Source organism: Akebia trifoliata, chromosome 5 (assembly GCF_017979445.1).
Source record: "Akebia trifoliata isolate Shusen 1 chromosome 5, ASM1797944v1, whole genome shotgun sequence".
Taxonomy (NCBI): domain Eukaryota; kingdom Viridiplantae; phylum Streptophyta; class Magnoliopsida; order Ranunculales; family Lardizabalaceae; genus Akebia; species Akebia trifoliata.
This window is the reverse complement of record NC_141379.1, coordinates 8,334,351-8,478,529: the sequence shown is the minus strand read 5'-3', so window position 1 is coordinate 8,478,529 and position 144,179 is coordinate 8,334,351. Positions and strand designations below refer to the sequence as shown.

Genomic DNA, 144,179 nt, shown 5'->3' with positions numbered 1-144,179 from the left:
CCTTTAATCGAGAAAGGAAAGGTCTTTGACCTCGAAACAAAAAATAATTCCTAAAGAGATTCAAATAGAAACCATCTTATCCTTAAAGGAACACGAGGGGATAATGAATTGACTCAGAAATTTCAAAAGACTTGTTCATGTGATCATATGAGGGTATGCTAGGTACAAGCTTGGGTGTTGTTCAACATGGAATGGATACTCGTCTATATCAATGGAATCAAAGAAGATGTTATAAAAATGTATCAGTGCTATCCTCACTACATCTTAAGTTTCAAATCATATATTATCAGTCGATATGGGGGTATCTTTTGAACTAATCTCTGATAATGGGTCGTACTTCAAAGCATAGATCATTACTCTATGTTTAAAGTTGAAGATCCGGAAGCACAAATCATCCTCCTACCGTTCTTAGATCAATGGAACGGTTGAAGTAGTCAATAAGAGTCTCAAGACTATCATCAGGAAACTGTGACAATCACATCGAGATTGGTCAGAAAAATTATCATTCACGCTATGGACATATCAAACTTCAATTCGATCCTCTAGTGGAGCTATTCCCTACTCCTTAGAGTATGATATGGAAACAATCTTACCAGTTGAAATGTGAATTTCGTCTCTCAGGGTCTTGTTGGAAAATCATTTGTTAGAAACAGATTGGGTTCGTCAGCAGTATGAAGAATTAAACTTGATCGAAGAAAACGAATTAAAGCCCTGTATCACGTGCAAGTTTATCTAAGAAGAGTCACCCGTCCATTTGACAAAAAGTTCAAAGCTCATCATTTACAAGTCAAGGATTTAACTATCAGACTTCAAAGAAAATTGAACACTCCTCCTCGATTATAAGAGAAAGTCTGAACCCAATTGGAGAAATTCATTCATTAAGGAAATACTGTCTGGAAAAGTCGTCAGACTTCAAGATCATGATGGAAGTGAACTACCAGAGTCAACCAACCTTGACCAGATCAAGCGGTACTACATTTAAGGAGGCCATCTTTGGCCGAATCAATCATTATATTACCCAGTTACCCAGTTCAACATATCCTTTCTCAACCCCTTTGCAGCCATTTCAAAAATAAAAATTATGCCTTTTTCTTTCTCAGCCCGATCACCTAACTTAGGGGAGGGAAAAATCTGAACTACGTTTTGGTCTGATCCCAAAAATTTGGGGTACGTAGGCAACCTGAGAAGTTACTTCAGGCCCAACCACATCAAAATAAAAAATAGATTCCCTGATGAAGAAAAAATATAAAAAAAAATGCAAAAAAATATCATCCAAAATGGGGAAGAAAATTCAAGAAAAAGTTTAAGTGAAATGCCACACAAGGGGCATTTGGGTTTTTGAGCCTCAAAATCCCTTTCATTTTATGCCTAGTCCCAAGCCTACCTATAAAAGTCCTCCTAAGTACCGTGTGAAAAAGTCAAGGAGGGTAGTAGAACATGATCATACAGTGATTCTAGAAAGTCAGAGGAAAAGAAAAAAATATAAAAAAAATGATGAAGCCTGCTAAGTTGAAAACCAGAAAAGGGCGACTTAGGCAAAAATTAAGGCAAGCTCGCAAAGTTAAAAATCTGAAAGGACAACTTTGGCAACAATCAGAGCCAAGAAAAAAAAGAAATAGCTCGCTAGATTGAAAATCTGAAAAGGCGATCTAGGCAAAAGTTAGAGCAAGCTCGATAGATTGAAAACCTGGAAAGGCGATCTAGGCAAAAATTAGAGCAATAAAAAAAAACAGAAGAAAATCCCAAGCTGAGAGTAGTTCGAGCCGAAACGTCAGAAATTCGAATAATCAAGTTTAATACTCAGCTTAAACCAGGCATAGATTCAGAAGCCACAAGTATCTTGTCTACGATCGATCTGAAAATTCTTACTTCCCCAAGTAAACCAATGGAGAGAATGGTGAATTCTATGATGAGTCTCAAAAGGAAATATTTTGTTCTCTTGAGCCTGACTCAAAATCTTTAATAAAATTAATTAAAATTAAAATTTGAATCTTTATTGCGTTTGTGGTAATCAAATATTTCAAATCTTCATACCAAGGGCATTTTTCTTTTTCATCTAGATATGTAATTTCCTCCTTATACCAGGGGCATCTTCTTTATGATGTGTTCAATTATTTTCAATGCCATGTTTATTGTCAAACTAGAAACATTTTGTATTTGAGCAATGTTAATCCTAAAATGAGAATTCCAAACTTAAGGTTACCCTCTTGATAGCAGTTTTTCAAAAAACTCTTGAGGTTCAAACTCAGATTTTAAATTTACAAAACTTTTTTAAAACCTTGAGGTTCAAACAAATGCATTCTGAATCTCACATAGGAGATAGGACATCCATTCTGTCCCAAATTTATTCATTCCCAGATTCAACCACTCTTCTCCAGACTCATTTTCAATCGTTTCTCTCCCAGATTTATTTCTTTGTTCTCAGTTTTACTCAGTCACTTTCCGCCAAGGGTTATCTTGGATTTTGCTCAGTTGCCGCCAAGGGTTATCTTGGATTTTGCTCAGATGCCGCCAAGGGTTATCTTGGATTTTGCTCAGATGCCGCCAAGGGTTATCTTGGACTTTGCTCAGTTTCCGCCAAGGGTTATCTTGGATTTTGCTCAGTTGCCGCCAAGGGTTATCTTGGATTTTGCTCAGATGCCGCCAAGGGTTATCTTGGATTTTGCTCAGTTTCCGCCAAGGGTTATCTTGGATTTTGCGCAGATGTCGCCAAGGGTTATCTTGGATTTTTCTCAGTTTTCGCCAAGGGTTATCTTGGATTTTGCTCAGCCAGTTGCCGCCGAGGGTTTGCTCGGATTATGGTCAGCCAGTTACCGCCAAGGGTTATCTTGGATTTTGCTCAGCCAGTTGCCGCCGAGGGTTTGCTCGGATTATGCTCAGTCAGTTGCCGTCGAGGGTTATCTCGGATTTTGCTCAGTTGCCGTCAAGGGTTATCTTGGATTTTGCTCAGCCAGTTGCCGCCGAGGGTTTGCTCGGATTTTGCTCAGCCAGATGCCACCGAGGGTTTGCTCAGATTATGCTCCGCCAGTTGCCGCCGAGGGTTATCTCGGATTTTGCTCAGTTGCCGCCAAGGGTTATCTTGGATTTTGCTCAGCCAGTTGCCGCCGAGGGTTTGCTTGGATTATGCTCAGCCAGAAGCCACCGAGGGTTTGCTCGGATTATGCTCAGGCAGTTGCCGCCGAGGGTTATCTCGGATTTTGCTCAGCCAGATGCCACCGAGGGTTTGCTCGGATTATGCTCCGCCAGTTGCCGCCAAGGGTTAACTTGGATTTTGCTCAATTTCCGCCAAGGGTTATCTTGGATTTTGCTCAACCAGTTGCCGCCGAGGGTTTGCTCGGATTATGCTCAGCCAATTGCCGCCGAGGGTTATCTCAGATTTTGCTCAGTTGCCGCCAAGGGTTATCTTGGATTTTGCTCAGCCAGTTGCCGCCGAGGGTTTGCTCGGATTTTGCTCAGCCAGATGCCACCGAGGGTTTGCTCGGATTATGCTCCGCCAGTTGTCGCCGAGGGTTATCTCGGATTTTGCTCAGTTGCCGCCAATGGTTATCTTGGATTTTGCTCAGCCAGTTGTCGCCGAGGGTTTGCTCGGATTATGCTCAGCCAGATGCCACCGAGGGTTTGCTCGGATTATGCTCAGCCAGTTGCCGCCGAGGGTTATCTCGGATTTTGCTTAGCCAGATGCCACCGAGGGTTTGCTCGGATTATGCTCCGCCAGTTGCCGCCAAGGGTTAACTCGGATTTTGCTCAGTTTCCGCCAAGGGTTATCTTGGATTTTGCTCAACCAGTTGCCGCCGAGGGTTTGCTCGGATTATGCTCAGCCAGTTGCCGCCGAGGGTTATCTCGGATTTTGCTCAGTTGCCGCCAAGGGTTATCTTGGATTTTGCTCAGCCAGTTGCCGCCGAGGGTTTGCTCGGATTTTGCTCAGCCAGATGCCACCGAGGGTTTGCTCGGATTATGCTCCGCCAGTTGCCGCCGAGGGTTATCTCGGATTTTGCTCAGTTGCCGCCAAGGGTTATCTTGGATTTTGCTCAGCCAGTTGCCGCCGAGGGTTTGCTCGGATTATGCTCAGCCAGATGCCACCGAGGGTTTGCTCGGATTATGCTCAGCCAGTTGCCGCCGAGGGTTATCTCGGATTTTGCTCAGCCAGATGCCACCGAGGGTTTGCTCGGATTATGCTCCGCTAGTTGCCGCCAAGGGTTAACTTGGATTTTGCTCAGTTTCCGCCAAGGGTTATGTTAGATTTTGCTCAGTTACCGCCAAGGGTTATCTTGGATTTTGCTCAGTTGCCGCCAAGGGTTACCTTGGATTTTGCTCAGTTTCCGCCAAGGGTTATCTTGGATTTTGCTCAGTTGCCGCCAAGGGTTATCTTGAATTTTGCTCAGTTTCTGCCAAGGGTTATCTTGGATTTTGCTCAGTTGCCGCCAAGGGTTATCTTGGATTTTACTCAGTTTCTGTCAAGGGTTATCTTGGATTTTGCTCAGATGCCGCCAAGGGTTATCTTGGATTTTGCTCAGTTTTCGTCGACAGTTTTCTCGGAATTATGCTCAGTTTATGCTCAGATTATGCTCAAATTATACTCATATTTTACTCAAATTTATCTCAGATTTTAAATCACACACTTGCACAGTTGTTATATCAGTCAATGAGAATTTTTTAAATTCAAGGATTTGACACTGCCAGTGAAAGCTTGCGCTCAAGGACCTGACATTTTCTTTTAGTTCGGGGAGAGTTTACCTTCAAAGATCCGAACACCCCGACGAATTGCTAAATCAGGCTGCAAAATGAACTGTCACTAGCTTTGGCATTCAGATATCGCACTATCTACCAAAATAGATTTGCTATCTAGTTTGCTTCAACCCTCTGCCAAAGAGGGGCATCTGTAGACACCCCATTTTTACATTCGTCTGATTAATCAACTCGTCGACCCGATCGCAAAGGTTCCCAATGATGGATGTCTATTCCAATGCTTTATTTTGTTACCAGATATGTTTCAGAAATCCAGATGAGGTATCTCGAACTGACAAAACTTAGAAACCACGCTACGCTAGGAAAATACGACCCCAGAAACATAGAAATCATCATCTTGCAAACCAAAAAGAAGCTTCACGATAAAAATTACTAAAATTACCAAATTACCCAACATCAAAACAACCCTAGAGCCTGCATTACGCTTAGGAAAACCCACTCAAACACATTAAACAACCAATCGAAACCAAGTAAACCACTTCGCCAATTTTCACAAAATTTGACAAAATTACGAAAATACCCCTCATAAAGTTCACAATCATTTCATAAAAAAACTTCATAAATGACAAAAACCAACATTCCCATTAAATTCCTTACGAAAAATTGATTCCAAAACATCCTGAAACATTGAAAAATGACTTAAAACGTAAAAAATCCTCTCCGAGGGCAAAATGGTAATTTCACAATTTTCATAATTAAAAAATTTGAAATTAATAAATAAAATATTAAATAATTAAAGTAAAACATTAATGAAATTAATTTAAAATTTTGAACCTAAAAAATTGATCAATCGGACTTTCGGGTAAAATTGTTGAGGGTTCGTGTGATATTTCTTTAAGGACCTCTCCATTTGGGGGTCCAAAGAATTAAAGATATAATAGAAGGGGGTTCTCCAAAAATTAAAAGTAAATCAAGCAAGACTGAAGTCAAGGTATTAAAGTCAATCAAGTGAAACTGAAGTCAAAATTAAAGTCAATCAAGCAAGACTGAAGTCAAGGTACTAATCGAGTCAATCTCATAAGACTAAGGTCAAAACCCTAAATCAAAACCCTAATCTAAACTAATCAAGTCAATCTCATAAGACTAAGGTCAAAAACTCTAAATCCAAACCCTAATCTAAAACTAATCAAGTCAATCTCATAAGACTAAAGTCAAAACCCTAATTGAAACCCTAAAAGAAACCCTAATCAAACCCTAAATGCTTCTAAAAACTTTATAAATAGGAGCCTCTACACCCTACTTTCGTATCAAAGAAGAAACCCTAGAAAAAGTAGGTGAAGAAGCCTCCACAACCTCCCCAAAACCCTAATTTTGGAGTCCCAACTCCTTCCCTAACACCCCTACTCCGATTTTAGCCTAAAAAACACCCAAAAACCTTTCAAAAACACCCCAAAAATCCACCACAAATTCAAAGCATCCAGATCCAAGAAAGAGACACCTTACCTCGGAGATCAGAAATCAGATCCGGAGACAAAGCGAAGCAAGGAGTACGGTACAAGGAACTGCTTTTCAGATCTGAGGGAATAGTACTTTTGCAGATCGAAGGTAAGGTTTTTTATTATTTTTTAAATCTAGGTTTTATCATTAGCGATGTAGTTATATTTGGTATAAGTAGAGACCGGCATTGGCCGGGCGGGGTTGGTGCCTAACACCTTCCAACCCCGTAACATGATCTCCGGATTCAGATTTCCATAGTAGATTAGTTCTTGTTTATCCATTGTAGGGTCAGTTTGGTTCCTAGACCATAATAACTAGGTGGCGACTCCCAAACCTCAAGGGTCAAAAGAGGATCCGTACATCCCGCATATCGAGGGCGCTTTCACAAACCAATATTGCTTGGGCATAGATGCTAGAAATCGAAGAGTATTTTTCATTTCAGTAATGTGGCGGTATTTGCGTTCTGCAACACCATTTTGTTCTGGTATGTAAGGGCCCGAGATATGATAAGGAATTCCACAACTATCTAAAAAACTTTTGAAGGCATCACGAGTGAGTTCTAAAGTACTATCACATGAAAAAACTTCACAATTGTAGAAAACATATTCTCTACAAGTCGTTTAAAATGTTGTAAACATGCAATACTAGCAAATTTAACATAAATCGGGTAAAATCAAGTATATCTACTAAAGTCATCAACAAAGATAATATAGTAGGTGTACCCACTAACTGAATTGACGGGGCTGGTTCCCAAACATCATAGTAAACAAGTTGAAGAGGAGGAGGAGTCTATCTAGAAGAAGCTTGAAATGGAAGTTTGGTGCTCTTCCCAACTTTACAAGATTCACAAATATTATTGACTAATGACAAATTTGAAAAATCTAAAAGTACCTGAAGTCTTTATTGCAGACATTATTCGTTGAGAGGGATGTCCTAATCTCCTATGTTAGATGCTCGTAAGTGTTTTAGTTCCATAAGCAACGAGGTGATACTTCACATTGTCGAAGTGTCATCGTAATGGAACCGTGTACATATTTCCATTAATTTTCTCGATCCAAAGTGTTGCTCCAGTTCATAGGTTTTTAATTAGATATCCCCATAAGAAAAATTCAACAAATACATCATTATCCCGAGTAAGTTGAGCAATAAATAATAAATTTTGAGTAATTCCAAAGACCAATAAGATGTTATTGAAAGTTAAGGAAGACTTTTGAGTATAAAAAGTAGATTGATTGATTTTAAATATAGGTAAGCCCTTACCATCACCTATTATGACTTGATTAAAACCATTGCAGGTCTGAGATTGATGAAGAAGAGAAGGATCAGATGACATATGACTGGTGGTGCTTGAATCTGGTATCTATTGCGTGTCATAGGAGTTTTGATATATACCACTGTGATGATGTTGAGTTCCAATATGAAGTCTAGCCAAAACATGTTGGTTGTTGCTCTTTTGTGAAACAAAATAACAAGGAAAAAAAAACATTTATTAGTTGTGTGACTAGATTTGCAACAGATTTGACACGACACTTGTAGAGCACCTCTATTTCCACTCTTAAAATTATTGGTTGAGTTGTTTTGATGTGTGGAATTAGATCTGACTTGAATAGTTTTTTGATGACCTGAATTGGGAAATGTATTTATAGCACCATTAGCATTGTTGTTATTGAATCTACGATTACTAGATCGTTGAGTTTGGTGTTGAGTATGATTTGAATATAGAGCAGTGGGACTGCAAAGATCAATAGAAGGTTGAACTTGTTGAGAGGTAATATGATTGAGTCATTGTTCATGGCTCAAAAGACGAGCACGAAATTCATTGAAGGTAGGTGTTTCAACACGATTTTCGATCATAATCAGGCCCTAGTCCATTGAAAGTGTAAGTAACAAGATCAGAGTCAGAACCTTCTGTGCAACTATGACAAGAGATTAACAATGTTCTTAATTTTATGAGGATATTAAATGATAGTTGAGGATCGTTTTTGCAATGTTTAGAATTGGGACTCCTCATGTAAGGAGTCCCATACTTGTTTTGATGTTGACAACTCAAAGATTTGTGCAGTGTTGTATTGATGCAACTTTTAACAAAGTAGTCATATTTTCGTTAGGTGATAAATTTTGGATTAAGAAAAAAAAGGTCTGACTGATTAATTGACTTTTCAAGTGTTTTTGGTGGTGCTTCAATAGATCTGTCGACATACTCGATTAGATTTGTATTAATCAGAATCGATTCCATTTGATCCTTCCACAAGAGGTAGTTTGATCCATCCAATTTAAGTGAGACAAATTTTGTGATATTAGTAATTGGAAGGAAGGTAAAAGATGAAGCCATGGGTATAAAAAAAAAGAGTAGATGATTCTATTTATTCGCTCTGATACCATGAATGAGCATAATATTTGTAAACATGTTTGCTTAACCTTGATTGGGTTAGTAAGATAGATTATACAACAATCAAGATATGTGGTAACCATGTGATAGTAATTACCAAAAGATACAGTTGTTACAACTTATCAAAGAGAAAATCTTGCGAGATACTAACAACTATGACTAAAGGGCTATGATCATGTGTGACACACTTTGGGTGCGTTATTAACATGTAAGATAGTACGTTCTAGTCTTTTAGGTTTCCCTTTATATTTGTAGTTGAAAAGTGAATTTTTAAAATTTTATATCATTTAAAAATTTTTAAATATTTTGAATACTAATAATTTGAAAATAAGGTATGTGTTCGGATCAATTTCATAATTCAGATTAAGAATGAAATGAAACGTATGGGATTTGGTTTTCATCATTAATTTAACCAGATCGGAGACATGATTAAAAAATGTTGGAACGATATTGAAGTGGTACTAATCTAGTACCGAACCAATCCGTTGCCAATCCTATTTGTATGATTTTAAGATTAATTTGAGGAGTATGTTAGTTGCACCATGACTAGTGCAACAAATGATTTCTCCGATGACAATTCTTGAACATGACACTTCAAATTAGGGGTGTCAATGGATAGCCAAAATCCGAATTCGAATTCGAATTCGAATTCGAAAAATCGGATATTATCCGAAATTTTCGGATATCGGATTCGGATTCGGATGTCATTGTAAAATTCGAATGCGTTTCGGATACGAATTCGGATATCGCGATATCTGATTCGATAATATCCGCTCCGATATAATATATATATCGTGTATTTGTGTTTTACAACAAAATGTTTATTTATGTATATATATGGTGATGCGTATTCGTGTTATACAACGAAATATTCTCTTTTAAACTTTATCTTCTCTAACAGTCTGAAACGAGACAAACCAGTGACGGAACGTTGGATTTCGATCGAACTCCGTAACAGTGTCTTCTCCGGCCGGCGAGCATCAGGTACCTCTCTCTCTCTCTCTCTCTCTCTCTCTCTCTCTCTCTTCTCTCTCTCGCTCTCTCTCCGATCTGATTACCAGTCGGTCGGAGTGATTTTTTAGGAGGAAATCGGCGGGTTTCGAGTTTAGACTGTGCGAACTCCGACACGTATTTTCCGACCGTCGAGAATACAGGTACATATTCACTCACTCACTCACTCTCTCTCTTTCCGAAGCAGTCGGAGTGATTTTTCATGGTTTTCGACTGTGCGAACTCCGACAGAGTGAGGACGATGGTATTTTTCAGGGTTTTTTTTCGAATCGGATATTATCGAATATCCGATTTATTTTTCGGATTCGAATTCGAATGTTTGTTAGGAATATCCGATCGGATTCGAATTCGAATTCGGATAGTATTGTTTTTTTTTCGGATTCGAATTCGGATATAGTAGTATCCGATCGGATACATATCCGTTGACAGGCCTACTTCAAATATCCCTTTTTAGATAACCATGCCTTGCTCGATGGGGGGAAGGAGTGTAATCCCATGCATTGTGGAGCTAATTATGGGAATAAAATGAGTCTTTAGTTTCAAGGTCATCAGAAGGAGATCCCTTTTTAGTAGTCCCTGCTCAAGAGTCAAGACTACACCCCAATAATAGATATTTGGACTATGTCTCGTGAGAACAAACTAGGTCAAATCGACTACCATGATAAACACTTTAACTGACCCACAAAACTTGGTAGACCTTAGTTAATGTCTTGACAAGTCCACATAAATGCAACCATACGACGAAGCGTATATGACAACTACCTTACTCCACCGATAGGGAAGCCAATTGGAAATCTTTCCACTAATGGCATATTGCCTCTGTGCAGAGTATTGTCACGTCAAGAGTCGATTGAGCATGCCACGTGGGGGGAGATATTATCATCACTCCCTGATGTGGGGTTGTATTGGAATCATAAAATATAATCTCGGGATACGCAATCATACATCCTCATAAATCTGTACAATTGTGTATATGAGGATATTTGGTGTGTATCCCGAGACATAAAGTCTATGATTCTGGCACGACCTCACACATGAGAGTCGATTGAATCATATAATCTTGACTCTTTATCAAACCACGATTATACATTCGGGGACTTAAAGCATGATTTTGTTGCTTTGCTTTTACGTTTTATTTTATTGTGCCTATGATCTCATCCTGCAACAACGATTGACTTAAGTTAGGATTTAAGTCCAAGCTCGATCCACCTCTAACTTGGTTCATCTACATTTTGAGTCATTTTCATGCCCGGGCAATCCAAACCCATTTATTTTTTAGAGTTAGACTTCTTAAAAATGGAGTCGAGACTTTGAAATGGGCAGGCCCTTCAAAATTTTGAAGAAACCCACCTTGTTACAAGACACATGATGTTTTGAATTTATTTCACACGACTACATTTCGGTCACAATTTGGAAAAACTCCTTGAAATGCCACGTGTTATCCAATGGAGAGGATTCCTTCAATATTTTAAAGCAGTCAGCCCACTTCATAGTTTTTTCCTTAAAAATGCCTAAACCCGTGTTTTTTAATTGTGTGCATTTGTCCATTTTTAACCTTGCACCCAATGGATTGTACCAAAAATATATTAATGACAATAAACCAATCAAAAATAATATTTGGTTAATAGATTTTTCAGACATATGTCCACCATTCATTACAAGTTTACAATTCTTAATTCCCAAAGAAGCTACTTAGTAAAAAGATGATAGATTCATAAAAGAAAACTTATATCCAAGCATTATGAAATAGAGTCGTGCTGGAGTAACATTGAAATTGACATCGTTTGGGGCATTGGTGTGCACAGAACCATAGATACTTCTCACTCATATCTCGATGAAAAGCATCTATGGTTTTATAGACACATCCACGTGAGCAATGTCTGAAGCGATGTCAATTTCAATGTTACTTCAGCATTTTCCTATTAAATATGAACAACACAATCATCAACTCCATTAAAGTTTGTAATGTCTTGATCAAAAAGCAACTGCCTAGTAAGAAGATGAAGGATTCATCAAAAACTCATCCAAACAATGAGAACAACAATAAACAACTCCATTAGAAGAAACCCTTTAAACTCCATTCTTCACATGACCTCCCCATCTAAATCCATCTTGTGATGAATCCATACTAACCCTTTATAGATTAAAAAAATGGAGAGAGAGAGATATATGATGGTTCAATCAACGGTGACAAACGAAATCAGCAATGGCCAATGATGTGCGGTTGGCATGGTCGATGATGTCATGGTGGATTTCATATTGATATATTAGGGATTATTCTCAGGTGTATTTATTGGTAATTAGGATTTTAGGAATCTGATTTGACAAATTTACACTTTATAATGACTTAAGCAAATATGCAACAGCAATAATTTAAGGGTATCATTAGTAATTTATAAGAAATTATTACATATATTTTTAATGTGGTGTAGCAGGCCGTATCAGGCTAATCCAAACCCAACCACTCGATGGAACGGGCTTAGACCAGCGGCCCAATTATTAAACGGGATAAATAAGAAAACCCATATATGGTCCATGCTGGGCCGGGCTGGACAAACAACATTGGTTTAGATAGGATCCTACGCCACTTATCTCATTTACCGGATGGCCCGGAATGCGGGCTTAGTGACCATTAATCTTGGTATGGTTGGATAATAATCTATATAATAAAATTGTTAACTTGTAGGATAAATTAGGTTCAACATATTTTTACTTTATTGACATCCTCGTTGACCTCAATCTTATCAACTAAATAAAAAAAAAAATACTTTGAAGCCATTGATTTGTCTTCCAAAACTTGTCATCTTTAACCTTTTGGATGTAAATAATGATGAAGGTGGTGATGATAGCAATGATGAAAGTGATGAAATGATGATGATGACAATGAAGGTGGTGTTGATGGTTGTGATAGTGATGAGTGATGATGATAATGATGATGGTGATAAGGGCATTTGGGTCATTTTCAATTAGTCTATAGGAAAAAGCCAGAGTCAAGAGGTGTGTCATCAAATGAAGAGAAATAAGGAGGTATCTTAAATATGGGAGCGAATACTTGCGGATCACATACAACATGTAGCTCTCCATCATGTGAAAAATACACATTGCATCCCCCCTGTAGTGATTGAATTCTCAAGATGGAATCTATTGTTCACATTATTTGGAATCGCCACCATTCATTGAGTTAATTGGGTATGAATGGCCACCTGATTAGATTTTTGAATTTAAAATATTTTTTCTAACGAGTTGACTCCGTGAGAATAATCTACGAATTAGAGATTCGAGTTTTGGACTCATTTGTAACTCACCCACTAAACAGATACATACTTAACGTCACTCAATTTTTAGACTCGCATGATTTTATTTATTTATTTCAATATTTATAAATTATTTGGATTGAATTTTATCAAATTCAAAAGAATCATAGGTACACAATTGCAAATTTAGGGCTCATGCTTTGGCGCTGCCTTATTTTCTCGTCCACTAAAATGAATTGAAGACCCATGATTTAAATGAATTTGACTTGATTGAATGTATGCAAGTGTTATATAAAGGCTTAGGTGTAGAATCAACCAAACAAAAGAAGAACAAAACGTACTATAATTTGATGGCTAAGGTTAAAATTAACATAATTTGACTAAAGTCCAAGGTCCTAATACCATGACTAAACTCGGTTTGACGTCTCATCTAGTTCATGGAAGAGACTGAGTTATCTTGGATGAGTCAACTCATCTTAAGTGAGATAAATCATGTAACTCATGTGAGACCCAATATCGCAAATAAGATATAGAAAGACATCAAAACAAAAGTGAGCCAAAAATTTCGAGTGCTTAGAACTAAGGTTCTTCTCTTTTTGGATTTCTAATACACTCCACATTAAAATTAAAATTAACAAGTGGCTTAAAGATCCATTACTAGTTTGTTTGAATGATGAAATCAAAGGATTAAAGGTCCTACACCTTCTTTGGAAGGGTTATGAAAAGAGCCCGTAGACTGGAGGCCCAACCTAGTCCCTTTTTTTTCGGGTCAAGTTCAACTGGACCCAACCGAGGTAGAGTTGGAAGCCCAGCCTAATTTGAACCGGTTAAGCCTAGGCTGAACCATGCCCAATCTCGACCCGAGCCCAACCACCCCCCACCACTGTATCTCTAAGCAAACACAAAGGGAAAGACTATGATAAAATGACGCGTTAAAACGCACACGGTGATGATGTGGTTAGTGTACAGATTGCTAAGAAAAATGATCTATGGTTCAGTGAATTTGCTACGTCAACTGTGCACAGATTGCGTATTTTTTAGCACATTAATTTATCAAGACTCAAGGGAAAATTACTTAATGAACCCAAACATAGGGATTTCTTTCTAAATAACACATAATTTCCAGTGGTAGCTTGATAGTCCATTTAGTAGTAAAAAAAAATCTTTCTTAATGCCCTTTCACCCCCTTTTCAATTGTTGCGATTGATAATTCAAATTATCAAGATGGACACTTCAAATCATCGAGATGAAACCTTTTCCAATCACCGAGATTGAAATTGTATAACCATCGAGATCAACTTTAGCATATCATTGATCTCGACGGTTTGACTTCAGTGGTAGCTTGATAGTTCATTTAGTAAATTTTTTTTTTTTTTCCTTAATGTCTCTCACTCCGTCTTCAATTGATGAGATTGATGATTCAAATTCCAATCGTCAAGATTGAAATTTTATTACTATTAAGATCAACTTTAGTAAATCATTGAGTTTATACCATTTTATCGGTTAGGGGGCATTAAGAAAGAAAGATTTTACTAACTGGGTGATTAAGGTAACGCACCAAAACTCAGGGTGCATTTAGAAAGACGTCTCTACCCCAAGGTCTATAGAAGGATTTTTTTTTTTTTTCCAAAGACAAAATACAAGGAGCAGTACTATATTGTCTGAATGTGCAAAGTTAGCATAGACAATTGGTTTTTTCAGACAATATATTGATTTATAAGCGCAAAAAAATCGTTAAGGGACCAAAAATTCAAATCTTTAATTCTGTAATAAATTAAAGCAACTGTAGAATCAATTTTTGCAAGGCATTTTGTGGAAATTTCAAAGCAAAATAACCATGTACAAGAAGTAGAAATCGAGCGTTAATGGGAAGATTAAGAGGAAACCCAATTCACCTTCAGCACTAAACTTAATCGGGAACAGTAGATTGCAATGAACCCACAAAAAAGAAAAATGAAGCAAATCCCATCATTCAAAAAGCGTTCTTTCTCTTCTCTCACATCAGAAGTCATATTATGACATCAAAATAATCACTCGAGCTAAACTTGAGCCCAACTTGAAACCCACATTATGCCTGGACTTGGGCTCAGGCTTGGGTTTGAGAAATCTGTGTTGGGCCGGCCCAACAGAAGTTCTGCCCAATTTACTCCCCTATTTCTCAGAGTTATCACTTGAAAACTTGATGGGTTCTTTTCCTTTTTAGAAGTCCAATTGAGTCTCTATATATGGCCTTTGGGGAAATAAAGAATTCGAGATGAAAATTGTTAACTCACAAAAGTTGCTACATTGAGTACATCCATCAACTTTAGAAAGTTGTAACTCTCCTAACTCCTCATAACTCACTTTTAAAATGTGAGAGTTATAACTTCTTATGAAGTGAGAGTTGATAATTCATCCTAGAACTCAATATAAGAAAAAAAATGATGATGATCGTCATTTGACTCTATTTGGATATACTGATAGAAATCTAAACCCAACCACAACCAAAAATCTTCTATTCACTAAATAATATATAGAAAAATCATACTAGTGATCAATGAATCTACACTTCGTAGAACATTGAACAGGGGTGGATTTACAATGGGTGACTGTGAAGGCACTTGCCCCAACAAGAATTTTCAAATTCTATGGATTAGTGAGCTATTGTAATAGATTTTAGCAATGGATCAAAAAATCTACCACTATTGCCCCCACAAAAAAATTTCACTTTTAGTTGCCCCAAAACTATTTTTTTCCACTCTTTGTTGTCCCCACAAAAAAATTTCTACTCTTAGTTGCCCCCACATGGGGAAAATCCTGGCTCCGCCCATGCTACTGAAGGATTTACATAATCCAATCCAAGTACAATCTAAATTGACAAGGTAATGAAATTGGAGCTCTTTGCAACTCTAGGATAATTCTCATTAGTAGGGGCTGATTTAGAGTGGGGGCACTTGACCTCACAAAAAACTTCGAAGTCTTAAGGAATATGAGCTATTGCCACATACAACAGCTATAGATTAAAATTCCACCACTATTGTTCCCACAAAAAAAATTTCACTTTTAATTGTCCCACATGGCAAAATCCTAACTCTGTCCCTCTAGTTATAAGCATTTAAAAATTGAAGGTGTAGTTAACTCTCACTGTCAACTTTCAGAAGTCCAACTATCAATATTAATACTCTATGAATCAAATAGGCCTCTCATAAACTGAGTAAATTCAATGTTTTGGAATATATGTATTTTTTTAATTTTTTATAATGTAATTTCTAAAATAATGATGTGGATCAAAAACTCGGGCAAGTCCACATGATGACTCAAGCCAAAAACTTCTTTGAAAAAAAAAATTCAAAACTCAAGCAAGTCAACCCAGAAATGCACCAAATCGGATTAAAAACTCAACTACTATGTTACTCTCCTTTCCTACAAAAAAAAAAAAAAAAAAAAAATTCAGAAACAAAAGATAGGAATTTTTATTATAATTTTAAATATCATTAAATAATTTTGAAATATAAATTATATTTAATCGAGATGACGTGAAGAGCACCAAAAGCGAAAGAGGATGCATCAGCTTATTTCATGTTCCCTCTTTTGCCTTAACGACAACGACTGAGTTGATTAGTGGGTTCGTTTGATGCAATATTGACTTCATTTTGCAACGTACTTAGTACACATGTGGGACCCTTTGATCCCAACTCTTGCAAATGGAATTACACAAACGTTAATCACCTGAGAAACACAAGTGAGACTCCCAGCCTAACTAACGTTTTGGGCGTGACACGTGTAGGAAAAAAGTTTGATGCTTTTGTCTGGTGGAATACTTTTTTTAACCTGAGACTGCTCTTTTTGGTGGACCTATAATAATAACATTCGACTTGATAGTGACTTCTAACCCTTGATTTGACAACATTTTAACCAAAGACTTCGTTAATATTTATTAATCAAAATTAACAAAAAATATTTCAATTAATTTGTTTTTTTTTAATCTTTGTTGTTTTGGTTTATATGTCTAAGGAAGTAATATTGAGTACCAAATTCAATTAAGTGTGCAACCAAGGCATTTTCGCATTTTCACGGGTAACCATCAAAAGCTTGGTATTTATGAAAGAGTCCCCAATGTAGATGATTGAAACCCTCCTTCCACACCTCAATACATGCCATCAAACCATAATCCAAGGAATTAATCCCTAAAAATATCTTCTTTTAAAAAATTTCCTTACATTAGACGGGTATTGGGGTGTGGGAGGAGGGCTTCAATCCTCCACCTTGAGTGCATACGATCCACACTCTTTATAAAAATAATGCCTACCTTGCTACATGTTCCAAACAGTTTTTATTACAATGAAGAGTTAGCATCAAATTCATTTGGATGGTGTTTGAAAATAGGAAGGTAGTCATAAAAATGAGTTGGATAGACTAGGGTAAGATCAACCCCTAAATCACTTTTTAATCGAAGAATTGTTCAATTTTTATTAATCAAATTTAACAAATTTTTTTTTTTAAATTTGTTTCCTTTTATTTATTATTATTTTTCTATCATTTTGGTTTATATGTCTAATGAAGGAATATTAAGTATCTTGAAATTGGTGGGTTCAATTAAGTGCAGCCACAGCATTTTCAAGAGAACCCCAGAGATTTTGTATATAAGAAAATAATAAATTCATGTTTCCATTTACGTGTCCATCTCCACACGCATTTGGATGGTGTTAGAGAGAACAAAGGTTGTAATGGGATAGACATGGGTAGGATAAACCCGAAGACCATCATTTATAACCATGGCTATGGATCTATTTGATGTCTATGCAACTCATCTTTGTGATTACTGTTATGACAAGAAAATAGGATACTTAAATCCTTTGAGTGCAATGGAAAATGAGTTTCGCGTGACCACAAAAAGTGGTTAATCAATTCAAAGAGAACCTCTACGACAAAGACTTGACCAGTCGACCCTCATTAAGTGACAAGGCATGTTGGTTGTAGAGTCACTTGCAGTAGGTTACTAATAAGAACACCAATTATGCAAAACAACCCCTTGTCGTGTGGATGAAATTTTTCAAAATATCCTTGTCAAAGAGAAACTTGCATTACAAATGCATTAGCCACCACACACATTAGCAAAAGGAGGTAGATGTGGTCTCTCATCTTGTGTCAATAGCTATCATGACTAAATTGGGTGTCGTTCTCATAACCCAACTAAAGACTTTTGGATGAGACAAAAGAAATAACCCGTGACTCATTGTGTCTCCTTTCATTTTCTTTATAATTCATCTTCGTGACTACCATTCCGACGTGAAGAACAAGATACTTATCTTTAAAGAGTAAAGAGGATCGTATGTTTCCTGACCCAAAGAGTCATTGATTAGTTAAAATATGGGTGATCTTTGCCACAATGACTTGCCCCTCAATTGAGTGACAATGAATATAGGAGTGATGAGAGACATTTGGAGTCAGTTACAAGGAGGAACATTACTTATATGGAAACAACTCCTCGTCGGGTTAAAGGGGATTCTCAAATATCTTTGTCAAAGAGAAACTTGCAGCATGAATGCGATAGTCACCGCACAATAGCAACATAAAGGGTAAGTGTGGTGTCATGTCATCTCAATAGTGATAACGACTAATATGGGGGTGTGGTTCTTAGAACCCAACTCCTAAATGGAGAGACGTTTTTAGGATATAAAGGAGAGAACCTCCCCACATATATTTGTGTTTCCTTTCTTTCATTCCCATTTATTTATTTATTTAATGAGAATAAAAAAAAATTTATAGATAACAAAATGAGGATAAAGAACACCCCCCTCAAAGGTTCTGAAACTTACCAAGGAGACACAACTACAAACAGACCAAAACAACAACAACAAAAAAACAATAAATCCCACTAACTCACTACTAGAATAAAGACTTTACACATCATTTTTTTATAAATAACCAGCAAATTTTAAATCTAAAGTGCATTTTTTGCAAGTGGAGGAACTTTAGACATCGGTTTATGTTTGATCTTTAAACATCTCTTTTGGAAAAATCAGTGTCTAAAAGCCGTCTTTTACACACACTTTTTCATTTGAAGAATAGACGTCACTTTTTCATATTGACATCATTAGAAAATTGATGTTCAAAATCTGTTTCTAGAAGTGACTATTTCAAATTTACAATTAAATCCTAATTAAAATAAATAAGTAATCAAATCGTAACCACTAAAATTCCTTGAAATACTTTTACCAATGCAACAACAAGGCTTTGATATATATCAAAATTTTATGAGTGTCTTCCTCATATTTCTTTCGTTTTAAATTATATATCTTCAGAAAATAGAAAGAATAAAAAAAAAAAAAACCAATAACCAAAGGGTATGATCCTCCAAAGTAAAAAGTTTAGTAATATTAACTATGACACACATCTATAATAGAATTGGATAACATCCAAGATGTGAATTTCATTCTCTTTTCCTTTGAATTCATTCTTTGTCTTCCTAGTCTTTTATTCTCCTCCCCATAATTCACTTAGAGGAAATCAAGCCATCTATCCTCATATTATAGATGAATCTCGCACGATCTTCCCAAATTGATTCCACATGAAGTACCCATAAGATAGCCTTATTAAGTGGCAAGGCATGTTGGTTGGCGAGCCTCCATGACAAAGACTCGACTGGTCAACCCTCATTAAGTGATAAGGCATATTGGTTGGCGAGTCACTTGCAGTCGATTACTAATAAGAACACCACTTAAACAAAACAACCCCTTGTTGTGTGGATGAAAATTTTCACAATATCTTTGTCAAAGAGAAACTTGCATTACAAATGCATTGGCCACCACACACATTGGTAGCAAAAGGAGGTAGATGTGGTCTCTCGTCTCGTGTCAATAGCTATCGCGACTAAATTGGGTGTCGTTCTCGTAACCCAACTAGAGACTTTTGGATGAGACAAAATATTGATTATAACGGTTTCTTATATATAAAAAAAATTAACAAAATTAAAATAATTAATTTTGATGATCAAATGGTGTAGACTTCATTTTCTTTGTCAAAATTCAGATTTCTCGAGTTTCTTCCTTTGTTGATATGATTAATCTATCAATCTTCTCCATTCTCTTGAAGATTCATCTCATCTGTTAGGAATCTTACGTATTTGGTTATTTTATTAGTCATTGAGTTATTTTAGGAATCTTTTAGATTAATTCTAATTCTAGCTAACTATTATAATTGATAGGTAGATAAGAGTCCTAAGTTATTTAGAAGTCTTTCCCTTTAAATATCAAATTGTAATTCATTAATTTTACAGAAATAAAATACAAAATTTTAGATTAAAATTGGAGGAATGATTTTCCTCAAAGAAAATCGGCAATGTAAGATGCAAAGATCTTATCATCTAGCATTAGAGCAATTGACTTGGTACTAAACATGGTGTCGACAAAAGATGTTAGTGATCAAGTAGATCTCTTGGAGCCCAAACTCAACAAGTTTGTCATTGATGTTGGTAGCTTACAAACGATTGTGCAAGGACTTACTACTCAATTGAAACAACTATTGGAACAATTACATACACTCTTAACCAATCCGAATCAAGGAGAACAAGCCTATCACATGCCTCATCAATGAATAGTGTGGGTGATCAAGATCCAATGGGTGGCCACCAAAATAACTTCATAGAGGATGGCCAACGCAAAATCCATTGTTTCATGGCCGAACGATTTGGATAAATTTTTTGAAATTTGAGAGCATCGATCCTAAAAGATAGTTAAATCATGCGAAACAATATCAAAATCTTCACAACATTCATGACAATCAAATGGTTGCATTGGTTGGTCTTCATTTATCCAGCAATGTTTCATCTTGGTTTTGATGGTTGTGTCGTCTTGTAGTCTTGTAGGTACAATAAGTTAAAATGAATTTTCACGACGTATATATGCTCGTTTTGGTGATCAAAAGCACATCGACCTAGGATGATCTTTTTTCTAAACTCGTACAAACTAACATAGTGTGAGAATTTATTATCAAATTTGAGTTAATTTCTAACCTTTTCAACCCACCCTTACATGAATCCTATCTCATAAGCACTTTCATATCGGGATTATGACCAAATATCAAGCCCAATGTTCAAATGTTGTACCCAAAATTATTGACGGATTCCTCCGAGTTTGTTTTGCTTAAAGAAGAGGATATAACATCCTCTCAGGAGTTTGTTGATCATCATCCTCTCCTTTGCTCAACCACTCTCAAGCCATAGTCATTACAACACTCTACAAATGTGTTGCCCACTTTACAAACTATTGTTTGAATTGTAGATGATGATGATAAAATAATGAAAAAAAAGAAAACCTTGACTAGCAAAGGTAGAACCATAGAGACAACGTTAATCCAAAGTAATTTTTTACTTCAAATCCAATTCAATTTTAACAAGTGATTTAAAAACAGTTTGCAAGAGATGATTTATCTAAAATAAACTACTAAAATAAAAGAAATTTAAGAATATGAGAGAGAAGTGTAGATCAATTGGATCCACCTTCACAAGCTTTATTAGTGAATTCTAATTTTCTACTTATCTCGATCTACTAAACAAAACTAACGTTTGTGGATTGAAAAATCAAGCAGTTATAATATAAATAAAATCAATAGTATGAAATAGTTTAGGCCGAGATTATCAGGTAAACATGAACTATTCTTTGTAGAGTATGGTTTTTCTTGAACTTATCAAAGAAAAAGACCATCAAAACTTTGAAAACAATTAATATTCAACCTAATAATAAATACCTACACTATCATAATAAAACTATTAAATCATTATGAGAATCATAAAATACTAACAAAACTTACTCGGGCTTCCTCAATCGATCTATTAAAGATTTAGCCAATAGTCATCGCAAGAACAATAAATCAAAAATAAAATAAAGAAAACATGAAGAGAAAAGAGAGATAGAAGAAAAAAATTATCTTTATTGCTTGACTTGAAACTGGCAGAGCCACCTTACAACTTTTATAAAACTCAAAAAGAAAGAAAATAAAAAAATCTAAACTAAAATAAGAAAAGAAGTTGACCTTCGGGGGAGATTAGAGATTCCCCAAAAGATGAGATGTTATTTGGTCTGGTCTTCTATTTATAGAGAGACCAAATTAGGATTTCTTGGGTAATTAGGATTTCGGAGACACTTCGTGATTTCAAAAATACCAAAGTCCTACTTAAATATAAATGTCTTTCAGTCGCCTAGTTTCAGTACAAATTTAGAGGTTTGACATTTTTAATTGACCGCGCTGCCGCCATTGACTCTAGCACCTCTATAAAGTTTTGGTCAATTGACTTGACTTTTAGTCCACAATCTTCTTTTGGATCCTAGATCATAGTGGTAACTTCGATTTTTCCTGATTCATCTTGAAACTTTACGAATAATTCCTATTACATGTAAATAATAATAATTAGTTTCAAATTACCTAATTAAATGAAAAACACGAATTATTATGTACTAAAAATGAATTTATATGCAATTAAAGGATTTAGTGTATAATTTATTAATAAAGTCTATGTAATTAGGGCTCTAGAAACGACTTTTTAGACCCTGATCACCTACCATACCTATAGTTAAACTATTAATATGGAACGAGCAACAAAAATGGAGTGTTAATGGATTATGTTTCAATTGTGATGAAAAGTACTCTTCAAATCATTTATACAAACATGGTACATTGTTATCTATTGATGGGAATAAAACTACTGATGACACGATAAAAATTGAAAAGTGTGATGTTCCAGTGTCACGCCCCAAAAATTAAAATGAATCCCAAGGATTCTTTTATTAGATCTCAATGTATGATTAACAATTCCAACCCATTTTAACATATAATAATATATAATAGTTTTTGTTTAATAGTTATATTGCAACGAAAAACTATAATTAGAATTTACGAAAACTAACACCAGTCATAATATTAATCCATTTTCAAACCTCAAAAAACATTATCTCTCTAAATATATATGTCATTTAAAATATAAAATATAATCAACTGCTAAACCCTATGACAATACTCAAGTATACAATAGCTGCAACTCATCATCTGTAGACACCCTATTTTTGCATTTGCCTGATTAATCAACTCGTCAACCCGATCGCAACGATTCTCAATAATGGATGATTATTCCAATACTTTATTTATTACTAGATATGTTTCAGAAATTCAGATGAAACATCTCAAACTAACAAAATTGTAAAAATCATATTACGCTAGGAAAATATAATCCAAAAAACATAGAAATCATCATCTTGCAGATAAAAAAAAGTTTTTTATGATAAAAATCACTAAAAAATGATCAAATGATCAAATTATCAAAATACTCCTAACATCAAAACAATCTTAGAGCCCCACTTATGCTTAGAAAAATCCTTTCAAACACAAAATAGTAAAATGAAATCAAATAAATTATTTCGTCAATTTTCACTAGATTTGACAAAATTATGAAAATACCCCTCATAGCGTTCACGATCATTTCACGTCAAAAAATTTCATAAATAACACAAATCAATAATCCCATTGAATTCCTTATGAAAAATCGATTCCAAAACATCCCGGAATATTGAAAATCGACTTCAAACGCAAAAGTTCTCTTCAGGGACAAAACGATAATTTTTCAATTTTTAAAAATTTTAATTTTGAAATTAATAAATAAAATATTAATTAATGTAAAATAAAATCTTAATAAAATTAATTTAAAAACCTAAACCAAGTCAATCTCATAAGACTTAAGTCAAAACCCTAATTAAGACCCTAATCTAAAGGAACCAAGTCAATCTCATAAGACTTAAGTCAAAACCCAAATTAAAACCCTAATCTAAAAAGATCAAGTCAATCTCATAAGACTAAAGTCGAAATCCTAAATAAAACCATAATCTAAAAAGACCAAGTCAATCTCATAAGACTAATGTCAAAATCCTAAGTAAAATCCTAAAATGAGACTTAGTCAAACCCTAATTCTTTCAAAAAAACTCTATAAGTATAAAGCCTCCACAATCCAATTTTGTAGGTCAAAGAAAACCCTAGAAAAAATAGGTCAAAAAGCCTCCCTAACCTTCCCAAAATCTTGATTTTGAAGCCCTAACCCTTACTTATCATCCAAACCCTAATTTTTGCTCAAAAAACATCCAGAGACCCTTAAAAAATACCCAAAAATCTATCAAAAAATTAGGAAACACTCAAATTTAAGAAGGAGACACTTCATCTTGGAGATTTGTAGCGGATCCATTGACAGAAATAAAGCGAGGAATATCTTACGAAGAACCACTCTATCAGTTCTGAGGGAATGACTTATTGCGATCGTATAGGTATATTTTTCTTTTATCTTTATTTATTTATTTTATTTATTTATTTTAGATTTTTTTAGCAATATAATCTTCTTAGAAAATAATAGAGACCGACTTTTGCCGAACGGGGTTGGTGCCTAACACCTTCCAACCCCGTAACATGATCCCTGGACTTAGTTTCTTTTTATAAATTAGTTATTTTTATCCATTTTGAGTTGATGCTCGGTTCCTAGACCGTAATAAGTAGGTGACGACTCCCAAACCTCGAAAATCAAAAGTAGATCCGCATATCCCACGGATCAAGGATACTTTAAGTGGCGACTCCATTGGGGATTTGGAGGATCAAACTTGAAAAGTCCCAAGTATGGGAACATTGCCAAAACAACCTAGTTTTTTAGTTTATTTTTTATTATTTTTTAATTGTTTGTTTATTGGTTTATTTTTATTTTTATTATTTTTGTTGGTTCGATTATTGATCATTTGTTTGGACTTTGAATATTTGGTTTTGGCTTGTTATTTTCTATGGTTCAATCAAGGGTCATTCAGAATGTCCCTAAATAATGCAAGATTTCAAGAAGTTAGTTAAATATGGAATGATGATCGATGAATCGTGAAGTTTTTTTTATTAGGCATGGTCGATCTGCCCTTTGGCAATATTTTTCTTAGTAGTATGTCCATTGGCAGTAAATAAAAAATAAAAAAAAATGATTTTTGATCTTCTTCTCAAATAAATTATTTGTGAGTGATGTGCTAAGAAAAAAAAAATGTTTTTTAAATGTTGTTCGTGATGAGGAGAGAATTCCAAGAAAAAAAAATCAAAAAAAATATTTTTATATGTGGTGTGCTATTAGCAGAAAATGGATTTTTACATGTTCTATTTTCTTCTCCATACATTCTGAAAATGGCAGCAAATAGATAGAGATGTTTCTCTCTCTTTCTCTCTCTCTCTTTCTCTTCTTTTTTTTCTTGCTTTCAATCCAGGTAATCTCTTAAATCTTTCCATATTTCATTTCTTCTTTTATTGATCCGTATAAATCATACTTTTCTGATCGATATATTTGTCTATCTCCTTAGGAGATCCAATTTTAACAGATTTACTAGAAAAAAAATCAGATTTAAAAAAATAAAAATAAATAATGACTTCTAATTTGGGGAAATCCAGTAATCCACGAGGAGGGTATGCTTTTGTGAACAATTCCTATTGTGATTTCGGTCTTGGCCTTGGTTTTTCCAACAATCGATCTCGACCTTTAAACGACCAACAACAAACGAACTCTCCCTTTTGCATCACTTTCTTCATATTCATCTGCATAATCGAACCTAAGTGCATCGTTGGGCAGCACTCTATCCTCATGGAAGATTCATTAGTGGAGACCCATTTAATTCTTGAAGATGGATCTGTAGTTCCTCCAGGCAAAACAATTCTGACCCGCGAACTATGGGTTGGGAAACCAGCAAGGTTTCTTTGAACTCTCAGTCACGAAGAAACCTTGGAGATCTCCAAAGTTACAATTGCAATTAGATATCTGAGACAAAATTCTCCAGGATTTCTACCTTAATCCACAGTTTATTTGTAGGTTGAGAGGAGAAAAGGGGAGACCGAGTTATTTTGGTCAAGTTGCCTTAGTGTTGAAGTAGTTGTGATAGATTTTGGACTGATTTTTTTTTTTGTTTTTATTTTTGTTTTTTGCCACTCTTTCTTAGATTTTGGCTCCATAACCTATAGGTACAACAATTATAGTTAGGGCTGATACAAAGATTGCTGAGATCGATGATAATTTCATCTGTACTACTATTGATTGGTGGCCTTCGATTAAGTGTAACTAACCAATTAATGGCATTCTTTTCTTGCGAAAGTCATCCATGCTTACAATCATTTGAGAATAAGAGTTGGTGGCTCTTTGTAAGACCAAGTTGTGAACATTTTGAAGTATCCATGCCATCTATTTATAAAGATGGCAGATGAGTTGTTTGGATTTTCTCCAAGGGCTGTTTACAAATGAACAGGTAGGATGAGCTTATTGACTTATTCAGAAATATGGGGGTGACTCTTGGTTTGAATTTACTTTATAAAAAAAAAAATTCAAAAAGGTTGTGTGAGCTGTGTGTGCTGTTAGCAACATCAACAGTGAAATAAATTGGGTTGGAACTCACTTTATGAGTCACGCTATCATGACTCACTTAGTAAGATATTAAATCTGACTAGGTGTCATTGGGTTCACTTGGAACATCAAATTAGAAATTTGACGTTGTAGGCTTTTAGATTTCTTTCGAGAAAAAACTTTGATTTTAAAAATAAAATTGATCTTAATCTTCGATGTTGAAAGTGGATGGCTATGATCTCCCAATTTGAAAATTGAAATCTAATGGTGAAAATTGATCATTTTTCAAAATTCTTAGAATTTTATCCTTTATAATTGAATATTTTATTATAGAATTTTGATTCTAAATTTGGGATTTTATGGAATTTCTTAGCCACCCATTTTTAAAACCTTGGATCTAAGTATTATTTTTAAAAATTGAAATTTATTCTAAGATCCACATTTTTTCCAACTAATCTAAAAAGGCTTTGGTATTAGATTATCGATGGGATAACCACGTTGGCTTAGTGACCCTTAGTAAATTTTGAAATATCTTTGTGTTGGTCAAATTAAATATTAAAAAAAAAGATTTCTCTTGTGGTTAGTTGATGATTGATATTATTTTATGTTATCCTGATTAATTGATCATCTTTGTTTTCTTTTACACTATCTTGATTGATTGCCTGTTTGATATACCATGACCTTAATTGATATATATATATATATATATATTTGATGTGCATGCCTTAATCTTGATCTTGATGCTTTGGATATTTATGTTTTATAATTATGTTTCTCTAATATCCATATTATGATGATTTGATCTGGCCTATGGGCCCATTTATCTGGAAAACACAACGGGCACACCTCACCTTACTTGGCACACACCACTAGCACGTTTATTTTATCGTTTTGTACACTTACATGTCCCTTATAGCCAACGTGCCACTAGTATATGGCCCGATCTCCTCGTGAGATGCGACGTCATGCATGAAAACCATAACTCCAGTCACGTACCTTTATAGTATATAAAACTAGGGCATCAGTACTGTTTGATCAGGTGACACTGAAAGGTATATCGATGCACCAAGGTTGGAGCGACCTAAGCCTTTGTCCAATTGTAAGCCGCAAAGTCACATGTCCCAATCGCCAACCCTAGACTCATACCTATACGGTATATTAAAGTTCACCAATTACATTTCTTGATCAAAATCAATGCCTAAGCGAGATCTTACCCCGCTATACCCTATTGTACGAGGGGGATAGACAACGTCTATTCTAGACGAGAGATATTTAAGTGGGCCTTTGTTAAGCATTGTGCGCCACTTTTCAATTGGGGATTAAACTAGTTGCTTTTTGACTTTAGAGATTTGAGTTGGAGTCTTAGATTATCACCTATATGGTATATTAAACCAAGTCACCACGTATTGAGAGCTATATAAGTGCACTTGGGCAAAGGTCGCCATACGAATTGCATTGCACATAGTAAACTTAAAGTCTAGAAACCTCTCCTAAAGGTCACGACTCGACTTATGATAGCTGTTCCCGGTTTGCTTGTTGGAATGGATCTTACAAATGATGATATTAGGAATGTACGATTTTATCCTTAAGGATCAATTTTTTTAATCTGATTCAAAATTACTGTATTACTAGGTGCACCAACCCAATAAAGAATCCATTTTAAAATTTTGGCAATGGTTCATAATGACCCAGTCCATCTCGATCCAACGATCATGATGGGCAGGACCATTTAAATCAAAATGGTATTCAAATTTTTTGCTAATTAGGGTTTCAACCTACTTTTAAAAAATTATTTTTTGGAAGAAGAATATTTTTCAGAAAAAATATTTTCTAAAAGAAAATAAAATAAAAAAAATTATTTACAAAATATCTATTTTGTAATGGACCCTGAAAAAATTTTAAAATATGTTTTTCTAAAGAAAAAATGATTTTTTACAAAAAATCTATTTTTGCATGGACCTTGAAAAATTATTAATATGTATTTTTCTAGAAAAAAGAAAAAATGATTTGCAAAAAAAATAGTTTAAATCAAATTTCTTGAAAGTTGTTATTAAATGAAAATATTACTTGTCAATGATTTTAAATAATTCAATAAAATCATTTTTCTTTTTAAAATAATCATTGCAATGAGTTATTTAATTGATTGGTGCACAAAATTCAATAAAATCTTAGGGTTCATTTAAAATGTTATCAAGGGGGTAACACTGAAATTGATAATCCATATTTGATGGGGTTACAAGGTTATCATTGTACCTAAGCTCAATCGTCCATCGTCTAACTAAGGTTGTAAGTCCGGTCAGTTAAAATGAATGTCAGCACCAAGTCAATCGTCAGCAATGACCCCAAAATTTCTCAAAATTACACAATTGTTCCCTAAAGATCACAGTGCATCAGTCTTGTCGGTTGTAAGCAATGTCTTAGTCCTCAATCCTAATCAAGCCAGTTGTTAGTTCTTGACTTGAGCTTCCATCAGTCATGTGGGTTAGCCTGAGCCTAATTATTTTTTTTATTAATCCATCAATGTCATCGATTATATTTTTTTCCTGTTGAGTCAAATTAGTTTGTTGAGTTTACAGAGGTGTCTGAAGCCTCATCTGAATTGATCGGATAAAAAAAAAATTTTAATACCTCGAGCGCATTAACGATTTAACAAATAATCTAGCTCCGAGGATAGATTTTTATCCTGAACAAGAAGATAATGGTTAAGCTCAACCTTTAACAAAAAAAACAAAGGTCATTAACCTCGGAATAAAAAATAATTCCCAAAGAGATTCAAATAGAAATCATTACATCTCTAGAGGAACACGAGGGGATAATGAATTTACTCAGAAATTTCAAAAGACTTGTTCACATGGTCTGATGAGGATATGTTATGTGCAAGCTTAGGTGTTGTTCAACACGAAATAGATACTCGTCCGATAAGATGAAAATATCGATAGAGATGTTATAAAATTTATCAGTGCTAACCTCATTGCATCTTGAGTTGCAAATCACATATTATCAACCAATGTGGGGGTATCTTTTAAACTAATTTCTAATAATGGGTCGTACTTCAAAGCTTAAGTCATTACTCTGTGTTCAAAGTTCAGGATCCGACATCACAAATCATCCCCCTACTGTCCTCAGATTAATAGAGCGGTTGAAGCAGTTAATGAGAGTCTCAAGATAATCATTGTGAAAATGCGTCAATCGCACTAAGATTGATTAGAAAAGCTACCATTCACACTATGGGGGTGTTGTACTTCAAATACAATCTTCTACTGGAACTATTCCCTACTTTCTAGTATATGATATGGAAGCAGTCTTACCAGTTGAAATGGAAATCTCGTATCTCAAGGTCTTGATAGAAAGTCAATTGCTTAAAATAGATTAGGCTCGTCATTGGGTACGAAGAGCTAAACCAGATTGAAAAAAAATAACCTAAAAGTTATGTACCACATGTAAACTTATCAAAGAAGAGTCACTTACAAGAAAGTCAAAGTTCACTACTTACAAGTCAAGGAATTTAACCATCAGACTTCAAAGACAATTGAGCACCCATCATTGTCTACAGGAGGAAGTCTGAACCCAATTGGAGGGATTCATTCATTAGGAAATATTCTTGGAAAAATCGTCAGACTTCAAGATCATAATAGAATTGAACTACCAAAATCAACCAACCAACCTTGACCAGATCAAGCGGTACTATATTTAAGTAAGTCATCTTTGGCCGAATCAATTTTCTTGCTACCTAGTTCAATATCTCCTTTTTCAGCCCTTTGCGACATTTTTTAAAAAAAATTATACTTTTTTTTTCTCAACCCTATCACCGAACCTAGGGGAAGAAAAAATTCGAACTACGTTTTGGTTTGATCACAAAATTTTGAGGTACTTAGGCAACCTGAGAAATTACCCCAAACCCGACCACATCAAAATAAAAAAAATAGATTTTCCTACATGAAAAAAAATCCAAAAAAAAAAAGATATTATCAAATGGGGAAAAAATTTAAGGAAAAAGAGAAAATACCACATAAGGGGCATTCGGGTATTTGAGCCTCAAAATTCTTTTCTTTTTATACCTAGTTTTAAACTTACCCATGAAAGTCCTCCTAAGTACCATGTGAAAAAATCAAAGAAGGTAGCAAATCATGATCAAACAATAACTCCAAAAGTTCAAAAATGAAGAAAAAGAAAAATGGGCCCTACTAGATTGAAAATCAGAAAGGACGGTCTTGGCAACAATTAGAGGAAAGGAAAAAAAAGTCTACTAAGTTGAAAATCTAAAATGGTGACTTAGGTAAAAATTAAGGCAAGCTCGCAAGGTTGAAAATCTGAAAGGACGATTTTGACAACAATCAGAGTAAAGAAAAAAGATAAGAAAGCTCGCTAGATCGAAAACCTAAAAAGGCGATATAGGCAAAAGATAGAGCAGGCTCACTAGTTTGAAAACCTGAAAGGAAAATTTAGAAAAAAATTAGAGTAAAAAAGAAAATATAAGAAAATCTCTATAGAGTTGAAAAGTTAAAAGGTGGTTTGAGCCGAAACATCTAAAATCCGAAGGATCAAGTTCAACATTTAGCTTAAACCAGACAATGACTCAGAAGCTACAAATATCTTGTCTACGATTGATCTATAATTTTTTTACTTCCTCAAGTGAACCAAGGGGGGAGAATGGTAAATTCCATGATGAGTCTCAAAAGAAATTGTTTTGCTCTCTTGAGCCTAACTCAGAATCTTCAATCAAAATTAAAAGTTGAATTTTTTATTGCGCTTGTGCTAATCAAATATTTCAAACCTTCATACAATGGGCACTTTCTTTCTTCTTTGATATGTAGTTTCCCCCTTATACTAGGGGCATTTTTTTTACAAGATGTGTTCAATACAATATTTCCTGTCAAACTAGGTGCATTTTGTTATCAAACTTGATCAATGTTAATCCTAAATGATAATGGGAACCTCGTATTTAAGGTTACCCTCTTGATAGTAATTTTTTTTAAAACCCCTGTGGTACAAATAAGTTAAAAAATTAATAAAATTTTTGAAAAATCTTAAGGTTCAAATAGAAGCGTTTTTTTATCTCATTACTCTTTCACCTAGAATATGAGATAAGGTATTTTTTCTTTTCTAGATTCATTAATGTCTTTCCCAAACTTATTCATTCTTCTTAGATTCATTCATTCTTTCCCAGATCTATTAATTCCTAGATTCATTTTCAATCATTCTTTCCTAAATTCATTCATTCCTTCTCAGTTTCACTTAGCCATATGTCGCTGAGGATTTTCTTGGAATTATGCTCAAATGCCGCCGATGGTGTTCTCAAAATTATGCTCAGATGTCGCTGAGGATTTTCTAAGAATTATTCTCAGATCCCGTCAAGGGTTTTCTCGGAGTTATGCTCAGATGCCACCGAGGGTTTTTTCGAAATTATGCTCAGATGCCGCCGAGGATTTTCTCGGAGTTATGCTCAGATACCGCCGATGGTTTTCTCAGAATTATGCTCAGATACTGTCGAGGATTTTCTCAAAATTATGCTCAGATGCCGTCAAAGGTTTTCTCCAAATTATGCTCAGATGCCGTCAAAGGTTTTCTCCAAATTATGCTCAGATACCACCGAGGGTTATGCTCAGTTTATGCCCAGATTATGCTCAATTTTATCCTCAGATTTTACTTATTTATGCTCAGATCTGGCTCAGACCATCTCTAAGATTTCGAGTACACACACGTGCACATTTGTTTGATTAGTTAGGGAGAATTCTCTAAAATTCAAAGATTTGACACCGTTAGTGAGAGCCCGAGCTCGAGGACCTGACAACTTTTAGTTCGATGAGAGTTTTACCCTCAAGGATTCGAACGTCCCGACGAATTACTAAATCAGACTGTAAAATAAACTATCTCTAGTTTTGGCATTCAGATATCGCACTATCTACCAAAATAGATTTTTCATCTAATTTGCTTCAACCTTCTGCCAAAGAGGGGCATCTGTAAACACCCCATTTTTGCATTCGCCTGATTAATCAACTCATCAACTCGATCGTGACGATTTCCAATGATGGATGATTATTCCAATGCTTTATTTGTTACTAGATATATTTTAGAAATTCAGATAAGGTATCTCAAAAAACAAAACTGTAGAAACCATGCTATGCTAGGAAAATATAATCCTAAAAACATAGAAATCATCATCTTGTAGACAAAAAGAAGTTTTACGATAAAAATCTCTAAAAAATGATCAAATTATCAAAATACCCTTAACATCAAAACAACCTTAGAGCCCCCCTTATGTTTAGGAAAATTCTTTCAAACACATAAAATAGCATAGTGAAATCAAATAAACTATTTCGTCAATTTTTACTAGGTTCGACAAAATTATGAAAATACCCCTCATAGGGTTCACTATCATTTCATATCAAAAAATTTCATAAATAACACAAACCAATAATCTCATTGAATTCCTTACGAAAAATCGATTCCAAAACATCCCGAAACATCGAAAATCGACTTGAAACGCAAAAGTTCTCTTCGAGGGTAAAATAATAATTTTTTAATTTTAAAAATTTTTAATTTCGAAATTAATAAATAAAATATTAATTAACATAAAGTAAAATCTTAATAAAATTAATTTAAAAATTTAAACCAAGTCAATCTCATTAGACTTAAGTCAAAATCCTAATATAAAGGAATCAAGTCAATCTCATAAGACTTAAGTCAAAACCCTAATTAAAAACCTAATCTAAAGGAACCAAGTCAATCTCATAAGACTTAAGTCAAAATCCTAATTTAAAGGAATCAAGTCAATCTCATAAGACTTAAGTCAAAACCCTAATTAAAAACCTAATTTAAAGGAACCAAGTCAATCTCATAAGACTTAAGTCAAAATCCTAATCTAAAAGGACCAAGTCAGTCTCATAAGACTAAAGTCAAAATCCTAATTAAAATCCTAATATAAAAAGACCAAGTCAATCTCATAAGACTAAAGTCAAAACACTAATTCAAACCTTAAAATGAGACTTAGTCAAATCCTAATTCTTCCAAAAAAACTTTATAAATATAGAGTCTCCACAACCCGATTTTGTGGGTAAAAAAAAATCCTAGAGAAAACATGTCAAAAAGTCTTATTGTCCTTCTCAAAACCCTGATTTTAAAGTCCTAATCCCTTACTTATCATCTAAACCCTAATTTTTGCTTAAAAAAACACATAGAAACCCTTAAAAAATACTCAGAAATTCATCAAAAAATTATAAAACACTTAAATCTAAGAATGAGGCATTTCATCTTGGAGATTTGAAGCGAGGAATATCTAACGAAGAACCACTCTACCAATTCTAAGAGAACGACTTATTGTGATCATATAGGTATATTTTCCTTTTATCTTTTTTTATTTATTTATTTTATGTTTATTTTAGCAATATAATCTTTTTGGGAAATCAAAAGCAAATCCGCACATCCTACAAATCAAGGACGCTTTCAATAACTCATCATCATAAGTCACATTAGGAATCTCTTCGTATGACTTCTCAAAAATTGATTTCATGATAGTTGTGTAATTTGAAATGATGAATAGTATGGTGAGTAATGGGGAGTTACTTAGTAAGAAATATACCATTCTAACATCTAGTCACAACATACAATGTATAATCATGCTGAACATTTAAATAATATAAGTTTTATTATTACATAGTATTTGAATACTGACTAAATGAAAAATAATAAATAGTTGTAATATTCATCAATTTATCATTTCTATCGTAAAAATAATCTATCATACCTTCAAAATTTTAAAAATATCTATCTATTATCACATAATAAATAAAATACATAATACGAATAAGATAGTGCAATTGATAAGAAAGTTGAGAAACACACCAATATAACCACCTCGACTATAGAAAATCGATATTTCAATACTTAACCTTTAGTGGAAAACTCCACCATTTTCATATGATTTTGTGGTCGGTCGCTGTTATCATACTTGAGTGACCATTTATTGGGCTCAAAATTAACTATTAACCAAGATCCAAATACTTGAATCAATTACATTGTTATTTCATACAACAACTATATACTAATACTGACCACTAACTAGTCTAGGAGAGATTCCTCACATCTAAGTCTATTAAGAGGGAATACATGTGAATCTCAATTATTTTTACACCATACAAAGATCGCCTTTACACAAAAACTTTTATTAGGAAAGAACATAAAAAATTGTTAGATTTCACAAGTCGTATTACGCTTTAAGATATCGCATACTACCAAAGAGTATATAATGTCAAGTATTATCCTAAATTGACCTGTTATTTTTGAAAATATAGCATCGCGTTACTCTTTTTAAACATTCTACAAATAATTTTTTGTAAACAAAATAGTTTTGTTTTGTTACATATATATAATTTTTTTATCGAAAAATACAAGTAATGATAGTGTTCTCTAATCATTTTGTCAATTCATCCATGCATCTATTATATCTCACGTATATGGGGAACGTGAGATATTCATCCATCCAATAATACATTCATTCATCTATTATATATTTTGAGTCATTGTCTTATTCAATTAGGAGAGAACATAAGTTCTCACTATCCATCCATTAATCAATTAATCAATCATTTATTTTCCTAAGTATTTATCAAAATATTGATTTTCAAAAAGATATTTGTGATTCAAAGTTATCAACTAATTTCATATAATGGTTTTAATTGAGTAAAAAAAATTTGAAAAACGTGATAAAATTATAAATAGTTAAACTTGTGAAAAGTTGCGAAAATTTGACCAAGTGTCAAAAATGTGATTTTTCAAAGATCTTTAAACGTTAAATAGATTTTTGAAAATGAAAATCTTAATTATGAGATTTGACATCATATAATTTTTAAAACTTAATTTGAAGGAAAACTAAAAAAATGAGGATTGAAAATCTAACAAAAACGTCGAAATCTACATTTTATTATTTAACCAAAAAAATTAGATTTTGATTTTTAAACTATTTCCATTATTTTCAAATAGGGTTTATGGATATGTGAGCTTCGAAATCTTTGGGGTTTGAACTCATCTACACGGGTTTAGAAGTCTCCAATGATCATGGTCTTGAAAGTCATTTCTAAAGTCCTAACTACATAGACTTTATTAATAAATCATACACTAAACCTTTTAATTGCATATAATTCATAGTTAGTCCATAATAATTCTTGTTTTTAATTTAATTATATATTTTAGAATTAATTACTATTATTTACATGTGCAGGAATTATTTATGAAGTTTTAAGACAAATTACGAAAATTTGAAGTTATCATTATGATTCAGGATCCAGAACAAAATCTTAGACTAAAATTCAAATCAATTGACCAAAACTTTACCACGGTGTGGTCAACGAAAAAAGTCAAGCCTTGAAATTCATACTGAAGTTTAACAGTTGAAAGACATTCGTATTGAAGTAGGACTTTGATTTTTTTTAATCACAAAATATTTTTGAAACCCTAATTACCCAAGAAATCCTAATCTGGTCTATCTATAAATAGGAAACCAGATTAAAGGGCATGAGATTTCTCATCTCCCTGAAAATCAACTTTTTTTTTATTCTTTTAATTTTAGGTTTTTTATTTTATATTTCTTAATTTTACGAAAGTTGTAAGGAGACTCTACCAGTTTCAAGTCAATAAACAATATATATATTTTTCCTCTCTTATCTCTACTTTTTCTTTCCATATTTTATTTACTTTATTGTTCTTGCGATGATTGTTGGTTAAATCTCTATTAAATCGATTGACGAAATCAGAGAAAGATTTATAGTGTTTTATTGTTTTCGTATGACTTAATAATTTTTATTATGATAGTATAGGTATTTATTATTAGGTTGAATATTAAATGTCTCGAAGTTTCGATGGTTTCTTTCTTTGATTAGTTTAAGAAAAATCATACTTATAGAGAACAATTAATGTTTATCTAATAATCTCGGCCTAAGTTATTGCATACTTTTGATTTTATTTTATTTTAACTATTTGATTTTTCAATAAAAAAACATTAGCTTTATTTAGTAGATCGAGATAAAAAGAGAATTAGAATTCACTGATAAAACTTGTGAAAGTGGATCCAATTGATCTACACTTTTCTATCGTATTTCTAAGTTTTTATTTTAGTAGTTTATTTTAGATAAATCTCTTTCAAAAATTATTTTTAATCGGTTATATAAACTTGAATTGGATTATAAATAAAAATACTTTGGATTAACATTATCTCTATGGTTCGATCCTTGATTGTCAAGATTTTTCTTCTTCTTTATTTTATCATTATTTACAGGTCAAACAAATTGGTACCGTTGCTGGGGACAACGATGTAATCCAATATTATTTTATTTGAAAATTCGATTGAATTTTTTGTCAATCAAAATTTTTATTTAAAAAAAAATTGAAAAAAATACCACTGGATTCTTGAAGTCAGCAAGAATAAAATCTTAAAATTTGAGCCCATTTCATCAAAAAAATTTCACAGCGCCTAGGTCAACTGTGGTGTCGCAGTCAAACCTCGAGATTTATACTTCAAATTCTTGTAGAATTTTTCTTCAGACTTTTGGATTTCATGCATACATAATTTTTCTGGAATTCGAACTTTGATTTTTCTTATGTTTTTAACTGAAGGATTCAACAATGAGTAACGTTGTTTGAGAGATTTTATTCCACCAGCCAATCTAATTCTTTGACAAAGAACCAATAATTTTTTTTTCTATTTAGAGTAGAACTACAGTAGGATTTTCTTTTTAGAAAATTTTAATCTATTTTTAAAATTTGATGTTAATTATTTCGAAGAAGGTTCAGACTGTAATAAAATTAAATGAGGACGATAGTGGGATGTAACTATCTCAACTCCTTAAGTTCGTACACCAAATTTGGTGTCGGTGGCTCAAGTTGACTCAACTCGATCATCGTCCATCTAGAACAGTAAGTAAAACTCAAAACCCCCATGTATCCCTTGCAAGTGGATTTATGTATTGAATTTAAGTGATTTAATTACAGGATTGCACAATAGTAAAAAGAGCACCCTTACGAGGATGGTACAAATAAGATAAGAATCAAATTTCATCATCGATCTCTCGTCCTATTAAGAAATTAATTCATACAAGTCCAATTTAATTAAAATTTGATTAGACTTGACCTAAGTCCCATCATGCTCAATAAGCAAAGTTAGCATGAGTTGCACTAATTGTACTTATTGATTGAAGATAGTGCCTAAGGGAAATCTTACCCCATTGCACCTTGTTGTAATCGAGGGATAGACTATGTCTGTTCTAGACAAAGAGGTGATTTAAGAATGCATTTGCTCAGCATTGTGCACTACCTCTCATCTGGGGATTAAACTGACTGATATCGATTTTAGATAACTAGGTTGGAGGCTCAAGTTATACATTTAAAACAGTTAGGAGTTGTCTAGTCTAATAAGAATCCATAAAGCACGTGTGAATTTTTTCTTATTTTCTATGCGAGTCTGTAGTGTATATTAAAGTAAATACAGAACCTCAAGAAAATTTTGCATCGTTATGGAGTTTAGGAGAGAATCGTGGACCCTGTACATTCTATGTAATAATTATGGTCATTCTATCGAGTGTTGTCCGAGTCTGCCTATGGTCCGTAATTCTCAAAATTCTTCTTGGATGCCGACATCCAGTTCATTAGACCAACCATACCACGTAGACAATTGATTTCCCTCAGATTCCATACCTAGTCAAAACGAGTTCACTCAAGGTAATCACTTAGGTAACCATGAGGATTTTTATATATACGACACCTTGATGATGATTCTAACCATAATTCCTTAACAATCCTATGACTCTCAACAATTCTTCGATTATAAAATTATAGAACCTGAGTCAACATCCACTTACTCATATTTGTCATCTCCTCCAACTTCATCATTAGAGTCCATGATGACTGAGTTCATAATTCAATAATAACAGTTTTTATAACAACTGTTCAATCACCAATAATAAAAGCTTAACCAACAACAACAGCTCCAAAATATTAGTCAAACCTTAGTCGAAATTGAAACTCAGTTGAGTCAACCTGAATTACCTTTAGAAGAAGGGCAAATTGATCAATTCGAAACTAAAGATATTTTAATCTTAGAAATCTGTCATTCCTTCAAAATAATCTTAGTGACTAGTTTCAATCTTTTGAGGATGTCGATAATTGCCTATCAATAATTGATAATCCCATCACAATGAAAATTCAAATACAAACCAATGAGGTTACAGTTCCAATAGAAGTAATGATAGTAGTCCAACTAGGTCCTTTCATTATGCCTTTAGAAGAAAGAAATGATGATTAGATTTCAAATGAGATAGTCTCCGAAAGTCAAGTTGTATTTCAAATTCCCAATGAATAAGTTGATTATATAAATTTGGCCAAGAAAATTGATCCACCATCAGAGGAAACTGTTATAATCTAAATTTTTCTTTTTAAGTTCAATGATAACTTAATAAAAAAAACTTATTTTTTATACCAAAGTTTCATGATGATACACCAATTAATAAAATTTTATATAACACACCAAATATGCTATTTTTTAATTTTCTTCTACTAGGATTTTCTTTGAAGAATAAATCTTAAAATAAGACCTTCTTTGTATTCAAGAATCAAAGAATGATAATCATATAAGGGTTGGTGAGATGACCAAGAGCATGTCTCAGGCAATAGTGATTTTGAGTTTGAATCCCCACTTAGAGACCACCCTTAAGGACTTATTCAAGAAATTAATTGGTGCATTTTGGTAGGACTGCAACTTGGGTAAACTGACCCGAACTCAACCCGATTGATAAGAGAGCATGTGTTGAGCTATGTAGAGTATGAGTTGAGCCTGGGCTAGGATATCTCAACCCAACCTCAACTCAGGTTGAACTCGAGTTGAAGGTTCAAGCAACCCAACTCAACCTGAACTCGATGTTATACATTGATATATTAATATATTTAAACTATTTTTCCAATTATCCCTTCCTACATATATTTGTAAAATTAATGAAAAAACATCATTTTATTTGAATACATTGTTATATATGTAGATTAAAATGAATTAGGCTTATTCAATGAGTCCAATCCGTCCAAAATTACTTAACTCCAACTAACTCGAGCTTAACTCGATTTTATGTGTTAAATCTCAGGTTGACCTTGAGTTAATGAGCTCGAGCTCGATGGTTGGGTTGAGAGTTTTACAACTTGGGTTGAACCTGGGTTTACCCTCCAACTTATCCAAGTTGTAGCCTTACTTATTATGGGAGAAGGGGAAGGGACTACATGTTCTTTGTGCAACCCTATTTATTCGTCGTTCTTTCAATGTTTTCTTTACATAATGGAATAAATACAAAGTTTCTTTTTTTTTTTTTGTTGGAAAGTAAGGGGTCGAACCACAGAGAAACATGTGGTACTATAATTTTTGACGAAAATTTAAACTAAAAAGATAAAATCGATTTTGTTTTGTTGTTTTGAACTGAAATATAAAGAGATTAGAAATGGAATAAAAACAAGAGTAATTAAATTAGAGGGATTGATTACACCTCAAGTAAGTAGTCTAAAACCTAATTTCTTGTAAAAAAATTCGGGATCAATGATTGGACCATGCAAAATGGAAATACCTTTTCTTGGGTAAAGGATTCTAAGCAATTAAATTAAATCCTTTATCTTGATCCAATTATCAATCAAATGCAATTAATGCTAATTGGATTGTTAAATAAAAATTTGAAGCATAATTTATCCATCTAGGGTCATGATTTCATCTTTATTAAAAATTGAATATTAATGACTAAGTATATTTTCCAGAACATGATTTATCTTTATCTTTAATATAAGTATAAATCATCTCAATTTAAGCATAACTAGTAAAAATAATCAAATTCTTAAAATGAAATAAATCAATTTAGAAAATAATGATCATAATAGGATCTGACTCAAATATTTCGAGATGTTGACTATCTTACTCTTGACTTTATCAACTTCTCTCTAGAGGGATTAGCCATACATCATTGCAAGATCGAAAGAAATTAAAAGTAAAATAAAGAGATTAAAGAAAATGGAAGAATTGATCTTGATCGTGAATCTGACGTGTATACCAAATCCTTCCTTCGATTACAACAAATAACTCAAGAAAAAAAGATATTAAATAAGAAATTATATTCTCACAATTTATATCATGCCCTATACCTTCTCTACAACCCTAGTTACAATAGGAGAGAGCTAAGAACCTCCTCCCAAAAAATTCAATAATTACAACTTCATTTCAACAATTTCACCTTGCCAAAATCAATAATTCTAACTTCAACAATTATATTTGTTAGCTTCCGTGAGTTACTATGCCAGAATATCTATTTTTACCGTATTGCGATACATTTTTTTTATGTAATTTCTTGTAAAGTTTAAAACATTGATATAAATTTATTTGATGAGAATTTGATCATAGATTGCAACTATCATTGAAATATTAGAGATTGGGATCAACTTCAAAGCTCTTGCTTTCACTGTGCTGCGATTTAAGCTTCACTCATCGCAGTCAACTTGACTTAGTCGACTCTCAGTTGATTTCTAGATCTCTTTGAGATCGGCTTTCCTATAAAAATATAACAAGTATTAAGGATTTTCATTTTATACCTTTTTTCTATATTTAGTATAAAAATGCATATAGAATTTGTATATTTGAAAATACATTTCTATACGTTCACATCCAAGAAACTAGTTTGCAAAGTCTGACAAGTATCCTAATAAATATTATGATTTTACACACTTTTTGGACATTTATCACCCATCAACATGACGTCTCCCACATGCAAAGACTCAAGGTGCAACCCTTCGTACTGATTTATTAACAACATATTGGAATAGTTGTTGACATTTTGTGTAAACACCCAATTTTTTGCATCTGCCTAATTCGACAATTTATTACTCGGTTGTTGTGAATTCATAATTATAAACGCAAAGAACGAGAAATATTTTTTCATTTTCCTAAAAAAAATTTGTTTTTAGTCATTTCATCCATCTCTCACTCGTTATGACTCAACATAGAAAATTAGCATGCTCAGGATCGTTACACCTTATACTCGATTCAGTAAATACGTACACTTAGGTTTGCTACACATTTCGATAACTTAGAGACCTCGCAACGCTAGAAAAATATGACCTCGAGATTTAGAAATAATCACATTATGACAGAAATAAGAGGCATGCCAAAATTTATAAAAATTGAAAGAATGATAAAAATACTCCTCGTAGGTCTCGTACCTCTAAAAAATTTCAAAAGTAATTTTATTACTCTCAGAATATGATTTTGAGTTTAATGAGATTAAAATTGATAAAAGCAGAGATGTTTACGAAGAATTGTAAAAATTATCGAAATACCCCTTGATCCCTAACTTTTATCTAGAAACTTTGATGCTTAGGAAAAATGTGATCGAAAATAAATTTTTGACTAATTTATACATATAAAAAATTTAGAAACCTCCTCTTAGGAAAATTGAAAATTTTAAAATATTAAAATTTAATCAACCAATCAAATTAAAATCTGGAGATTGAACATTAACATGAAAATTCAAATTTAATCATTCAATCAAATTAAAATCTGGAGATTGAACATTAACATGAAAATTCAAATTTAATGAACTAATCAAATTAGAATATGAAGATTGAGCATTAAAATAAAAATAAAAAATTAATCAACCAATCAAACAAAAATCGTGGGATCGAGCATTAAATTAAAAATTAAAATTTACTCAATCAATCGAATTAAAATCTTAAGATTAAACATTAAAATGAAAATGAAAATTTAATAAATCAAATCTTAAATTAAAATCTTGAGGACTTTAAATCAAATATTAAAATTAAAATCTTGAGAACCTTAATCAATCAACCAAATCGAACATTAAAATTAAAAAGTCAAGTAAATCATCCACTCAAAAAAAAATTAAAATTAAACTCGTCATCCAACCAATCAATGAAGGACTATCAAGTGGTGAATAACATAGGATCGCTACCCATATTATCTTATAAGAAATGTGAAATAGAAAAATCTAAAAGAAAAAAAAACTTTCAAAAAATAGAAGTGAATCCAAACGTCCCTGTTTAAATTCGATAGGAGAAACAATAAAAAGGAAAAAAATAGAAACCTTATAAAGAGGGACATTCCACTCTTACAAAAGATAGAAAGTAGAGAAAAACATAAACTAAGGTCTTATAAAGAGGGACGTCTCATTCTTTCTTAGCCTTCACGTTCTTTTGATTCTCTCCTCTCTTACCACATTTTCTAGGCTAATCGTACTTTCTTTGATTATTCTTACATAAGAAAAATAGAAGAACACAAGAAAACGTAAGAAGAAGAAGAAAAAGCAATCAATAGCATCTTTTTGTCTACTACTTCTCTCAGCAATCGTAACCAATAACATCTCTTAATTTTTCTTTTTCTTTAAACACCTCCAATTATCAACGTCTTCTTTTCTTACAGTAGCAACCTTCAATTATCATCCTCAACATTTTCTTCTCTAATAGCAACAACCACTTCCACTCCCTATGTTCTTTTATTATAAGAATTCTCAAGTCATTTCAAGTCACAGCTAAAGGAAGAAAGCTCAGCTACCATCATGATCTTGAGGTAAATTTATTTTTATTTATTTTCTTATTTTCTATTTTGTTTCTCCTTCTCTTCATGTTTTGTTTTTTAATTTTTTTTGTTTTTGTGATTATTTCACCCTCCAGTGACGCTTTACGTTGTTCTTAAATCATCATCATCATCATCATCATCATCATTAAATTTATAATGAAGAAAGTTTATCCTTTATTCTTTTCTTAAATTGATTTTTATATGATGAATTTTTTGTTATTTTGAAATATTTTTCGATGAGTATAATAATTCAAATTGCCCTTTCAGTCATTCATGATGTTCAACTTGATGAATTATAATATACAGTGTATTCTTTGATGATTTGAGAATTATTCAATGCCATAGCATAGTCGTGGTTAAATTAGAATACTTCGTTATTTAAATTTTAAATTAGGAGTTAATTTATGTGTGAAGATTTTATTTTTTATTTAGAAATTTCCAGCATGTCCAATTTCTTTCAACTCAGAAATTCATGGATATTCATATTTTACTGAATTAACAATTTTACGTGATATCCATTTTTTTCCAACTCAGAAATTCATGCATATTCATATTTGACTAATTTGGTAATTTTACGTGATATCGATTTTTTTTAAATTTAGAAATTCATGTGTATTTATACTTTATCAAGTTGGTAATTTTACGTGATATCGATTTTTTTCAATTTAGAAATTCATGTGTATTCGTATTTTACCAATTTGACAATTTTACGTAATATCAATTCTTTCCAATTTAGAAACTCATGTGTATTCATATTTTATCAATTTGGTAATCTTGTATAGTATCAATTTTTTATTTTAATTTAGAAGGTTTATGTGTATTCATATTTTATTAATTTGATAATTTTATATGATATCGATTTTTTTCTTCAATTTAAAAGGTTCATGTCTATTCATATTTTCCTAATTTGAAAATCTTACATGATAGAAATTTTCTTGATTTGGAAGGTTTACATATTTTACCAATTTAGCAATCATGCATGGTATTTTTTTGTATTGATTTAGAAAATTTATATTTATTCATGTTTTATCAATTTGGTAACTGTGAGTGATATGGATTTCATCAACTCAGAAATTTTCACACATATGTAACTATTATTACTTCAAATTTGTTACGCATATGATGAAACTTGTTAATTTGAAAAATTAATTTATACATGTTATGATAATTAACCGATTCAATAATTATTTATATTGAATCGAATTGGTAATTATTTATACATGTTTTGACATTGAATCGAATTGATAATTATTTATGCACGTTATGATAACCTCTTTAGTAGTAATTTACGCATGTATGGTATCACCAATCTGGAAATTATTTATACATGTAGAATATTTCTCAATTTTGAAATTGTTTTTGTACGTGTGAGTTTGGACTGATTTGAAAAGTATTCATGTATGTAGGCTCTTTAATTAAAATTCATTTTGGTAAGAATTGTCATGTGAGTCTTAGGACATGGAACAAGATTTAGGCTTCTTCACATTTTTTCCTTTTATGTACGAAATTCGAGATATTTTATAATATTTGAAGAATTTTAGACATGGGATTGATTTAGCAAATTCAATATAAATTGATGATGATTGGACCCTAGCTTGGTTTTAGTCTTTGCCTGTTGATCATAGGATTTTCTTGGATCGTAGTAGAGATCGATCATCTCGATTAAGCAAGTTTGGTGCCTAACACCTTCTGAAACTCGTAATCTGATCTCTTACCCATTTCTCTTACTCGTGGATCGGTTTAGATCCTCTTTAGAGTTATTTTTGATTCCTGTACCTAAACTAAGTAGTGAGTCCTAATTATTAGAAATTCCTTTAATTTATTAGTCTAATACTTTTTGCCATTTGTAAAAATGATTGAAATGCTTTCAATAGGGTTGTACATGGCATAACAACTATCCAATACTCATAGAATTTATTTATTTAATTTTCCTTTATAGTTTTATTTTAAAGATTATTTTATTCCTTCCCGCTCTTCCAACTTTATCCTAAAGTCTTTTATTAGAAATTTTCTCTCTTTCATTTTTGTAATTTGCCCTTTCTCCTTTCTCTTGTCCTCTTTACCTAGTTGATTTTGTTAGATTATATTTTTTATTTATTTACTTATTTCCTATTATTAGGAATTTCATTATTCAGTTTTTCATTGGAATAAGAAACCTTAGTTTTTTCTTGTTTTTCACATGGTATTTGTAATACCCCGAATTCTAGTCAATATCTCGAGAAAATATAATAATGAAAATTGGCAAAATTTTGGACAAAGGGACTTAACATAAAGTATTCAGATTTTGCTTTGTTCATTTTTGGTGAAATATGACTTCGCCATTGAATTCAAAATGGTTAAAAAACATATTTTAGCTTGTAAACACGCTCAAATTTGAGTTTTGATGGAAAAGTTATAAATTCCTCGAATTTCACGTCAAATGGGACCCAAAATAGTAAATTTCTTTTTAAAGTAAGAATTAGTAAAATCTGAATACACTATTGAGTCCACAATGAAAAATTATAGAGAATAAAATATTCATTCATCGATTTTTGAGTTCGGGAAGTCATGTTATCGTTGAAAATAAAAATAATGTGAAATTACCAACTTTACCTTTCAAATCATTATAAAAGAAATTTAAGGTTTCTTTTATTTCATTTCTCCTCTCTCAACAAACCTAAGCCTAGCTGAGTAAGCCACCAAGGGTTTCAACCCTCTTTGCCTCAAGGTCCTTCACAAATGAGCCGCTGTTGAGCTCGACAAAGAATAAGAAGTTATCGACATGTACAAACTTTTCATTTCCTCAAGATTTAATCATAGTTTTCCATCCTTCTTCTCAACTCTCCATTGAAAATCAGCGAGAGGATTTCAACACACTCCACGTGGGGTTTCATCTACCTCGAAGAAGGTTCGTTTTCCATCATAGAAGGAAAATAAAGTACCATCATCAAGGTGTCCGCAACCATCGATCATTTTACATCAAAGACAACTCAACCCCGATCTTAGTGCCACTCTTTTCTTTCGATCAATCCTCGAAAGTCACACAAGTAAGATGTCTTCCCTTCTACCCTCAAGTTATATGATGTTTCCCATAGAATGTGATTTTAATCATTGATACTATTTTATCTAAATAATTAGCGATGAATCGACAAAGTTCACATGGTTTCGATTTGAGTTAAGCATGATTTTAGGTTTCTATTAATTTGATTTCATGTTAAGAATAGAGATTTTATATGTTTTTATCAAGTTTTAACATTATTTTTATGGGTAGGTCGAAGTATTCGAAGAATGGAAGAGAAATCCAAAAAATGGATCGAAAAATCAAAAATTCGTGAAATGGATCATTGTTGTTGGTGGGAGCTGACGGTACCACTGACACCTTTCGCAAGCGATTCTATAGGTGGAACCGACATAATCATGTTTCTGCCACCGATAGAAAATTCTGATCCAAACTAAGTTCTAGCTCTTGGGTTACTCTCCTTATGGCTCATACCTGTTTTTCATTTACTTTAAGTTCTTTAATGAAATTAAGATTCTACCCCCCATTTCAAAATAATAGAAATGGTTTCGAGATCCAAAACTCAAAGGATCAAAATCCAATTTTTGATTTTAAGAATAAAACATAAATTTCGACGTTTTTGTCTGATTTTCAAATTAAGATATCTTTTGCATTACTTTGAATTAAGTTATGAAAATTACATGGTCTTTTTCATGTTGCCAAGGGCTACCTATTACAAAAATTAATTTTTAATTTCAATGACTTTGAAAAATCACCTTTTCCAACACTTAGCCGAGTTTTGACAGTTCTTCCAACGTTACAACTTATAATTTTATCGCGTTTTCTAAGCCTTTTGACTAAATCAAAATCATCTAATGGAATGGGTTGATGCTTTATGAATTTCGATAAATTTTAAATGAGAGATTATTTTGATAGATATGTAGGAAGTAGTCGATAAATTATTCGATTGATTGATGGATGGATATAGAGAACGTATGTTTTCGACTGATTGTTGGGACAATGCCTCTAGTTCTACGTGATGGACATACCACATAAGACTTGATGAAATAATAGATGGATGAAAATGATAGATGAATATCATTGGAGGACACTACCAAACCTTGTTTGTATTTTTGATAAAAAGAAATGATATATTATATACAAAATAAAATAATTTGTTTATCAAAAAAGAGTCATGGAAAACCTACAAAGAGTGATGAGTTGTTGTATATCCGGAAGCGGCGAGTTAATCTAGGATCAACACTAGATGTCATATGCTCTTCGGTAGTATGGGATACTTTAGAGCATATTGCAACTTATGAGATCCGAAAATTTCTTCTACTTTTTTCATGGGGAACGTTCTGTGTAAAGACGATCTCTGTATAGTGTAGAGGTGGGCGGGATTCATATGTATTGCTTCTTAATAGGTTTCGATGCGAGGGTCTCCTAGGCTAGTTAGTGATCACTATTAGTCTATAGTCATTAAATGGTAGGCCTTACCGTAAAGTAAACTCGTTATTACATTCTTGGCCAATGACCACTTTGAGCCGAATGCCGACCATCCACAAAATCAGATTCTAATGATGGGATTCCACATCGGATTTGAAGTTTGAAATATCGAGTTACCATGCCAAGGTTGTTATATTGACGTGTTCCTCTACTCTCTTATCGACTACACCGTCGTGTTCTTATTTTTCTTTATTTTACGATGTTGATATATATTTTTCATTTGGAAGATGTATATGTTACGTTAAATGATAGAAATGATAAATTGAAAATATTTACAACTGTTAATGGAATATGCTTAGACATTTATCGTATGTTGTATTATGAAAACCTGTATTATTTAAGTATTTAGATGTTTACTCGTGCATGTATGACTCGTTGTTAGAACGACATTCATCCTACTAAGTAACATTCCCCTGTTACTCACTCTATCATTCCCCTTTTAGATGCTATAGCTTTTGAAGAGCCTACTTATGGAGAGTCATTCGAGGAGATTTTTGTAGAGGATATTGTAGTAGATTTGTAGGCTCTGTCAGCTTGAGAATTAGTTTAGTAGTTTGGCGAGTGTATTGTAATCCATATAGTGGGACTTGTGTATTTTTGAGAAGTCATATTTTGGGGAGGGTACTATGGGGTGATTGTTCATGAATTTTGGGGTTGATGTACTTGATTTGTGATTGTTTAGCTTCCGTTGCTCTGATTTTTTTTATTATCCAATATAGATTCCGCTGCTTATATGTTTCACTTCATAATGTTTTCATCTATGATTATTTTATCAGGTTGTGTGTATGTTTACCTCATACCTCGAGATTCGAATTGATAGATCCTTGAGACTCGTATTTGGATTTTAGGGTATGACAATATCAGAGCCGTTTTCTCATGGATTTTATTCATCTTATTGAAGAAAGATTATTCTTTTGGTGCATCTATACAATTGTTTTCACTACTATTCGCTCACTTCTACACATCTTGATTGGATTCTGGTTTGATTTCTCATCTCAATTTGATTTCGTTTATTGTTTGGTGATTATTTGTTTGGTGATCATAGGGTCATTCCATTGATGGAAATGACTTTTATAGACCTTTAGCCTTGGGGTACATTCATCCTAAAAAATAAAATGAAAGGGGGAGGGTGATAGAAGAGGGAGGAGGAGAGGGTGTAGAAGAGAGATGGGGGATTACCTTGAACCCACCTTGTATCTTCTTTCTTCTTTTCTTCTTCTTGAGTCCTTAGTATTTTATGAAAATATAATTCTTGTATGGTTGAAGGAGTAGAGAAGAGATGATGAGAGAGATGAGTGGAGTATAATAATTTTTTTTTTGTATATGAGACTTGAGGAGGATTGGTGATGGTTGTTAGTAGTGAGAGTTGGAGATAATTTTTGTAGTGAAAGTTGGGGGCCATTTTTGGGAAGAGGAGGAGGGTATTTATAGATGTTGAGGAGTTATTTTAAGGATATAATGGGGTGAAGTGAAGAAAAAGGATAGAATGGTTATGAGTTTGAGAGAGAAGTAGGTGTAATTTAGAGGAGATTGGAGGGTATTTAGGGAAGGGGGGTTAAATGGGTGAATTTTGACCCAAATGGTTTGGATCCTACCCAACCCATTTGGGTGGAGTGTTTGGTGAGGTGAGTTTAAGATGGTGGTTGTGATTAAATGGTATTTGATTTAAGAGAATAGATGATTTAAAGAGGTGGTTGATGATATTTTGGGAGGGTGAGGGAGATGATGCCATGTGTTAAAGTGGTTGGAAATGAAGGGTTGAGATAAGTTGATGGGAGAGGTTGAGTGTTTAACTTGAGAGGATGGTGTAGGTTTACGTTGTAGATGTGGATTTTGTAGGGAATGATGAGGGTAGATTAGGGGAGGTATAGGTTATGGTTGTAGGTAGATGTGTTTGATTTGAGAGAAAAGGTGATGGGTTGATGTGTGGGTAGATGAGATTTATATAAAATTAATGGGGTAGGTAGTTGGGTGAGGGAGGTGAGATGGGGTGATGACATGTGTCATCTTTTGATGACAAAAGAGTGATTGGTTGATGTGGGTTGTGATTTATGGGTTTGTGGGTTGGATAATAATTAGATATGGTTAATGATTTGTGGGCTTTGTAGTGTTGGGCTTGGGTTTTAGAAATGGTTTTGGATTTTAGGGATTGGTTGAGGGTTGTTTTGGAATGGATTTTGAGGGTATAGGTTGGTTTTAGATTTTAGGTGATGTGGGATTGATTTTAGGCTAGGGTAAAATGAGAAATCGATTTAGGAAAGTGTTGAGGGCTTGTGGGCCTTAGGTGGGCCTATGGTTTTTTGCAGATTCGGAGGCGGAGTGGTGGTAGTAGAGGAGGGGTAGGCATCTCAAGTCTCACTTTTTTAATTTTTTAATTTTTTAAGATTTTTACAATCATTAGTTTGATCAAAAATGCCACGTGTTGGCGAATCGGACTTTTTAGGCCCGTTGGTGAAATTTATCGAAAATTTGGCATTTTTAATTTTTGGAAGCTGAGTGTAAGGTAGGCCGAGTCCTTTTGGTGGGCCTCCTAAACCATTGAGAGGTCTTAGGGGCCTCGGTTTGGTAAAAATGTCACTTTTCAATGACTTGGGCCCTTAAGGCTCGTTGGCCCATTTATTTGGAAAATCGATATTTTTGGGCCCTTTCGAGAAGTGGCCCATTCAAATTGAGGTGTCTACACAGTCAATAAGTATGTAATTAAATGAGAAAAATTATTCGTATTGGAATTATGTTATAAAGAATTTTTTGCAGGGCAAATCTATATAGGGTAATATTACGGGTACAAGAATTCAACCTACAAACAAGGCTACTAATTATGCAGAATAGTTGGATGTTTGGGAGGCTGATAATTCGAAGATTATTACTTGGATCAATAATTATGTTACGCACTCTATAGGTGCTTAGTTGGCAAAGTATGAGAATGCCAAGGAGGTTTGGGATCATCTGACAAGACTATACATACAGTCTAATTTTGTAAGACAATATCAGTTGGAGACAGATATTCATGCTCTTCAGCAAAAGGATATAAGTATTCAAGATTTTTATTTTTCCATGGGACCAATTAGCACTTACAGAATCCGCTGAATTGCGAGCATTCCCACCTAACATTGCTCATGAAGATGAGCAACGACTGATACAATTTTTGATGGCCCTCCGTGATGATTTTGAGGGATTGCGTGGGATAATTTTGCATCGTAGCCTACTCCCTTATTTTGATTTGATAGTCAATGAACTTTTAGTTGAGGAGATACGTCTGAAGTCTCAGCAGACAAAGGGATTGTCCTAACGTCTACTCCATCTATTTTTGCAGTACCTCAAAGACCCTCGAATCTTAATCAAAATAGGTGAAATTCGAAGGTTTTTCCTGATGAATATGTATTCTGTAAGAAAAAAGACTACTGGAAAGCTCAGTGTCCATTACTGTTGAATAAAGTCAAACCACAGCAACCCGAATAACTGCAACAACAACAACAATGACGGCTTCAACAACCACCACTGCCATATCAGATTCTTCCATGAAAATTTGATAATCAATCACCCCAACCTAATAATGCAGTGGCTGCACCATCGTTAAATGTATATATGTTTGAGCAATTTCAAAAGTTTATTGCCTCACATCCACATGCCATGTCTGCTTCCTCTCATATAGGTTTGTCATCTTCTGGTACTTCAGGTATATTTTCCTTATTGTGGGTCTTCGAATCTGGTGCCTCTCATCATATGTCACTTAATCTATCATCATTTGTTTCTTTATCTCTCAATACATCTGTGTCAGTTGTGACTGTTGATGGCACTCTTATGCCATTAGTAGGCATTGGTTCAATTATTACATCTTATTTGTCTCTTCTTGATGTTTATTACATTCCTACTCTTACTTTGAATCTTGTTTCTATTAGTCAATTATGTGAGTCGGGATACTTAGTCTCTTTTTCTTCTTTCACTTGTTATGTGTAGGACCTGTGATCTCAGAAGCTGATTGGGATAAGCTATAGGCAAGGGGGACTCTATGTTTTGGATCATCTCAAAATATTGGAAGTTGGAGCTTCTAGCGTGGATTTGTCATCTTTTCATTTGAGTAGTTCATCTTCTAATTTTTATTTATGGCATTCTTGTTTAGGTCATGTCTCAATGTCTCATTTACAGTTTTTAACTTATATTGGAGCACTAGGAAATTTAAAAACTTATGATATTTTTTATTGTAGTGGTTGTAAATTGGTAAAATTTTCTACTTTACCATTTTATAGAAAATTTTCTTTTTCTCTTACTCTATTTGATCTTGTTCATTATGATGTGTGGGGACCTTCCCTTATAACCACAAAAGGGGGATCGTGATATTATGTTTCATTTATTGATGACTGCACTCGTTATTCTTGGGTTTATCTTATGAAATATCGTTTTGATTATCTCATTATTTTCAATAACTTTAGAGCTCTTGTAAAAACTCAACATTTGACTATCATAAAGTGTTTTCTTTGTGATTTGGAAGGAGAATACACTTTTTACTTTTTTTTTCTAATTTGCTTGCTTTCGATGGTACTCTTTATCAAACTTTTTGTACAGATATCCCCGAACAGAATGGTGTTGTCAAAAGGAAACATATGCATTTTGTTGAAACAATCCGTTCTCTTTTATCGTTTGTTGCTGTTCCTAGTGCATTTTGGGGAGAAGCAATTCTTACTGTTATTCATTTGATTAATAGGATTCCAACCTCACACAATTCAGGTTTTCACCCTTTGAGAAATTGTATGGATATGCTCACGATTACTATTCCTTGCGTGTCTTTGGTTCTACCTATTTTGTGTTTCGACCTTATGTCGAGCATCATAAATTGTCCTTATAGTCTGCTCTGTGTCTTTTTAGGTTATGGCATAGGTCAAAAAGGATATCGCTATTTTGATCCAGTTAATCAAAAATTATGTCTCTCGTCATGATGTATTTCTTGGGTGTATTCCATTCTTCTTTATTCTTGCTAATCCTTATAATATGACCAAGTCTGATATTATTCGCATTGATCCCTTCACTATTGACACTGAGGAAGCACCACCCGCTACTCCAGTTTTAGATAATGCATCTTGCAAGTTTTCCACTAACAACTCAACAGATTCTGGTACTTTGGTTCTTGATACATTTGTTCTTCCTCCTACGACTACCCAATCATCTCTTGAGACTACGGTTCCTCCTCCTATTCGCCAGTCTAAACGTGTTCGTAAGTCTACTAAGTTACCAGATTTTTCTTACACTTGTCATTCTAGCACTTTTGCTTCATTTTTAGCTTCTATTCATCATCTTTTTGAGCCCTTGTCCTATAGAGAAATTTTTAGTGACCCACTTTGGCAGGATGCTATGATTGATGAACTTACTGCTCTACATCAGACTCATACTTGGGACTTGGTATCTTTACTACTAGGAAAACGCTCCATTGGTTCTCGTTGGGTCTACAAAATCAAAACTAAATCCAATGGATCTGTTGAAAGATACAAAGCTCGACTTTTTGCTAAAGGTTACTCTCAGGAGTATGGCATAGATTATGATGAGACTTTCGCCCCTATTGCAAAAATGACTACTGTTCGTACGCTCATTGCAGTTGTTTTTGTTCGTCGATGACACATATCTCAGATGGATGTCAAAAATACCTTTTTGAATGGTGATCTTCATGAAGAAGTTTACATGGAACCTCCTCCTGGTGTTTCTTACCAATTTGGTAAAGTTTGCAGGCTCCGAAAAGTTCTTTATGGTCTCAAACAAGCACCTCAAGCCTGATTTGAGAAGTTTTTTATTGTGATTACTTCACTTGGTTTTCATCCTAGTCATTATGATTCAGCATTATTCGTCAAATGTACGGGTGCAGGTCATATTCTACTCTCTTTATATGTTGATGATATGATTATTACTAGTGATGATGTTGACAACATTGCATCTTTGAAATCTAAGTTAACTCGTTGTTTTGCAATGAAAGATTTGGGCACACTATGTTATTACTTGGGCATTGAGATTGCTTCCTCTCTGAAAGTTTTATTTTATCCCAATAAAAGTATATACTGATATATTTGAACGTGCACATCTTATTGATAATAAGGTTATTGATACCCTTCTTGAGATTAATGCTCGGTACTCTCTATCTGATGGTTCTCCCTTACTGGATCCTAGTTTATATTGTATTATTGTTGGCAGTTTGATTTATCTCACCATCACTTGTCTAGATATTATACATGTTGTTCATGTAGTTAGTTAGTTTGTTACTGTGCCTACTACGATTTATTGGCTACTGTTCTTCATATTCTAAGGTATCTTCGGAGCACTGAATTTCAGAGTCTCTTACCTCCATCTACCTTATCCATAAAACTGCGTGTGTACTCTGATGCTGATTGGACTGATGATTTTACAGATCGTAAGTCCACCGTTGGCTTCTGTATTTTTCTTGGTGATTCTCTTATTTCTTGGAAGAGTAAGAAACAAGATGGTATTTCTAGATCTTCCACAAAAGTAGAATATCGTGTCATTGCTTCTACTACTTGTGAGATATTTTGGTTACGTTAGTTGCTTGCAGATATGAGTACTTTTCTTCATCACCTTACTCCCTTATATTGTGATAATAAGAGTGTTATCCAGATTGCATGTAATTCAGTATTTCAAGAGCAGACCAAATATATTGAGATTGATTGTCACGTTGCTCGACATCATTTTCAACTTGGCACCATCACATTGCCTTTCGTTCCTTCTTCCGTGCAAATTGCTGACCTATTTACTAAGGCACATTCCACTTCGCGTTTTCGTTTCTTGTTTGGCAAACTCTCCATGCTTCTTGCAGTAGCATCGTGAATTTTAGGGGAGATATTAAATTATATTATTTATTTATTTACTTATTTCCTATTATTAGTAGATATCCTATTATCGGTAGGTTTCTTATTAAGTCTATATAAGCACTTTTATTATGTAATTTCATTATTCAATTTTTCATTGGAATAAGAAATCTTAATTTTTTCTTATTTTTCACAGCTTTTAGATTTTAGAAGAAAAAAAATAAAGATATGAATGTTTCATTATTTGATTAAGTTTGAAAGGGATAAAAAAAGAGTCATGACGAATGTACACGATAAATCATATGCGGTCTATACCAAATTGATGTGACAAGAGCACAAAACCCAGATTTTTTCCTTGTATATCTCAAAGAAAAAATCTATGGTTTTGTGCTTTTGCCATGTCAGCCATGTACATACCTTGTGTGATTTACCGCGTGCATTCATTATTAGTCTAAGAAAAAAGACTTCATTGTAACAAAGAGCATTGCTATGGTGACTTAAAATAACACTCAAATAGCACTTGAGTTGTGGAAAACCATTAATTGCTCTCAAGAATAAACATCGGTAGTTTTCTACACAATCATGCTACTTCGAATCTTATATCAAGTACTTTTTCATATATCTAAACGAAAAGTAGTAAACGAAAAGTAGAAACCGAGTGTTCAACGATCTCTCAGCTGGACACTCGGTATCCAACATAATTGCACTCTAGAATTTATTTCATTCTTGTACTACGTGTTTAAAGGATGAGTCGATACGTGTTAAAAAGATGACGCAAGCCTCTGCAGTTCGAGGTGGCAAAGCCACGACACGTAGGAATTATTCGATCGGGTATTTTTACGTCACGAGTGAACTTTCGCCGAAAACGTTGTACGTCGCCTTGGGGGATTTTCTGAGCTTTTTTGCATCTTATTAAATCAACAATCGACACGTAACTCTAGAATTGCTACTTTTGACCTATGAAATCTTTATTTTAGCTTAGCTTTTAGATATTTAATAGTTTTTTTAATGAAGTCTACCGCAAGCTTTCTGTTCTATCTGACCACACAATTTCCCCTAAACCTTTCGGTAATTTACGGAATTACCCCAGCACTCACGCTTTTCTAATTTGTTAAGAGGAATGATAATTATGGATCTGGATCAAACATTTAGGTTTTGATAAGAACCTGATCCCATGAGAATCTGATTTGATGTCGAATTGATTTTGGATCAACCATTCCACATATGATAGGACCCCATGAAACTTAAAAAAAAGTTATGTGTGTTGTAGTTGTAGATGACCGAATTCAGAATATACCATATGGGTTTGATACAAATGAGATTTGAGTTATGATCTGACTGCACCTTCAATGTGGACCTCACAAATATATGTGAATAATCAAGGCTGAATTTTCAAGTGATTTTGACTGATTTTTGATCAGTAAAGTAGGGACAACTTATTCTATGATTAAGATTTTAAGAGAGGGAAAGAGATAGGGGAGAGCCTAAAGGAAGAGTGAGAGAGAGAGAGAGACCAAGGGAAAATAGAGAGGAAGATATAATAGTCGTTCATGCTTCTTCAAGATTCACATTGATACGAAACATATTAGCTTTGTCCAAGTTATGATCGAATTGGTTTGGTCCAAGTGACTTCCAAATACAAATTGGGGAATCCACTTGACTCGACATATCTCTTACACCATGCCATTGATTTTTTTTTCCAAACCACTTGGACAAGTTTTAATTTTTCATTTATATTAAATAATTTAAAATTCATAAATAAGTAACATAAATTAACTGAAGCAAGCGTCAATTAACTTAATTGATACAATCTTTGGTGATGATATCAAAGATTTAAACTTGTAAAAATTAGAGTTATTGATATAAAAAAAACTACTATTTAATTGAAATATGAAAACTTCTAATCTAATCATGTCAATCAGATTAAAAGATTCTTGTCGTTGGATGGAGGAAAAAACAATTATAAAGATCAGAAGTCTTAGCAAGGCTAAGAATTTGATCATGATAGTAAAGCTAGCCCTACCATACTTGTAACATCAATTAACCCTTTGAAGTTGTAACAAAAGAATTGATTTGACCCATTCAAATCAGAATTGATGCGCCCACTGAGTGGTTACGAAACAACCAGATCGGGCCAGGATCCGCACCCGCCACCAAGTCCACACAAAAAACCGAATATTTGAAACCATGGTTCAATGTATATGCGTGCTAAGGGAATTATTTGTGTTGGGTTTAGGGGCAGTTTTGTAAACAGCATATAATCCTACTTTTGATTTAATATCGTCTACTAATAAATCGACACGTGGAATCACGAATTTGGTTGGTGTTGACGTCCAACAGAATAAATAAAAATAAAAAACCAAAATAACAATAAAGTAAGAAACTAATTATTTCAGACTTCAGAGCAAATGTTTCTTCAGTAGCTACTTTAGTGAATAATCATTCTGGAAGATTTAAAATCCTACCTGAAAGAATCGATTCTAAAGTAGTTGGAAACCCTGGTTTTCAAGTCTAGGAGAGCAATGCCGAGGAAGAAACTTGAAAGAAAAATCTCTATCTGTGGAAGGATGACTGCGTAGCTCACAAAAGAAAATAGGCACCAAACTAAGGGAGGAAGACAAGAGAGAACCTTAAAAACCAAATAATATATAATTTTATTTTAAATTACATTACATTTCTCTTCTTTTGTTTTTAAAGCTGAAAACCAGAGAGAGAGAGAGAGAGAGAGAGAGAGAGATTGAAGAAGAAAATGGGGAGAGGAAGAGTAGAGCTGAAGAGGATCGAAAACAAGATAAATCGACAGGTCACGTTCGCAAAGAGAAGAAACGGTCTTCTCAAGAAAGCTTACGAGCTTTCCATTCTCTGCGATGCTGAGGTTGCTGTCATCATTTTCTCTTCTCGAGGCAAGCTCTTTGAGTTCTGCAGCAGTTCTAGGTACGCTTCTCTCTCTCTCTCTCTCTTTTTGTCTGAGAAATCGATTTGATGTTCTCTCTTATCTTTTTTTCAAGTCTGAGAAATCGATTTTAGGCTAAAATTTAATTTTCAAATGCACCTTTTTTTTTTTTTTTTGGTTTGGTTTCTGATTTTCCGTGAAGTTTGGTTGCGTTTTGATCTTTTTTTTAAAATAAATATTTTCCCGTAATTTTTGGTTTCTGAGATCTGATATTGCGAGATCCAAGTCCGTATGAAGTTTTTAATGATCTGTACTTCAGAGATTTGTTGACGTCTTTTCATTCTCTTTTTTTTATTTGTTTATGTTTATTTGAATCTTGCTTCATTATTAAATTTGAATTTATTGAGATTGTGATTCATGGACTGAAACCTGGATTAGTGCTAACCTTCGTTTATTGTTTCATAGTTCTTTTGTGATTAATGATCTCGTTAATAAGAAAAACCTCAAGATTTATTTTAGTAATCACGATGTTTTTTCCAAAACAGTTCTAATTCCTGATTCTCTACGTCATTTTATGGTTGTTTTGCACGTTGATGACCATTCATTGTTGAAATTTCAATTTAAAGTTAGTTAGCATTTGTTGTGGTACAAATTTCTGTGTAGTTGATGATTTCATTGTCATTAGTCTGTTAAATGTGGTTTTTAGAGAATTAATAAATGTTGGATCCTTGGCTAGAATTGTAAATCTGGATGTTGTCTTTGAAGTTAGAGAAAGTGACTTTGTTGCTTAATCGTTTGTATCCAAGATGATATCTTATAACTTTGATAGTTGATCATTTTAATTCTACTATTTGCTTTTTGATTCTGGCTTTCCATTAATTTGTTTGATCAATCTTCGGCAAGACACCTGTTTGAACAACTGATTGAATTCCCTTTAATTTGATGGTACATTCAAATTCATTTTTTTGCGAGTTTCATCTTCCAGGTTGTGACCTATTGAGAAAATTGATTTCTCATTTGATCACGATGACGATGCCTCATGGAACATTATATGTCGAGAAATGTGTGCTTGATTTATGGTAGAATTGATGCGTCTTTACCATTTCCTTTCCAAATTTTACATATCCCATCAAGATTGATGGGGTAGTTCGCCCATCGAACTTGCCATAGTATGCATCTTCCCCTACTGACTTTCGTACAGTGACTTGAATTCAAGTTTCAATTTAGGGAGTCTGATTGATGATATTGTTAGATGTCATCATGCATTTGGCCTAATATTGATTTTGAACATTCTTAGTATGTAGAAGATTCCTTTAGGTCTCTATCAAATATCTATTATTCTTTTCTGCCACTTCATTTTGTTGTTGTGATTTGAGTTCGTCTTCAAATACCACGCTCTTATAGTACTTATTAAAGCGTCCCCCCCTCTATTTAACATGAGGGATTGGACATGTATCCAAGTACCTTTTAGACTGTCTTTCTAAGTTATTTGAATTTTTTGATCACTTTACTTTTCTCTTTCAAGAGATAAATCCATATGTATTAACAATATATTTTTTTATAGGTTAAGGGTCATGGTTAGAAATGTGAAGTTGGGTTCTAGGGGGTTTGAACATCGGATGTGGGAACAACACTCCACACGTCTTGCCAACTTAGCTAAGTTGGTATTTCATGTATCAATAGTATTCATCACTGAAAGTGAGCATGTATCCTCTTGCCTTCAATTGGGGCACTTTTCATCCAATAAAAGAAAAGAGTGAACCCCTCTTCAAGAGGTTTCTACGCACTAAAATTCAACTTGGTGTAAGGAGTTGATGTGTTTTCTAGTACTAACATCATGAGCATACAGTCTCATGTATGGTGTGTAAGTCTTGGAGCCCCTTTAGCATGGTTGTCTTCATCACAGCGTATGGTTCACTTTATACATCTGACATGTGCAAGCCTAGCATGCCACATGTCAGTCATCTGAATTTTCTGAAACTTGTTCACATAAGCAACTTTAGATGGCAGTACAAAGATGGATTCAATCTTCTTACCCTATATGATGGATGCTTTGCACTTCCTTCTAGATCTTCACATCAGTATCAATTAATTGTTTGCCAGTCAAGATACTGAACTTTTATTTATTTATTTCTATACGGAAAACATCTTGAAGAAGAGCCAATCCTTCCCTCCTTTTGATATGCACAAAGCTCTATCAATGTGGGTGATAGGAAACTTTGCATGGTTGGTGGTTTCCACAATTCATTGACCTTCCTATTGTTTAGTTGATAAAATTTCTGCTTCTAGTTGAGTGGTTCAACGTTCAAACATCTTGAATCTACTATCCTATCTCTAGCGTATGTAACTCTTCAACATCTTTCTGTCTTCTCTTCATACCAATGACGTCTATATTAAGAACTATGGTGTTACCTCCAATGCAACTAATGAATAATATGTGACATGTTGGGCTCTACGTGTACTTCAAACTTCAGCATTCCATTGCTGAATGTCATGATCTATGCTCTGGGAGACTAATTTAGACTATTCATGAACCTTTTCAACTAGCACTCCTTTATTTTCATCCACTGGAAAGTCAAAAACTTGGTAGAGGGGACATGAGAAACTCTCCCTTCGAACTCCCTATGAAGGAATCCATTCTTCACATGAGGTTTTTACATGACCATGATTGATTTAGAATCAAACTAGCCTTACTAAGTTAGTAAGGATTTCACCATTACTAAGGGTCCTTGGGATCACCTTGTGGCATCCAAAACCATCATCCTTCATGGTTGTAGAGGACAAAATTCTGTGTACTTTTGAAAAATAGAACTCCAAAAAAGTTATTTTTCACTGTTGAATTTTAATTTGAAATTTGGTAGTTAGGTGGAACTTCGGTAGCCAACTGTTTTCGAAACCTTGGATCAGGCCAAAAGCAATTGTTTGAGTATTTTTTTTTGGGATCTGAGTTTTTGGATGAAATTTAGAGGGCTCTGTGATATTTGATTGCTACTATGGTTATCCATTTGAGCAAAACGACCCTTAGTAGCAGGTGCTCACTGGTTTAGTTGGTAAAGTCTTTGGGTGATAATACCAGAGACTTGGGGTTCAAATCCCGACAGAATATAGTTACTAAACTCATTAAAAACAGACTTACCGATAAATAAATAAAAAACCGACCCTTAGTAAGTTATAAAATGTTACTATGTAAGCCAAATGTTTCGCATTGATTTATTCCTAGACAGAATTATTCTGATTAAGTTCAACTTTTCTATTGGTGCGAATGTCTACTTATAATCAATTCCATAGGACCTAAGTATAGCCTTTGACATCTAATTTGGCTATGCACTTTTCAACTGACCCATCTGCTTTACATTCCAATGTATACCCACTTAATTCCCATAGGTTCCTTCAAGGAATGTCAACCAATTCCCATGTAGCTTTCTTTTCCAAGGGTTTAATTTTTCAAACATTGCTCCCCTCCACTTTGAGCGTTTTAGAAACAAAAGCCAACGAAATAAGAAAAGATTTATAAGAGGCAATACTGTCGTATACAAGATATAATTTGCAATAAGATGTTGGATACAACCTTTCTTCCTTCTAAAGAGAAATTGAAAAAGTAAGAATCATCAACAAAGGAACTATCACTATTAGGCAATAATATCAAAGAAGACACAGTAGTAGTGGAAAGATTACCTAGATTCGAGAAGACACGTAGTCCGAAGGAGTTTCAACTATGTTTTTTTTTAATACTCCAAATGACTTGTCTATGATAGAATTTAAGCTCTCCCAGTCCTCCAAGGTATATGAAGGAGAACTGAAAACAGTCTCTTTCATCATCAACAATAGTACTGTGAGCTATAAACGGCCATGACCGATTAAACTTCTGAGATGACCAACTACATTCAAAGGATTGGTCAGTGCATCTGCCATCTACCATAACGCCCACACTTAAGTTCGTTACAATTACTAGAACTTAGGTTTCCTTTATCATTAAATCGCTGACCATCACCTTTATTATTTCGTTGAGGGATTGAAAGGGGACAACTGCTTATCTACCATAACTAATGATTGTTTCATAGTATCCCTCATGTTCCAATTATGTTGGACATACAAATACAATTGATTAAGTGATGATTATTTATCCCTACTAAGAATTCGAATACGAGCTAACTCAAATTTCTGATTGATTCCCTCAAGAAACTTGAAAATCTGATTTTGCACTACCAATTTCATATATTATTCCTCATCTACATAGCGCTAGAGATAATCTAATAGTGATCGAACTCATTCACATATTTTTGAGGTGAAAAAATAATTGTTTAACAAATGCTACCTTGTCAAAGATCAGCGATATCTCATCGTAACCAGTAGACTGTTGCAGTTTTCTTTTGTTGAGAGAAATATCCTAGATCTCCTTAATAGTGTTAGTAAATAGGAGCTCATGATAAATATGAGGTTGCAATGCAATAACCAACACAAGATGATAAGATTCTTTGTTTCTCATTTATCTTGTCACATTAGATTAATTCAATTTCATTGTATTATAGATGATAGATTCCAACTCCCATTTGTGATTAATACACATTTGGACTAAGTGAAATCGTTCCAAGTATTCTTACTATCAAACTTTGCTGTGGCAATCCGCATACTTGGATTTTTTTAGGGACATACATATGATTTGATGTTCCTGAACAACCATAAATGGCTCCAAACTATTCGTAGTGCACATATCACAACGATGTTCATGGTACTGTTCACTACACTATTCATGGTACCGTTCATAGCATTGTTCACAATTACTATTCATGAAATATTTGTAGTTAAGTACCCCAGTATGAGCCATGCTAATTCTAGAGTGGAAAAAAATATATATATATATATATACTCATAGATGCATCAAATGACTTCAAAATTGCACAAACTCAGTATCTAATTATATAAAAATTTGAACAAAAAACTTATTTATTTGAAATGCCCAACCTACAGATTGAAACAATTTGATAGATCTAAAACTAGATTTTTTTTTTCTTGCCTCTTTGAACACTAAAAATCCATTAAAATTAAGTCGAAAGATTCTAGAAAAGTAAGATAGCTAACTCTAGTTATTTTTTTAACATATGGTATCGTCCCGTCCGTACAACCGTGAACATCAGCAGCCTAAAACATTCTCTCTTGGTTCTTTGTTCTTCTGATATTTTTGATCTTCCAGGACTTTGATGCTAAGTGGAAAAGTAAATGGGGCTTTCCTATCCAAAACTTTTGTAGTCTTTGTAAGGCTAGTAGAGAGTCCGGGAGCGCCACATTTTGATTCATTGCCCCTATGCTTCTTTTATCTGGAGTCACTTTTTCTGTCTCTTCCAAGTCGAGTGGGTTTTAAACTCAGTTTTTTCTTTGTTCCTGGGATAAAGCTATAATACCTTTTCCAGTAAGAAAAAGTATCTTTGTCTATCTTCCCATTTGCAATTTGTTGGGGGCTTTGGAGGGAGAGGAGTAGAAGAGTCTTTCAGGTAATTGAAAAATCACTAATTAAGTGATTTTGGATATATTGGGTAATAGAGATGAGTTGTATGCATTATAATAATGTGTATGGGATACACAATATTAATGTTATGGTGTATCTCATCACATATCATGAAGATTTAGATTTGCATCCGGTTCTCTAGCATTGGATTTCCTTTCAACTGATGCAAATTGAGCAAGGACTTTGAAGGGGTGTTCTTTGAGGATTTTGTTTTCAGATGGGAGGAGCTATGCTCTGTGTAGAGTTGAGAGGGCTATTGGGTTGTGTTTGCTTTTTTTAGTTGCTTTATCTTGTTTTGTTTGTTTTATTTGTGCTCTTGTACTGCTTGGGGGTCATATCGACTTTCCTTCTCTTCTTCTCCAATAAATTTATTATAAGAAAGTAGGAAAGTATGATCACAAAAGAAAAGAACAGAAAAAAAACGAGAAAGAACGGAGAAAAGAGAGGGAGTCTGGAGAAGAAAAAAGAGAGACTGTATTGTATAACAAGAGTGTACTTCTAGAATTCTCTTATTTATAATGAAGTATACGAGGATGAAAATACTACCCTTAGAGAGAAGCGAAAATGCAATAAAATATAATAATGGTAGAAAATACTATTCTACTCCTACAACTGAAATCCACCTTTAAGCTCACTTAATTCAAATCTTTCTTTGACTTCGACTCAAACTAAGTATATTTCCACTCTTTCTTCTCAGAGGTCATTGACCTCCTCCCCCAAATCTTTCTTTGACTTCGACTCAAACTAAGTCTATTTCCACTATTTCTTCTCAGAGGATCCTCTTTTTAATAATTTTTTGCTTATCAGTTATCACAAAAAAGTATATTAAAAAAATGATATAGTTCCTTCATAAATAGAACTAGACTCATTCTTGGCTTTTATAGTAGCGAACGATTCTCCCTAGAGAATAGTTTGAACAGTGCATCTCAAAATTCCGTGACAGACTTGGCCTATCAAAATGTTCAAGCATACTTTTACTACATGTGGTCTTCAAGACTGATGGACCTTTACTCAATCTATACCGTCTTCAAATTGTCCTCTATAGTAGAAATGACTTTGGGTGGTTCAATGGTTTATCATCATCGACGATCTTCGACAAATCATGTCCTTGTAGATATGATTTCAAGCAAAATATCCAGTACTCATAATTAATATTATTCAACTTCTCAATTCCACCAACAAAATTTGAGTCCTCCATATCTTGAATATCAAGTTCCTTTGAGGGAGCCTCAGATTCACCAAATTGAAAATGGATCCATAACATCGATTTCTAGGCCTTCCTAACACAAGTTCTTCGATTGCAATATCTTCGATCCTAGTCCAAAGGAACTGTACAGCCAGTGGGTCTTATATCATTGTTGAGTTTGGCACAACAAAAACCCACAGACTAATAGATCAGCCATACGACATTGCTTGGGCACAACCGACCAATACCTTTACCAGCGTAGTAGCTGGAATATTGAATATCTCTTCCAATTTGGTGAAGGTTCCATTAATTAGGTACCTCTTCAAAAAAGTATGGCACAACCAACGATCACACTAAAAGAAAGCCAAAAATAGAATAAGGAAATAGAGGGCTATCCCTAAAAATAAAATAAAAAGAACATTCAAATAGCTAAACTCACTTCCAAGTCCATCATTTGGTCTAAGCTAGTGCTTTCTAAAATCTCATTTTTTTGTTTGGTTGGCTTTCTTAGGGAGGATTCTTACGATGAACAATTTGATTGCACCGGATTGGATTACTCCCAACTACTGTCCCTTTTATTTGAGGGATAAGGAATCGGTTGACCATATTTTAATTCACTACTATTTTTCTCATGATATTTGGTACCTTTTCCTTGGGCTTTTCCGTATTAAGTAGGTCTTATCTCGGAAGTTTCTCTCATTTTTAGTAGAGTGGGCCAATAATGCTTTCTCCTCTAAAAAAAAATTCTTTTGGACTATGCTTCCCTCGATTATTGCTTGGGAGTTGTGAAACGAGAAAAATAACAGGGTGCTCAAAAGTAAGGCAAAAAGCTCTCATGACATTTTCTTGGAGATCTTGGGCTTTCTATACCTTTGGTTAAATTTGAACATAGAGTTTGTGGAAACTACTTACGATGACTTTATTTTTAGATGAAATTCCCTGTGTAATCATTGATGTTTTGAAATTTTTTCATTAATTTTTTTTTTGAGGGGCTTGTAGGGAATTCAACCCGAAATTCCCAACCTATGTGAAACAAAATAGAGAAACAACACACATTGAAAAAAAAAATAATCACACGCATAAGACAGTATTTATGTGGTTCGGGAATTTGCCTACGTCCACGGAGTTACAAAGATTTCACTATTATCAAGAAGAAAATACAAAGTGCGGCTACAGTCTCAAAAACGACAACCAAGACTTAAAAAAATCCTAATCACCAAAACGGTTTCTATATACTGCGCACATGATTTACAATGGGCTACAAAACGAGCCGAAAAAATTTTCCTAGGGGCGTTGCCCCCTAGACCCCTAGGAGACTTGTCCATGAGCACTCCGGCTTGGGCCGCTCCATGCACTAAACCACAGAAAATCTCCCATCAAAAAATCACGCAACATTATTCAGGTCAGGTCGGGTCGTCAACCGAATCAAACATAACTAGACTCCACAAAGCCCAACAGGGCTACCTTAGCCTTCTCTTATTGTATTTTGTTCCTACTTCTTTCTTCAATATATTTTATACTTATCAAAAAAAAAGAAATTAAAGTATTAGATAAGGGCCTGGTCTTCGAAAGACTGGCCTTCGATAGGGAAAGCATAAAATAAGGGATAATAATAGCAACTCCTACACAAGCCATGAGTCCTTACAAATGCAGTCCCAATAAAACATAAAATCCTCACAACTCTTGTTATCTTGTAATAGATACTTCAACATATAGTACTTCTAATTTTTAGATATAAAAAAAAAAAAAAACAAGAACTTAGATTATATTCATATTGTAATACCTCTTAATTATCTTATCACTTCTGATCCTAACCTTTAAACACCTAATTTATGCTATTTTCAATGAACCTCTTAACCTCTAGTTAATCTCAATGACTTAGCACAAACTCACTCAATAAACTGTAATCCTAATACTACTCAGTTTATCAGATGTGGTATTGGACCGCATTGGGTTTCTCTTGAATAAAATTGGTTGTCACGACTCTATATAAGCAACGAAAATCGTTCACAAGATGCCATTTTAAATTTAGGTGGTTACATTAGTGGTGGGGAATAGTGCTTCCTTCCATGTGTGCCAACTTTGCTTCTTAGGTGGTTTATCAAGTTACTGTATATGGAGTCTGTCTGTATCGATCAAACTTTGATTGCAGTTGTGGAAACTGCAGTATAGTCAACTTTTGGATAGGTCCTTTAACATCATGGGTAGCTGTGATTGCATGAGTGGCCTATAAAAGTCATAAAAGATTACACGATGGTTCTTGAAGAAAGAATATACTCGCACTCTAATGCAGAGGGCAATCACAATGGTTGTGTATGGTCTCTCGTAGTAGCTCTACTTGGGTGGTTAAAGGACCAGTTTGATTCTCAATAGGGATCTATGATATAGAGCATGAGGGGTGTCTTAATGAATCAATTGTGGGTGAAATACTTGATTTTGAGTTCAGTTTTCTTTACAAGACATTTTGGATTGTTTCACCCCACTAAGCTCTAGAAGATGTAAATGGAAAAGAGGAGCTCTTGAATGCTGAAAAGGTCCTTTCATCCCAATTAGTCTTGCGTTCTCCATTTACCAAGATATTAATAATAAGGCTTAAGTACGCCAATGCACCAATTAGTACTGAAAGTATGTTCATATTTTGTTTTCAGAACAAAAAAAAAAAAAAAAAAGAGTTATTATACATAATTAAATTGTTAAAAATTTTAAATCTAAGAATTCATTAAAAACATAAAAGTATAAGGATATAAAGAAAAGAGGTGGATGTGTTGGGGAAATTCTATTATTATTTTCTCTCTTAGAGATGCTAAGGATTTTGTGATTCGCTTTTTGGGTATGCATTTGAAACTTTTGGTACATTAGGATTGTATCACTCGAATTGCATAGCATTGCTTGTCTCCTTCTTAAGTATTTTATTGTTTACTTCACAAAATACTTGAATAATTGATAAATGTGTTTTATTTGATGTCATTCCACCTTAGAATACAATCATATGTAGGCATGGATGATCACGTAATTTCACTGGAATTCAGTTTCTTGCTCAATGTGATCTTCGAGAGGGCAAATTTTTTCCATCCCACACCTTGGGAAAATGATCTTCCTTCCTAACATTATTCTCTCATGATCACCCTCATCTCCAAAACTAGAAATGAACTCCTTTTTGTTTTTGCTTTTGTTTTCTATATTTTCCAAATTGGAATCAACCTGTGGAAAGACAATTTTTCAAAGGAATTCATTTTCCCTAGAAAACAAATTCTCTGTGAACATACAAACCCTTAAGGAAAATTCTAGTGTTGCTAACGTCTCATCAAATAGACACGTGCGAAGAGAAATTTAGGCTGCCTATACAACAGATTTCCCATCTTTTGTCTCTTTGTTCTTTAAAATAGGAAACTAAATTTTTTTTATAGATAAAATAGGATGATTTTCTCGATAACCTATATTTCTCTTATTAGATTTAACTCTCATTGGTGCAGTGTTCACAAAAGCCCATTATAGGAAGGCTATCATAGATATTTTAAGGGACATTGTACTTGCACACACCATTTGTGCTCTATGCACCAACTTAAAGTTCCCACTAGAAAGTAGAGAGATGACTAAATTTACACTAACAAAAAACTCTCCATACCCACCTCATAAAAGGCAAACTTTTTGTTATGTAGGTAGTTATTAAGGATTTTCATTGTGACTTGGTAGGATCCTACCGAAACTAGCTGAAAGGACTTGAACATACCAATTGGGACATCTTTAGGAATCTACCAAGTTCTTTCATGTAGATTTGTTAGGATCCAACCAAATCTCTTTTGGCAATTTTGGTACTAAACTAATGAATGAAGCTTTATTTGAATATTTTTTTTTTGGTTGTTGTTGAGATTTCCTAATCCCTAAACTAAGAGTTCAGATTTCCATGGTCATTTCTAGTCTCTTTGCAAGTTCTAAAGCTTCTTATATCGTGAAATCCTAGTTGAAACCCTTTCGAATGCAAATAAGGTGAAGAAAACCAACAAATGTTGTGCATAATGGCCAAGGCCTCCTTCCAAAAAGGTAGAAGATCTTGAGTTTGAGCCCCCTCGTTGGTCACCCACAAGGATTTATCTTGACTTATCTGATCTGAGGGGTTTGTGGGGTATTGCATGGACCAAAGGGATTTGGACGAGATATGACCCTCTAAGAGGCCAGTTGCCTTGCTCCCTGGTCAGGCCTATGGGTCTAGGCACTCTGTCATCTTGAAAAAAAAAGGAAGAAGAAGAATGTGTGTGTGTGTGTGAGAGAGAGAGAGAGAGAGAGAGAGAGAGAGAGAGAGAGAGAGAGAGAGAGAGAGGAAGAAGAATAATAATGAGGTTTAGTTGGGGTGGTGGGTGCAAAAAGTAATTGGAAAAAGGTGGGTGTGTTGAAATTGAAAAGATTAGGGAGGTGCAAAGAGTAAGTGAGTGTGAAGGGACTAAACAGTGGGTGCAAGTCACTTGGCTCGTATTTTAATATAATAGGAATGTCTATTATTACCATCAACACCTTATTCAGAATGTAAGATGCACTCTATATTATAAGAACATTGTTTCTTTTTTTACTAGGACTTCAATTTTTTTTGCTAGACTGACAAGATTCTTAATACATTATTAGCTTCTATTATGTACAAGTCACAAACAAACATATAAGAATCTCTTGATAGTTGGGTTATATCCCTCATAATATTAGGAAGGTCCAATTTTTCTTTTTCTTTCTTTGATAGGCAAGCAACAAGTTAGTGGTCAATAGAGGTGAAGCTGGGTTCAACAAGACTTGAACCTAGGTCATGGGATTGACACTCAAGCCTTACCAACTTGGCTAAGTTGGCACCTTCCAAGGGTTGTCATCCCTTTACTCCATTTTCTCTAAGAAAATATTAACATTATCCAACTTTTGAAGGTTTGAACGTGGAGAGTGGACTTGGGGGTTTGTGTTTGGCACAGATTATCAATATAATGATTAAAAAAAATTAAACCTTGGCAAGCAAGGATCGATCCACAGGGACAACGTTGATTTGATATTTCCTTCAACTCAAAACCGACTCAGATTTAAGTAACTGAATTAAAACAGTTTTAGGAAATATTATTACCAACTAAAGTGGAAGTAAAATAAAAAATGAAATGTAGTGTAAAGGCTGGAGGGCTCAAATCCACCTTTGCATGTTATCTCAACATCTCAACGATTCCATATTTGTCTCGATCCACGTAACAAAGCAAATGTTCATGGGTCAGAAGATAAATCTGTAAATTTCCTATATGATTCAAATGTATGTGAATCCTTAAATAAGATAAGATTATCAGATTTACATCTAATGTTCGTAAATAAGTAAGATTAAGCTTGATCTCATCTAAGCATGAATCATCAGATTTAGAACATTAAATAAGTTGTTCAATAATTTCAATCTTAAGAGTTTTTACAAGTATACAATTCAACAAAAGAAATAGAACCAGTTAGAAATAATTAAGATAAACTAGCTCTGACTTCATTAATCTTTCTACAGAGAGTTTAGCGGATAATCATCGCGAAGAACAAATTGCAGTAAAGTAAAAGAAAGAGGGAAAAATAGAAAAGAGAATGGATGCTATTTTGTTGCTCTTTAATTTTTGAAGATCAGCTTGAATCTCTTCGATTACATGGCTTTGAAAACATACTTCGAACTATACTTAGATTACAAGAACAATGAGTGAAGAAATGGGGAGAGTGAGTTCTTCAGCTCTCACTTTACATGAACACTCTCTCTTTTAAGATAAGCTCAAAATAGAAAATGAATGACTAAGATTAGGAAGATTTAGACAACTCTCAATTTATAAAGTTTTTCTCAGGTTTCTGGAACACATCCTCTCTAGTTGCTATAAAACGGCTAAATCAAAGTAGTCGAAAGTTTCCAGAACAAAGTTCAAGGCTGTCCCCCCTGAGACCATCGTAGGGCACCAAGGGTCTACCACGACGTGGTTTGGGTGGAGACACCTAGATTAAATTTTTGGAGGCTGATCTGTCTTGGCTTTAGTATTGTAGTGTTGGCTTCGCTTTTTCTATTTGTCTCCAAATGTTCACTTTCTTGTCTATAAATTAAAATAGAAATTCTTTAATTATCAATAATTTGGGATTTTTAGATAAATTAACTTTATTTAGGGGAAATAGAAAATGAAGTATAATGGAATTCTTTATAATTATGGTTTTAGAAATGACTTTTTGGGATTTGATCACACTCCAAACCTCAATTTTGTTAGTCTTATAAAAAAATTAAAATAAAAAAATCACTTTCGTAGGTTTCACGACTACATCTTGCAAATGTCGTAATCCCTTAAACCCCTAGGTTACCCCTAGTGGACAAATTTGACTCATGAGGATTTGTAGTGAAAATACTCAAAAAATTCAAATATTTTTAAGATATCAACTTCAAAATCAATGTATGTAATGCGATCATAACAATTTTCACAAGTTAGTCAAAGTTCCATTTTATTTACGTAGAGTTCTTTGTTTTTAGTCCTTAATTCTATAAATATATTGAGTGTGTGTGCATATTTTTTGATTGTAAAATAATTTTTCGGAACATGATTTCCCTTCCTAACTGCTAAAATGGTCGGATCTACCTAAGTTCAAACTTAAAATTAGCATCTTTTCTGGGGTAGTGAGACGTGTGGATATTCACTTTAATACCTTTAAAGGGTTTTATTTGTGATATTCCAATTCACTCACATTTTTACTATTGACGGTTTTCACCCTACTGAAACATTTGTATTTAACCCTATTGCGATATTTTCTTTCTACACTTTTTTAATGAAGAATATTTTTTTCTGCATTGGGCTTTTGCAAATTTCTTCTATTTTTCATTTATCACAAAACAGGCAACCCTTTTCAAGGTACCTAGTCTAATCCTATGTTTGCTGTCAAATCATACAAACTCCAATTTTATTTTTCTTCTACTAGTCAACCAAATGACAAGGAAGTCAAAATTCATTAGATTTAAGTTTTCCATAACATTCTAGACAACAAAAAACATCAACTTTTGTTCTAAAATGATTTTTTTTTACTTAGTTCAATAAAAAGTGAACTGAATTTTTCAAAATAATCCGTTCGTGTGGAATAACCAAAAAGAATTTGTTATCACAAACTTTGGACATGAGCCTAAGTTTTAAAAATTTTTATGTTAATAATACATATAAAGAATTTGACCAAAATATTTCAAAAAAAAATGTTACAAGTATTAATAATTAATAATTTATGAGCTAACCCAAACCCCCAAACGTAAAGAAAACATTGTCCTTAATAAATAAAAAACATGAGAGAAAAAGGGGGGTTAGATCACACCTGAATCGGATTTCATTAAGTCACAAAAATTTTAGATACAATGATGCTGAAAGTTAAAATCAAAGTAAGTGTTCCAAACAAGTTGTAAGAACCTACATAACAAACATACCAAGAACATTCCAAAAAGACAAATATATACCATCAATAAGGACTACTAACAAACACTACCAACAAGTCATCGCCAAAAAGTCACCAATAATAAACTACCACCCAAAACAATCTCACTTCAATCACACCAATAAATACACAGCAAAACCACCCAAATAAAATCCCAACACACATACTAAGAATTTTTCAACAAAACATCAATCCGAGCATACACTCTACTGAAACAAAACCCTATTCTTAATCAGAACCAGGGGTAGCCCTAGCACTAGCACGTGCCAGCATCTCCTCTTGGTGGGCCAAGACCTGCCGCTGCTACTCAATGATGATCTATTAACCATCCTTAAATTTTTTATATCGATAATTGACTTTTTTCAAATCTTTAAAAACTTTGGAAAAAAGTAATGCAATGTCCCTTTTGAAGGACCTGGGCAAACTAGGAGTCATCATCGAAATTGGGACTCAGGGTGCATTCCACTTCGGTTGGTGGTTCCTCAAATTCTTCCATTGCACGTCCGTACCCATGAAGAGTATCATGTTCTGCTTCATGAAGAAGTTACAGACCCCATAGATCCTGAACACAAGTCTTAAAGTTCTGTAAATGTATTAGGCGACCTTGAGTTGTTATCAGCAAGGGGAACACCTAAACGATGTTGGGAGAATGCAACAAACCAGATAGGGTAGAACCAAAGAATGACTATGATCGGTCAAAGCATCGGTGATGGTGTCTAAGAGAAAGTGAGACATGCGGAAAGTGTGACCACGAGTCTGAATGGAAAATAAGATGTACATGTGCTTGGTGTACATGAGAATGGAGTTTTGAATCTCAAGAATGTTTTGGGTAACCCAGTGCCAACATATATTGATTTTCGAAAAAATTGTTGGACTTGAGATTGCCAATAGAGCGTGATTGGAAAGCAAGAGATTGTGGCACGGTGGATGGGTAGCGCAGTGCAGTGATGTGGCTGAATTGGCTCGTCTGACTCCAACGACACGGTCGTTGATCTGTTGTGAGTGAAGTGGGGTAGTTGATTTTGGCCGACCGTTGATGGACGTGGTGGGGTCAAAAGAAAACAAAAATGAAAGAAAGGAATGGAAAAAAGAAGAGTTGGTAGAGGTGAAAAAAATAGGTGTTAGGACTTTAAGAGAAAATTTTTTTTCAAGAAAATAAATTTTTTGGTTGGAAAAGATTCGAGAGTTACATGGGTGGTTTAAATATTACCTCCCATTTTAGATGGGGGATGAACGATCTGAGTCGAATCAAGCCATTGACACTAGTTTCGATGTACAAACCCAAGAAGCTGAGACAGTTGCGTTCCACTATCATCCTTCCCTAGAACTATTACACTCCAAGCCTTCTCGGATTAAATCGAAAATTATTTACAAGTTTACTAATTGCTACTACAAGTTTGATCTAAGAAGAAGATAAAAACAAAAACAATGAAATGTTGCTGTCTTCTTAGTAATGAATTGAGTCGGTTAATTGGATAAAAATTCCAACCGTGTCGTTTCTCGTCAAATCCTTTTCCCTGAAATCAACAAGAATATCCAAGTCAAAATATACTAAAAAATAAATATTTTCACTAATATCCTTAAATCAACAGAAGCTTGCTCCAAATTTCTTTGATGCAAATCTCGAGAATTCACCGTAGTGTACCAAAGGCCCACCATGGCGCAATTAAAATTTGACAAAAATGAAAAGTTGTTTTTGGAATAATCTTCTGATTAATTAAGCATTGTAATGAAAATATTTCTCTTTGATTTTGTTCGTTTGATTTATATTTTTTAGCAAACAAAACTCGAATCTGTAACAAATCCTTATCGGGTTCTTGTTGAAATGAAACTGAATCGAAACCGTTGTCCCCGGCAGCGACATCAATTTGTTTGGTGCAAATTATCAATATAATAATGAACAAAATTATATCTTAGCAAGCAAGGATCGATGCACAAGGACAACATTGATTCGATATTTCTTTCAACTCAAAACCGACTTAGATTTAAGTAATCAAATTAAAATAGTTTTAGGAAAGAGTATTGCCAACTAAAATGAAAGTAAAACAAGAAATGAAATATAGTGTAAAGGCTAGAGGGGTCAAATCCACCTTTGTATGTTATTTCAACATCTCAATGGCTCTATGTTTGTCTTGATCCACGCAACAAAGCTAATGTTCGTGGATCGGAAGGTAAATCTGTAAATTCCTTATGTGATTCAAATGTATATGAATCCTTAAATAAGACGAAATTTATCAGATTTGTATCCAATGTTCGTAAATAAGTATGATTAAGCTTGATCTCATTTAAGCATGAATCATCATACTTAAAATACTAAATATGTTGTTCGATAATTCCAATCTTAAGAGTTTCCACACGTATACAATTCAGAAAAATAAATAGAATCGATTAGAAATAATTAAGATAAACTCGCTCCGGTTTCATTAACATCTCTACGAAAAGTTAAATCGATAATCATCGTGAATAACAAATTGCAATAAAGTAAAAGAGAATGGATGTTTCTTTGTTGCTTTTTAATTCTGAAGATCAGCTTGAATCTCTTCGATTACATGACTTTAAAAACATACTTCGAACCATACTTAAATTACAAGAAGAATGAGAGAAGAATGGGGGAGAGTAAGTTCTGCAACTCTCACTCTACAAGAGCACTCTCCCTTACAAGATAAGCTCAAAATAGAAGATGAAAAACTAAAATTAGGAAGAGGAGGAGATGGATCCTTTTTTTTTAGACAACTCTCAATATATAGAGTTTTTCTCAGATTTCTGGATCACCTCCGCTCCAGTTGTTGTAAGACAACTAAATCATACAAAGACAACGCAGCCGAAGTTGCCAATGCAAGGCTCAAGGCTGTCCCCTCTGAGACCACAATGACGGGCTAAAGGTATATTGCGGAGCAGTCTGGGTGGAAACACCTAGCCTGATTTTGGGGCGGTTGATCTGTCTTTATTTCAATACTTCAGTATTAGCTTCCCTTTTTATGTTTGTCTTCAAATATTTGCTTTCTTGTCTGCAAATTAAAATAGAAATTCTTTAATTATCAATAATTTTGGTTTTTTAGATAAATTACTTTTATTTGGGGGAAATAACAAATGAAGTCTAGTTGAATTCTTTATAATTACGGTCCCATAAATGACTTTCGAGGAATTGATCACTTTAGGTTCTAGAGAGCTTTTAATGATGAGGAAGTAGGAGAAGTTGGGAAGTTAATCGCCACCACTTCTTCACTCCATTTTGATATCGGGAGAGAAGATGATAGATATTGGAAGGATAACAAGGATGGGAGGTTTTCGGTTAAGTCCTATAAAACACTTTGCAATGTTAAGGGGGCCTTGTTTCCTCAAGTGGCCATTTGGGGCCAAAATGTTCTATCTAAGATTGCGTTTTTTGCATGGACGACAATGCCAGGTAGGAATCAAATTGTTGATCTATTGATGATGAGGGTATGTGTGGGGTTAATGAGTGCTTGTTGTGTTTGTGTGATGGGGAATCAGCAGATCAAATTTTCACCCATTGTAGGCTCTCCTATGAGATTTGGACTCATTTTTTTAGGTTGTTTGAGGTTCATCTTGCACGCGTGAAACATTTAAAGATCTTTTCACTATGAAGAGGTTATTGTGGAGTTTCACCCCATTTGCTATTTGTTAGAGCATTTGGAGGGAGCAGAATAATCGCATGTTCAATGGGATGGGGAAGGATTGTAAGGATACCATTTTGTGCATTTTGAGTCTTCTTTTATTTTGGTCAAAGGTGTCCAAGGTCTTTAGGGGGATCTTCTTTGAGAATTTCATAAGTAATTGGGATATGGTGTGTTGTTTGGTGATTGTGTAGTCCTTTTTGTATCAGTTTTTTGCATGATTGGTCATCACGTTCAATCTTGCTTCTTTAATGGATTAGTGGATTACTATTTATCCAAAAATAAAAAAAATTTGGCACCTTCCAAGACAAAGGGGTTGAAGAGAAAACAATTTTCTTGTGAGAATTTGAGATCAATTTGTTTATGTTTGATGTGTTAGATTTCGAATAGTTTCCCATTTGAATCAGATTTTATGTGTGCAATTAAACATCGACAAAAATTTGTTAAGATTTTGCAGCAATTACACATTGCCTAAACACAAATTTGTAAGGAAAATGGACTGGCTCGGAACTAGCAAGGAGCTGGTGGGGGGAATTGCCCCCACAGAACTTTGAGACACCACTATATTTTTTAACTAATTACATGCTCCTTTTGTCCCCACTCCCTCACCACTCTCCCCATTTGCCCCCACACCCTCACCTCCCTCCAAGTTTTGCCCCCCTTCCTTCAATTTTTTTTGTTGATGACATTGCCTCTTGAAGGACCTTCTCATATACTAATTGGAAATAACCTAAATATCCTTTACTTCAACTTTTAACCAAAAACCTCTTCTCCCTAACATCATTCATCTTCACATTCTTCAACTATACAACTAACCATAGATTGCCCTCACTACAAAAAAATAATCCTGGCTCCGCCCTTATTGTACCCCAAGTAGATAAAAGAATGGATAACCATATTTACTTATTCTTTGTTTTATTTTTAATTTGGGGAAATGCTGACTTCCAAAACTTCAATGAGATTACAATTTACAACCCTGCCACCGGTAATTCTTTTAATAATTTTTAGTAGAAAAAGAAAGAGTTCATTTAATACATATATATATTTGTAAATATTAGTCTGAGAAAATATTTACAAAAATACAATTGGAAAAATAGTTATAGAATCCTTGTTAATTTTAGTACTAAAAATAAGGAATGATATTGACCTGTTTTTGAAGATAGTTATCACTCCATTGAAGTCTTGAAGATTAGCATCTCTCGTTTAATTTAGAAAGATTTTTTAAGAAACAAGAGATCAGATCCGATACACCCAATAAGGTGGGTTGAAACCACACTGTCACAAATCAAATCTCGAGGCACAGATGTCTAAGTAGAAGTAAGAATTTCCTTTTCTTAATGCATTAATTAAAAGATCTATGTCATTAGATTTGAGGAGCAGGAGTAGGGTTTCGACCTTCTTCCCTTGTTGAACACGACCCAGACTCAAAAAACAGTCGAAATCGAGGATGGCCTTCACTTACCTATGTACTACCAACATGGCTAGCCAACTCCCACTTTGCTTCTCTGTCGTTGGCCATCTTAAATGAAGGAAGATAGAAAAATGGCAGACCTCCTCTTCCAAATTCCAATGGACCCATCGTGAAAGTCTCCCACAAACCCTATGTAGTACTATGTACTTAATCTTTCCATCTCTCTCCTTCTGACTGGTCATTCAATGTACGGATGGCCCTCACTGCCTCACAAGTCATCTTTTCCATGATGTTAGTCATTTGATCCACCTCTTAAGTTCATCCAACGGTCATGATTTCATGTTACGATTTTAGTACAAGGAATCGTTCTTAGATTGGACTGTTGAGTTTGGTGGTTTCTGACGCATTTTCCTGTATTATCACTGCCTCACAAGTCATTTTTTCATGATGTTAGTCATTTGGTCCACCTCTTAATTTCATCCAATGGTTATGGTTTCATGTTACGATTTTTGTACAAGGAATCGTTCTTAGATTGGACTGTTGAGTTTGGGTTTCTGACACATTTTGCTGTATTATTAGTACATAGAGATCCAAACTTCAGTCTGTCCATGATTCTGGGTACAAAGGATGTAACTTGTCGTAGATAAAGCGAGCTCTCTACACACCTCTCTGGATGTTTTTGTACATTATCTATGTCATGCCTAGAATAGAACATTGCATTCGTACCCATGGATTACGCATGGAGACTGATGTCGTTGATTTTTTTTTTTTAATGTATGAAAGTAAATCTTTTTCTGAGTTTTCCTATGTTAAATTTATTAATCCATTAATATGTAATTCCATGAAGCCCAATTCTCACACCCGAATTAAAAATTAAAAAAAAAAAAAATGATTTGAGAATAAGTAAAATTTAGTGTACGAATAGAACTTCTCTATTTTTTTTTTATAACTACATTTATATTTTAAATTTAGGATTCTTTATGAGCCTTATCATAATTGTAAACAACTACTGAAATTGTTTAAAGAGTAGTATAATGTTCAGATTATAATTTTAGCTAAGCCTTTGTAAAGTTTGAATTTTCAAGATTGTGTTCTAATCTTCCATTAGGGTGTGATAAATAATTTAAGAAATTGGGGTGCCCATAGCATCGATCATTAAAAATTTATAATTTTTATATTTTAAAATAGAGTCGTGCTGTAGTGACCTCAAGCCAGAACCTCATATCGCATTTCTTGAAGTGAAAGTGGAGAGCAACCATACACACGTATCTCAATGAAAAACATCTATGATTCTCATGCACTTTCACATCAAGAAGAGCAATATGAAGTTCCAGCCTGAGGTCACTTCAGCATTATTCTTTAAAATATATAATAATGTTTATTTTTCTGTTTTCCAAAAAATTATTAAATATAACTGCAAAACTTCGTTGAGTTTCCCACCCAACTCATGGATTTTCTAACCAATTCGACTGAGTTGATGAATTGATTCGATGATTCCCAAATTGATTCCATCAAGCTTTGGAGTGGAATCATTTCGAAATCTGATCGAGTCAAGTTGAATCAACTCCGAGTTTTGGATCTCCATTATAGTTATGTTAATGTGTGGATCTCATTACCATACCATATTAGTAGACCTGTTTCATCGTTTGAGAGTAAAACAAAGGCTTTCCTTTCTTTTACACGGTTTGAATCCATTTGGGCTAGAGATGTAGTGGACTTTTAGAATTTAATCAGGTGGATACACTTTAGTTTACTAATAACCTTCCTATCAGAGAAGAATAAAAGTGATATCTGAACTGTGCCAACTATTGAAATATTTAACTTATGAATTACAATATGAACTATGGGAAAAAGTGATTAAACAAAACTTTAAAAAAGAAACAAATATGTCAGATAATAAATTTAATTTTATACCAAGTAGGTCAACCATCCACGAATATTTCCACTTAGGTAAATGATAGAGAAATACAGAGAAAAAATAAAAAGAGTCGTATACTTTTTATTGACTTAGGCAAAGAATATGACAATACCCACACAAAAAAAAAAAAAAAAAACTAAATGGGTTGGTTTTGTGAAAGTAATGAAACCATAAGAGTTGTATTGACGTAATTAAGTACATATATTAAAGGGTTGTGACTATTATGACAGTATAAAGAGGTAACAATTGAGTTTTTAGTTAAAATTGATTACATTAGGGACTTTGAGTTTACATTTGTGGGGTTTGTTTTTTTTTTTTTTCTTAGTCTACAACTTGAAAGTTTGGTGGAGTTTGTCTATGGGTTGGATATTTTTTGGGAAGATTCTCAAGTGGGGGATTAAGGGCATTGGTTAGGGTGAAGTCTTGCAACAGTTCGAAGAGTGTTTTTGTGCATATACAACAATACGGTGAGGCTCGTTGAGATAATTGAAAACGATGTTTATTTTAGACATGAGTGCTTGAATACGGAGATCATTATGTTTCAAAGATGTGGCTGGAAGAAACTTCAAACGAATGGTTTTGACAGATTGGGACCTTGAAATATTGTCAAGAAAGAAAATTATCCGTAAGGGTGCATATATCTTGAATAAATTCTGATACGATTGGTGGGTCTGAGAGCTGATCCAAATGGGTACCTAGGTCATGATTCTTGGTGCTTATAAATAAGGGTAAATTACCATTTCATGAGCTAAATATGACGGAATTCTGATTTCAGCACACTGTTGATTTTAATTCCCTAAACATGAAGTGTGAGATCGCAGGTTTTTTAAAGTGACAATCCTGCTGATATAAATTAGCGAGATCACTGATTTTTTTCTATTTCTTTTAAAGTGACAATCTCACTGATTTATATAATGACGATCTCCCTACTTTGTAGCGAAATTGCAAGATTGTCACTTTTATAACCAGCGAGATTTTAACTTAGAAAAACTTGCGCAATTCATGTTTCGAGAATTAAAATGAACAGTGAGCCAGAATCAAAATTTCATCAAAAGTCGATCACGTTTTGGAAAAATTTTCTATAAATAATCTATGAATTGGTTGATTGTTGATGCTCACTTACCCAAATATATTAGTAAATTATATGTTCATTCATATTCGGTATGGAGATGTTTTAATTTATCATATTTGACGTATTTGTGGATTTAATAAAGTCAACTGTTTCAACTTAAACTCTCCTAGTCTCGCTCTAGAAATTTGTAGATTAACATGGGTTGATCCAACATCACCTCTATTGATGTTCACTGCTGTCACCCTTCTCAATGTACTTTCTTTGTTTCTGCTTGAAGTATGTCCAAGACGCTAGAAAGGTACCAACAATGTAATTATCGTGCAGTGGAAGCAAGCACATCAGCCAACGAGACGGAGGTAATTTAATCTTCTCACCTTTGCATTTTAAAAGTCTAAATTGTTTTTTACTTCCTAAAAACATATGAAGCTTCATTAAGTTTTTGCTATCGTTTAAATGTACATTTCTGCTGTTGATATACCATTTAAAGACACTTTCAGAGTACATAAACAAATACATACAATCATCTAAATTCTAAATATATATACACGACATTGACATAATAGAAGTTTCAATTAATCTTGCCAAACACACTGTTTGCTTCCTACTAGTTATCGGTTCAGTCTTGTTGAAACAAATCTACTAGTACAATCTCAGGATTAAGATATCCCATTATGATTTCAAACTGATGTATCATTGATTCATGCCCCTTTGACCTCGATCTTCTCTCATAGACTAATTTCAAATGGCCTCATCTTCAACCTCTACTAAAAAAAAACCAAGAAAAAACCTTTGTTTTGTTTTTTTTCTTTCAAAAATTTATCATCTTCAAGCTCTTTAATTTTTATGATAAATTTCATTTAATTTATTCTACTTATCTTCAAATCATAATTTCTGACCTCGTGGTAGTCTTTTGTAAAAAACCTTTTATTCTTCTACCCAAAGTTCCATGGGTTCCTACCTCTTCAAAAATCCAATCATGCCTTGAGGTTTAGATGTTGGAGAATTTGAGAAAACAGATTACGGGCTTCTGGCCACTGGTTGAAGAAAAGGGCATTTGAGTATTTTTTATTTATCAGTCTATTATAGAAGACTTGGTTCATGAGGACAATGTTATCAGTTTGAAAACATAGGGGTATCTCAAAGATTCTTTGAAACATGGAGGGGTATGTCTAACACACCTTGTTTTATCTATTAGCATTTTTTTTATAGGAAAATGCTGAAGTAACATTGAAATTGACATCGTTTGAGACATTGCTGAGGTGGATATGTGCATACCATAGATGCTTTCATCGAGATACGAGTGAGAAGCACACCAATGTCCCAAACGATTGTCAATTTCATTTTACTCCAGCACCTAAGTTTTATTTTAGTAAGGATTTGGTAATTTACGACAGTATTATTGTTTCCACGCCGTCCAACAGAGTAGCTACCAGGACTATTTAAGGCTGAAAGCAAGAGTAGAGGTTCTGCAGCAATCTCAGAGGTATTATTTCTGAATCTAAACATTCACATTTTAATAATTCTTTTATTCAATTTTGGGATTTGTATGATTTATATTTCCAAGAGAGAACCTATTTCTTTATTAACTTAACAATTAATTGATATGAGACACTTATGGAATCTTTAACCCTGTATGATGCAGAAACCTTCTCGGGGAAGAGTTGGGCTCACTAGGTACAGGAGAGCTAGAACAACTTGAGCATCAACTTGAGATGTCTTTGAATCAAGTCAGATCCACAAAGGTCATCAAACTTTTTTTTTTTTTTACATTGTTGTAGTAGTACATCTATCTTTTGCATTTGCTCTCAGTTATGCATTTCTTCTGTTATAAGTAAATATAATACTTTCTGTTTATTAGAATAGAGTTACAAGATTATCCTCAATGGGTTTCTCTGGATTTCCTTGCTATTATTGAGAATGGTGTATTGTTGATAGAAAGTTAGGAATGTTAAAGGAAGGATGAAACTCTCAGTTGTACCTTCTGTAATAGATGTCTTGAATTTAGTTGGTGATTGACCACCATGGTTTACCACACGACATGAAATAGAAGTACTGTACACATACCGAAATTGGGGATGCTTTGGGTATCTTTTTTTAAGTGTTACTTGAGAGTGAAATTGAATAAGAAACTAGGGTTTCGGTGTTTGGAAGGTCAGAGAGAGGTATGGAGAGATATCCCAGCTTGTAATTTCTTTCTCTCAGGGTTAGGGAATTGCTCTCATCTCATTAGTGGATATAGGCACTGTAAATCTTTTGTTATTTATTTATTTATTTTTTCATTCCCTTAGTGATTTGGTATGAGTGTCATGCTCACATTACTCAGTTAACGCTTTCAAGGGTATGTCTTGTTGTATAGATGTCAAATGCTGGTTAAATAGCTTGTAGGAAGCCTTCCTGTTGCACCACTATAACGCAAATGATTCCAAAACTCGTCCTAGACTGAGACGACTCAGACAAGTCATGTTGGTCTTGGAGGCAACCAGGGTGGAAAGTCTGTAAATTGTCCATTACATTGATTAGTCCAAGATTTCAGATGACTAATCTGATATTTTGAAAATCTCGGCCAAGTCATTAGGTTTGGGTGTTATTTTAAATAAATTGATCAACTTTTAAAAATTTGAATGTTTGTAACTAATATTAAATAATTTTTTGATTGTCCATCTATAATATATTAATCCACCTTATAATTAAATTAACAATTACTTAAAAGTAAATGCATACTTATAAAAAATTAAACCAGTTTTAAAGGTTTTGATCCACCCAAATGAGATTATTTGGATAAGTCAACTCAGTCTGGATTTACTGAGTTTGAAAACCCTGCTAATACATCTTTTGTTCATTATGGTAATTGACTTTGCTTTTGGACTTGTACAGCAGCTTTAAGCTATGGAATGAAAGAACTAATTTATGTAAAATGTTAGATGCTATTCATCAGGGAAGTTGAATGTTTGTTGTATCAATTCGCAACCTGTATCCTGTAGTTTATAATTTCCTTCCTAGAAATATGTTTTCCTATTGATATAGCATAGAAAAAGTATTTTATTTATTTATTTAATTTTTTTTTTTAGAGAGGAAGATTTTGCACACACATTCATATTAATTGAGAAAGCAAATACAACATATTAATAAGCTACAGTCAAGGACAGATTTTGTTGTTTATGTATGACTAATGTTCTCAAATGCTGAGGTGTGAGGCAAGGCGCTTGATTGACCAATGCCTTGAGCCGTAAGCCTCGAGACATAAAGTGTAAACCTTACATGCATTACCTTTTTACATAAATAATTCAAGATATAAAATTACTAGTATTAAACAATTGAAAAATTAGAATTGCGACCACATATTCCCAATTACCAAATACACAAAGGAATTCTAAGTATTAATCCATTACACTAAATAATAATATTTTTATTATTATTTTATATTTAGTTGTTGAATAGTTGAAAGTTTCTACAGTAAATAATTATTTTATGTTTATTGTAAAAATATAAATAAATATTTTTTAAATAATTTCTTTTATATAACATTGAATAGGACAAAAATTTATTCATAAATCAAATCAACTCAATAATTTTCTTTGCATGCAACAAAGAAATAGTAGCAAAGATGAAATTTATAAGATGTTGCTTAGTTAATAAAACAATAAGTAAGAAGAAATAAAAAGGAGATGAAAAAATTTATTTAAAAAAAAAAGAAAAAATAGAAAAATAAATGTGAAGCGTAAGCCTCGGCTAAAAGGCATGTGCCTCACTCATGCCTCACACTAAGGTGTATGCCTTTTGCGCGCCTTTTGATTTGAAGCTTAAGCCTTAGCTGCTTTTAGCTTTCAACCTTATGCCTCGGGGCGTTTTTAATGACCCTCATTGCAAGACGTACCTCAAGGCGTAAGTGTCATATGCCTACAACAATGCTGCTAGATACCTAATTGGAGAATGGGGATGATCTTCTTTTTCATATTTTGTTGCTTTGGATGATGTGGAGGATTTTTAGCCTTTCACATCTTGAGATAAGTGTTGGAGCTGATTGGGTACTCACTATTAAATCAAATGGTAGGGATGCTTCAGCTTAACTCCACTTTCAAGGATTGTGCCTAGAACAAAAGTGTTCAAAACTTCAAATCCTTTTTCTTTCGAGAGAAGGAGAAGGAAAGGAGGGTGGGACGTTGGTGTGGTGCGTACCAAAGGAACTCCAATGGTCAAGTTAGTTATTTCTTAGAAGGAAATAAGGCAGTAATAGGAAGATTAAGGAAAAAAGATGAATAGGGAAAAAAAAAAGGTGAATAGTGAATGATTCTCTAGATGTAAACAGGGGGAACCTTTTATCTAATTCAGAACCCTTTCTCAGTCTTTGAGAAGGATTTTAAAATTTTTTGTTGGGGACGAGTCGCCACACAATTGGTCCTGATAGACGATGGGTTGTTTGCGTGTTGGACAAATAACTGGTTGAGATTTTCCCTTGAGATCTTTAGGGGATTGTGCCCACACCTAGGAATGTTGCATTTGAAATTGATTAGTTGGGTCTCAGTGCATTTATTGTGGGTTTGGTGAGATTCATAATTTTTGGGGTGATTTTATCAGAGAATATCCGATCTGTCCCTTTTGTTCCATTATGTTCGTCTTCTCAAGGTGTCTATACGCCTTCCTTGGATCAATGATGATGAAATCTCCTAGTTCTTCACTTTGTTCGACTAAATATGGGATTTAGATCCGTACTACTTTTACCTAGCCACCAAAAGGGTCTTAAGATTTTCGAAAGAGGCAGAAGCCCAGTTGATCTGTGGCTGTTTAAAAAAGAAGGGGTTTGGCTTGGGAATGCTTTGATTCATGCGGTTAGTGGTATTGGCGGCATAATCACCAAGTCGGGGTTCAGGAATAAGTTGACATGGAAAAAAGTTGAAAAAAACGAAAAAAATTAGGAAAAAATCGAAATAATGTTAAGATAATATATTTTTCTACTGAGTGATATCACTTATATCGTCAAATTCTATTTTAAATTTAAGAATAAATGGTGTTTGAGAAAACCCTTTTAAAATAACTTGTTTAACAAAAAAAAAAAAAATCACATTTTTTATTGTTTAAATTGCGACTTTTTCTAAAAGTCAGGATAAAGTCGTTATTAAATCACACCTCTTGTTTAAATCGCAACTTTTTCTAAAATTCATGATTTAATCGCCAGTTTTTAAATAACGATTTGAACACGATTTTTTGAAAAAGTCGACGACTTTGACGACTATTATTGGTAGTAAAAAGTTTCTGAGCAAGTCTATAGTGAATGCAAGAGTTCTATTAGCTGAGTTGGATAGCAATGCTAAAGGCAACTTTGTTCAGGTGTTAGACTTCAGCGACAAGAGGTAGGCTATTCTATTGATGATCCGAAGCCTTGATGGCTACGAATGGAAGGAAGTTGCAGTAGAACTTCTTAAAGTTGGTGCTATTGTAACTCCTGTTGTAATCCTTAAACATCAAACGTCTAGTGCAATCGATCTATGGCCCTCTTGTAGTAAGGTAGGGCCTACCGTTAAAGATGTTGTTATCTTTGGAGTTTGGACAAGAGCCATTATTTTTGAAGTCTCTAATTCAGAGGTGGTATGGGAGGATGTGAAAAAGGCTTTAAGAGGCCTTACTGGTGATCTTCAGAGTTCTTCTTTATACCCATCAATGACCACAACAAAGTATTTTTTGTTGTGAATGGAGTCTCATTTGATTTCTTTAGAAAGTTATTGTCTTTTCGGTTCCATAATGTAGTTGTTTCTATTAGACCTTGGTTTGCTATCATAAACAGGGTTCAAGAGGGCTGGGAAGAGGAAGTTATTTTGGTAGAAGTTTTGAGTCCTACCCTGTAAGATAAAGCATGGGTTTTAGTCAAAGATGGATTCTTTGGGTCATGAAATGTGTCTCCACAACTTCCTTTTCAATTCTAGTCAACAAGGAGTCAACTAAGTAGTTCAAAAGTTCTAGAGGGCTTGAACAAGGTGATCCCTTATCCCCATTTCTCTATATTATTGTAGTGGAGGCCCTTGGTAGGATGGTGGGTAAAACTGTAGTTAATAGGGATTTATCAAGTTTTGTTGTGGCTTCCCAAGGCTTGATTGTTTCCCATCTCCAGTTTCTGGATGATATGTTCATCTTTTAGATGCTTCCTTACATCAGGTTCGGTTCTTGAATGATGTTTTTATTTGCTTCAAGGATTGTAGATAACATTGAGGTGTTTGGGGCTTCAATGGGGTTCTCAAGTGGGTTCTTTTCCTACAACTTACTTAGGGCTTCCTCTGCGAGTGACATATTCAAGCAAAGTCATTTGGGATCCGATTTTAGAGAGAGTTGGTAGAAGATTATCCTTGTGGAAAACAAAGTACTTATCAAAAGAGGAAAATTAACCTTGTTAAAAAGCACATTGTCTAGCATTCCATTGTATTATCTTTCGTTATTTATTATGCCTTGTTCCGTTGAAAAGAAATTGAGTTAGTTGTTTAAAGATGTTTTGTGACAGAATAGATATCGAAGTAAGAAGTTCCTTAAATGGAAAAGTGTGCCTTCCTAGGAAGAGTGGTGGACTTGGGATACGTAATCTTAAGAAGACGAATCAAGTACTCCTTGATAAATGGCTTTGGAAATTTGGTTCCAAGTGGAGTAGTCTTTGGAGATCGGTTCTAGCATCCAAGTTTGGCGAAGGTAGATTTGGTTGGGTAAGTAGCTTTCATCAGATGTCGATTAGTTTTAAAATTGGGATGGGTGGTTGGTGAAATTTTGGGAAGAAAGATGGTATGGGTGTATTCCCTCGAAAAACCAATTTTTGGACTTATTTGCCTTGTCATTGAAAAAGGTGCAAATGTATCTTCCTTCTTTACACCTTCAATTTCAAGTGTAGTATTGGAGCTTGGTTTTAGACGCGACTTTAACGAATTGGAAATAGATCGAGTGGATTGGCTAATTCTGGATGTTCAAGAGGTGGTATTTAGCCTTGCAGAGGAAGATGTGCGGATTTGGGACTCGGGTAAGAGTGCGGTGTTTTCGGTTAATACCTTTTATTGTGAGGTTATAGGGAGGCATACTTGCTCCTTCCCCATGGTGGAAGTTTGGGGCCCCAAAGTTCCTTTGAAAGTTGCCTTCTTTATATGGGTAGCATCCTTAGGCAAGATCTTGGCCTTGGACAATGTTATGAAGAGAGGGATCATCTTAATTAACTATTGTAGTTTATGCAAGGAGAAAGGTGAGTCCGTGGATCACTTACTATTACATTATAAGTTCACTACCGAAATTTGGCATTATTTTCAAAAGTTCTTTGGGGTGGCGTGTGTATTCTGAGATCTTTTTCGGAGTTAGTTGATGAACGGTTTTCAATTAGGTTAAGTTTTACAGCTTTTAAGAGGAAATTGGGGAGCATTACCCCTTTTGCCTTTTGTTGGGAAATCTTGGAGGGGAATCTTAGAACCTTTGAAGGGAAGGAATCGTCGGTCAAAGGCATCATTTTGGCTATCTTGGGATCTATCTTCTTGTGAAGTAAAGTCTTTGATGAGACTAGGTCTTCTTTGAAGACTTTATAGCCATGTGGGATTGGGTGTGTAACATTATCATCTAGTTTGGCTAATTCTTGTCGTTTTGTTTTATTTTGCTTTTTTGGTTTTCTTTTCCTTGCACTTGGTTCATGGTCTCCTCGACTGTGCTATTAATAATGATCTTTGATTTATTAAAAAAAAAAGGTTGGTTCTTAAGGTTTCAAATGAGGAATTAACCAATGGGTGTTTTTATCAATTGCACTGAATGCCTTTCATTGTGAGGGTTCCTCATATTATATAGAAACTGTTGGGCTGATTACAAAGCTGAATGTTAGCAATTACAACAATCAAGGAGAGACTAAATAAGGAAACTATAATCTTCCTATTAATTACAAGATATCTACAGCTATAATATAAAATCATGCTATAACTAGAGAGACTAATTATGGCTAAATATATATGTTGTATCGACTAACAGATATCTACAACTATAATACAAAATCATGCTATAACTAGAGAGACTAATTATAGCTAAATATATATGTTGTATCTTATTGACATCCCCCCTCAAATTGATGCTAGGCAATCAAGAAGTATCAATTTGCCCACAAGGAACTGATGGCGCTGTCATGTCATGGCCTTCGTAAACACATCAGCTATCTGGAGATTAGTAGAAACATGAGTGTCCAAGGCTTCTCGAATAGAATGACAATCCACCTCAATATGCTTCGTACGCTTATGGTAAACGGGATTAGCAGCTATCTGGATGGCACTCGTGTTATCAGCATGAAGAGGAGTAGGATTAGATTGAGAAAAACCAAGCTCAGCCAGAAACCCACGAAGCCAAACAATCTCATAATAAGCAGCAAACATTACACGATATTCAGATTCAGTAGAAGATTTAGAAAAGTGAGCTTGTTTCTTACTTTTCCAAGAGATCAAAGAATCGCCAAGAAACATGCACCAACCCGTGATAAACCGCCGAGTATCAGGACATCCAACCCAATCCGCATCACTATAAGCAACAAGGCGAAGAGAAAAGCTAGTTGGGAAGGCCAATCCACGGCCAGGTGACCCTCGAAGATATCGAATGATACGACGCATGGCAGCTAAATGGAGATGGCGTAGAGTTTGCATAAACTGGCTAACTTGCTGGACAACGAAGGAAATATCAGGTCGAGTAATAGTTAAATAGTTCATGCTGCTTACCAACTGTCAAAACATAATATGATTAGAAAGAAGATCACCCTCCTCACTACGATATTTCACATTGACCTCCATAGGAGTATCCACCGAAGAAGAATCCTGAAGACCAGCCAGGCTAATCAAATCTTGGGTATATTTGTGTTGATTCAAGAATATACCCAAATAATCAGTATGCACTTCCAACCCCAAAAAGTACGTAAGAGGACCAAGATCCTTCGTATGAAAAGAAACCTGAAGATGCTGCTGGAGGTGGGTAATCAAGGTGAAGTCACTGCCAGTAATGACAATATCATCCACATACACAAGTAAAAGAACGAGACCAGTCGGTGTCTTGCAAAAAAAAAATGAGTCATATTGGCTTTGGATAAAGAAGAAGTGAAGTAGAGTGGACTTGAACTTTTCAAACCATGCCCGGGGAGCCTGTTTTAAGCCATAGAGAGACCGTTTCAACTTACATACAGCAGAAGACGAAAAAGAAAACAAGCCCGGAGGAGGAGTCATGTAAATATCTTCTTTGAGATCACCATGAAGAAAAGCTTTTTTGACGTCCATCTGGTGAAGTGGCCAGCTCTGGGAAGCGGCAATAGAAATAACCGTATGCACTGTAGTCATCTTCGCCACCGGAGCAAATGTCTCATCATAGTCCACTCCATATTCTTGCTTATTCCCAAGGGCAACTAATCGTGCCTTATATCGGTCCAAAGTCCCATCAAAACGGAGCTTAATCGAGTAAACCCATTTACAATCAATGGCTTTAACATTAGAGTAGCAAGGAACAACGTCCCATGTATGATTGTCTTGAGAGCCCGAAGTTCCTCATCCATCGCTTTCCGCCAACAGTCATGTTTAACAGCCTCGGAAAAACATGTAGGGATGGGAATAATAGTCAAAATAGCATCAAAACCATACCAATCAGGGGAATGTGATACTTGGGAAGATCGTAGAGGAGTAGATTCGGGAGGCATGTCAGGCTTGGGAGAACTTATCAGAGCTATCTCAAATGGCAGGTCAATCTTAGGAAAAGTTGTCGAAGTAGTTCCAGATGAAGAGTCAATTTCGGGAAGGGGTAAAGTCGATAGACGTTGAGTATATACCGTTCAAGGTTTGTAACGTTCAGGAAGAGGAGTCAATTCATCAAAACAAGGTAGAATACTAATCTCAAGAAATGACTCAACATGCGCAGAAAAGAAACATTGATTCTCAAAGAAAACAACATTACGAGATATACAAAATTTATTAAAACAAGGATCATAGCAAACATAACCTTTGTGGGAAATATTATAACCCATAAAGGCTCATTTAACAAACTGAGCAGAAAGTTTGTGACGTTCATGGGGAGGTAAATGAACAAAGCAAACACATCCAAAAATATGTAGATTAAAATAGCTAGGGTGCTGATAATACAAATAATAATATGGAGAATCAAAATTCAAGACCTAAGAAGGCAGTCTATTAATTAAGTAAACTGCAGTAGATAATGCCTCAACCCAGAATTTAGAGGAACAGAGGACTCGAGCAATAAGGTGCGAACAAAGTCCAAGAGATGTCCGTTCTTCCGTTTTGCCATACCATTTTGTTGAGGGGTATACGGACAAGAGCGCTGAGAAACAATTCCTTTGTGGTTTAGGAAATTATGAAACTCGTGGGACATGTACTCTCCACCAGAATCAGACCTCAAAATCTTAATACTTGTAGAAAATTGGGTCTCAATATATATTACAAAGGTCCGAAAAATAGACAAGACCTCAGATTTGGACTAAAGAAAATACACCCAAGTATACTGACTAAAATCATTGAAATATGTTACAAAATATTTATATCGAGCAAGAGAAATTACAGCAAAAATGCCCCATACATCACTATGCACAATATCAAAGCATTTTGCAGCACGACAACTATGAGAAGGGAACGAAAGAGTCTTACTTTTACCAAGTTTGCATACAGAACAGTCAAATGACAGATTTAGAAACTTGTTCTTTATTGCCTAATAAACCAGAATTTAACATATGAGACAGAAAAACAAAGTTTGGATGACCCAAACGTTTGTGCCATACTTCACCCTGAGTGTTAACTGTCATACAAGCCAAAGATAAATAACTAGAAGTTAAAAAGTGCAGTGGGAATAGTCTGTCAACTTTAGGCCCCTTCGCGAGTATCTTCCCCGATACCTGATCCTGCACAAGACAATCATCACGAGAGAAATGGACATCACAGTTGTTATCAACTAATTAACCAACTGAAATAAGACTAGGAGAAAGTCCATGAGACACATAAACATCTTTGAAAGAAAGATTAATATCTCCTACTTTATTAATAGCTAAATGACTCACATTAACTATCTGAATATAGGATGAACTATGATATGGACAAACATTGCAAAGAGTATCAGACAATCCGGTCATATGATTGGATGTAGCAAAATCTAAAAGTCAAGATTTAGATAAAGTAGTACCATTACCTTGGAGCCCTAAGGCAAAAAACGCTGACACAATCATTTGTTGGACCATTTCTAAGAGCAGATGCTCCAGCCATAGAAGAAAAAGCTAAGGACATCTTTGGAGCAGATGAGGTGTTCACTACAGCTTGATAAGCGTTAGCTTGACAATTCTGAAGCCTAGTGGGATATTCTTTGATAAAGTGGCCTTGTTTTTTACAGTAGTTACAAGATTTCTTTGCATAGTTAGCAGCAATATGACCGTACTCCTTGCAGCTAGAACACTCTAGACCCTGCGCATGTCCTTCCCTTTCCCATAGGCTGCATAGTCTACTGGATTTGGATTGGAGATTCTGGAATCTTGCTGTAACGTTACCTGAGTAAGACATTCCTCGCGAAGTAATTCTCTAAAATAAACATATAAGGATGGAGGAGGATCCCGGTTCATTAAATTTGAGCGAGTAACCTCAAATTCAGGTCGCAATTTCATCAGGAATTGATCTCGTCCTGCTCATGAACAGCCTAAACCGCAAAGAAAGATGCAGCAGGTCCCTTCGCATAAACCATATGCGAAAATTCTTCTCACAAATTCTGAAAATCAGAAAAATACTCCTGAATAGAGAGATTGCCTTGAGTGTAACCAGTAATCTCATATTCCAACCGAAAACAACATGCAGTATTATCCTAGTGCTAAACCTTTAGCAAATACTCTCACATGGTCTTCACAGTCTTATAGGACCTCAGATTGAGCCCAATAAGAGGATCGACAGACCCCAAAATCCAAGACATCACACATGCATCTTTGACCGTCCACTTAGCCAGCTCCCTAGGCTTTGTAGAGGCTGGATCACTACCGTCGATATGGCCCCACAACTCTTTCCCAGTAACAAACAATTGAAATTGGAATTCCCAAGTAGAATAATTTTTTCCAATAAAACGGACCTCGAAAGATTCGCTAGAAGACATGATGGAACAACACCAACTTGAAATCAAAATAAATACGCGAAGCCACTAGGATCAAAAATTGTAAAACCTGATAAAGAAGTAACAGGCTCAAACCCATCAGATCTATTAGACAGCAAGCCCAAGTCCACCAACAGCAACCTTTAGAGCTTAAAGTCACCAATCAATAACCCAAACAACACCAAACGACTAGGAATGTGCAACAAAAAAAATCGACAACAGTACTCCAGCACCAACCGATCCATTCCAACACTGTTCTAACAAGAAATAACAGCCATAGAACCTGCTGACAACCACCACAGACTACACAGACCTTGTCGATAGCCACCACAGAATTTTCACAATCTCTAAAAAATCTGCCGACAACCACTAATCACCACAAAAGAATAGTTTCCAGTAAGAAAGAAACTCCCTACCCTCAACAAAAAAAAAATTGAAACCTAAAGCAATCCTAATTTAGATGATTTAGGCTCTTATACCATGTCAATTGCACTAAATGCTTGTCATTGTAAGGGTTCTTCATATTATATAGAAACTGTTGGGCTGATTACAAGGTTGAATGTCAGCAATTACAACAAACAAGGAGAAATTAAATAAGGAAACTATAATCTTCTTACTAATTACAAGATATCTACAACTATAATACAAAATCATACTATAACTGGAGAGACTACTTATGGCTAAATATATATGTTGATCTGACTGACAGATATCTACAACTATAATACAAAATCATGCTATAACCAGAGAAACTAATTATAGCTAAATATATATGTTGTATCTTACTGACAGTTTTGTTGTCCACGACTTGAATAATGCCTGATCTCTATTGTCACATTAGCTTCTAACTCAGCTGAGAACACTAGTATGGTCATTGCACATTGTCGAGGTTCACCACCCATTTCTCCACGTGTGTTCATGCCTTGACTAAACACGTGAGTATTCTGGGTAATCCCAACACATCTCACTTATTTTGAAATGGGCGCAAAAATGGTATCCATGGTGAAATTTATTTATTTTAACGTCAAAATGTGTTTTACAGATCATCCTTACAAAAAATGGACGGTCCATGATTCTTTAACTTGTAAACATGGGATAGAAGTTTCGGAATGAGTTGATTTTGTGAGGATGATATCCTCACCAAAAATCAGCCCAAAACTTGTAAGCTATGTAAGAAAAAACACGTCATCCAAAAAGTCGACTGTCAAACAAGACCTTTATATATATATATATGGGTCAGTTCCGTAGACAACATTTTAGACAAAGTGTTTTGTCTTATATGGGTAAAAAGTTTCAAAATGGGTTGATTTATTTTTACGATGATCTTGATGGTGAGGGAATCATCTTCACAAAAAATCAGCCTATTCTGAAATTTCTAGTCCAAATTTACAAGTTGAAGAATCGTGGACCATTCATTTTGGAAGAATTATAAAAAGTGATTGTCAAATCTCATAATGAGAGCTTGACAGATATTTATATTAAATAAAGTGTGAATGGACATAAATGCGCATACATAAAAAATAATAGAAAATCAAAAATAAATCACATTATTTACAATAATCCCACTCAAGCTGGGACAAATATATCAACTAAAACCAGCTTGACAGGTGAGAGTTAGTGACATAAGGACCAACAAATTAGAAGCAAACATAATAGTAGACTTGTTGCAAAACAATGTGGAGAAACTAGAAATAGGAAACCCCAACTCCATCAGTAAATATCGAAGCCAAAGAAGCTCACATATGGCAAGGGCCATAGCTCGATACTGAACTTTAGCAGAAGAACAGGAAATAACATTCTGTTTCTTACTTTTCCGTGAAATCCGATTACCACCATGGAAAGTACAAAAACCAGAGGTAGATCTTCTGTCTATAAGAGAACTACCATAATCAGCATCAGTGAAACATGACAAATGAGGTCGAGCAGTGGACAAGTAGTAAAGTCAAAGATTAGGATGCGATTTGAAGTAGCGAAGAATAAAATAAATGATGTCAAAATGAGAAGTGGGCAGAGCATGCATGAATTGACTAACTACACTAATTGCAAAGGTCTAATTTGGTCTAGTATTAATTAGATGGCCTACAAGTCTCTGATAAGAAGAATGATTAAATAATAGATCACTAGATTTTGCATGAAGGTGATGATTCTAATCCATAGGAAAGAAAACATGATGACAACCAAACATATCAGCATTTTGAAGAGATTCAATGTGTATTTGTGCTAAGATAGCGAAATACCACAGCAAGAGTGGGCTACTTCTATCCCCAAGAAGTACTTATGAGGACCTAAGTCCTTAACCTCAATACACTGGGTATCATCTCCAGTCAGGATAATATCATCCACATAAACGAGAACAATGGCACAATGACCATCCAATTCTTCGATGTATAAAAAGCGTATGATCTAAGTGACATTTGAAAATTTTCATAGATAAGATGACCTCAGAAATACTGAAACCAAGCACGCGAAGACTGTTTCAGGCCATATGGGGATTTGAAAAGATGACATACTTTCCCTGAGTATTCCCCGTGAAGACGAAATCTAGGAGAGGGGTCCATATAGATAATGTCAGTCACATAACAATTCAAAAAAGACATTCTTCACATCGAATTGGTGAAGAGGCCATGAGTAACAGGCAGCTAGAGATATAAAGAGGCGAACTGTGGCGCCCCGCCGAACGCTAACACAAATCCCCATGTCAGATTTCAAGGTACGAGGTGGCACCTCGAAATTTCGGCATGGTCTCCTCTGTTTATGTTAGCATTCCAAGGCGATTCAACCTGCACCTGATAAACGACATACAATCCTGCATATAACAAACAAAATATAATACTAGCGGAAGCCTATATACGTCTAATAATGTCCGATAGATCAGAGTGCGGAAGAAGAAAAATTATATACAAGATTATACAAAATTCCTCACTCTAACATAATTCCTAACACTCAAGACAGAATCCATAAGACTACCTGGAGAAACTGACACCACTAGGGGGTATAGCCCTAATACTTACCAGGTGACAGACTCTGGTTGTCTATCTGACCAACCAGATGATCCTTACTCTTGTTCTACACTTGTTTCGCCAAGCTTCAGATCTGAAACTAAAAAAAAAATGGAGAAGGAAAGGGTGAGTAACAATGGTTACCCAGTAAGGAAGCAACAATCTCTGCCAATAACCTCTCCTAACATGAACGAATAAACATACTGAATCATTTTAAAATAAACAAAGTTTTACAGAAGAAAACTACGATTAACTGGTACATATAGCCAGGGATGAGCAACTAAACATTTTAAAACTCACATTTCATCAATCAACAGTACTCACTATAACATTCTCTTTTTATACAAATCTAATTGATCAAATGGAAACATTAAATATGGATTTCATTTTATATATCAAAATAAGCAACAGATACATAATACACAATGGTGGAGTATTGGAATTAGAGTGTTGGGATTCACGACTGGATCGCTCCCAGTCGGGACATGATGTTACAATTCCTTTCTGGCTTGTAGTTCCTGATTTTGTGGCCGGTCGCTGCACTTACCACGTTTGGTTGACCATTTATCCGGCTCAGGCTGGCCGTTTGACGTGACCGTAACAATGGGTCTCTTTTCGATGTGTCAGAACGTTCGACTACTATAGATTGTTAGTGATCACTGACTAATCATCTTCGTCTATGCCTATCAGGCGTGCATGTGATTCCCAAATATACAAACCATTCGTATACGACCACCTTTACATTACAAGTTCACTGGTAAAGATAGAGAGGAATAAACCCGGATTCCAGTTGTGACTCCACTCTCATACGCGTCCCATACCACGTATGAGTTTGGTGGTCCCTACCGTACATCCCAAGATAGTACACCACTCCGGATGATATGACGCACTATCCCTTCAGGCATTCACAAACTCTTTAACAGCTCACAAAATAGCTACATATGTATATTATTTTCATTTGAAAATAAAAAAGAAATTAACAATACAAGGTTGAGAATAGATATCCAGTTTCCTACCATGCAAGTGTGGCCACCCGGCCTAAAATAAATAACATAACAGAGCGCCTCGCGCTAACAGAAAGTAAATAAACATGCAACCAGTAACATTATCCCTGGATATCCGTTCACCAACCTGCATACAACACAACAACGTAAAATGCAGACATCACCCCTCGGGTGTGACTCTGACATTTTACAGTTTCATACCCTTTTTCCTTTTTTTTTCGACTTTTACAGTTTTCAATCTCTTCATAAAATATCCATTTTCTGATATTCATCAACTCAATATGAGTTCATTGAATATTAAATTACATTTTTCAACTATAGAATTTATTTCTATCAATAATATTGAAAAAAATACAAATTTCATATCAAAACGGGGTCCGAGCAGTGCACAAGACCCAATTTATGGCAATAACCCGTTAAAATACCCTACCCACGTATAATTTATTAAAAATACAATTAAACATATCAAACATGCAACTTCTGGCGTGAATTTTTGAAATAACAAAATAATTCTATATTTTAAAAATACATCCAAATTTTTCGATAAAATCCTAAATGCAATTTTCACAATCTAGATTACTAATAGAAATTGAGAGTTCCTTACTATCTCTAGGCGAAAGGATCAAAGCGTGTGCGCGAAAATCGAGGCGATCAGCGCGGAAATTGAGACGGACCGAACTTCGAAGCGGCTGATTTTTGAAATCGACCTGGTGGTTTTGAAGGTTTCGATGTGCTCGTCTCTTCTCCCTTCTACAGCGAAAGGCGGTTTGACCCCGAAACCGATGAAAATCGAGGTCGAAGTTACGAAAATCTCCGTATAAAAATACGGCTGATTTTTGACTATACAGGGTGAAAAATACGAGAAAATGGAAGGAATTTGGTTGGGTTATGTAGAGAATGAGGCTGCGGGCGTTTCTCCCTTCTGCGTCGAAAGACGGTTTGACCCCGAAACGGACGAAATCCGAAGTCAAAGTTTCGAAATTTCCGTATCCAAATACGGCTGATTTTTGACGATATTGGATGAAATAGAAAGTGAAACAAAGAAAGGTTGGGTGGGTTTTGTAGAGAACGTAGCTGCGGACCTTTTTCTCTTCTGCGGCGATCGTCGAAAATGGACCGTTTGCGAGAGATCTGAAGTGGAAAAATCGGAGAAAAAAAAAAAAAATTTCGTTTTATATGTCTCGGCCATATGACGCGTTGGGGAAGATGAGTTATATAAAAAAAAATTAATTTTTTTTTTTTTTTTTTTATTTAAAAAAGTTAGGACGAAATCGGTATTTCGCCTATTGTTTTGATCGACGATAACTTGGTCATTCGGTCTCCAAAACTGACAAACGAATATACTATTTCGCCTAATTTTTCGTTCCGGATCTAATGGTATGGTCAATTTCTACAAATTATGTCTCCATCAAAAATTTACATTTTTGCCTGACGTGACCCCTAAACTTGATGTCGTTTTCATTTTTGGCGATAATTCGACTTCCTGATCTCCAAAAATGACAAATAAATAGTCTATGTTGAATAATTTTTCGTTATGAACCCAATGGTATGATCGAATTTTAAAAATTATTCCTCTAACAAAAAGTCACTGTTTTTGCCTGGTCCGACCCGGTAATCGAGGATTTTGCAACTTTTATATTCGGACTCGCATTTGAGCGTGCTTACAGGCTAAACTATGTTTTTCGATCATTTTGAATCTAATGGTGAGGTCAGATTCCATTAAAAATGATCAGAAACATCCTAAAATTTTACCCCTAAGTCCCACTTTCAATATTTTTCTCAAAATTTCACTATTTATTTTTCCTCGAGATACAAATCAGAAATTCGGGGTTTCACACGAACAGTGGTTAATTTAACTATAAGGAAAAATGTGACACAAAAATTCTTTCTAGGAGTCTGCGTAAATCCCTTAGCAACTAGACGTGCCTTATATTAATCAACAGGGCCATTCAAAAGATACTTAATAGTAAAATCTTATTTACAACTAATAGTTTGCGCCTTAAAAGGAAGGGGGATAAGTTCCTAGGTGTGATTTTTTTGTAAAGCATCTATCTTAGTAGTCATGGTTTTAGTCTATTAAAGATCATGCAAAGCCTCTGACATCGACCAAAAAAATTAAATTGAATCAATGGCCGCAAGATAGGCCTAATGTGAAGGAGAGAGTCTGATAGGAAATAAACTAAACAATAAGATGATTAGTAACACACCCCCGCTTACCTTTGCGAAGCGCAATAGGTAAATGGGAGTCAGATACATAAGAGATAAGACCAAGTATAGGAGATGATTGGGAGTTAGATACAGAAGAGATAAAACTAGGTGTAGGAGATGATATACCTAAGTCCAAGGAGGAGATAGGCAAAGGGGAGAGATACAGAAGGGATAAGACCAAGTGTAAGAGATGAAATACCTAAGTCCAAAAAAGAGGTAGGCAAAGGGGAGAGGAGTTAGGGTGACGAAAGTAAATCTTAATCATCGATGAAGATGGAAAGAAGATTAGAGAATTTAACATCATAGGAGACAGGTTCTACGAATAAAAAAAATCGTACAAAGGAGATGTGACACGAAAGTATATAACATTTTCAGAAAAAGTAACATTAAGAATATGTATGACACAATTAGAAACAGGATCATAACATATGTACCAACATAAAGGAGTTAACCAAAAAAATACACCGAATGACTTTATCATCTAATTTCATGCGATTAGAAGTCCTGTCATGAGCAAAGCAAGTATACCCAAAAACTCTAGGTGTAAAGGGAAAGAGAATTATATCAAGTCTTAGAACGTGAAGAGGCATTTGTCCCCCTAAGATGCGACTCAAAACACAGTTAAGAAGAAAAGCTGCAATGGGAACTACCATATACCAATATAACTTAGGAACTTGCATCTTTCGAAGAAGACAACAAACAATATTCATGAAGTAGTAACAGGGGAAATCATCTACACATTAGAATGAACTAAATCAAATATTGTAGTAACCGATACATGCGAGGAATATAAGAAGTATGTGTGTGTTTAGAAACCTCACACATAGAGTACTAGAACTTGTGTCCATTACAAAAAAATTTTAAAGTAGAAAATAAAGAACATAAGTACTGAAAATTGGCATGTCCTAAGAGATCATACCATAAATCTAAAGACTAAGATGAAAAATTAAGGTTTTTAGATGGTGGAAACACAAAATCCTCCTTGGTAGGCTAAAATCCAAACAAGTACCGCCCATCCCTCTCATATCCTTTGTAAAAAATCCTCCTCGAAGTCAGATTTTGAAAAATACAGTGAGTAAAAAAAAAGGTTATTAAACAATTTAGGGATTTGATAATACTATTCATAGACAAAAGGCTAAAAGATAGGTAAGGAACATGAAACACAAAATCAAGGTGAACCTCTTTATAAGTGATAGGAAAAATAGAATAAATAAAATGGCTAAACTCACCGGACATGTGATCATAAGCACCAACATCAATTACCCATGTCAGATGAGTAGAGTCAAATTGAGTAACATGAAATACAGATGATGTACCTGGAATTATGGTAATGAAGCTCACAATCGAATATGAGTGAGTATGAGCATGGATTTGATCCCATATAATAATAACAATCTGAGTTTAGAGCTATTGCAAATCCATAGTGCCAAAGAAAGTTGGAGGATCAGTAAGAGGAACTAATGATGACTCCTTAATAGCGGCACGAGGATTAAAATATCCCAAAAGAGTAACAATAGATTGCAACAGATGGGAATAGAGCTGAAAACATCAAACTTTTCATGGTCAGTCTTCCCACAATGCTTGTAAGTAAGACCATTACCTTTACCACTACCACAACCTCTACTGTCACGATTCCTAGATCTCGAGGCTCGAGAATCAAAAAACTTGAATTGGCTACTATAACCATCTGATCTGTAACTAGAGTAAAGAGAATATTAGGGACTTGAATCTAAGGAACCTTAGGACAATGACACTCATCACTATCAATGATCGTAAATATCTCAAATAAAAAAGGTAAAGGAGTAGTGTTAAGAATTTGGGCTCAAAGTGCCTCAAACTTAGGATGTAAAATCATGAGAAATTGGTATGTCTGATGTTGAGTAATTCTTTTAACCACATACCCAGTTGTCTCTGCAAACAACTCAGTCATAGACTCATAATGAGAAAGTTTCTCTCAACAGGACTGGAGAAATCCAAAGTAATAAGCTACACTCTGAGTCCTTTGGGTAGTCTGGGCAATGTCTCAATAGAGCCCATGCATCATTAAGTCATTCCTAACATGTACATATGTCTGAGTAAGTGTTGACCACAAAGATGAGATAATCATAGCACATAAACAAAGTATAGTTGTCAATCTTTCATTGATCAAATTTGGGATTCGTGAGAATTGGAAAGTTCTGACCATTTAAAGAGGCACTGGTAATACGTTGGGTTGAAGAATTTTCCCCAAGAATAGTGTTGGAATTGGAATCCTTGGTCGTTTGCTTCGAAATCATTGCTATCTAGAAAGTAACTATTTTAGTTTGAAGTGAGGTCTTCTTGTAATCTCAACTCGAGATGGAGTAAACTACAAGGCGCCCAAGCAAACACAACCAAACAACACTATGTTGCTTTAGTAAGCCCTTAAACAACCACCAACACAGTCGCAAGCCACCAAAACTAATCCTAGACCACGACCACACAACCAAATAATATTATATTGTTATCGCAGGTCCCTAAGCAACCACCAATACACTCGTAGGCCACCAAAACTGATCTTGTTTCTATCGTAGGTCCCCAAGCAGTAACCAAAATTGGTCATGCTACTGTCGCAGGTCACCAAAATAGCCACCAACATAGTTGTAGGCTACCAAACAATTCTAGTGTTGTCGTAGGCCCCCAAACAGCCACCAGCATAGTCGCAAACCACCAAATATGATCTTGCTACTATCGTAGGTCACCAAACAATCCTCTCTTGCTGTAGCAAGTCACAAAACAACAATTTATTCCTATCAAAAGTCACCACATTGTTGTTGTAGGGCACCGAAGGCACCAAATAGTTTAGAAACCCTAGATAACCACAAAACTACTGTTGCAGGCTAGGGATAAACCTAAATAGCCTAGTGTAAAGTAGAAAATCAAATCATAGGGTATGAACACAACGCAAAAAATCACAACATGTGAACAAAGAAAAAAAATACCGAAGGGGAGACCTCTTAACAAAGCTCTTTCTAGGTTATTAGGTCTTCAAGATTTGGAGGGAAGAACAGGAAAAAGAAGAGAAGGGAGGAAAAAGAAGAGAAGATTCAAGGTTCCAAGAATCAAAGAGGAAAACCTGAAGGAGATGAGGTTTATGGGTCATAATGAGAGCTTAGCATATATTTATATTAAATAATGTGTGAATGGACATAAATGCCCATACATAAAAAAAAAATAGAAAAACAAAAATAAATTACACTATTTCCAATAGTTTGTAACCACTTTCCAAAGGGTTAGAAATTTTAGAATCGATTGATTTTTTGTGAGGATGATCTCCTTACCTTAGAGATCATCTTCTCAAAAAATCAGTCAATGCCAAAACATTTTTGCCATATAGGACAAAATGTTGTTTAGAATATTGTCTACAGAACTCTGTCCTATAGCTATATATATATATATATATATATATATATATATATAAATCCCATGAGAGAGACAATAATTACAAAAGAACTTAGAAATTTCAAAATAATCAAAAAAATCTTCTAACAATATTTTTACATCCTCCCTCAAGTTGGTGCATAGATATTTTTCATGCCTAACTTGTTTAGAATGATATTAAAAAGTGAACTACCCAACACCTTAGTAAGGATGTTAGTCAATTAATCTCTAATTTGTATGAATAGAGTACAAATGTGCCATAATACAAATTTTCTTTGATGTAGTGTTTTACTACCTTAATGTGTCTGGTCTTATCATGTTGAATTAGGTTATATGCAAAACTATGGCTACCTTATTGTTGTAATACAAACTCTTCAGTCCTTGAATAGGAATGCTTAGAGATTTTGATGCCAAAGAAGCTCACACACCCTATGAGCCATAGATCGAAGCTCAGCTTTTATACTGGATCTTGTAACCATTGTTTGTTTCTTACTTTTCTAAGAAACAAGATTACCCTTAAAAAATGTGTAATATTCAAAGGTTGAACGAAGATTTGACACCGATCCTGCCCAATCAGTATTTGTATAAGCTTTATACTCAAACTACTATGACAAGCATACAATAAACCTTGTCCAAAAGTGAATTTTAAGTACCTTAGGATACTATAAGTGGCATCTAAATGGGTTGCAGTCGATGTATGCATCAACTAGCTTATCACACTAACTAGATAAGCAATATCTAGACGGTTTAGGGTGAGGTAGGTAAGTCGACTCACAAGACTTTAATATCTTTCAACGCCAATGCAGAGCTCATCACTGGACTCACAAAGCCTACGACCCATCACACCTGTCTCCTGAAGGAGATCCATAAAATACTTCCACTACGAAATGAAAATACCCTTAAATCTAGCAACTTCAATCTCAAGAAATTACTTCAATTGATCCAAGTCCTTAATCTCAAACTCCTTGCTAACTAGCCTTTTAATTTTTTCATTTCATCATGATTATTCCCAGTTACTATAATGTTGTCAACATAGATTAAGAAAGTCGTAATTTTTTTATTAGAGTGTTTAATAAACAATGAGTGGTCAGGTTGGCTCTGCTTGTTACCATACCTTGCCATGGCATAATGAAACTCTTCAAACCATCATCTGGGAGACTATTTCAAGCCATATAAGGCCTTCTTTAGTTTTCACACCTTCCTTTCAACTAATGAACATTTAAAATCAGAAGAAGGTATCACATATATTGTTTCTTCCAATTCACTATGCCAAAAAACATTATTTTTATCAAATTGTAACAAAGGCGAGTCTTGAATGGTTGCAAGGGATAACAAAACTCTAACAGAGTTCATCTTTGCTACTGAAGCAAACATTTCACAATAGTTAATGCCATAAGTTTGAGTGTTCTTGGCAATAAGTCTGGTTTTATGCCTGTCTAGTGATCCATTAGAAAAATGTTTACAGTAAAAATCTTTACATCCCATTGATTTCTTTTTCATCTAGGAAGACAACCATATCCCATAATACTTCTTGTTATATTTATCTAAGAGAATTAGGGCTAACCTAAGTAGGACATGTGGAACTGGAAAAGACCAGTTTGCCCCCGCACTTCTTATACATACCAATAACACTCCCCCTTAAATTGGAAAGTCCAACTTGGAACAAAAAACTAAAGGAAATAAATTAAAGAAACTACAGAAAATAAATTACTAAAGAACAAAAAAATAATAATAATAACACTCCCCCTCAAACTGGAGCATAAATATCAAGTAAATCTGGCTTGGAGCAAATAAGATTGAGGCGACTACAGTTAAGTGCCTTAGTGAACATATCCGCCAATTGATCTTCAAACTTCACGAACAGTGTACAAATTTCTTTACATAAAATCTTATCTCTGATAAAGTGACAATCTATCTCAATGTGTTTTGTTTACTCATGAAACACTAGATTGGAAGCATTATGAATTGCAACTTGATTATCACAATATAACCCCATAGGAGTAACTATCTTAAGATCCTATTCTCCAAGAAAATTCTAAACCCATGTCAGTTCACATGTCATAAGAGTCGTTGCTCTATATTATGCCTCTATACTAGACCTTGCAACCACATTTTATTTTTTACTTCTCCAAGAAACTAAGTTTCCTCTCAAGAAAATGCAATATCCAGATGTAGACATATCAGATGGAGAACCTGCCCAATCAACATCACAATACCCCTTTAAGTCCAAATGATTTTTGGATTTATACCACAAATGATGTCCTAGAGATCATTGAAAAAATTGAAGGATCCGAACAATAGCTTCCCAATGTGGAACCATTGGCATTTTCATAAACTAACTCAATACACTTACTACAAAAGAAATATCTAGATGAGTGATAGTCAAATAATTGAGTTTACCGACTAGTTTTCTGTATTTTTTTTGGATCATCAAAGAATTCTCCACTGTCTACTATCAACTTTGAATTAGGGTACATTGGGATGTCCATAGGTTTAGTTTTCAACATACTTGTCTCATCAAGCAAATCAAGAACATACTTTCTTTAAGCTAGGTTAATACTTTTCTTGGATCTCACAACTTCTATTTCTACGAAATAATGCAACGTGCCAAGATTTTTTATTTGAAGGAATGCTTTAAGCTCCTTTATTCCAGTAGTGTAATCACCTGTGATGACTTATCAATGTAAACTACCAAAATGATAGTCCCTGAAGAACTGAAATGAACAAACACAGAATGATCTGTTTGACACTGTTTCAACCTAAATTGAACTACTACCTCACTATATTTTCCAAACCAAGCTCGTGGAGATTGTTTTAGGCAATAAATCGCCTTTTTCAACTTACACACCATGTCAGATGACTCCCCCTGAGCAACAAAACTAGAAGGTTACTCCATATACACATCCTCCTCTAAATCACCATTCAAAAATGCATTTTTAGCATCCAACTGACATAAAAACCACTGAAAGTGAGCAGCAAGGGAGATAACAATACGAACAGAAATCATTTTTGTCATAGGAGAAAGTTTCTGAGTAGTTCACACCATAAGTTTGGCTATAGTCTTTGGCCATGAGGCAGGTTTTCAACCGCTCAACAAACCCATCAAGCAAATATTTCGTTACATACACCCAACGACAACTAACAGTGCGCATTCCAATTATCATTGTGATGAAGAGCATCTATCTCAACCTCCATAGCCTGTCTCCAACTTGAATGAGATAAAGCATCCTATACACTACTAGGAGTAGACATAAAAGAAAGAGTAAAAACAAAATCACGATACGAAGCAAACAGATGAGATAAATAAACAAACTTAGAAATAAGGTACTTGGTACAATGATGAATGCCTTTGCTCTATGCAATTAGAAGATCAAAATCAAAAGAAGAACTAGATACCAGATCTGCAGTTTATGAAAACGATGGTAAGGTGTCTACATCTAGAGGAGGATGGGGATCTGAAGTTGTTAGTTGTTTTCTGTGAACATAAGTAGGTGGAAATAGAATAGTGAAAGATAAATCAGTCACAGGAAGAGGAAAAACAAATAAAAGATCATCATACTGTAATGGATCTGTAAAATATGATATAGAATCAAAAAATGTAATATCTTTACTAACATAAACACGACAGGCTGAAGGATTATAGGAACGATAACCTTTTTGGGTATGAGAGTAATCCAAAAATACACACTTCACCGAACATATATTAAACTTATCAAAATCAGGAGACGACTGATGAGCAAATGAGTTGTAATCAAAGGTCCATGGAGGTAAATAAAATAAAGGACTCGAAAGAAAAAGAATAGAATGAGGAGACTGACCATTAAGAATAGACATATGCATACGATTAATCAACTAATATGTTGTAAGAATCACATCCCCCCAATAAGATTTGAGAACTTGCATCTGAAACATCAGAGAACGTGCAATCTTAAGAAGGTACTGATTTTTACGTTCAGCAACACCATTTTATTGAGGGATGCATGTACAAGTAGTTTGATGAATAATACCAAAAGATAAAAAATGGTCATTTAAAGGTTCAGAATCATATTCTTCAGCATTATCATATGAAACAACTTGATTTGCATACCAACTTGTTTTGAATTTCAGTGTGAAATAATTTAACAATAGAAAATAATTCAGAACAGTCTTTCATTAAATAAATCCATGTCATTCTTGAAAAGTCATCTACAAAAGTAACAAAATATCAAAATCCAAAATATGAAACAATCTTATAAAGATCCTAAATATCATAATAAACTAGATTAAACTAACTCGATACTCTGATAACAGACCTAGATGGATAAGAAATACAATGATGTTTAACTAACTGACATGACTCACAATCTAAAACAGAAGTATGACTCAAAGTGGGAACTATCTTTTTTAAAGAGTAGAGTGAAGGATGAACAAGTCGACAATGCCATTGTTGCAAAGTGATTGTGGCATGAACAGTAGGCGAACCTCCACCACCATCTAAATAATAGAGCCCTCCAAATTCATATCCCTCTCCAATCGTCATCTTCATCCTTAAATTTTGAAAAATAGAATATAAGGGGTAAAACATCACGAAACAATGAAGAGATTGAGTTAACTTACTGATGGATATTAACTGAAAGAAAACTTAGGGACAAAATATAGAAGATAAAATAATAGTAGAATAAAAAATGACAGTCCCAATACCAGAAATCCTAGAAGTAGTATTATCGGCAAGAATGACAAATTGAAACGAAAATAAAGAATGTTGAATGAATGAAAACACACTTGATGACCTAGTCATGTGATTTGACGTCCCTGAATCAATGACCCAAAAGGATGAAGATGAAACAAGATAATATATATCAGAATAAGCTAGAGTGCAGTGTTGGAAGATGAGTCACCAGGCTGAAGAGGATAAAGCAATTTGGGATACTTATCATAAGAGATAGTAATTGTATCTGCATGGGAAGCCACCTGATGAGGAGGATCAATAAAACCACCACCATTAATGTCACTAGAAATAGTCTGACTGGCCTAGTTTGTGGGTTGATCGCGTAAATCCCAATAGAAATCCACAGAGTGGCCATCAAATCCATAATGGGTACATTTCCTAGGAGTCTCATAACCCCCACTAGATACATGAATCATTTCACGACCTTCACCATGGTTACCACGACCAATACTACAGCCATGACCACAACCTATACTTCTAGAAACAGTGAAGGTTGATTGGTCAGATTTAGAGACCAATGATGTAGCACCAGAACCACCAACAAAAGTTCTCTAAAGGCAAGAAAAAACTTCAATAAGTTAAGGCATCTCTTTACTGGTTAAAATCTGAGATTTAACAAAATTATACTCAGATTTCAAATCAGAAAGAAAATGAACAACAGCCATCTTTTTCCATTGTCGATGTTTGTTTCATATAGTAAGGGGTTGATATACATTGAGTTTGTTTCATATATTTTGAAAGTGAGAGTAATATATTGGTAAACTTTGGTCACCTCGCTGAACAGAAAAGATTTTTTCAACTAATTGATAAATTTGAAAAATATTATTCGCTCTAGAATACATCTTGCCAACCTCAATCCAAATCTCATTGGTAAAAGATGTTGGAAAAAATCTTTTTTTTTTTCAGATTTTTTTGATCGAGTGGGTCTATTCGAGCTACGATTTAAGTGGGTCCCACAATTTATTTGAGGCGGGACCACTTGAAAATTTATTCTTCTCATTGAAGAGATAATTTCATGTATTTAGTTGTCAAAATCACTTTTGGGTGAATGAGAAATCGGATCCAAACAACCCTTACTAGCCATGGTTTGTTGTATGTGGATTATATAACTATTGAGTTTATTAGTGAAACTCTTTAGTCATACATTGGATAGGAATAAGAAAATTGTCTAGTTTTTATATAGAACTTCTCATATCACTTAAGTGAATGTGAGAAAGAGACTTGGATAGGCCCACGCACACGCACAAGGGGCCCATGGGCTCAAGAAGGATTTAATCCATTAGTCTAAAAAATTCTTAATGCGTGGCGGACACACGATGCGCACGCAAGGGGTACAAATTTTGATAATTTGTTTTCACGTGGGCGCGCGCGACGGGCCCTTTTGCTAATATTCATGTTAGGCTTGGGCACCTCTTGATTTCCATGGGTGCATGTTCGTCTAGTTAGGACACCTTTGGTTTTGGGCTCTCTTAAGAGACCTTTCCTTTTTCAAGAGACATTATGTTTCTTAAAACATTCTTTTTTCCAAAAGACACCTTGTCTCTTAATATTTTATAAATAGGTCATTCGACCTTAGTTTTTTTATTCAAAATTTTTTCTCTTCTCTGCTGTTTTAACGTGCTTGCATTCTGATATCTCGTCTGTATTATTTGAGAATACAAACTTAGCGTTCGGTTCGCTAAACGTGTAGATTGTAGTGCTGCCTCTACACGTGTGATCATTGTATCCTGTGAGACAATTGTTCATTGATCCGTGGGCACTAATTTGCGGGAAGAAAATTGTCTTAAAGATATTGTGTTCAACACAAACCTCGGTTAAACTTTATTTTGTTCGATTCTCAAGTATCTACCGGATAACAGAAGATAGGAACACCAAGTAGACACCAATGGGGGAGTCCATAAAATTCCACAACCATGTCATAATCTGAGCATTTTCCTGAACCTACTCAGAGTAGCGAAGATCCTCAGTCTTAAAAGGATCATCTTTCAGATACTTCAACTTTCCCTTAACAGTAAGGAACACCTCAATAGATTTTACCTAAGGGATAAAATTATCTCCATTTAATTTGATTGAGGTCATCTGAAGATTAAAGAATTCAAGAAGAGATGGATCGTTGGACTTCACCTCTATCAAAAATCACTCCACAGTCAACAGATTGCATCAAATAAATCAAATTTGAAATACGAATCAAATCTATTTTTTTTTATAGCAGATCTGATTCAGAAACTAGATCATAATAATCAGATCTAATCGAATATGGTCTATGTACTTATAGATCAAATCATAGATGACTAAAATCCCATTTTTTGATAAATCACAGATATTCGAAAAGTAGATCTGAACCTCCCAGGAAAAAACACACCACCAAAGCATAATTGCACCACCAAACTATAAAACACCAACTTCAAACATACTCATATACTATGAGTATTCACCAACTAGAAGATTAAAACCCTAGGTTATAATCAGAAGCCTAAGATTTTAATATCAAGTAGATCGAAGAAGAAGAAAAAGGAAAAATAGGAAGAGAAAAGTAGGCTCACAAACTTCAAGATCTAAACCTTGCCCTGATACCATTTATAGTTTAGAAGAGAAATAGAGATTTAGATAAGCTTTGAGAGAGACTCAATAGAAAAATATATTCTATGAGTCTCCACTCTTATATTTATATAAGAAAATTTGGGCTACACTAAGTGGGACGTGTGGAACTAAAAAAGTCCAGTTTGCCCATACACTTCCTATACATACCAATAACACTTCTCAAGGGCTTACATATACTCCTCCATTATCTTTTTTCAACTTGGATGAGATGGAGCATCAACAACACTATGAGGAATAGATACAGAGGACAAAGCAATAACAAGATAAGAGGAAGAAAAAACATCATACCAAACAAAATTAGAGATAGGATGTTGAGTGCATAATCAAACACCTTTTCAAAATGCAATGAGAAGATGAGAATTATCAATTTGAATAGGGATATTACTTGTGACGGATGGATCTACGGAGGTTTCTTGGTTGGGCTCGTGACGACTTTCTTTAGTGTTATTGTCACGTCTAAAATATACATGTATTTTTTCTCTTCATAATAGGAATCTCTCCTGGGTAATTATTTTTGCTGACTTATAATTCTTTTTCTTTGATAATTGGAACTTGCCCATGACTATCATCATCACTACTAGCCACTGTTAACATTGTAAAAGGCAAGACAACAATTCTTGGGAAAAAACATTGCTCTACTTTCCTTATTCTCCCCCCTCCCCCCCCCCCCCCAAGGAGATGTGTTCCAAATAGAATAAAGTGAGGTAGACTAAAAAAATATTGCATCCATAGATACATAATATTTATGAGAAGAGAGACGATAACATTTATGATCGTTTTGACTATGAGGATACCCAAGAAAGATACATTTGATAGCTTTAAGAACTAGTTTGGTGTGGTCAACACGAGATACATGAATAAAGCACATAGCCAAAGTCTTTGTGAGGAATGTGAAACACATGATCAAGGGAAGACAAAACCTCAACGATAATTTTAAATTTCAATCATGAGAAGGAATTAATAAAGAAGGTAGCAATTAAGATAGCTTCCAACTAAAAAACTTCTGATACATTCATAGTAAATAAGATAACACGAGTAACTTCTAATAAATGACAATTATTTTGCTCAACCATGCCATTTTGTTGAGAAGTACTTACACTAGTTATTTGGTGAATGATATCATGCTCACTTGAAATTGAAGCAAGTTAATCAGATGTGTATTCTCTACCATTATCAGATCTAAGGACTTGAAGTTTTACGCTAAATTGTATTTCGATTATTTATGAAAGATTTTAAAAACATAATAAACCTTATTTTTAGTTTTGAGTTAGTAAACACAAGTAACACTTGAAAAATCATCCAAAAATATAACAAAATAATGTAAATCACTTAATGAGGTAATTAGGGAAGATCCCCACACATCAGAATGAACAAGAGACAAAAGGTGAATTATTTTTGTTACCACTGACAGGATAAGAGGTTCAACAATATTTAGCAAATCCACACATCTCACGCTAAAGATCTAACACAAAAATAGAATAAAGTATCTAAGAAAACATGTGTTTAAGAAGAAAAAAATAAGGATGACCAAGGCGCCTATGATATTGTAATAACTCCTCAAAACACATTGGCTATGTTATTAGGCTGAACTTATGTGAGGATGGTCTCCTCACCATCGAGATTATCCTCACAAAATATCAACCCATTCAAAAACTTCTAACCCATATAGGACAAAGCGTTGGCTCCCTAACTTTGGCTGCTAAACGATATATATATATATATATGAGTCTCTGAATCTTTTGTGATTAATCTCACCTTGGCCTATAGAGGCTCATTTTCTTTTAAAGTCCCATGGAGGCCATCCTCCATAATCAAACCCATGATATAGTCGAATTTGAGCCCATTTATTAGTCCATTAGATGTGAATTACTTATCAAATTGTTTTCGGGTTAATATTCGTTTAGTTTCATTCCACCTTAAGTTGATCTTGGTCTCATTAAGGTCCATTTGAGTTGAGCATACCAGTGCTCACCTTCAACACGGACATATTATATATTATCAATCTTCACCTACCATCAACAAAACTCTTCATCTAATCAATGTTACAAAATTGGCGAGTAGATTTGATAACAAATCAATAGAGATCTTAAACAAGCATGATCGATGTTTTTAGTTATCCAGCAACAATCAAATCATCAAGGGAATCTATGTCATGTGATCAATAACAAGTTTATTCTTCAAAGGAGCATATTATGGTGGGAGAGTATTAGAGTATTAGTTATATTACAATTTATTATGATGTATCGAGATTTTTAGAAACATGTAGTTTTGGTAATTAGGTTGCATTTTATTAAGGTGTATTGAGATGCACCAAATCAAGATGATGTAGTTATTTAACTAACTTGCACCCATATTCTCTATTTAAATGAATCTAATGGATATCAAGATTATCCGGGAATTCACGTAATCTCAATGATTTCTCACAAAATATTAAGATTATTTGAGAATTCACGTATTTTCAAAGATTTCTCATAGGTTATAGTAGGAGACAGCAAGGGAATTGCTACTTGATTGAAGAGGTGGTCAATATGGAACTAGGGTGAAGTAGACTTAGGTGGTGGAAATTGAATCAAGATAGGCCGGGGAGGTAATGGTGGTTGCCTGAATGAAGGAGGATAAATATGAACTAGTGAAAAAATTGGCAAGGTTGCTTGATTGGGCTACTCACAATAACGTGGTGAATCCTAGAATGGAATCGAGCTTTCACCAAATACCCCATGACGAGAACTAGAATACGAGGACATATTAAGACATCATTTATATCTATGATTATTAAGAATACAAGGTTCATTTTCTAGTATGATATTCCATCTTATGTTGACTATAGAGATGCAAAAAATGGATAGAAGGCACACCCAAATACCCTTAAAATGGAATAATCTAGAGGGATTAAAAAAAATCATATAGGGATTTTGTTTTGAGAATTGGTATAAGGAGTCTATTTACTAAAAATATAGATATTTATTATGAGATGTTTAGTATTCTTACGTTGGCCTCAAGAGGCTAAATCAAGAAAGATTGAATTTTTTGTATGCGTAACACCATGGTCTGAAAATGGAGGATAACATTCCCAGATATTTATATTTACTTTTGGACTGGGGTTTAGTGTTTTTTATTATTATTTTATTGCTCCGTGAGTTTCAAGTGATTGAGAAAGTTGCAGTGGTTTGAGAACTTGTAAGAAATCTTTTATCATTGATAGTGAATTGATTTCCATCTCCCATGGACTTAGGCTTACTGAACAAAATCTTGTATTTTGTGTGTGTGTATTTGTTTTCTTGATATATTTTTTGTTTTATTATGGTTCTACACTATAATATGGAATACTTCGAGTTAGTAACAATGTCAATTCTATTTCGAGCTTTAGGCCCATAACTCAATTGGTTTGAAACATTGCAAAACAATTTCAAGGTTGTGGGTTCAAGTCCAACTTACCCATAAAATGTCAGTATTTTGGCTCGTATAACAAGGGACAAACTTGTCAATTTCTATTAATAGAGTTTATCTAAGAGACCTATTTTTAGGAGTCTTTCTAATTGGGTGGAGTAAGAATTTTGGATTCTGCAAAAAGAGTATATATTGTATTGGGAACCATTGGTCGATAGATTGAGAACTCCAAAAAAAATTGTAATCTCTATTTTGAAATAGTGAACTTTGATTTTTTGTTGCTCGTGGATGTAAGCTAAGACCAAAGCACGTAAATTATGTGTTCTTGGGTGTTTCCTAGTTTTATGTTTTATTGTTTTTATCAAATTTATTTTCAATCGCATGTGTGTGTGAAGGTTTTCACGAGACTTTCACATAACAAATTGGTATTAGAGCTTGGGTTTGACGTAGGTATTTGAGTTGTTTCTTTTGATTGATGATTGTTACGGATTTGATTGTTAAAAGAAAACGATATTGAATGCTGCAAAGACTACAGTCTCAAATGCAAAATTTGAAGGAGAGAAGTTCGATGGATTTAACAACTTCAACAGGTGACAATGCAAATTTTTGGATGTTCTAACTTAACAAGAGTTGGAAATTACTTCGGAAAATAAAAACTTGAAGAGATGATAGAAGATTAATAGTCAAGCTTGCGATACAATTAGGCTTTGTCTTCATATGGATCAAAAGTATTTCGTCATGAAGGTTATCACAGCTAGGGAGTTGTTTAAAAAACTAGAAGACAAGTATATGACCAAGAGCATGGAGAATCGTCTCTACTTAAAGAAAAAAAATTTCTAGTTCCAGTATTGCCAAGGTATATCTATGACTGAACACTTGAATGATTACAATAAAATTCTTGCAGATTTATTGAATCTGGATGTTAAAATAGAAGATGAAGATAAGGCCCTATGTTTGTTGAATTCTCTTCCCGATGTATATGAACACCTTACAACTACCTTGTTATATGGTAAGGATGAAGTCAAATATGATGATGTGTCTGCAACTTTGTTAAATAATGAATTTTGAAAGAAAGGGCATCAAATTCATAGGGATTCGACATCTAAACAGTGAGAAGAGGGTCTGATGACAAGAAATCTAGTAACTAGGGTAAATCTCATTCTAAGACAAGAATAACATTTGATGGTAGGAAAATTTTCAATAAGGATGAATGCACCTTTTGTTTTAAAAAGGGACATTGAAAGAATGATTGTCCAAAGTTGAAAAACAAGGAAAAGAACGGTTTGGATGTGAATCTTGCATAGACTGATGATAAAGATTTGGATTTTGCTTTGACTGGAGCATTAATAGTTTGCCATTCTGACGAGTGAATTCTAGACTCAGGTTGAACAATAACATGTGTCCCAATAGGGACTAATTTTCAGCTGTCAGGAATTGGATGGTGAAATAGTTTTTAGAAGAATTGTAGAATTGTCAAGTCTCTAATTAAGAGCTTGACAGATATATATAATAATAAAAAAAGTGAATGGACAAAAATACCCTTACATAGGTGAATGGACATAAATGTCCTTACACAGAAAAAAAGTCTTTACATAGAAAAAGAAACATAGAAATAACAAAATTAGACTATTACTATCTACTATTTTCTAATACTCCCCCTCAAACTGGAACAAATATATCAACTAAACCCAGCTTGATAAGATGAGAGTTAGAGATAGAAGGACCAACAAACTTTGTAAACATGTCGACGAGTTCATCTGAAGAAGATACAAAGACTGTCTGAAGGGTACCAGATCGAACTTTCTCCCTGAGAAAGTGAACATCAACCTCTATATGCTTAGTTCATTCATGAAGAACTGAGTCAGAAGTAAGCATGATAGCAGACTTGTTGTCGTAAAACAACGAGGAAGAACCAGAAAAAAGAAATCCCAATTTTGTTAGTAAAGATCGAAGCCAGAAAACCTCATATATCCCAAGAGCTATAGCATGATACTAAGCTTCAGTAGAAGAACGAGAGACCACATTTTATTTCTTACTTTTCTATGAGATAAAGTTACCTCCATGGAATGTACAGAAACTAGAGGTAGATCTCCTATCTATAAGAGAGCCCGCATAATCAGCATCAGTGAAACATGACAAATGTGGTTGAGCAGTGGATGACTAGAAAAGTCCAAGGTCAGGACGTGACTTTAAGTAGCAAAGAATACAATGAACAACCTCAAGGTGAGATGTACGCGGAGCATGCATAAACTAACTGACTACACTAACCGCAAAGGTCAAATCCTGTTAGTATTAGTCAAATAAATCAGACGACCTACAAGTCTCTAATAAGAAGTTGGATCAAATAATAGATCACCAAATTCGATATGAAGTCGATGATTCTGATCCATAGGAGAGTAGACAAGACGACAACCAAGCATACCAGTATCCTGAAGAAGATCCAATGTGTATTTGCACTGAGATAGTGAAATACCTCGTCGAGAGCAAGCTACTTCTATCCCCAAGAAGTACTTGAGAGGACCCAAGTCCTTAATCTCAAAAATATGACCCAATATCATTTTCACCCTATCAATCCACTGGGCATCATCTCCTGTCAAGATAATATCATCTACATATACTAAAATAATGGCACATCGACCATCCAATCATCGATGAACAAAACAAGTATGATCTAAGTGGCATTTAGTAAACTCCATATACAAAATAACTTCTGAAAAATGCTAAAAACAAGCTAGTGGGGACTGTTTCAGACCATACAGAGATTTGATAAGGCGACATACCTTCCCACATTATTCCCCCTGAAGACGAAACCCAAGAGGGGGTTATTTCAGTCAAATCATCGTTCAATAAAGCGTTCTTCACATCAAGTTGATGAAGAGGCCATGAGTGCCAAACAGCTAAAGAGATAAGAAGATGAATAGTGGAAAGTTTGGTAACAAGAGCAAATGTGGCACCAAAATCCTTCCTTGGAGTCTGCATAAACCCCTTAGTAATTAGTCGCGCCTTATACCGATCAACAGTACCATTTACGAGGTATTTCACTGTAAAGACCCATTTACAACCAATAGTTCACTCCCCAGATGGAAGAGTAACAAGTTCCCAGGTATTATTTTTCTGCAAAGCATCCATCTCAATAGTCATAACTCTAGTCCACTAAGGATCTTGCAAAGTCTCTAATACAGATCAAGGAACTGAAATAAAATCAATAAGGGTAAGGTAGGCCTAATAAAAAGGAGAAAGACCCTGATAAGAGACAAACTAGACAATAGGATGATCAGTAACACACCCTTGTTTACCTTTGCGAAGAGCAATAACTAAATGAGAGTCAAAAATAAAAGGAATAGAAGCAGGTATAAATGTAAGAGTAGGAGATGATATACCTGAGTCTAAGGAGGAGGTTGGCAAATGTGAAGATAGACGAGGGCGATGAATGTAGACCTAAAACTCCGATGGAGGTAAAGGAAAGATCGGAGAGGGTAGCACTATAGGTGATGGGTCCTGCGAAGAAAAAGGTTCCTGCAAAGTAGAAGTAATACGAAAATATGAAATATTTTTAAAGAATGTAACATCAAGAGAATGTATGACACGGTGAGAAATCGGATCATAACACCGATACCCCTTGGACATAGTGGAATAACCTAAGAAGATGCACTGAATAGCTTTATCATCAATTTAGTACGAGTAGGAGTCATATATTGAACAAAACATGTGCACCCAAAAACTCTAGGAGTAATGAGGAAGAGAGTGCGGTCGGGTTGAAAAATATGAAGAGGTACCTGTCCTCCTAAGATGCGACTCGAAACGCGATTAATAAGAAAAATCGCAATTAGAACTACCATAGTCCAATATGCCTTAGGAACATACATGCCTCGAAGAAGACACCTGACTGTATTCATGAGATGATAATTCTTACATTCTGCCACCCCATTCCGCTCAGGAGTGTATGGGCATGTCAATTGATGGAGCATACCATTCTCATGAAGATGGGAACGAATCTAATCCGAAATATATTCTCCCCTCCCATTATCTGACCCGAGAGATTTAATAGTGATGTTGTACTGAGTTTGAATCATCTTAAGAAAATTAACAAAAATAGAAAGCACCTCAGAACGAGAACACATCAAATAAACCCAAGTGCAACGAGAATAATTATCTATAAATGTAACATAGTTTCTATGACCATTAAATGCAGTAACAGGGAAAAGCCCCCAAACATCAGAATGAACTAAATCAAATATTACATAAACTGATGCATACGAGGAATATACGAGGTACGAGTGTGTTTAGAGAGTTCACACACAGAATACTGAAATTTGTGCCCACTACAAGAAGTTTTTAAAGCAAAAAATAAAGAACACAAGTGCTGAAAATTAGCATGTCCTAAGCGAGTATGCCATAAATCTAAAGACTGAGATGAAAAAGTGTGACTCCCAGACGATGAAAGCATAGAAGCTGGAGCCGCAACCGTTTGAGATCCAAATATGTACAACCCATCCTTCTCATACCCCTTGTCAAAAATCCTCCTCAAAGTTAGGTCCTGAAAAATACAGTGAGTAGGAAAAAATGTTACAGAATAATTTAAAGATTTAGTAATGCTACTCACAGATAAAAGGTTAAGAGATAAGTGAGGGACATTAAGCACGGAGTCATGAAAAAAATTAGGCGATAATGAGATAGTACCCTTGCTATGGATAGGTGTGAGGGACCCATCAGCAAGACGAACCTCCTTATGAGTAGTAAGGAAAATAGAGGATGTAAAATGACTAAACTCACCAGTCATGTGATCAGAGGTGCCAGAATCAATTACCCATGTCAGTGGAGCAGAGCTAGACTGAGTAGCATGAAGTGCAGAGGATGTACCTTGAGGTGTAATAACTGACGCAACAGTCGAGGATGAGGGAGTGTGAGCCTGGATCTGATCCCGTACAATGACTGCAATCTAAGTCTGAAGATGTTGCAAATCAATGTGTCAAGAGTCGCTTGAAAAACTGATGCAGATTCTATAGTAGCAGTAGGAGGTGTAGGATGTCCTATAGAAGGCTATCCCACAGAAGATCTCAAAAGGTGGGGATAAAGTTGAAAGCAACGGATCTTTTAATATCCAACCTTCCCACAATGGTTGTAAGTAAGGCCACTCCCTTTACCACATCCATGGGCTCGACTGCCATGTCCTTGAGTACAAGAATCAGATAACCATGAATTGGCTGGGGCAGAGATAATCCCAGGGACTTGAGTCTGAGAAGAAGCTACACGGCGACGACGCTCATGACTATCAATGATCGTAAATGTCTAAAATAAAGATAGTAAAGGAGTGGTGTTAAGAATCTGTGTCCGAAGTACTTCAAACTCAGGATGTAGACCCATGAGGAATTGGTATGTCTGATGTCGATCAATTTGCTTAATCACATACCCAGCTACTTCTGCAAACAACTCAGCCATAGACTCATAGTGCGAGAACTCCTCCCAACGAGACTGGAGGAAACCAAGGTAATCTACCACACTCTGAGTGCCTTGGGTAGCTTGAGCAATATCCCAATACAGCACATAAATCCTTGAGTCATTCATAGCATGCACATATGTCTGAGCGAGAGTCGATTATAAAGAAGAAACAGTCTCATGGTACATGAACATGGTATAAATGTGTTTTTCATAGAGTTAAATAATCATCCAAGAATGGTACAGTTATCGATTTCCCATTTGTTCAAATTTGGGATCAGTGGGGGGGACTTAGGGATGGTGCCCAATAACCAATCAAATTTACCTCTACTACCCAAATAAAGTCGCACAGACCGAGTCCAGGACTGAAAGTTACGACTATCTAACAGAGCAGTAATAATCCGTTGTGTAGAACAATTTCCCCCAATAGCAGTGTGGGAGTCCTTTATCTTGTGAGTAGATGTCATGATTTATACTAAACAAGAAGTGACATAACTTGTGGATTGAAGGAAAATCTCGTACAGTCAAAAATAAGGAGGGTCACCTAGGGCTGTCAATGGATAGCTATCCTAACGGATAGTGCTATATCCGAATTCGAATCTGAAAAAAATATCGGATACCCGAACCGATAAAAAATCCTGAACGATCGCTGACCGGAGAAGACGGTGGTTATGGCTGGTTCGTCTGCATTCTAACTACCGAGAATCATAGCCTGGAAGTCGTAGTTGCTGTCGTTGATCACACACAATACTAGTGCTATATCCGAATTCAAATCCGAAAAAAATATCAGATATCCGATAATATCCGAACAAATAAAAAATCCTGAACGATCGTCGACCAGAGAAGAGGGTGATTATGACTGGCTCGTTTACATTCTAACAGTCAAGAATCAAAGTCAGGAAGTCGTAGTTGCTGTCGTTGATCACACACAGCACTATAGCTGCTGTCACAAGTCCTGTAGAGCTCCCAAAGAGGTTGCCTCATTGTCGTAGGTCTCTAAAGGCACCCTAGGTGTTGTCACATGCCTCCACAAGCTGTAGTGCTGCTATCGCAGATAAAAAAGGGACCCAACAGTCCAGCCAATAGGCTAACGATGAACAAAATAGGGCATGAAACACAGCGCAGAGAATTATCGCAGCATGTGATAAAAAAAGATGAAGGAGATCAAAAGAGAACCAAGAGAAGAATTCTAATGGCTCTGATACCAAGAAGAATTGTAGAATTGTTAAGTCTCTAATTAAGAGCTTGGCAAATATATATAATAATAAAAAAAGTGAATGGAAAAAAATACCCTTACATAGGTGAATGGACATAAATGTCCTTACACAGAAAAAAAAAACATAGAAATAACAAAATTAGACTATTATTTTTATGAGTAATGATAATACCTATAAAATAGAAGGGATAGGTAAAATCTGTTTGAAGTTGAAAGATGGGTCAATAAGAGTGGTTACAGATATTCGGTAGGTATAGGATTTAAAGAAAAACCTCATCTCGGTGGGTACTTTTGAATCAAAGGGCTACCAGATCACCATAGAAGGAAGAGTTTTGAAAGTTGTTCAAGGTGCACTTGTGGTAATGAAAGGTACTTGGAACAAAAATTTGTGCTTCGTACAGGGAATAACAATAATAGGAGAAACAACAATAGTTTATGATAGCTCAGTGAAGACTTCAGACACTACCAGATTGTGACACATACATTTAAGGCATGCTGATGAGAAAGCTTTACATGGATTGGTGCAATAGGGTTTACTGATAATTGCAAAGACCTGTAAGTTGGGATCTTGTGAACATTATGTTCTAGAAAAGTAGACTAAAGTAAATTTTAGGACTACAATTTATCGCATTTGAAGTACTCTGGCTTATGGTCACACAGAGATGTGGGAACCTATCAAAATTGCATCTTTGGGAGGTATGCATTATTTTTTTACTTTTGTGGATGACTTCTCCAAGAGATTATGGGTGTACACTTTGAAGCATAATGATGAAGTCTTTGATGTGTTTCTGAAGTGGAAGAAGATGATTGAGACTCAAACAAGTAGAAAAATTAAAAGACTCAAATCAGATAATGAGTGAGTATAAATCTGATTTGTTCCTACAAGTTTGTCAAGATGAGGGCATTGTGAGATACTTTACAGCTAGGAAGACACCGCAACAGAATGGGTTGGTAGAGTGCATAAATCGTACTTTACTAAAAAAAAGTATTGTGTTTGCCATCTTATCAACAAGTTGCCTGCTCTTGCGAAGTTGGGCAAAACACCCATTGCGGTATGGTTTGGGAAACCTGCTAAAGATTATGAATTTTTGCATATATTTGGTTATCTTGCTTATTTTCATGTTAAAGAAAGTAAGATTCGATGGCCAAGAAAACAATATTCTTGGGATTTAGTTATGGTGTGATAGGATACCGACTATGGTGTCTAGATTTGAAGAAAATAATCTTAAGTAGGGATGTTAGTTTTGATGAGGTTGCTATGCTTAAAGGGAACAAACAAAAGGGCTCTTAAGTGGAAAGCAGGATGAGGAACATTTTACAACAGGTAGAGTTTGAGGTTCTTGTGTTTTCAGTTTAAGAAACCAATGGTCCTAAAATTGATTTAGATAATAAAGACGTAGATATGGACGAGGATGAGGTTCCATAGCAACAAGAATCTAGTGCAGCAAGTAAACCAAGAAGAGAGATTCAAAAACCTGCAAGGTTTATTGATATGGTAGCTATGCACTACCAATTTTTGAAGAAGATTTTCATTTTACCTATAAAGAAGTAATGAGAAATTTTGAAAATATAACGTAGAAGAGAGCAATGGGTGAGGAGATGCATTTTCTTTACAAGAATGAGATTTGAGAGCTGGTTCGATTACCATAAGGGAAGAAAGCAATTGGGTGCAAATGGGTCTATACTAAAAAGAAAGGATCTCCTGGACAAAACAATGTAAGTTCAAAGCTAGATTAGTAGCTAAAGGCTATACACAAAAGGAAAGCATTGACTACAATGGGGTATTTTCTCCAATTGTGAAGCATTCCTTTATTCATATTTTATTAGCTTTGGTTGCATAGTTTAACCTTAAGTTGGCCCAACACAATGTCAAAACTATTTTTTTGCACGGTGATTTGGAAGGATAGATATATATGTCTTAACTAGATAGGTTTAAGGTTGTTGGAAAGGAGAACTTGGTTTGTAAAATGAGAAGTCACTTTATGGTTTGAAACAGTCTCCAAAACAATGGTACAAGGGATTTGATTGGTTTAAGCTAGGTCAATGGTACACTAAGAGTCATTATGACCATTGTGTTTATTTTCTTAAATTGCAAGATGGAACTTTTATTTATTTACTCTTATATGTAGATGATATGTTAATTGCATCTAAGAGTAAGGTGGATATTGCTAGATTGAAGACTTAATTGAGTAATGAGTTTAAAATGAACGAGCTTGGGAAAGTTAAAAAAAAATACTTGGTATGGAAATTAAGAGACATGTTGAAAAGCAACATTACTTTGTCTCAAAAATAGTATTTGAAGAAAGTACTAAAACGTTTTGGTATGGATGAAAAATCAAAACCTATGAGTACACCTTTAGCCCCTCACTTTAAGCTTAGAGTTTCTATGTCTCCAAGTACAAATGAAGAGTGTAGGTACATGACCTAAGTTCCACATGCTAATGTTGATGGTATGTACTAGGCCTAATATTGCTCAGGCATTTAGTATGGTGAGCAGGTAATGCATAATCCTGGAAAGGGTCATTGGCAAGCAGTGAAATGGATTTGACAATACATTTTGGGTACTGTGGATTATGGTTTAGTGTTTCAACAGGATGATAGTATCGGTCAGCATGTGGTTGGATATGTGGATTTTGATTACGCCGGTGATTTGGATAAGCGCCAGTCTATTACACGATAAGTATTTACATTTGTTAGGGAACTTGTAACTTGGAGGTCAACATTATAATCCACAGTTACTTTGTCAACTACTGAGGCAGAGTACATGGCAATAATAGAGGCAATGAAGGAGGCCATTTGGGCTTCAAGGGTGGTTTCTTGATGACTTGGGGATTGTCTAAGAGCACGTGAATGTCTATTGTGATAATCAAAGTGCAATTTACTTGGCAAAGCATCAGGTTCATCATGCACATACGAAACACATCGACGTGCTTTTTCACTTTGTGCGGGTGATTGTTGATGAAGGAAATATACGTCTCCAAAAGATTGGGATTATTGATAATCCTACAGATATGTTGACCAAGGTGGTGGCGGGGGTCAAGTTCAATCATTGCTTGGACTTCATCAATGTATAGTGATTTTGAGGACCTTCAGGTGTGTGGTGCCCACTGGCAGAGGTATTTTGTTCGAATGGTGTGATTTTCCATGCCTATGTGGAAATATCAGAGATTTTTTAAAGCATATATTTGGGAGTGCAAATGTGTATGTCGAAGCATGTGAATTGCTCGCCAAGGTGGAGATTTGTTAATTTCTACTAATAGAGTTTATCTAGGAAATTTGTTTGGGTTTTCCATTTTTGCTCAAAACTTTGTTTCAATTGAAATTCTTAATTTTTGGAGACTTTCTAATTTGGTGGAGTAAGAATCTAGGATTCTGGAAAAAGAGTATATATTGTATTGGGAAACATTGGTCGATAGATTGAGAACTCCAAAATATCTGTAATCTTTATTTTGAAATAGTAAACTTTGAATCTTTGTTGCCCGGGACGTAAGCTAAGGCCGAAGCATGTAAATTCTGTCTTCTTGGATGTTTGCTATTTTTCTGTTTTATTGTTTTTATCAAATCTATTATCAATCGCATGTGTGTATGAAGGCTTTCATGTGACTTTCGCATAACATAAAAAATGTCAATCTTATTTCCACCACATGTGGGTGTTTTCATTAGGAACCCCATTTGGTTGTGGTCGTTGGGACATGATATTATTGCAGATCAAATTAAAGATTCGCAATCTAAAATATGAATTAATATTTAACGAGCACATGACTAGTCTAATGAATCAATTGTAAATTCTATATATGGATAGATGGACAAATCGAAGGCCTCCATTCTATTCCATTCCCATGTCCATTGGATCTTCATTCGTGGGGTTTGGATCCAATGATCGGCCAGGCAGAGCAGCCGAAAGGAAATAGATTCCATTACTTCTTTCCAAAGGCGAGTAAACCACCCGGTATGATATAGATAGGGCAAGCAGTAAAAGAAATATACCTTATAATAGGGCATGATATGCAACTTCAGCACTTGAGAAAGCCTCAACATTTTGCTTCTTACTATGGCAAGTAACAACATTTCCACCATCAAATGTGTAATAACTAGAGGTAGATCGACGATTAGAATGACTCCCGATTAATCAACATAAAAAAATCCCGAAATAGTCAAGGAAGATGAAGGACGGTACATGAGAATGTTTCTAGGAACACCCTTCAAATAACAAAGAATACGGTAGATAGCTTCCAAATGAGGTTGTCGATGGATATGCAAAAACTAGTTGACCACTCTCTCAGGATATACAATGTCAGGACGACTAATTGTGAGATATATGAACATGCCAACCAACCGACTATACTTTCCAGTGTCCTAAAAAGTTTTTCCCTATTCAGCATCAAGCTTAGCAGAAGGATCCATGGGAGTATCAACTGGATGAGATCTCAAAGTGCTAGTCTCAGATCATAAGTCCAACACATACTTGGGTTGGCACACAATGAGTCCATCCTTGGAACATTTTTTTTTGCTAAGCATCTATCCTTGGAACATGCAACCTTGATCCTAGGGAAATAATGAAGAATACCCAAGTCTTTTGTATGGAACTGAGTACCGAAACCTTCAATTGGGCAATACCAATAGAGTCACTACCAGTGACAATAATGTCATCTATATACACAATAAGAAAAATAGTACATGAGGTGAAATGCCGAGTAAATACAGAATGATCAGAGGTGGAAAGTTGAAGCCCATACCGAAGCACCATAGAGCTAAATTTGTCAAACCAAGCACATGAAGACTATTTCAGTCCATACAATGCCTTCTTCAGTCTACACATAAGATGTTATTTTCCTACAACTACATAATCTTGGAGCTTATTCATACACACTTCTTGAAAATCTCCATGAAGAAATGCATTTTTGATGTTTAGTTGGTAAAGTAGCCAATTAGAACTTACTACAACAAATAAAAGAATTCTAATATAGTTGAGACAAGCAACAAGTGAAAAGTTTTCACAATAATCCACACCATAAGTTTGAGTATACCCTTTAAGGAGACTACTATAATATCGATGCCCTACAGGATCATAATAATGATAACCTTTTTGAGTCCTAGAGTAACCCAAGAAGACACTAAACAGAACGAGGAGACAAATTATCATGGCCAGTCCCAAGAATGTAGATGAATGACACACACCCAAAGATACGTAAAAATTTAGGAAAGGGCTTGACCTTAGGATATAACAAAAAAAAGGATGTCTGGCTACCCAAAACAAGCGTAGAAATTTGATTGATGAGGTAAAAAGCATTAAGAACCCCATCAACCCAATAATTTTAGGAACAAACATGTTAAACAATAAAGTGCGACTCATATCCAAAAGATAACGAAACTTGTGTTCAGCGATGCCATTCATTGAGAGATTTGTGGATATGTAGTCTGATGTAAAATATCATGGTCTCTACAGTAATCGAGCATACAGTTTTGGGTATATTCAAATGCATTGTCAGAATGAAAAATTTTAAACAGCGTTCAAACTAAACAAATATCTAATTATAAAAAATTAAGAAAGTTTAGATAATTCAGAAAGGTCTTTCATTAAAAAAAACCAAATCATTCTAGACTAATCATCCACAAAAATAATAAAATAAGAAAAGTCAAAAGTATTTTTTATTCTTGCAAGACCTCAAATGTCCAAATGGACTACATTAAAAGGACTCAATTGACAACTCTCTAGACTAAGATGAAAACTATTATGGTGATGCTTGCCTAATTGACAAGCCATACATTCTAACATTAAAATAGGACTCAATATGAAAATAGCTTGATGCAACTTCTACAATGACAAGTGACCCAAGTGATAATGCCACTGTAGAGGAAAGGCAACAACACTCAAAGTGGAAATCGACTCATTATAGTCCAGAAAGTATAGCCCATTTCGTTCATGCCCAAAACCAATCACTTTCTTCGTCTTGATGTCCTAAAAAACACAATACATAGGAGAAAAGGTTACAGACTAGTTTAGTAATTTTTTAGTTGATTATAGATAAAAGATTAAAAAGAAATTCAAGAACAAATAAGCTAGAAGTAAGTGTCATGAAATTGGTAGGGTAAAGATCATTAGTGATATGGATAGGATGAGAAGAACCATAAGCTAAAATAATATGAGATTTAGATGAATGAAAATTAGGAAAGATAGGGGAGTTACCAGACATATGAGCACTGGCACCATAGTCAATAACCAAGGAAAATGAAAGGGATCGAGGAACTACACAAGTAGAATTGCCTGTAGTGGTTGGGGAGTAGATAAAGGTGAGGGTAGACCTGAGAACTTCTAAAGGATCTAACTAAGTTAAGCAATAAAATTGTCTTGAGACACAAAATCAATAATCGTGGATTTGGAAACAGAAGGTTGAGTGACAAATGCGGAGGATGTATTAGTAAATACACTGTGGGCATAGTCAGGACATCCCCATTTATCCCAACAATAATCCTCGGTATGCCCTATCTTATTACAATAGTTGCATTTCCAATTTGACCTCTATCAGTATCATGGCCAAAGTCCATACTACCATTGTGACCCCCACAAGTTCCACCACGATTAATACTACGACCTCCATGGTGAGTATTGTCGCTTCCACTACAAGGAATACCATCACTAGTGATTAAGACAGATGACTTCTTAAGAGAAGGAGTTGAGTACATAAGGGAAAATATGCATTCGTTACAGTAAAAAGTCGTTCACTAGCCAAAATCTAATCTTGAAGATATTGTACTCTGAGTTAAGACTAGACAACAACAAGGCAACTTGAAACTCTTTCCATTGGTATCACTAAACTTTCAAATCAATGCTCAGAGGTTGATAAAGCAATAATTCTTCCCATATATTTTTCAAATTGTTGTAATGGTCATTCAGGGTTTTATTGTCCTGTTTGGTAGTGAACATCCGCTTAAACAACTCAAACACCCTAGTCACATTAGTCTCTTGAGAGTACATCTATGCAAGAGAGCTCCAGATCTTCTTTGCAGTATGTAGGAGTTAGATATTGGAAGCCACAAATGATTCCACGCTTAACCAAAGCCAAGTCATAACTAATGAATTCTCATTTCACCAATTTTCATAGTTCTTTGAATCCTCGAAAGGAGGGTCTTCAACAAGGTACTTCGCTTTTTCTTGGCTCATAGAAACACCTTTATAACATGGGACAAAGAATGGTAGTTATTCCATTCAATCTTATCGAAGTAATTTTCTTGGTTGAATCATCACTTGAAGAGCTATGTTCATCCATTAGAACAACCACATAGAGGAGCAAATACACAACGAGATGCAACAATTGGTGTAAAAGCACCTAAGAGAGAAGTGTAAGGATAGGATGCACAAGAAACTCCATCAATAAGATAAATCAAAAGTCCAATTTCAACCACAAATAAAAAGACCTAGACACCACCCACCATGATTAAACCTTCTAAAACGTCTAAAAAATAATACCACGCAGCCCCAAAACTCAATCACAACTAACCACAAGCTAACTATGCCCTAGATACACATCTAGGATTTATCTTGCAATGCCACGATGAACCGAAGTACTTTTCACCACAAATTTGAAAAAATAAAAGTTCAACTGCAGAAATAAGGGCTTAAAACCAAAAAAAAAAAAAAAAAAAAAAAAAAAAACTTAGCTCTGATACCACGTGAGAAACCAAAATACCTAGAGCAAGTAGTAAGAGGATGAGAAAGAAAAGACTAGAGAGAGAGCCAAACATAGCAGCTATAGTAGTGTACGACCTCTCTTCTCTATATATTAAAATTAACTAATAAAGTATGTGGGGACCCACATACATAACATAAGGTGGGCTCCATTACATAAAAGCCTTACAGGTTGTCACACCACACAACCATAATAGTCCTAGGGTTGTTCTGTACGAACATAATTCTAACGTACCACAGATACATTCTTATTAAAACCTAAGTTGCTTTCTTTGATGAGATACACACGGTTTGAAATTTGTAGGAAAAACATTTGGCTTTATAATGACAATCATATAAATGTGATTTCATGTCTATAGCAAAACTACCCCTGATGAGAGATATAATGAAGTTGTTTTTAATAAGACACACATGAAGTAATATTTAATGAGAGACATGCATGAAGTCTTTTGTTTATGGAAAAACCTCATTTTTTTTCCCATTTCATACATAGCATTCAACCATAATTAAATATTACTAATAAATTAAACAACTTAATTTATTTCTTTTCTTTTCTTTTCTTTTTTTGAAAACTCGCATGCGTGCTGATTCTATGGTGGAATTTACCAAGGTTGAGAATATGTGCTTATATTTGCAACATCTTACTCCACCCAGTAACTGTTAACAATTATGAGAAAAATAAATCAACTCACTCATGATCACATCATGATCCTTCCACAAGTGTCAAATTAAATCTTAGATTTTTAGGTTGTTTTGATAATCAAGAGATTTTTCACCATTTAATCTATAATGGATGACACGAAAAAATATTTGAAACTTTTTTCAAAATATAATATATATTTGATTAAACGACTATCTGATTAGTGTCTCCCGAAGGGTGGGGATGACTATGTTATTAGTCTCACCCTAAGGGTGAGAATACGTGCATAACTAATAAAAATAAAAAATGTTTGATAAAATAACTATTTGATGAAAAACTTTTGTTCGTCCAAATGTTAAAATGATTCTAGATGTGGAAATACTTAGTGATGGCAATCATAGGGAATCGCATACATATTGACATAATTATTACACTCTCATGAGTTTAACTAGCTCCTTAAAATACTAGTATCTATGTTAATTAAAATTTCAAGCTTTGGAAGAATCAATAGATCCTAATTATATCTAATAGAATTTCATATGATTCTCAAGTCCATGGATTAGTGTAAATGCATACAAAAAGATCATCATAAACCTCATTCGATTAGGTTAAAATAAGATGTGACCAATCAACATGATTCCAATATGTATCAATGTGTTTTCCCGTACTAATGGGGCCATCTTGTTCTCCATATTAAAACTCGAATCCATGAAAAGGGATGTGTATGTGAGGGCCTTGAAAAAATGAGTTGAACCAAGCTTACTTCTTATAGTTCTGCTCAAAATTTTAGGTTTACTAGGATTTGATGCATGTGTTTCCTTCATGGACCAACAATGGTCCATAATCACTTATAATGTAGCCTCAAGAATAAAACAACCATAACTCATGAGTTCCAAAATTAATTTCCTGTAATATAGAATTACCACACCACATATTATTTTTCTACTATAACTTTTTAGCTACAACTTGGAAAGGTTGCCTATGTATTCAAATAGGGGTCAAGCCTTGTTTAGTTTATGGATCCTAAAAGTCTCAAAATAATAATTGACTTGCACGTGCACATTAAGGCTAAAAGGAAAGTGTGGAGATCATTTTTGTGCCCACTTGAGATTGAGACACGTGTCCCAACAATTAGGTACTCCCTAGGAAGAATATCGATCCCAGTCTGTATGAGCTCTATGAGATCAGTATGAACGATGACAAATTCTTGACAATACCGACCTTAGAAGTAGGAAAAGGCAGCCAACCCTACCTCTAGCAATGCTAAAGTTCCTAGTCAAGAAAAATCAACCTAACTTGTACGGTGCAAATCATTCACTCAACAAGCACAATCATCATCACAAAAGTGCCAAACCAATTTTTCAAAAAAACTTGGTTTTAATTGCAGTCAATGTACTCAGAATGAGGGTTAATCTAGTAGCACGTCGGAGTTTGATAAAAGCTCAATTTGAGGCTCCATAGTACAATAAGACAAAGAATGAAAAAAGATTGAGCTTTCCCACAAGGAGAATCAAGGCATTAAATGTGATATCTAAAAGTACTTATCAGGAATAGGGGAAGACGACATTTTCTAACTTACTTACCCTCAAATAGTGAAATCATACCAGCTTAGCATTTATTACACTAAGACACTAGTAATTCAACTCAAGTATTAATATTAATGAGGCATGGGCACAGTCTCCAAGAGAAGAGTTAGAAACCCATCATATTCAACAACCGGCTGGTAGTACAACTAGATCAGTAGTGTGGCGATACTTGTCCCTGGCATTGGGCAATAAAACCCCCTCTCAAGGATTGAGAGAGGGTTCAAAATCTGAACTATTTCATGTATTCATCCCATTTCATATCTCTCTCTAAAACTTACTATTCGTCATTTTGCAGTCACCACATGGGGGGCTCATCCTTCTTGCCTTCAACTGTCAAATAAGCGACAACTGATTAGTAAATTCAGCCATTCTAAGAGTTAAGGATCATTAGATTAAGATCAAGTCATATAACTGAATGTCGAGGGGTGGAAGCCCGAAAAAGATTGCATAGAAAATATGTGGATACCTTGCCTTCCTCCATTTCAACCACCAACTTAAATTTAATGACACATTCAAACACATTAACTTATGATGTAATGGAAGAAGGTGCTAGCTTACTAAGTTTGTTAAAGTCTATGAGTGTTGATACCACAACTTGTACTCAAAACGTACTTTCACTAACTAATTACTAAGCACTAATCTTGTTTACATAGCAAAAAAAATGTAATTGAAAAAGGCCATGAATAGTGAGAAAAATCATTGATAAAAATGATAGAGTACCAACTACCACTGACAAGATGGAATAAGAGGACACCCATCAATCAAAATGAATTATTTAAAGTGGAAAAGATGAAATACTTGAGGGTACAACAAAGGATAGGGGTTTGCCTTTCTGTAAATATTTCGATGGAAATCACTATCATTTCGCAAAAAAATTTATGAATTGTAAACTTCTATCAAAATATGCTATACACAGACACACACACACACACTTGTTCATATTCTAATTAGTTGGATGCATTAGTAACTTATCCATTCTTAAAAATTATGTATGATTATGTGAGAATATAGTGCCAAATAATTTGGTCATTCAAGAAAATGATTTACTCATTAAAGTATTTGTGATTAATGTGACATGATTATTCTCATTTCCATGAAGCATATAATTTTTTGGTCTCAGACTCGTTGATACTTATGTCAACTTGTAGTGAAATGCTATTGATCATCTTTTTCACAATTCATGTGTTTGCTTGTAGTTTGATAGCTTTTGAATGCATTTTCATGTCTATTTGATTGTTTCTTACACTATCAGTGAAAATTTCCTCAAAATTTTAATTATTTCTTTGAGAATTGTTTGTTTTCTATATTATGCTACATGCAAGCTGACACACGTTCCTTGAGAATGGCCATGAGATGACTTGATTTATTGAAAGATGAGCTGAAAATGGGTAGGATAAAGATCATTTTCACTCCGGCCTTGTAAAAGCTTTCTTCCCGTGGTATTGTCCTTCACAATGAAATGAGATGGGTGAATATAAAATGACAATTCTTATCAATAAAATTTATCAACAAAAAGTAAATTGGCAAGAACAATAGGGCACTAAAGAATGTTATGAAGTTTGAGAAGAGATAAGGGAGTACTAAGAGAATCAATATGAGCTATTGACAAACTTGTACCATTACCATGATACTTCATCTAAAGAGAGATTCCCAATATCATCAATATAGAGATTTGTGGCTCCACTATTAATATAACACAATTGATTAGGAGTTGATCAGTTTGAATGCAAGTTGCTGAGGCCAGTGATATCCCTTATAATTCAACCCATGGCACTAGTCAAGGGCATTATGACTTGATTTACCACAAATTTGACATGTTGGTCGGCACTTAGAAGGTTGAGAGGAGCATTAATGGAAAGAACCATCAATTGTTTCTACTGCTTGAAATTCTCGTTGATGAGGAAACACTAAACATGACTTGGGTTTCGTAGGATAAAATGAAGTTTTAGGATTTCTTTTGTTGGACATTGATTTGGATTGTATATAAAATTACACTTCCTGTTGCAGAGGAAATGGTAAAGTTTGGATTTTTGAGTAATAATTAATAACTAAATAATTCTACTTGAAAGTCATAAGAAGGGAGGATTATCATGAGAAGCTATTGAAATTTAAGTATTGGATGAGTTGAACACCGAATTCAAACCACTCATGACACATGAAATCAGATCATCATCATTAGGTTTCTTGGTAATAGCTACAAGAATATTTGCTAGTGGTTTGGCCTAGTAATTAAAGTACTCCGAACAGGTAAGATAGCTTTTTTTAAGTGCAATTGACATTTTACTTGCTTGATTAGTGAACAAGATATAGAAACAAATCGTTTTCTAGAGAAGTTCATACCCTATTGAGCAATATTCATATTGTACATTGTTGAAAGATTACTTTCAAATAGTGTTGCATTTGGTATAATAAATGATGCAACCATAATGTAAAGAAGAAAAATGCAAAAAAGCATTAGATCAAAAACAATGGTGTGAATTAAATTTTTGCTCTCATACCATGAAAGAACTATAAAAATGAACAGTGACAAAGAATTTCCATGTGCGTATGCATTGTTGTGTTTTTCATTCCAAATTAATAAAGAAAACATGTACAAAATATTTAGTTACAAGGTATAATAAAGGAGAGATTTGTTATGTATATGTACAACAATTAGATACACAACTAGAGAATAGGGATGATCTTCGTCTCGAACTTTTGCTGCTTGGGATGAGATTTAGTCAAATCTCTAGATACACATTTAAAGAAAATCCTCTTTTGTGGCTGATGCTGATCTGGTCGAGATATATTTAGATTTATAGATGGCCTTATATCATTTTTTTGTTGGGCAAGTCGAGGGTTAGTAGTACGTGAACAATAGATTTTGAACCTAGGTCTTGGGATCAACATTCCATGTGCCTTGTTAACTTATCTAAGCTGGCACCTTTAGATGGCTTTATATCATGTGATGGAGATTTACAATCATAAGTTAGAGGGAACAAATGAGTGAATATTTAGTAAATAAGACCGAATAGTTGCACATCACCTACAACCAATGGCATCTGACTTAAAAAATCCCTCATCGTCTTCTTACCTTTCTTAATTGACCGAAGCATTGCTTTGTTGCCACATCACCCTTGACCTTCATCATCACTCCAAAAAAAGGAGAAGATTGTACTTATAGTCTTTTTCTACCAATTTCACTTCATATGTATGGTTTACAATGCTAAGAGGATGGTGCAACATTGATTAGCAGCAATATCAAGAAAATAGGAGTAAAAAATGATGTATTGGATTAAAGAAGTTCATAAAGACTAGTGCATAATACAACTACTAGGGTTACGATATAAATGTAAGACGAAAAAAGAATGATTTTCTTTTGTTGGGGAGTAATCGACAACCTATGATTTGCAAGTAGTCACTTCCTTAGTTAATATGCTTGGATTAATCATTGGCTTTAGATGATATGTCATTATAGTTAGTTTTTTTGTTTTTTCCTTGCATGGCTTAGAGATTATGCTTTTGATGTGTTATCTATTATTTGTTTATAGGTCTTGTTAACGTTTGACCTAAAGACACATGTTAAAGTGCAATAAAAACACCTTGGGAGCAAGCCATCGAAAATGCCCTTAAATTTTTTTATACTAAAATACCCTCAGATGCTTGTTCCCAAGGTGTATTTAATGCATTTTAACGTGTTCTGTTAGAATACACGGTAACAAAACCAATTTTTTATGAGAGTTATTATCGCCACACCAATTTTTACTAGCACCACACCAATGATGTACGATTCTTTAGTGATTCAAATAGGAATTGGTGACATTAGTATAGTTGGTATGGCAATAGCAGCTCTCTTGTTTATTCCTGAGGTCACGTCAGCCTTATTCTTTGCAAAAACCTTGCAATTAAATTGGTGGGACACAAGGAATATGTAGCCCCAGGTCTATTCTGTTAGACTGCTTAAGCCATCTTTGGACTCCAGCTAGTTAAGGAATGAAGTCAGGTGTCAGATCACGTTTCCTGCGTCTTTTGCAAGCTCAACACAACTGTGTGTACCTTCACTGAGTAAATTACAAAAACGTGTGTTCTTTTGTCAAAATTACTTAATCAGGCAAATTTATTAATATTTATAAAAACTGTTACATAGCCGATATGGTAAATATTTTTATAAGAACTGTAAAGGTGAATTTTGTGATCAACTCGAAATTCTTGACCTCTCAATTGGACGATCTGTAATTCCTCGAGATCTTTCCGATTTCTTATTCCACAAAGTCTCCAATGTCTAAGTTAATTCCGGAGAAAATTTAGCCTAATTTTTGTATAGAAAAATTGCATACCTTTAGTGTGGGGATCCTCCTCTATTTACAGTGGGGGAGTTCCTAATTTGCACATTTTTCCTTCTTATTTCCTATTTTGAAATAAGAATAGAGAGACAATCCCAAACTAGAGTCCTTCCTGAATTGTGGCGTCTAAATACCAAGAATTAAGGGATTAGAACTCCTTTTGTTCGCGAAATTCTTCTTTCCCTACCTCCATCCAAGCTTCTTCCCTCAGTGAATCACCCAAGCGATGTCAATATATAGGTCAGAATCTAGTCCCTTGTGTAATCTCTCGTCTTCTCCTGACACATGTCATTATCCTGGAGGTTAGAGATTTTATCCCTCCACAAGAACGGTTATCCGATTTATGTTTGCTATGGACAAGCTGATGAATTTACTTTAATGCTCTATTTAAGTTCATAGGAAAGGTAATTAAGAAAATAGTAAAGGTGCGCATTCAATATATAACTGTTTTGGTAAAGAAAAAAGCTTACAAAATTATTTAAATGACCATTTTCGTAAATAGTGAATAAAATGACTGATTCAGTAATTTTGCCAAACAACACAACCATTTTCATAAAATACCCTTAGATTTTTGTAGGGATAGTACTAGTTGTTTGTCCTTTTAATTTCAGTACTGTAGGTTTATTTCCTTTGAGATCATTGCTGTAAATCTCTACAACTGGAAAATAGATTTGAAATATCAAAATAATCACTCTTCTTCTTTTTTCCCCTCAATCTTTTCTTCTACTGATTGTTATTTTTCCCTAAACTTAAACCATTAGATACTAAAATGGTTCAAATTAGAAGCTTCTTTTATAATTTTTACAGAATATTTTACAATCATTGTATGTTAATTTTTTTTTAAATGTATCCTAGAGTTATTGTTTCTAACTTTGCTATTTTAATATGTTTTGCAGACTCAGTTTATGCTTGATCAACTTACTGATCTTCAAAGGAAGGTAATCCAATGTGAAGAATTTTATACTTCCATTGCATATTCTTTTGATATCAACTAGGTGTACTGTTAATGCAGGAACAAATGCTACAAGAAGCCAACAGAACCTTAAGAAGAAAGGTACCAACACTAATACTGACCCCAAATTCCTTTCGATATTGGATTTCTTTCAACCCCTCAAGTAACCCACTGGTGTAACATTAGTGTTGATTTTGAACATCCATAACCATATACATCAATATTAGAGATAATCGACTATAAGGCAGAATTAATTGATAAAACAATCTATGATTTCTTAAAACATCATTGATCTTTGATCATTGAATGCAATACATCAACTCAAAACTAATTCATCAATGGTGAATGAAATTTAACTGGAGATTAGTGCTTAGCATGAGCCAGACACAGCCGGTATATCAAGTTCCCCGTATTACTAGAGCCACCCTCTTCTCGCTTAATCTTATGGGTTGTCTAGGGTTACTGTCATTGTTGGGATAAAAATCACACACTTTCGGGCAGATGTCCTTTACCTTTTGTTAATCTTATGAGAAGAGGGCCTAGATATTGGCTTAGCTTAATAATAGAAGACAATGTTTATTAAATTAGTCCAAAACATGGAGGCCAATGTGCCACACTAAAAACGAAGGTCTGACAATTAGGGCATGGAAACCATGCATCCACACATCCATATCCTTCTGTGCATAGTCACCAAAGAATAATTCAGAAAAATATCGAACTAGGCCAATGATTATGTAATTGTTCCTAATAAGTTGTATTCATATATTATACTATCAAACACCAAATCCTATATAGATGTCATCCACAAGAGGATCTCTTCTTGGAAGGGGGGATTTCTCTCCTACGCTGGCAGATTAGAGCTTTGTTAAATCGGTGCTTCTGAGTATCAAAGTATACTAGTGCAACTACTTTATCCATCCAACCAAGGCTGTGAAGGAGTTGGAAAGGATATGTGCACGGTTCGTATGGCTTGGTCCTGACAACCAGAAATCCAATAGCACAGTCAGTTGGAAATAGATTTGCAAACCGTAATTTGAGGGTGGGTTAGGCATCGTTACCATCACAGACTAGAACTATGCTACCATCACAAAGTATGCTTGGATGATAGCAGCCAACAAGGACTCCTTATGGCTCAGATGGGTAAGAACTCACCTTCTAAAGGGCAAGAACTTTTGAACTTTAAAAATGCCAAGAGAGGCTTCTTGGAGTTGGAGGAAAATCCTCAAAGCTAAGGAGAAAGCTACTCCTCTAATCTCTCACGTCATAGGCAATGGCCATTCTAGTAAGCTTTGGGAGGACCCTTGGCACCCCTTAAGCATACTAAAACTCCAGTACTTGGTTGATTTTGAAAATGACTCTAGAGTTGGTCCACATGCGAAGGTGTCTACAATCATTAGAGATGGCAATTGGAAAATCTCAGCCGATAGAGAAGCTTCATTCCAAGAGATCTCTCAATATCTCAACAATGTTCCCATCCACCATGGCATAGAAGACATAGTCATTTGGAAAGGAAAGTCCAATGGTACCTACTCGGTTAGTTCAACTATTAAGAACTACATGACTCACTCTAACTCGCCTATCTGGGCTCAGCTTATGTGGATCAAATCTAGAATTCCAAGACACGGCTTCATAGCATGGCTTGCACTCAAAGGTAGGCTAAAAACATTGAGAAAACTTAAAGATTGAGAACTGAGGCTACTTGTAGACTCTGCGGTACCTATGAGGAAGAGACGAACTATTTATTCAATGGTTGTTCCTTTTCTAGGCAACTATGGGCTGAAATCCTTAAGAGATGTATGCACAATAGTACCTCGGGCAATTGAGAAGAAGAGGTGATGTGGACTGCATCTAATTTCAAGGGTGATTCAACCATTCAAGATATCAAAAAAGTTATTTCTACGCCTTCATCTATCACTTGTGAAGAGAGAGTTGCAATAGAATCTTTCAAAACAAATTCACAACCACAACACTATTATCTCTATTATTCAAGAAGAAATTCGTTTAAAGTTTGAAGATTCCTTGAAAGAGATCGAGGATTCTTACTACAATCGGCACTTCCTTTGAGCTTGGGAATTTAATACAATCTTCTCACAACCTAGGAGTTTATTGTTGTTGGCCAAAGCCAGACATTGGCACTCGACACTGATGGGTCATTCCCAAACACTCGATCTGGACTTAGAGTAATCATTCGAGACCATGAAGGAGTGGTGATTGCTGCTATTGCAGGCCATGCGCACCCCATTTCAATCCTTTATCACGAAGCTATCCTTGAAGGGCTCAAGTTGTGTATTGCAAAAGGTTGCCTCAACATTCAGGTTCAGGTAGACTCATTAACGGCTGTCAATATCCTTAACGACCGATGGAGTACTCCATGGAGTGTTATACACTTAGTCATTTCCTTTAGAAGACTCCTTCCTAGTTTCCACAAGTACACCTTCAACCATGTGTTCAGGGAAGCTAACCAAACTACGGATTATCTTGCATCCTCCCAAGACTCCATGGAATGTTCTGAAATAGATAGTGGCGTTCTCCCTTATAACCTCGATTCTATTATTGATCAGGATCGTGGGGGTTTTCCTTTTCTGAGGTTGTAGTTGGTCTGGGTTTGCCTTAACCCTGTTGACCTTTTAAAAAAAAAAGTCATCCACAAATCCAACCAAAAAGTAATTAATCACTAGTTTATAACATAAACAAGGTTTATATTGTACAAACAGAAAAAGTTTACAATCATGAATTCAATAACTAATCAAAATGACCAAATTCAATCTCTTTCATCATTTGCATTCTTGTTATTTGATGCTTCGTCTGTAAAATGTTCACTATACATCATCTTGTCTTACTGGTGTATCATTTGGGACTAGGCATCTCCCTTTTCAATTTTTCCTATTCAATCATGAATTTCATAGAACTCACTACTTATTGTAAATTGATCTCAACCTTTTCAATTAGTCACCGATTTCGGTAATATACTAATGTGTCCTGACAATGGTTAAAACTCAAACTCAGTTAAATGGTTAAAACTCAAACTCAGTTAACTATCACAAAATCTACTCTCCAACATAACTACTTCTTGCAATGAAGGTACAGATTTAGCTAGGTTGGTAACGCATATGGAGTGTTGATCCCACGGTCTAGGTTTAAGACTTGTTAAACCCACCCAACTTCATGCTGACCACTGATTAATCCTTCCTTGCCTTGCCAAAAAAATGTATTCGTCTATTAACTTCTTATAGTAAATAAATTTTATTTTTACCTGGATTTATTCACTCACCTTTAACCTAGACCATAAATTCTCCATTAATGGCAGTTGGATGAAAGAAGTACAGAAAATCCCTATACACTATCATGGGAAGCTGGTGGACAAAGCATTCCTTATAATCATCAACCAGCCCAATCAGAGGGATTCTTCCAGCCTTTACAATGCAATTCAATGTTGCAAATTGGGTAAAAAAAATTGTTTTTTTTTTCTTTTTTCCATCCAAAATTCAGGAATCTCTTTATTTCCATCCTAATTTTCTTTTCTCCCATTGCTTTGTTACAGATACAATACTGGAAGTCCAGATCAGCTAACTATTGCGGCTCCAACCCAAAATATTAATGGCTTCATTCCTGGGTGGATGCTCTGAGTTTTGAAGCCATGAAGTACTTTATATTTGCTCATATAGAATAAACAACCAGGTATATGTTTTTGCCAATAATGATAATGATAATATAGCTTGTGCAACTTGTAATTATCAACAAAAATATATAAAAAACAATAAGTAAATGTTATTGTTAGTATATTACATAATCTTCAATGACAGAAACTACAAGAACTATATATTTTGAAATTTGAAGGATTATGGATTAACTTTGATAGACTGGCTATGCAATAATATATGTAAATGTAATATTTTGGTTATTGGAAGATAGGTACTTCACTCAACACTTGCAAATATAATGTTCTTTTTTATAATTTCAGCCTTTGCCATCTAAAGGATTTCAGCAATAAAATGGGGTATAAATTCCATGCATGTAACACGTACAGAAACCACGCCATGCCCCCCCACACACACACTTACACTCACACAGATGGCTATATATATAAATTTTATGATGGGGGCAACTTTATAATTTAAGCTGGAATAGGATCCTTTACACAACCAATCCAAATTGTATCTCAAAGTGGAGAGAAGCCCCTAAACTTGTGGAGGGAGTGTCAAAAGTTACGTTGGGGGTGTAAATTGAGCAGACTATGATGGAATATGCATTCACCAAAATTGGGTCTTCATCGATGACATGATAATATGTCAACCGTCTTATGATCACGAGTAAAATAGCTTTGGCACACTTAGAATATAATCAATCAAGGCATGAACAAAGTCTGTCTATACATAGAGTTATTATCTCCCATCCTACCTCATCAACTGCATATATGTTTCCATTAAAGGGATTGCATATGAATGAGACTACGACAGATGATCATAGTCATCAAAGTGCCAATCCAGACTGTTGGAAGTTGAGGTCATGGCAACTGGTAAGCATAAATTAGTTTTTCTCTGTCAATCATGCTTGAAACTCCTGGATGACAAATGGTATCAAAGCTATCATATATCTATCTTTAGAATGAGATGTGAAAGAAATTTTCTAATCCATCACTTTCTTTTCCCCCTAAATAATAGTGTCAGGAGCGCTTGTAGATTTTTTTTACCTTACTTACAGATTATGAAAACGTTGGATGTTTATATAAATGTTGTAAAGCATTGGGTAGTGGAGCCTCTCTAATTTTTAAGATGAAAAGAAGTGCAACTTTTGTTTTTGAAGTGCAATCATTTTGGTGGAATGCAAGTGTATTTTTAGGTGGTGGAGTGCAATGGATATTAGGTGATCTGCAACTAATCTTTATTATTATTATTATTATCTAGGGTTTAATGCTCAAACTAGTCCTCTATTTTTACCCAATTCAAAAACCTTAATCCTAAAATCATCATTTCAATTCGATTCAAAACATATAAGAAAACCTTTTTCTTTAGAGTTGTGTTGGGGTGACATTCGATTTATTGCGATTTTTACACATCTACAATTATGTGAGTACCTCCATGTCAGAAATTTAAAATTTGCAATAAATCTAATCTCTCTCTCTCTCTCTCTTCTTTCCTCACTTCTGTTGTCGCCACCACCACCACATCCTCCCCTCTTCTGCCTCACCATTACCACACAATCATAATTGTTAACATCATCATCGTCATAATTGTCATCAATGCCATCTATGGTCACTCTCTCTCTCTCTCTCTCTCCTTTTTGTTTCTGATATGTTTTAAACATAGTCAAACATGGAATTTGATGTTTCCACCCCACCCACTTTTTATTTCAAATTTTTCGTGAATTTAAAATTTTATAAATTTCAAATTACAAGAAAAATCACTTTTCATGTAATCAAATACACCCATGGTATTTTCTTTTTTTCTCTACTTTGATAACCGATTAAGAAAAATATGCGGTGACAAACTCACCAGCGAGAGTGGCGATTCCATTAAATATCTACATATAAAAAAATAATTGGGTGTCCAATAGGGTTGATTAGGTTCACACATTTTCAGAAACCCTAATCCTAAAACATCATTTCAAATCAATCAATCAATTAAAACATAAAACATGAGGTGACAATTCACCAGCAAGATGGGCAAACCCCATTAAATATTAAAATAAAAAGTAACTAGCTTTACTTATTTTTGAAACATACATATCTCCAAAAGAAAAGAAACAAACATCAATAACTTGGTAGGAACGTTGAACTTAGGGTTTTGCTATTCAACGTATTATAAATGGGTTGGCTAACTTTAACAATTTAGAAACCCTAATTACAAATCTTGCAAGTCAAAACCAATTCGCATGAAAAATGACTATTCTTCTCACAACCCAATCAATCATATAAGACCGTAGGCACCTTTTTCTTAATTTGTTTACCTTGTAAACAATTAGAGTAAAAATTAAGAGATAAGGTCACTTGCATGAATAGAAAACCCTATAAATAGCAATTCTAAGGGCTTGGTGACCATCATCTTCTCTTAGATACTTGATTTTTCATTAGCAAATTAAGGGTCTAGTTGGATTGCACATGGAAAATGATGAAAATTTTCATTTTTCATGAAAAATCAGATTTTCAATATGTTTGAATGGTATTTTTCGTGGAAAATAATTTCCACACTTATCTAAAAGTCTAGCTACCAATGTTGGATTTCAATTTCCAACCATACCCTGTGGAAAACTGAAATCCACCTTCGAAAAAATACTAGCTCTTCTTCTTTCCTTTTTTTCCTTCCCACCACCATCACTACTACCACAAGCATTGTCGTCATTAACGACACCTCTCTCTCTCTCTCTCTCTCTCTCTCTCTCTCTCTCTCTCTCTCTCTCTCTCTCATTCTTCTTATAAAAAAAAATAGTTTTATTCTTCACTTTTTGCCAATACATGGTAACCATCTATTTGATGGGTGAGATGAGGTGCTTAATACTTTCATTGTCTCACAATCGAACATCCTTACTCGAACCTATAAAGTTAAACTAGATTTGAGTCACCAACTTCTTGAAAAAAATATTTTAAAACATGTTTTATGTTGTTCATTCACACCTTAAACTCTTTGAATGGTGGCTACTCTCAAACCCATGTAGATGAGGTTTAAACTCATTGAACCTCACATATTTACAAACAATCTTCAAATCTCATTTCTCTCCTACCAGTACTAGTAAGCATGACGACTAGAAAATCAACAAATTTGTTGCTTCTCTATAACCAAAATCCAGATCAATCTCCTCAAAACTTTGCACCAGCAATTTATATTCTTTTTACTCTTATTAATTTTTCTATTTGTGTATGTGTGTTTTTTTTTTCCTAATAAGAACGGTAATTCATTATCATTGTAAGTAAGTGAGAATTTAAAAAATAAAAAATAATTTCAAAACTTGGGTGTGAATCTTTTTTTCAACTTTATGAAAAACATGTAAATCAAAATCATATTTAAAAATGGTTTAAAAGACTCTAGTTGGAGAACTAATTAGCTTGGTTTACAGTTTCATAAGGTAATTTTCCTTCATATTTCCTTTACTCACCACCCTTGAATTTGATTGTGGATTAAGTGAAGTGGTTTACAAAAGGGGAAAAAAAGAGGGGGATAAGTGGGATGAGATAGGGGGCTTGGAAATTATGGATATCAATGGATAGATTCAAGGTTAGATTGGATGAGCCTTGATTCAATTGTAAAGAGGTAGGTTGTACCTTAGAGGAAAATGCTTATACTAATTTTTGAGTTCTATAAAAATACTAGAGTTTGCCCGTGCCACACAAGCATCCTCTTTAATGTAAGGGGTAGAAGTAATAAAGTAATAAAGTTGGAGGAGCATTATTAGAAAAATGGTAAAAGAGGAATGAAAATAAAATTGGAAGGGTATTCTTGGAAAGGAGGTAGAATAGGAAAGAAAATAAAGTTAAAAGGGTATTCCTAGAAAGAAAGAGAAGAGGAAAGACAATACAGGTAAAAGTTCTCCTCGAGATTTGTAGAGAGATTAAATCTCAACCCCTCTTTATGTGGGGGATTAAAAGAGTGGAGTCTACCATTGTGCTTTATTATATAGATAAATTCATGTACAATTCAAAATCATTTAAATCCATTTGATTTTACTTTTCATCATATTGGGTGCAATCTCCATCTTAATTGAAAAATGGTTAGAGATGAAAGTAAAATGATATACTTAATTTATTTTTCTTATAAAATCATATAAGAATTTACTAATATGTAATATCTAACTATATGTAATATGAAAGTTACCAGTGGGTTAGGTTGGGTATTATTAGGCCTTAGTTCGTCCTGAATTTAAAGGATGGAAATTTTTTTTACCATGATCGGTACATGCCTGAGTTGTTAAGGACTTAAATTTGACACCTTCTAGTAAGTCTAAGCCTTTTGGGGTATTGATTTAGGTTCCTAACATTTGGAATTAAAGCCAATGCCACATCTTGGGTTCAAGTCACAATAAACTATCTAGGAGCACTATGGGCTACGGGGAAAATCTTGAAAAAAAAAAAAAAAAACCCAACAAGTGTCCAAGAATTATGAATTACGAGCATGGTGGTTTGTTACGTGCTTAAGTGGTTAAGGACTTAAATTTAATGCATTCCACCAAGTTAAGCACAGTGACATATCAATTTAGATGTTTAGGTTCTTGATACCAACATGACTTTATGGGATCTAAATCAAAACCCTAAAATATTATTTTCTTAAATGGACAAAACTATCGTGGCAAAGAGTCTTGCTATATTAAGAGTCATAACCTAACTCTTTGAAATATGAGTTTTGCTACAATGACTTGAAAAAAAAAATACTCGAAGTAGATCTCATAGTGTCTAGAAAACCATCTATTATTCTCGAGATTATAACACTCGAATCTTGAGAAATTTTTTTTTTATGGTTTTATGTTATTGGGAGTGTTATTTCAAGTCACTTGCTTATGGTTCCTAACATCTGGAATTAAAGCCAACGCCACATCTTGGGTTCAAGTTACAAAAAACTATGTAGGAGGACTATGGGCTACAGGGAAAATCTTGAAAAAAAAAAAAAAAAACCCAACAAATGTCCAAGAATTATGAATTACGAGCATGGTGGTTTGTTACGTATTTAAGTGGTTAAGGACTTCGTTGACCAATCAATTTAGACGTTTAGGCTCTTGATACCAACATGACTTTATGGGATCTAAATCAAAACCCTAAAATATTATTTTCTTAAATGGACAAAACTATCGTGGCAAAGAGTCTTACTATATTAAGAGTCCTAACCTAACTCTTTGAAATACGAGTTTTGCCACAGTGACTTGAAAAAAAAAAGAAAAATACTCGAAGTAGATCTCATAGTGTCTAGAAAATCATCTATTATTCTCGAGATTATAACACTCAAATCTTGAAAAAAAAAATATTTATCATTTTATGTTATTTGGAGTGTTATTTCAAGTCACTTCATCATTTTTCTTGAAATATTTCCCATCACATATATAAACGGTGGTCCTTAATTCGTGAGTCGTCCACTTGTCGTAGTCATCCCAAGGCACCAGCTATCTTTAGCTGTCTTTAGTGTAAATATATTTTTTGTCTTTTTGCTCTCTTTGTTTTCAACTTTTAAGGTTTTTTTTTTTTTTAATTATTTTACATTCACCCATAGTCCTCCAGTAATTACCAAGACAAATGACAACAAATATGTTACTCTCTGTCTGTACCAATATTTTAAGACGATTTGACAGAATTTGTCAAATTCTGTGAAGTCGTTGTCTAAACCTTATTGATTTGATTGGTTCGATTATTTTTTATTAAAAAATTCTCAAATATATATGTGATCTATTCAATTTTGGAAAGAACTACTTACATCTCGCGTAGAATAAATTGCATCCCATCATTTGAAAGATTCCCCTCACACCCCCTATTTGGTATAATTGCTCTCCCAAAGTTGAAAAAATAAAAAACGTCACAATCCTTGCATTAAAAAAAAACAAAGGGAAAGTTTGTAGTGCAATGGTCAAAAATTTAAAAATACCTACAAATCTAGAGTCCTTATAATCTGATCACCCCACGTGCCACACTCAATTGACTCTCTCGATGTGACAAGTTTGAGAATAGTAGATTTGTACACTTTGAGATACTCGATTGCATTGGGATACATATTTTTATGGGGAAGTGCAATTTTGTATCCCAAAACATACACATCTACGATTCCTAGACTTGTTATGTTGGGATAGTCAGATTATCACAATTTAAAAGGACACCCATCATCCTAGAATATATGACATGATTTTTGGGAATCCCACTTCAATTTTCTATGATTATTGGAGTGGGTGCGAAACGTTTCATTATTAATTCATTAAAGATGTTTGCTTTCATGGTTGTCTATTGGTTAGGCGGCACAAATCATTTTACTCTCTATTCAAGGGGACAAACATTTTAGATACATTACCACATTGATATAAACTTTTCTTATTAGTAATCATATGTTTGTGCATAAAAATTGAGACAATTTGATTTTTGTAATTATTTTTTCGAAGATTCAATTTAAGGTATGAGTAATAAGCTTTTTCCGTCTTGACGAAAATGACAATGAGCTCTTCGCATAAAAAAAAATATTGTGGAAGGTGCGTGCAAACAAATATGTCATTAGAGTGCAGTTCATCCAAAAGTCTTATCTACATCATTATATTTGGGTTTTTCGTTGAATCCTAACCCTCCATGTTCATATATGCTTCTACTCTTTACTTGATTGCAATCTCCATATCAAAGGAATGGTGTGGCATTGGCCAAAGAGTCTCTGAAAAGTATAGTGATCAATATTTTAGGTCAATCAACCCTAAAAATTGATCTAAATTGAATATCAATCACCCATTTGATACTATGTTGTTGTCTAAATTTACGCACGCAAGTATACGTATCGAAACAAGTAATAAAGTGATAAGAAAGTATCGTCCCACGGAGACTAAATACCAATCTATTATTAATTACCAATTTATCTCAATCTAATTTTATCCAAACAAAAGTAAAAATAGAATTTAAGACTAAACAAGAAAAGTAACGGAGAAAATGAATTTATAAATTAAAATCAATGAGTGATGAAATCTAGGTTTATAATTTCCCCAAACAATCCACTTAATTAGATTATCTTCCCTTCTATGATAAATTAATCCACTATAATTGTCACCCAAGAACACTAAATTCTCTACAAGCCTCTGTCGATGGTCATGTAAAAATACCTTTCTAAACTAACTCCCTATATATCTATGAGAATT

At 34.5% G+C, this 144,179-nt stretch overlaps 1 protein-coding gene across 2 annotated transcripts; it reads left to right on the top strand.

The window, feature by feature from the left end:
- Window positions 1–56,511: 56,511 nt before the first annotated feature.
- LOC147401385 (agamous-like MADS-box protein MADS2) lies at window positions 56,512–137,307 on the top strand. 2 transcript variants are annotated; one of them, XM_086442678.1, is made up of 8 exons: window positions 56,512–57,026; window positions 79,419–79,497; window positions 80,560–80,624; window positions 80,784–80,883; window positions 133,327–133,368; window positions 133,443–133,484; window positions 136,690–136,826; window positions 136,924–137,307. In XM_086442678.1, the coding sequence occupies exons 1-8, from the start codon at window positions 56,842–56,844 to the stop codon at window positions 137,006–137,008; spliced, it is 735 nt and encodes a 244-aa protein (XP_086298804.1). In that variant the 5' UTR covers window positions 56,512–56,841; the 3' UTR covers window positions 137,009–137,307. The 2 variants fall into 2 exon arrangements, with proteins under 2 accessions (XP_086298804.1, XP_086298805.1); XM_086442679.1 differs by having other exon boundaries at window positions 56,513–57,026; window positions 80,563–80,624.
- The last annotated feature ends 6,872 nt before the right edge of the window (window positions 137,308–144,179 follow it).

Excerpts from the sequence above, each read along its gene's own strand:
- LOC147401385 (XM_086442678.1), top strand. The coding sequence starts at position 56,842 with ATGGGGAGAGGAAGAGTAGAGCTGAAGAGGATCGAAAACAAGATAAAT. Across the intron at positions 80,625-80,783 it reads GTTCTGCAGCAATCTCAGAG|AAACCTTCTCGGGGAAGAGT; the intron begins GTATTATTTCTG and ends TGTATGATGCAG. Across the intron at positions 133,369-133,442 it reads TTACTGATCTTCAAAGGAAG|GAACAAATGCTACAAGAAGC; the intron begins GTAATCCAATGT and ends CTGTTAATGCAG.